Below are 121,896 nucleotides of genomic sequence, written 5' to 3' on the forward strand. Positions count from 1 at the left end.
TGACATCTTTTAAATCTCTTCTTAAGACCCATTTTTACAGACTAGCTTTTATGGGACTTTATCTTTCTAACTGCTTTTACTTCTATTTTATGATTAATTTTTATTTTATCCAACTTATTCACTGTCTTAAATTTTATTAGATCATTTTATTCGATTATTTTCATTCATTATTATTACTTTTCTTTAATTATTTTAGTGTTCCTAATTCATCCTTTGCACTTTTTATAATTTTCCCGATGTGAGGTCGTCCTTTTACTGTGAAAACCTCTTTTATTGCCCTTTAATGTTTTTCTTTACTTATCCATTTTAATTTATTTTAATTTATTTATTTACTTGTATCTGTTTACCCTGAAAAACCTCTCAACAATGATTTACTGATCCATTGTCACACCACTCCATACTGTTTAATTGATGTGTATTCCTTTTTACCTCCTGCGTTGCATTTTGTTTTGCATTGATCACATTTTCTCCTCCCTGTCTGTCAATTTGTTTACTCTGCTATTGAATTACGCTTTGTTTGTCAAAGCACTTTGTAAACATTTGTTTTTAAAGGTGCTATATAAATAAAGTTATTATTATTATTATTATCATTATTATTATTATTATTATCAAAGACATTCTCCAACCTCTCTTGCAGCCTAATCATATTTTTCAAGAACTTTATGCGCAATGAGGCTTGTAATTTTGCTGCAAAATGTCCATACATGGACTCCTACTGTATGTTATAGAAACCTTTGAATCCTGCCCTCCAAGTCCTCCCACAAGCTCAGGATCAGGTGTGTATAAGAGCTTCAGATTCAACCACAGAGTCTGGATGACTTATGACTGGAAAATATTAAAAGACAAGCTGCATCTGAAACCTTCCACACATGATATTCAATATGTTAGTCATCTTTTTTTATGAGCTGTTGGTCAAAAGGTGTCAAACACACTTTCATAGCTCATCTAAAATATGGTCCAGCTGCAGAGTGGTTTGAGAAAACAACGCACTCTGAAGTCAGAGTCTACTGTAAATCAACAACCGTTTTACAGGCTGATTTATTGCCCACGCTGGGTGTAATCTGCCGGAAATTTACAGTTCAGTCAGTCAGCACTGGGAGTTTACAAGACACCACAGCCCTGTAAACCCATTGATACACTGAGCGTAAGTAACACAAGGAGCCAAATGGTCCCATGGTAGTGGTCTGGATGAGTGGTTGAATAGCTGATGAAGAAAAGAGACAAACAGCACTGGTACGGGTGGTTGTGAGGAAAGACAGTGACAGTGAGAGAAACGCAGAGAGAGCTTACAGAAACTGATGAACTGGGTGCATTGGTGCAGTATCCGGATGAGGGAACCGATGCCACGGACCACCTTCGCCCGTCCGCTCTGTGGAAACAAAAAACAGAGACCCAGTGGGTGATCCTTGTTGGCTATAGTGGCATGTTGGACAACTCTTGCACTTATCAGCAACTAAGGGCAAAATAAAGTGAACTCTGGAAGGACACTGAGTAATGTTTAATACAACTGCAAGGCAACAGCCAACACTGGCATTCAACCACATCCTAGTCAGCTATAAAATGCTAACTTCTATGTTATGTAATGTATTTAATTGAAAAAATAACATACTCCGTACTCGACTGGAGAGAGATGTTTTGGTTGGGAGGTGGAGCCCTGCCCAGATTGTGTTGGTGAAGTGGCTTTTTTTTTCTTCTTTCTTTTTTTCCTCTCTCTTATTTTCTTTTCTTGCCTCCTTCCTTCTTCTATTTATTTATAGATTCATTTATAATTAATTCTAATTTCATTACTTGTTTATTTTAAGGTATATATTTTTTATTATTATGTTATATTTTGTGAAAGTATGTAACAACATATAAAGCAAAATATGGGGGGTTATTTATTTTTTTAACTTTGTTTTTATTTTTTGGTCCACCTCAACATGTTGCCCTGGATTCTGTCTATTCCCTTTTAGTTGCTTTTAGTTGCTGACCAATCATAAAGCAGTACATTCAACGATTTGTCAGATTTCCTGAATAAAAAAAAAACCCTTGCATTCCGTAAAACAAAACAGAAGAGTTCATTTGATTCCTAATGAAGTTACAATTTCAAGATATCTCTGATTAGTAAAGTCATTTTGACTTAGTCAGTATTTCCGTTTTTGCAAATGAACTCTTCGAGAACAGAGTCAAACAGCCACGTTATGTGTAAGGGCCATAATGTTGATTTTCTATCTTATTCGTTAACCATGATTATTTCCTTTTTTTATTGCTTACTTCATTTCCGGTTTGGGGTTCATGGGTGTGGTTTACCTTTTATCTACCTGTTCAGTTGGGGGTGGGGCACACACATAGAGGGTGAGTGGGGTTGAGTATTTTTTGTTGACCGCCACCGCCACCGTCATCGTCATTTTCATTGTCTATTTCGATCTTTTTTGATATTGATTTATTTTGAGTGTTTGATAATAAATAGTAAACCTACTATGAACTTTGATTTTGATTTAATGGCAAGACGCGTCGCAAGCACGACCCCATTTAGTCTCTGCGGCACCTTACAAGCTGAGCCGCTTCATTATGAGTAAAGTGAAAGCCACATATACCTTTAACATCCTGTTTACTCCCTTCCATCTCAAATGACTCACCTTTTCCTCTCTGAAACTAAAACTTTGTAGTCTTATAGCAAATAAATCTGATGCTTAATACTCAAAACTAGAGCTGTGTACGAGACAGAATCTAGCAATACTATGTGTACAGGATGTATAATTCTATATAACACGATTCTTAAAGCTTTGCAACAGCACATCCTGAAGAGAGGCTTCATGAATATGTAAGACATAATGTGTCAGACTCCAGCTGCTACAACTACTACTGTCCGTCTCACCACTATCATCCTTCTTTCTGCATCTCCCTTTATCTCTCTTTCTAACCCAAACTCTGATTCTGCTGAAGGTTTCTGCATGTTCTTTACTGCTGTAACTTGTAAATGCAAAGTTCTCTACTAATGGTGGATTAAGATGTGATCAGACTGAGTTCCGTCTGTAAGATGGGATTGGATCATATCCTGTCTTGATATTGGGTCTTTGTTAATGATATAACATAGAGCAGGGGTTCCCAAAGTGTGGGTCGGGACCCCCATGAGGGGTCTTGAGATGTCTTCCAGAATTATTTTTTTTTAGGTTATCTAAAAATATGTGTTATTATTATTATTATTTTTTGTTTATTTACCTTGTTTTCTTATGTTTTTCTTCCTTTTTGTTTGTTAATTGTTATTATTTTTGTATTTTTTTGTATTTATTTATTTGTTCTTCTCTGTCAGTTTTCTATTGTATATAATTTGTTAACTTGTGGTGAACAAAGAAATACTGAAAAAATGCAATAAAAAAAGTTGAATGAAAAAGGTTATCTAAAACAGCACATTTTACCCATTATAGTAAAAACAAAATGACAAAAACAGTAGCTAAACTTGAAATAAAACAGAAAATGTAATGAGTTTTTTTGAGTTTTACAGCCTTCTTGCATCCGTAGCAACAGCCTGTTCATTGCTGTGGTCTGCTATCAAGAAATAACAGACTGACTATGTAATGATCAACTAGAATCAAGTAAGTAACACAGCCATGTTACATACTGGGATTATTTAAATCCAATATAAGGAAGACTTTTTCAATATAAAAAGGACAAGACTATGCATTCACAACCTTTGAACCTGAAGTCCTTGTAACATCAACATACAATATCCTAACTATCATAAAACATTGTGATACTCAAGTGCATTATTATATCCTTCCATAAGACGGAACTAACAAAATTCAAAAGACTGCAGATAATTTCTTTCTTACCTTTCAGTGCGGGCCAGTTGGCTACTGAAGGAGGCCGGTGAGGAAGAGGGCAGAGAGGAGACCGGAGACACAAAGTGAGAAGAGGGAAGAAACACTGTTTAATGATAGTGACAGATTAAGTCTGGTCGTCAGAGGCACAGCTCTGTTTGTCTGTCACAGATCACAGCCAGTGGCAGTCTGCTGCTGCTACTGAACACCTGCCAAGTTGTTATCATACTGCAGCACTGAGATCCACAGACACTTTGCTTGTGACTCATTAAACACGCACGCACACGCACACACACACACACACACACACACACACACACATTCACCAACACCAACAGAATACAGTCATAAACAGTTATCACCTACACTTCAACTGTTAAACACCTACCCTGACCGCTACTACAAACAGAAATCCTGAACTTCAAAAGTGTGATAGTGGCTCTCTCTTCACTGTTTCCCCTACTTTCTCCTTCCAATATGGCACTCTGAGGACGTGGCCCAGTTTCCTTCCCTGATTCAATCTGTGCTGACAAGGATGGTTGAATGTTTTCCTGCACCAACCAGCACTTGGGGACGTGAAGCTAAATCAGGGGTGACACACTGAAATTGGAAGGTCCTGATGCAAGTGTGGCTGAAATCTCTGGATTCGTCAGGTTACTTAGGCGTGTGTGCTGTTTTCTACTTTGGCTTGTATTTGATATGTACAGAACATCATTAGCTAAATGCCTCACTACTTACACAAGGTTTCTTTGGTTAAGATCCTGCAAAGCTTAAGGGGATGGCGTTAAGATTAAAAACAAGGTGTGAAATCGATGCTAGAATCAATGCCTGGGGTGTTTAAGAAAAAACTATTGTGTGCCAGGGTGTTGTCAGGACTCACACCCTAAGGAGAGAGAAAAAAAAGGCAGAAGAGGGAGCTGCAGCGAAACGATTATGCCTCACCATTTACACTGTGTCCTTATCAGGTTGCATTAAAAGGAATACATTATTCTTTCTGCTAAGGGCAGCTATTGTGTGTCCTGGTCTTGCCTGTTTACATGACAAAATACAAACAGCAAGTCTGTATGAATAACAAATAAACCAGGCAGAGCTTTCAAAAGTGCTGCCACAGCATCAGTCTCTACCCTGGCAGCTTAAAAAGTCTCAATAAATTTAGATGAGTCATGTAGGCTTGATGCTATCAGGAGACGTCACCTCTACGTACTTGAGCTGATGGTGCAATATGCAGTGCTGCACTGCAACATTCAATGCTAATTCCTATAACATGAGGTTTAAGACACATTTAAAGTGCATGCAGAGAAACAGAGGGAGTATAGTTTGTATTTCTTGTTTGTACAGCACTTTTTTTAAGCATCTGCTAAAAATCTTGCAGTTTGGCCAAACATCTTCTTTCTTTGCAAAACAAACTACTTTCTGTGTTTGGACCACTTCCAGCTACTGTCCCCCCAAAACCTACTGAGACAGTACACACAGTTGCGTGATAAGTGGGCATGCTTGGCTATTTCTTTTCCCATAATCACAGCAGCACTGAGTAATGAGTGTGTGCACTGAGTAGCCACAGTAACTGGCTTGAAAAATGCCAGGACCAGTGTCCAATGAGTGGCCCTGAGGCCTTTTCAGCTGGTTGGACTTGCTTCTCTCTTGCTTCATTCCCACTACAGGGGTGAAAGGGAACAGGCCAGGGCATGTTCATTATTCATCCTCCGCTAGAACCGAGTTTCTTCGGTTCATGCAGGGTGCTTTATTCAGATTTGGCCCAAAATAAATGTAAAATGCTTACTTTGCTTTTGAATTGTTTGCTTTGTATTGCTGATATTAGCTCCTGTTTTAAATGTATGCGTTCTGCAGTGCACACGAATGTGCCAACTCCAGAGTCAAACGAATCAGTCTCAAGTCAGAGGCAGTCTTACAAGTACTCCAGTTTTCAGAGACTCAAATCTGCATTAAAAAACACTCAAGTTAATTCTTACCTGCGGGCAAACTGGAAGTTGGCAGAGGTGCTGGCAGAGACATTTCTGGGGCTTTCTGAAGGGCTGCTGCCAGCTGGAGGAAAGAAAAAAAAACAGTTAAAGCTAACCATTTTACATTTTGAGCAATTCATCATCCACCCCCTTATTTTACATGATGACTTTAATATGTTAATCTGCATGAATCATCCTATTATGGACTGCTTTTACTTCACAGCTCAACCTGAAACAGTCAAATCTTTGAATAACAGACAAACTCCCACAGAAGTTAGACTAGTCCTGTGTTTCAGCAGACTGTTGTTGATCACACCACATCCTGTTAAAAAAAAGGTCACTGAAGGGTTTTTATGCCAGTCCCTGAGGGCAAAGCACTACCACGCCATGAGTCACTCCCAAAAATGGGAGCAGAGAATGAATGACTCTTAATATCCCTCTTCAGGCAGCTGGATTAAGGAATGAGTCGCCTAAAGGAAGCTGAACGACAAACATCATCATGAAGAGGAAGACTATTTCATGTCTAAGGCACTATACTAATGGAGCACTGTGAACCCATAGCAAAGGAAACATGGGCTGGTCTTGTGACATAGAGCATCAAATGAAGGCTCAAGGCAGACAAGACCTTACTTTTTTCTTTCCTCCTCCATGTGATCAGATCTATCTCACACATCACTAGCCTCTGGTCTATTTACAGGACAATATCACTCAATGACATACAGCCACAATAACAACACTATACACGCACCTGTGGCAAGAGGGAGAGGTGAAAGCGGCCGTGAGAGCGTGGGCGACGGGGTACCGACCGCCAAACTCCTTCTCTTGTTGTTGCGGGTTCTGTGAGAGGAAGCAGACACACAGAAGAGAGAAAACATTTACTTATGGAACACAACACATGTTGTTTACTGTGTGTTATCATCAGAGTGATAAAACAACATGATCAACATATAAGCCTCAGTTTGTGGAGCCTGGAAAGAAAATGACAGATAACTGTTGGGTTAATTTTGTTTACATGTAAACACAGATGCAGCTATAAACACACATGTATGTATGTATGTATGTAAACACACTGTATGAAACTACCTGTATGTACATTTTGCTTCTGTATTAGTACAAATACAACCTTTAATGTGTCCAATGTTTGATGAATGAAAGTGTTTGAGGCGAAGGGAGTCCTCAAAACAGAGTTAACATACATAAAAGTTAACATAATGAGAAGAGATTAAACATTGATGTATGTGGGATGATGTTTTCCAGTGTCGGCGAGTCTTTTAACCCTCCTGTTATGTTCGTTTCTCTGGAACAGCAAGAATGTTCCAGGGTCAATTTGACCTGGGCATATTCAATTATACAAAAGTGTCAGAACCCCAAAAAATCCCAATACACATTTTTTTAAATCTAATTGTTAGCTCCTTTACTAACCATTTAAATCAATATTTGGCCCATTGGTGTTCTTTAATTCTCACAGATCATGGTTCAATGAGGATAACTCACTCGTTTTATGTGAATGAGGGATGCCTAACCGACTGACTCACGTTTTCATCTTTTTGGTCCACCTGTAACATATGTAAGATGTATAACCTGTTTTGTGTGTCTTTTATTTCCTGGTAGTGTGTCCTTTTTGTTAAATGTCTGAGCTGCCCTGTTTATATTCTTGTTTGTTTGTTTGTATGTGTGTTTTAATTTGAATAAACCCCAATAAAAATATGATTGAAAAAAAACCTCCATTAGTAATTACTTACCATTTAAATCAACATTTGGTCCGTTGGTGTTCTTTAATTCTCACAGATCATGGTTCAATGAGGATAACTCACTCGTTTTTCATTATAATTCATGTTAAAAAAACTTAAATGTTCATTGGAAAGCTCTAAATAAAAATACAACAGTTTAAAATGACATAGATTTTAGTTTATTTCATTTTAAATTTAGATTTTTTTTTAATTAAGAAGTGATGTTGATAAATTAACACCACTCCTCTTCTGTCACATGCAACCCAGATTTTTATGCTGCATTTAGCTGGTTTGGAAGGCACATATTACCTCAAATAGACTTTAAAAAGGGTCAATTTGACCCGCAACATAACAGGAGGGTTAATGTGAGACTATTGGAAACATCTGGAAACACCAGCGGGAGCACCGGACCCTACTAAAAACAGCTATAGCTGCCTGTTATACAACGATGCAGAGAAATACTTAAACCCAACGACTCCTGTGACATAACTGTGCACTGCAGGACATGACATACTGTCCACACCATTAAAGATTCAGTACTGTGGACGAGCATACCCCTCACATAGACAACACACACTGATCTATAGGTGAGGGGATCAATGATCACATTGTTTTTCCATCACGTCGTCAGAGTGTGGTTGGTGCTAACTTGTTGCAACCAGTGTCTTCTTTTGTTGGGCATTTTTGGTCCAAATTAGGTGTTTTGATTGTCAGCTTTTGAAGTTTTTTTCTAAGTGAGTCACTTTGTTTGGGCTCTGGAAGGAAACCCTGTTCTCCTGAAAGGTCACATATAAAAGTGTTGACTAGCAGAGCGCTCTAAAAGCTGGCAGATACGACTGAGTGGAATTACTTTGGGCACGACTCACCCACATAGATGCTCCTGGTGTAATTACGACGCAGTAGCTTTAAAGTTCAAATGTTATTCTCTCCCTCTATGTTTGTGAATATAAGGTGCCTTGAAGCCTGTTTACACCCAGTGCTCACTCCATACAGTCGACATTTGGAACCGGATTAGGGATCCATTTCAGTTTGTTTTTCCGTTCCCCTGCAAAGCTTGATGTAATCCCATCATGCTCTCTGTTTCATCACGTTGAGCTCAATGCCATCTCTGTTTCTCCTTGGCAATGGCCTAAAATAATTGAGGGGCTGAGACAACATTAACAGAGGCTGACATTTCTGGGTCGGTGCTAAGGCAGATTTCCTACAGTATATGGCCCCCAACCCAAAAAACATCAAACTGACAGAGCAACAGAGACGGAGGAGAGCCAATGAATGTGTGACTTTGGCTCCAACGTGACACCGAACACAGAGGAAACTCTGAGAGTGTGAACAATCGAAATGGAATACGGAAATAAATAAACAGACACTTGTTTTTCACGCCACAGAGCCTGGAATGAAAAACCTGGCATGAAAGCATCTCTGTATCACACCATGACCAGGACAGGGCTTCATCACCAGCTGGCAGTGATGAGGCCACTCATATTTGGGACTAACAATAGTGGTTTGTAAGGGACCTTGCAGGGCAAGCAGCCATGTAAGCATGATGAATGTAGGCCACTGAGATGTGGGCCTGCATGTCTGACATGTTTCCTGGTGATGGTGAAGGGCTGCATTTACTCACTGAGCTACATTAAGAGTCATGCTGCTGCTGCTGATGTGCTGGAAGGGTTACATGACTGGTGCTTTTCAAGCTTCATGGAAAAGTAGACCCTGAATGGTGTCTTTAGCCTGTTACCGTGAGGGGCGAAGCCACTGACATAACTTAAAGCAGATGCTGTGCTAGATTAACAACAGGGGTGTAACGATTCATCTGCTACATCGATGTATCGATTTATATTCCTATGATCCGACTACATCGATCTGTGCTCAGCAAGTTGGCCTTCCGGACGACATATATTGATCTAACATCGTTTTAAAATGTAATAAATTGATTGTATCGATACTAGGAAATAACGCATTGGATGTAAGCACGGCAGACTTTATATGGATGTGTTTTTTTTTGCACTTAAAGACGTTAAACGTTACTCAATTCAGGCTGCCTGTCTGTGACGTTATCGCCACATGCCACCAGACACCAAAACTAGGGATGCACCAATCCTACTTTTTAGGTCCCGATACCGATATCGATGCCTGGGCTTTGGTATCTGCCAACACGGATGCTAGCTGATCCTTCAAAACATTAGCGCTGCAAATGTTGCAAGTTTCTGGCAAAGTTGTTAGCAAAAGAAGCGTGACATGCACCTAAACTGCAGAGCCTCGTAGTTATCCTCCATCATGCTCCACTGGAGATCTGCTATATGGATCGGCACTACATATTGGCCCCTTGTCACCAATATCGGATCTAGCTTTTTGAGTCCGATCTGGCCGATATCCGATACCAGGATCGGATTGGTGCATCCCTAACCAAAACATAGCATGGCCGATGGCAGAGGAGAAGCCGGCGAGCAAGAAATAATCAAGCCACCATTGCGGTCCAGCGTGTGGAAACACTCTTGCTTTTGCAAAGACGGAGATGTTCTAAATAAGTTGCTCGCTGTTTGTAGGATATGTAAAGGTCAAGTTAAGTACTGCAACAACACGACAAATCTATCCATCCGCCTACTAAGGAGCCATGGGATTTCACACAACCCAGACCATCCAGGCACCTCTTTGCAAGGTACCATCAGCTCTGCAGAAGCCTCAGGCCTCGCCAGCATGTTTAGTCAGAGACGAGGCTAAAACTCGGCTCGGGCAAAAACATCATGGCAACAACAGGAATCTATAGCAGGCAGGATCAGCTGGGTCCAGCTTAGAGAGAACCACATACAAACAACAGGTTAGAGAGCCTTTCTGTGGTTGAATTTCTGCTCATTTGGACAGTATTCCATTACTTTTGTGCTTTTATCATCACCGAGTATGCTGCAGAACTGTTAAGTTTCGTTTTTGCTGGTTTAGATGAGTTTAATAATAATAATTTGGCTCTATTTTGTTGTCCTGTTACCTTCTGACACAGTTGTAGTCGACCTGGATCACATATATGTGGCTGTTTGTATCTTACATCCACAATCAATGATTATTTCTGATCTAAACGATCTTTAAAGGCACTATGAGGAGTTTTTAACTGGCTGAGAAACAGACTGAAACTGATACTGATGCCTCTTTATGACCCTCAAAAGCAAACAAGACCATCTACAACAACACTGACACCTTCTCTGTTGTCATTTTAATGTCTAAAACTGCTCTGAGGGGGTAGGTGTCAGAAAAGATGATTGACATCTCGCTTTAGAAACAGCCTTTTTTGACTAATTTCATTGCAAATAATCACATTGTAAGATAAGTCTAAATGTTCAAAGACAACAGGATGAGGTTATTGTCTGGAGACAATTATTTTGCATGTACAGGACAAGAGATAAGAGGTATCACTTTGTCCACAAGGGGGCGCCAGAATCGATACAAGCTAAAAGTTCCTCACAGCAGCTTTAAACGGTCGGGAGTCCGTATATGATGTTTCATTTTGAGATTAGCGGAATGTTGCGTGCGATCCTCGTGCCTGACTTCCTGTCCAGGTCGTTCTTTTCAATGCATATTGGCGCATGCTGGGCACGGGCTGCGTCGAAAATAGACTTGAAGCGTATCTCTGGCGGAGCAGAGCGGCGTGGGGGCACGCTCCCGAGATGGAGCCATAACGGAACGCCACGCATCCTGTGGACCCGAGGCTTTACACGCCGCCCACCAAGTAGGGCACGGTTGGCTGTGGAAACGCAAACAGGATCAGGCGTTACTGATCCAACCCGTACCACACTGTACTGATCCATACTAGTGGAAACGAGCCATAGGACTGTCCAGTATCAAGGTATTTATTTCTCAGTCACACTGGTTGAATTTTTGTCTAAAAAGTTACTGAATCGACTTCAAGTCACTGAATCGTTTTGGATCGTATCATTCCAAATGAACCGATATCGTCCTTGAATCGTTTCGGCAACCATGAATCATGATACGAATCGAATCGTTGTTGAAAAGAATCGTTACACCCCTAATCAACAACAAAACTACAATTCCCTGTAAGACCTCAGAGGGCATAACAACAAGCCATAAATACCGATACGATCACTATAAACTCCCTGATTATTATCCAGAGTCCTCACAGGGCATTTCACAGCTCCACTCTGAGAGGGTAGCTTACATTCACCGAAACGATCAGAGACACATCAACACATCAACAACACTAAAGCCCCGCTAACACGATCACAGTATCGATCAGCAGCACAGGGACTCTGTGTCGTTGTATGCGACAGCTGGTAGCAGACAATGCAGTCTGCCCACATTCACAAGAGAAGCCTCTATAATGGCCACGTTTCTCTGTCGGAAACAAAAACTAGGGCGGATGTAACCGACACACACACACACACACACACACACACAGTACCGTACTGTGGGCTATATCACAGACACCACAGAGGCTGGATCCATCTGAGCTGCATGTAGATAATGACACCAGACACTGCGGGGGTTGCATTTTACGTTCTGGGAATCAAACAGCTCAGCATTAAACGATCAACAAATTGGGGTTTGTCAGACAGAGGATAGAAAAGCAAAGCAGGGGAGCTGATGTCAACTACAGACCCGACAGACGTTTCCGCTTTACGACACTGTGCAGCTTTTGTCTGCATGTAAGTAATGTCTATTATTTTATATTAAAAAAAACGTTACCCCTTTGATCTCTTCATCATGGCCCCGGTGACAAAACTAGTTTTGTAGCTTGGCAGCACAGTCCAGTAGTAGTTCTGATCAGACATGGTGATGGTGGTGCCAGATATCCAAATGCAGATGAAAAATGACCCCCTTGTTAAAGTGGGAGCCTCATGTTAACCAGTTTCTCCTGTGGGGCTGGTGTTTATGGTGGAGGTTAGGCCAGTACGCAATGTCCAACAACGGCTGGAACTCCATTCAGCTTCGCCACAAACTGACCCCAGTCCCGCAGCACAGCAGCCCGGTTGAGACCACGAGAGACCGAAGCGTCCATGTCCCGTTCTGCTCCCTTCTCTCGGTGAATGTTTTACTCGCAAACGTTCCCGAACAGTCCGTCCTTCAAGGGATGCGACATTATCGAGTGATAGCTTTGTCAAAATCTGAGGAGTGATACAAACTTTCCAGCAGCAGCAACAGCAACGCCGCAACGCGCAGCCGCGTCAGCTCGCGCTGGAAGGAGGAGGAGCCTAAAGGTGCTTTCAAGGGCTGTCGGAAATGTGGAGTGACTTTACAAGACTGGCCAGAGTGACCCGACCAAAGAGGACAGGGCTTTTTCAGTAAGGGCTCCTACACTCTGGAAGAGCCTGCCAGAGGAGATCAGACTTGCAGAGTCAGTCCCGTGTTTTATCTTACAATGTTACAATGTTACAATGTTACAATGTCATTTAGCAGATGCTTTTATCCAAAGCGACGTACATACTAGAACAAGAACAAGATCTAGACAAGAGGAAACAAGATCAGTACGAGTAACAAAGTGCTTCAAGTCAATTTGGGTGCAGGTACCAAGCAGTGTAAAGGCAATGCACAAAAGTAAGCAAGGGTTTTTTTTTTTAATGAGGAACATCTACAATGAAGCAACCAAACCATTCAAGACCTTCCATTATCATCATCAACAATTAACATCACCATAATAATGACCAAAGTACCAAGTGCTGGGTCACTCCAGAGCTGAACACAGATTCCTAGAGTAGAGCAGGACAGTGTGAGTCAACTGTAGCTGGAAGACATGATCTGCCACTGGGGACAACAGTGGAACAGTCTAGCTAAGTGCATAGTGCTTCCTAAAGAGCTGGGTTTTTAGCCGTTGAGAGGGACTCTGCAGATCGAATGGAGTTGGCCAATTCATTCCACCATTTAGGGACAACAGAAGATCATTACTCAAGACACATTTTTACAGGAAAGCTTTTATTGTGTGTTTTTATTTAATTTAGCTCTGATTTTAAGGGTCTGTTTTATAAGTTGGTATGGTTTTTAAGCTTTTATTTCATTTCTTTTTAGTTTTTTACTGCTTAGCACTTTTTGTTTTTACTGTCCACTGTAAAGCACTTTGTTACTCGTATTGAAAAATGCTATATGAATGAAGTATTATTATTATCATTATAAGAACACATATACCTCCCTGCAAAAATGAGTAAAGACTAATGTATTTAAAGGTCAAATACTTTGCTTAAATGATAGTGGACAGTTTTTATAAGTGAAGTTACATGTACAGCGAGTCTTATCAAGGTTATAATTTGTGGCGGTGAAAATTCCGAGTTATCATGAATGTTGCATTTTGTCATCAGGGTCTATTGAGATCCTCATGTGATTTTCATGGATTTCAAGGACTGCACAGCACATGCTGAAAGAATTCGAAGTGAGGTCTAAATAAACTTTGGAATGACAAGATGTAAAAGTTCTGCTATTTCCCTGCTGCATACCTGAAATCTGGTAGTGGTGGCAGCAAATGAGGCAATGCAGTCAAGATACCTCACCCTTTCCTGTCTCCTGATTGACCCTGAGCCTAAACCAGGACTATTCAATTAAATCTTTGGTCAGGCCGGATTTTCAGACTAAGTACATGAGCTGGGCCGGGCATTTTTAGCAGACAGTTAGCAAAGTTAACCATTTAAATGAAGAAAAAAAAATAGATAAGATAACAAACACACTTGATGTTTATTAACGTATTGCCACATCCAAAAGGGCATAAACACAATAATAGAGCAGTACTTAAACTAAACCAATGCTGAAATACTGCTTCTTTAAATTTTACATTACAGTTGCCTTCGGGCTACAACTCCATTAGACAACAGCAAACATCAACATTCAACCAGTTCCAGCAAACATTATTAATAGTTACATTAGCTATGTAATAATACTTTGTATCACTTCCAGTTTTGTAAGTTGTTAGCCACCTCCTTGATAGCTTAATTACATTTTTAATCTGTTTGTCTTGAAGCTAACATAAGCTCTCATCTTGCATTAGCTAAAGAACTATTTAATACATGGTCTTATATTACATTTACCTTTGACTTGATACTTTACCCAACATACATTGTTTAACTGTTACAGTTGGCAACTTGGAGGAGGTGGCTAAACGCTGAAATTTGTCTTTGTCTCATAGCTGATGCGTTTTCAAATGCCATGTGTTTCACCTCAAAATATTGGTCCTTTCTGATTTTAATCATTCATTTATTTTCCCGTTGCTTCACTTTAGACATGTTGAAATTATATCAGTAGCCGGACAATGACATAACTACTAACAGCAGCATTTGAGCATCCCACCCTGAGCGTAACATGAAAGGAAAATGGCTGCTGTGTGAATACAAAGGAGAGAGATTGTCCTACCTTTTTTTTAAAAGGTTGAGTCTGTCCTCTGTGATCTGCTATTCACTGTCTCAGTTGGTTCTGCCATTCCTCTGACTCAGACAGGGAAACTAGCCATGTTTTATCTCTCCCCTACAGGCAGGGGAAAGTCCCAGAACAGGTCAGAGAATTGGTATAGAGACTGACGTTGGTCTTATAGGGAAGCTTTCTTTTTGAGCCACAGACATGACGCCTGTTCCCTCATGGTATTTACATGCTTGAGTCCTGATTTGATTATTATCCAGAACTTCTCAAAAACTGTAAACACTTGTGTAACACATGACATGACTTAGAAAAACAAACTGAGTAGATACCTATGAGAGCTGGCTCAGCTTGTTTGATCAGTTTACATATCTTTATAAGCAGCAATGTGGTAACAAGATTATCAACCCTGCTGCTGCAAAACATGGGAAACTAATTTCAAAAAAACATTTTATCACAATAAGCATGTTTTTTTTTTGGTGATGAGCTAACTTATCAACCTGCATACTGAGAAGATTTCATGTTCACACACTGACTGCTCCAGTTTATCATATCAAGCGTTCTGCACCTTATCTCTATCTCTGTCCTTCCGCTCTCATTTTACATGAAACCTGTCCGAGCAGTGAGACAGTTTTGTCTTTCAGGCGTTCCTGCCTCTCAAGAGAGGGTCAAGTAAATGTATACATGTGTGCAGAACGGCATGTGAGCGCAGTAAAGCTGTCGACTGACAGACACCTGGCTCAGCTAGTTTGAGGGGAAGTAAGTGGGGTAAAAGGAGACAGAGAGAAAATAAGTTATACTTACACATTTCCCCTGCGAGGAAGACTCAGCTCTTTCTACAAGGGAGGAGATGGAGAAAAATATTCACGTTATAGGTTTAAAACATGATTTTCTGGCAGCACTGATTTGAATAGTTAACATTTGTACCAGCCTTTGAGCATAGAAGAGGATGTTATTGCTCTTATTTGATGTATTGTCTGTGTTTGCTATTCATGAGACACAATTTGACTTCTCAGAATGAACAAGGAAGATTCTGAAGAATAGCTACTCCTAAGAAACCTGTTGAAATTCAGCACATTTTTTAAATAACAAGGCAAGATAAGGTTTACAGATGGCTTATCCTTGCATGCTGACCCTTCCCACTCTTCTTCCTTTTCTAGTGTAAATATCATCACATGCACTGGCCTAGTATCTCTCCTGAACAGTGGGTCTTCAGGTTGTTTACTGGCGAGGATATAAATCCATATTGGCCCATGGCTACTGTGTTTCAGCTCAGGCAACTGCTGGAGTGCTCTTGCCAATCAGGATTTAGTAGGACAAGGAGGGGGGTTGGCTTTTCTGAGAGAGCTGCTAGTGCACAAAATCCATGCAAGGCTACTTGCTTTGATTCTATCCTCTCTATTTTTCCTAAAGCCAGTCCATCTCAGAAAGTAGCTGTCATATCTAGACACATAGTTGGTATTAAAAGCCACCAGTAACACTCAAAAGAGAAGCTGGTATTTTGCTTTGTTGGTTATACTCCAAAGCCTCATTGATGCATGCGTTATACATCTACAAAAATACTGAAACCATATATTTTCACTGTAGTCTTCTGCTGGCTCTGACTCTCTGGATACAGGCTTTTGTATCATGCTTTGCACCATGCAAGGCTGTTCTTCTTTTACAATGTTTATTTTACTTGATTACCCTGCTCTCTTAGTTATTACCTGGCTTTGTTAAATAGTTAAATCTGATAGGTCAGACTCCCATAATAACAGCAAATAATTCTGAATAAGATGAGTGACAACCAGACAACCAGGGACAATCAACAAATAAGGAGTTTCATCACGTTTCATCTCTCCTTGTTGGCACTGAAGAAACAAGATTAGTTTCTGTTTGCATTCTAAATTGGTACACATGGAAAAAAATGGCAAACATGGCTTTGGTAAACATGGACAATACTTTTTCTTTTTGCATAAGTATTCTACATTGGTGAGCTAAACAACATGAATGATAACCTAATTATTATCTTTAATTTATTTGGGAAGCATGAAACTTTAAATTCATGATTACTGTAATGACCGGATCAGTCACCACTGAAGAAAAGAAGAAGAGGGGAGGAAAACTATGCAGAAACTGGCAAGGGATGTTAAAACCCTCAGAGAGCTGAGTGAAAGAGGCGTCGGCCAAGTTGAAGAAAACAGACGAAGCAACCACAAACCATAACACGTTAGCCCACAAACCACAACACGCTAGCAATAATACTGGGTGGGTTAAGTGAGAATGAAAAATGTTAAGTTCACTATTAATTCAACCCACAATTAGAGTGATAAGAAGGTGTGTTCAGGTGATATGTCAATAAATCTATTTTCTAACTCTCCAATGACCAGACCACGTTGCTTCTAATTGCCTCTTTAATAGGAGATACCACAGTTGTGCTCTTATGTTGTGTGATGACGATGAGTCATTCCACAACCCTGACATCCTCCTCCTCGAAGGTGACACACACAAACGCACACAGAATCCATCCTCAGCATCTATTTGAATGTGTTTCCTATTATATTTGTCTGTTGGTTGACAAGGTTTGTGTTTGCTGCAATAACACATTTGAAGTGTTACCCTGCAATATTCTGTCATCAACAAAACACATCAACAAAGTGTGGTTTAATTTCTCCCCTTTCAATTTTGTGTAAGTATTATTTTAAGACAGCATTAAATGTATGTGAACTAATGATTTTGAGTAAAGACTAATGTAAACTTATTTTGTCTGCTATATCTAATTAATGTTATTTGTTACTATAACTACTACAATATAACCAGTGTAAAAGGTAGAATGGTTTAAGGCTGTAAGTCCTTGCAAGTTTCTAAAAATGCAAGCTGACAGTGTAGTGTTAACTTGTGTGTATCTTTAGTTGGTTGCTTTCCCTCAGGGTCTTGTTCACCCTGTCAGGGTTTTATTTCCCATAACAACTGGCTCACTATACATTATCCCTTATTGAGTTCAGGTAGTCTATGTACTCTTTATTTTTAACTTTACACTTAGTATTTTGTGTGTTTTCTATATTTTGCATTCTATTCATCTCAGTGTGATCTTTATTTTTTTGGTAGAATTTATCAAATGGATAAGAATTTGCCATCATTCTATTTTTCCATTACATACACTATTATTGTAAACTTTATCTTAATGTTTTATCTCATTATTATGACACCCTGTCCTTGTTTTTATATAAATTTTGTCCAATTAAATATGTATTTTCTTTCATGTAAAACACTTTATTCTACAAGTCTTCTTTTGAAGGTGCTACACAAATAAAATCAATTACTATTAAAAAGCTTTTAACACATAGACTGTATAAAATATGGATGTAGTATCCGAGACGTCATCCATCTGTTTCTGAAGCGTTGTTTTGAGGCAAATCGTTGGCAGCCATATTGCTGCTGTCGAGCGATTGTGACATAAAGAGGCGGGCTTTGAGCCTCCTAGCCAACAGCTACAGTGTTCCTACCTGTCAATCAAGTCAGCTGTGCCTCTCATTGGAAGACTCGTAATCTCAATATCTTCAAAATTGCTGCATTAGAAAAAAATTCACCCCCCCCCCGTACAGTGTGTGCCGATCAAGAAATGAGCTATCCAGACTACACTCGTCTTTTGTTTATTTCTGCTGTAAAGATCGTCTTTTTTGAATTGGTGTGTATGTGGTTTCCGGTACTTCCGGAGCCAGCCTCAAGCGGATCCTCGATGAACTGCAGTTTTTTAGCACTCCCGCATTGGACTCGTATTTTTAGACTGGAGGTTGCCGCTTGATTTAACAATATTTGAAAAACTTAAATTACAGTACTTTTGGGTTAACTTTAAAAGGAAACACTCATTTTACTTATGACTAACAGACTAACATTTTATTTCCTTTTAACACCATAATAGTTTAATGACAAAGCAAGCATGATTAATTTGATCATCATCATGTTCATTTTTAGTAGAAGCCTCCACTTGAGGTAAATCTACATTGCAGATGAATGTAGGGTGAACATAGAAACTAATCACATGAATGGGAACACCCAGTTTGCTTTGGGTCTTTCATCACAAACATCACCTCCTTCACAGAAACAATGCTGCCACTTTCAATTATGCCGAAAATATACACATGAATGAACAGCAGGAGGAAGGACAAAAAAAACCAAAACCACTTCATTATTCTTATTGTGGGCTTTCCTGGGAAATAAACATGGCACCAGGAAGGAGATTAGAGGGATGTTTCTGCCAATCATCCCCTGGGTTTTATGCTCCTATCACCTAGGCAACCAGCTCCAGCAGAGCACCAATGGACAGCCCCAAAATAAACACATGAGATCCTGTACTGTACAGACAGTTATTAACACATTATGTGCACCATTTACACAAACGTAATGGTGCCAACAGCTGTTTTAATGAATGAAAAACAGGCCTTAATTAGCTTATTCAACGATCCTATAAGGATATTCCTTAAAGGGCATGAACGGATCAATAGTTTAATTTAAGAAAAAAAACCACATCGACTGATACACCCAAAGATATGCCTAAAGCAATCCCTCATCCCTCGCCATGTCGCTTCAGAATATCGTATTAAATCATAATATTTCCCTGGAAACATCCACCTCCGAGTGCTGTCATGGAGGACTGTGTTTACCTGTAGACCGCGGCGTCTCAGGATGTTCGGCTCGTCCATCTCTGAAGACAATACAAGAAAAAAGCCCAGAACAGATCCCCGGTCAGTCAACCCATACTGCGCTCAGTCCTCTCCCCTGGAGCACGGATACACTCTTCCTCTCCGCTGCTGTTCACACTCCTACTGCTGCACCACCACCACAACCACTACAACCTCCTCCTCCTCCTCCTCTTCCTCCTCCTCCCCGGGGCGAGCTGCACGACCGGCCCCGAAAAGGTAACACTCAAGCCCCGCTGATCACCTGATCTGGGGGAGAGGAGGAGGGGGCTGGGAGGGTGAGATGGATCCTGACTTTGTGAATGAAGTTAGAATGAAAAGATTGGACCCGGCTTCTGTGTTCAGCTGTCAAATGCAAAAGCTGATTTGGCTCTGTGTAGTTTTCAACATTTTCAGGTCATGGAAAAAATCCTGAAATAATTAAATTAAGAAAGAAAGAAAGAAAGAAAGAAAGAAAGAAAGAAAGAAAGAAAGAAAGAAAGAAAGTAGATATAAAGAAAATATATAAAATACATTTATTAAAAAAAAATAATGGAAAAAAAACGAAGTAAAGTAATAAATAATGAAAAAAGTAAGAGGAAAAAATATAAGATTGAGGTAGTTAATAGAGTACGTAGAAAGAAAGAAAAAGGAGGGAAAAAAGGAAAGAAACATGACGGAAAGAAAGGGAAAAAGGAATAAAATAGATAGAAAGAAAAAAGATGAAAGAAGAGAGAAAAAAGAAAGATAGAAAATTAAAAGAAAGATAAATAACTTAATGAAAGAGAATAAGAAACCATATCAGAAATATTAGTTCAAAAAGACAAATGATATAAAGAAATGTAGATAGCTAGATAGATAGATAGATAGATAGATAGATAGATAGATAGATAGATTGTCCTTTAACAGCAGTCAAAGAAACAAATGGAATACATTATTTATTTAGCGACAATGATATAAATATATTAATTGTTATAAAAAACATGTAATTTGTATGTTGTATGTATTCAGTCACTTCCTCATCAATCTAATATTCTGCAGTAAATACTAATAACTACACACAGTGATCAAAAGTGATCAAAAGCCTCCACAAGCATAGACAGTCTATTTGTTTCCATATGTTCAAGGACATACAGTCATGTTTGACTGCACACCAGTTCATTCTCTACTGACCCATCATGTAAAATAACACACACATACACACACAAACACAAACACATGTCTGCAGGGAGGATGTGGAACAACAATCGAGCTTTGAAGTCAGTCTGAAAGCAGAGCTTGATCCGTGTCTGACACCCAGTGAGTGGTACCATCATGGTTCTTTTTTTCTGTTTACAACAATGGTAGGTCTCTTGGTTCCTGTGATGTCACATGTCCATCTAAATGAAACAGAGGGATGTGAATCCTCCATTGTTCTCGAAAGGAGTCCACTGTTTATTTGAAACTGCTTCAAGTGAAAAGTCTTCATGTGCCTCATCCATTGTGCTGTATTTCCAGGGATATATTTTTAGCAATATATTTGTATGAAATGAATGAGTGACTATGTGTTTTGATTGACACGTCTTGTTTAGAGGTGAATTATGAAAATATTTTTGTGTTATGTAGGGCAAATAATAAAGCTATAGGCCATATTATTTTCAGCTCTTTTGTTTCACTCATTTCATGTTGTACGTAATTTTCCCATATTTTTAATTCCCTTTTTCTTTTCAGAAATTTTTTTTCAGAGCACTACTGATCAATTTTTATTTTTCCATTTACTAAAACTTAAAACATGATTCTTAACCTGGTTATGATGACTTCATTTTTACAGTGTGGCATAATTTTGCCTCATTTTCCCATATAGTTTTGTCACTACACTGTTACATTTTGTATAAAACAGTAAAAAAAAAAAAACATACTTATCTCATTTTTAATGTCTATGGGTGTGGGTAGGCTCTCTGTATATTCTGTACATGCCCCAAATCTCCTTTATATTCTGAACTTGTTACAAAATGATCTGTTTTATTCCTGCTTTATGTCAGTCTTGATTGTTGCAGTATCTTTACAGTGTCTCATTACAGTGTATTTGACCTACCCTTTACCTTTCCTCATCAGTAAACAAGTTACACACCAAGACTTGCAGACTTGAATTATAATCAGCCTCATTTCTTTTAAGGTTGAACTACTGCATTTAAAATGTCTTGTTTGACTTCTTCGGTGAAGATGATCACAAATGTAGATAAATCTGTGAGTGTTTTTTGAACAAACCGACTGATGATGAGGTTCTGATCTATAAAAAGGAACAGAAGTTGTCCATTTGTTATGCTCTCATTGGAAGCAGTGTAGGTCATCTTCAAACGATTCATTGTCTGATGAAATGAAACCAGACTGAATGAAGGCATGTCAGGCATGAATGTCAGCTCTTTCTCCTCTTTTTTAAGTCATTTGTTTCCTTTTCTTGCTCTTCTCTATTCTGGAAAATAAATCAAGATAACAAGTGTTTTAAAAAGTCTCTTTTATCTGTAAAGGACTGATACAGCCAGTGTGTCTTGAGGGTTTGAAACAATGCTAGAATAAGATAGAAGTTCATTAAAGATCCAACAAGTACATGACAAGTCAACACTCATACTTAAAACACACTCAAATCTTTGTCCCTGTTTAAGCTTATGGAAACAAGTTGATTCTCTGGAATGATTCTCTAGCTGCCTGGACATGTCTCCATCCAAAGCCCATAACGTTAATTGTAGTGAGTTTGCAAATTAAAGTCTGTGCTGTAGCTTCAAGGCCACTAGAGGGTGCCATGAAGCTAGATGTCTGTATATGCTGTTATATCCCTATAAATACCACAGAAATAAAGAAACAGACAAGTTTAAAAGCAGAGATGTATTCAAACAAAGAAGGAACAAAGAGCAAACAGAGGGCATGAAAGTTTACCAAAGTGTGGGAGATGTTTGAACAAGGTGGTTGTGTCAAATCAATGAAGTCAGCTAAACACTGCCTCCAGTTAAAAACAAGAAACACAAACCAAAGGACCACACTTTGTAAAAAGAAGGGAGGCACAAACCACACCAATCTAGTGAGCCTAACTGAAGATTGACTATGTGAGTGCTAACACGTAGGGATTCCCCAACTTACCCTCACACCTCACACCACAAACCTCTTCAGTCACAAACAGCACGTACAGACTAACGGCCAGAAAGATAGAGATCGTGTGATGTCTGTGTGGTGAGTATCAGGCCCAGTCTACACGTAGGTAGGTATTTTTGAAAACAAAGCTTTTCTGTGTTTTTGGCTTTCGTACACACGAAAACAGAGGTTTTAATAAGTGCCTCTCAATGTGGTGACTTTTAGAAACTCTGTTTGTGTTTGTGGACAGCAAAAATGAAAGTTTTGGAAGGTGCTGTCATCATTACCTCAACTTGCGCAAGACAATTGATGTTTATCTGACTTGGGTGTGCCAAGTTGGCAGGGTAATGGCGTAAGTCTGCTCTGTGTTGCATATTTAAAGGGAGACCTAGCTAAGGGCCCTTTTCCACTACACAGTTCCAGCCCTACTCAACTCGACTCGGCTCTACTCGACTCGACTCTACTCAGTTTGGGTTCCTTTTCCACCAGCAGAGTATCGACTCACGGTGGGCGGGTTCGTCATAACACAGCTGCGCGAAACTGCGTTCATGTCATTTTAAACGCGACACAAACACAACATTCACAAACAATGGAGGACATGGAGGCAATGGTGTCTGGACCTCGTCAACGGACCACGGAGAAACTTTGCGTGCAGACATTGTACAGCACTGATGTTGTTATTTTTTTTAAATGGCGGGTTTGATTCCTGTGTTGGGCGTCAAGCATTTAAAACATTTAGTATTTAACAATTCTGACCCCATTTGGCCTCCACTTTGACTGCAGGGTCAAATTAACCCACAAACAGTATCTGTGTAATATAAACATGCGGGGGGGTTGCAAATGTGTGAAATTAACCATTTTCATTTTCTATGTTTTTTATGGTACTTAAGCCAAGCAGAAGAAGTTTCACAGTGAAAAAAATACTTCCAACATTTTTTTTTTTTTTACTTTAAAATGTCAATTTGACCCGCAACACAACAGGAGGGTTAAAAACAATGTTTACAATTGCGGCTGACTTGAGAAGACTGCGCATGTGCACAATGTTCTTACGTTATGTTTGACATGACATCTGATAACACACTGTTGACACCTGCCACGCTGGCTAATGGGGGCATTTTCAACCATTTCTGCTTTGTCATTGTGACAGGATATTTTTAGCTAATGCTGTGGTGTTATGCACTGTAAAAACTGTTGCTTAGATTCAACTCAAAAAAGTTAAGGCAACATTTTCCAATCAATTTTTGGTAGTTTAGTGGACTTCTTTGTATTTTAAGTTGGTAAAACTCTATTATACTTAGTTTACTCAATGCTAAATAAATGAGTAGATGCTACTAGGAAAAGCCAAAAAATTAAGTTTAGCCAAAGTTAAAAATGTTGCACATTAACCACAGCAGATTTAATTATATTAAGTACCATTCAAATTAAAAATATAAAAAAAATGATTTGAATTAATCCATGTAATCAAATATATTAATTTCAAACAATTCTTCCTTTCCTTTTTTACACTACTTAAAATAATTAGTTATCATTGCTATAAATAAAATGAAAGAGATATGAGAGATATACATTTCCAACATTTATTTAACTGTGTAAACATATACAGTGACATTGAGTTGGATCCATGTGAACTTTGATTCCCTCGATGACAATGCCTACTGTGTCTGTCTCACAACAAGCACAGATCTTCGTGCTGTGCATTTTGAGGTCCTCATGCACATTTGACTCTGCTACACCCTGCATGCCAAACAAAGAGAAATAAATTAATAAGAAATTCAGTCCCATGTGTTGATGAAAGATACAAATACATTTAATAGAATAGTAGGGGTGTAATATATTTGTAACAAAATATTTCGTTATGCACCTCTCTCTTTGAGAGATACAAATCTCACAGACCTCACGGCTGAATGTGTAAAATAATGATAATTTCATCCTGAAAAGGATTTATGACCACATCAAAAGTCTGCATTTATGTGAGATTGTGACTGTAAAGTTGACACTGAGTGAGGATTAACTGCCATGCTGCACATCTTGCCTGCCTCACGGGTCATTTCAGACTACTGGTTTGAGACTAAATGATAATTTCCCCGAAAATAAGCATCAACAACCCAGAAATACCTGCTTACTACTTCAGTGCAAATATTTTCAGTGTTGCTAAATTAGCAACAAATTAGCAATGCTAGTGAGAGTCCAGCCACAAGAACAACGGGCATTTTATTTGAAATGCCCGACTCAAAAACGAACAAGGGGAACAATTTGGATTTGGATTGTGGCAAGCACACAAAATAGGCTGCAGACAGTCATTGGCAAAAACGTAAACGGTATTACTTTAATTATTTGTTTGAGGCTAGCTGTACACTGTAAGGCCTCATGGCGCGCATTTTATGAATACAACTGAGGAATCCAAGTCATGCTTTCGAAAACAGCACAGTACATCATGTTCATTCAGAAAAAAAGGTTACTTTCATGTGTTTTGTGAAGTATTATCCAGCATGTAGACTCCATGAAAGATTAATGCGTTCAACGTTGGCTGCAGGACAGGAGCGAACGTTAAACATGTCTTGGCATGTCCTCTATGCTACATGTGGGCGTGTAATGTCGTTTTACTTTCGAGATGAGGCGTTAAACTGAGTTTTGTCAAATTAATTTACTGTGAAGTTAAACAAAAATCAATTTAACGCTAGAAAATTTCAAGTTACCAAAATATTCACACTTTTCACTCATAGGTAACTTAAAAAAACACAAAAAGAAAAGTAAACCGATTTTTTAGAGAAGACCTACTTTTTAAAATTAAGTTATCTGGACATTACCATTGAAAGGCTTTTTACAGTGTGTAAAAGGTGGCCCAATGTAGGTATACACATAAATAGAATATCAAGGGCAGGAAGAGGAGGACAATAACAAAGATCTTTGAATTTCTTAGATGAGAGTCAACCGGAAAGGGTCTGTCTCAATTTGTGAAATTTATGTTGTAACCGATTTATTACTAAATTATTGCAGAGTATGTTCAACTCATGAAGTTTAACTTGCCGTATATCTAACCTTTAAAGGCCTGACATTGAAAACATTGTTTTAATGTTGTAGCTTTTTGTATTATTTACAGCTATGCCATTTGGTGACCTCTTACATTTATCTTGTGGCCCATATAGGGGGTCCCAACCCTTATGTTGGAAGTAGCATGTGAATAATACTCTCATACTTTAATTCCTCTCTGATGATCAGCTGTAATTCTTGCATTTATGTGTCATCAGTGAGTATGATGAAATCTTTCTTACAAAACTTGCCTTTGTCAGGATGACAAAACAAGTTGAGCCTGTGATTTTTCCCGCCGTCTATCTGTCTGTCTCTCTCTCTCTCTCTCTCTCTCAGGACAAAAGAGATGAAGAGAGGAGAGAGAGAGAGCTCATGACAGCTTAAACAACAGTGCCTGTCTGCATGAGTTACTTTACACCTTTCACACACTTTTCACAAATCTTTCACACCCTTTCAGCTGGAAAAGTGGGCCCAGCATGTGATCATTTTATCACTCCAGTAACTCACCTCTCAGAAATGTACACACGGTGGAGGAAGATACATCTCTTGCAATATTTCATCATTGGATAGTAATTTATTCTTCTTCTAAAATTGTTATTTTATTATGAATTAAGAAAATTAGAAATTATAGACAGCTGAAGCTTTGTTAGCTGATCTTCTTGACTTGTGAACTTGCATGGGTTAGAAGTGCATGCGTGCATGATAGTGATAAGTTTGATCAAAAGTAATGTGCCTTCATAATTTGTTTCACTTGTAAAATTGCAGTCTGAATGAGGAAGCCTGAATGTCACAGGAAATCCGAGAAAAGTGAGTAAAAAGGAAAGTTTTGAGGCACAGCAGAAATCTATTTCTAACTCTTCTCTCTTTTCTCGGTCATGAACTATAATCGGGAAATCCCTCAAGTATAATTGGTGCACACTGATGTCCTTTTAAAGACTAAAAGACCTCTTCCAAGGACAGAAAACACATTTCTATAGAAAGTAGGACTAAAACATATCATTTAGTCACCACTGGGTAAGCTTTGTAAACTGGAATCTTTGTTAAAACAGGGAACAAACTGTCAACATATTTCCTTGACCTATGACCTCTTGACAGCAAACACTAATTTAGTCAAAAGAAAATGGGAGCAAACGGAAGCAGATAGATGATGACTGATGGTCCATGCTGTTCAAAGTTGCCTAAAAGAGTTACACTCCCAGTCAAAAGTTTGGAAACACCTTCTCATTCAAGGGTTTGTATTTATTTTAATTATTTGAAACACTGTAGATTAATACCAAAGACAACCAAACTATCAAAGAACATATATGTTATTATTTAATAAACAAAAAAGTGTTAAACAAATTAGAATATGTTTTATATTTTAGATTCTGTAAAGTAGCCCCCTTTTTCCTTCATGACAGCTTTGCACACTCTTGGGTATTCTCTCAGTCTGCTTCATGAAGTGGTCTCCTGGAATGGATTCTAATTAACATGAGCCTTGTCAAGAGTTCATTTGTACAATGACTTGCCTTCTTAATGTGTTTGAGACCATCAGTTGTGTTGTTCAGGTAGGGTTAGTACACAATGGATAGCCCTATTTGACTACTGTTGTAATGCAGATTAAAGCAAAACCCGATTAATTCATAGTTTTGATGTCTTCAGTATTAATCTACAATGTCGAAAATAATTAGAATTAATAAAACCCATTGAATGAGAAGGTGTGTCCAAACTTTTGACTGGTAGTGTCTATCAGTACAAGATACAAATTATTCAAATTATCCACAGAGTCTACTACACCCCAGAAAAAGTCACCCTTATCAAGAATGACACGTCTACCAACCGTGCCTCTTCTCAGAGACTATTCTAGTCTTCAGCTTGGCTCAGTAAAGTCAATTAATTTCTTTAGTTTGGCCATGCGAGCATCCAAAAACTGTATCCTGTCTGAATGTCTGAGCAAGTCGCCAGCCACCCACAGTGAGTGAATGAACTCAGAAAAAATGACTTTCAATACAAGAGATACCACACAGAAGTTGTCTTACAAAATGGCATCCTCTCCTTGTTATTTATTTATCTGTTTGTTCCCTTTTCGTCTGTTAGAATTTATTCATAGCTGCATAATGACATTATTTTTGACATACAATTGGATGTGGAAAATATGTTGTACAACTTAACTGATTGTGCTACTCTCAATGGGATTTACTTAACCCTCCTGTTATGTTGTGGGTCAAAATGACCCTCTTTAAAGTTCAAAAATCAAAGGGAAATGTTAAAGTATTTTTTTGTATGGAACTTCTTCTGCTTGGCTTAATAAGTGAAATGAACATATAAATGAAAATGGTTAATTTCACATATTCCCACCCCCCTGCATGTTTATAATACATAGATACCGTTTGTGGTTCAATTTGACCCTGTAGTCAAAGTGGAGGCTAAAAGGGGTCAGAAGTGTCAAATACTAATTGTTTTTTTGCAACTGTGTGATATACTTCACCCCAATCACACACACATGCACACACACGCACGCACACACACACACACACACACACACACACACACACACACACACACACACACACACACACACACACACACACACCCTTTTAACGTGAATTTTCATAAAAACGAGTGAGATATCCTCATTGAACCATGATCTGTGAGAATTAAAGAACACTATTGCACTAAATATTGATTTAAATGGTTAGTAATGGAGTTAATAATGAGATTTAAAAAATGTATTTTGGGATTTTTTTGGGTTCTGACGGGAACTGGTCGAATTGACCCAGGAACATTATTGCTGTTCTTAAGAAACAAACATAACAGGATGGTTAAATCTGATGAGAATATTATCATAAACAGTATCTAGTATGAAAAGTGATACACTCTATGTAGATATATTTTTTAAAAGCAGAAGGTTTAGGGTTAGGCAGGTGCCCTTTAACATTCAGGTTTTGCGAGTTAATCTTATGTTCTCATGATGCTTAATTTGTATCCCCATAAGATTTCTAAAATATAATGAGTTTATATTATGGTCCTTTGTGTGCTAATTTTTAAACTGTGTCATTATAGCATGTTACCATTTTGTAAATATTATCAATTTATCTTCATTGTCCTTAAACCTCCTGTTATGTTCGTTTCTCTGGAACAGCAACAGGAGGGTTAAACAATTTACTACCTGGTCGCTAGGAGGCGATGTTATACGTCTAAGCACATGATTCAGCAAAAAAAAAAAGTGAATGCTCCTTTTGGAATTCGTTTTCATACAGGGACCTCTTTACCAGTCAGTAATTGCTTTGACACTGGAAAGAATGAGGTTGATGACACGGTCACATATTAGGGCGGGGAAACTACTTTATATTCATGCAGGCAGGTTGTGAAGGTTTTACATCTGATATCCACTCCTTTGTGTTTCCCAACAAGTGAAACGCTGCAGAAGACAGTCAAGGCCAAGATCAGAAACAAGTTCTGTCTATTTTCATAATCATAAAAATAGATCACTCTCACAAAGCGCTCTGCTTGATCTTTGACAATCTCCTTACATCAGTCTGTCCAAACCGTACAGATAGACTGAGACTCTTACCACACATAACTTCTTTGTTTGTTTATCTCTTCTCTTGGCCTTGAGACTGTTTCTTTTTCGGCTGCTATAAGCACACAGAGGAGTGACACACTGATGATTAACTCTCTCCACCCTGTTCAAAGCTGTACAGTGACAGAGGATTGCTGCCGTTTTTTTACAACGTGCCAGCAAGTGAGTGAGTGAGACATTTAAGAGACTGCTGAAAAAGGCCACTGATCCAGCTAAAAGGTATGTTTTGACATTAATTGGATATGAAGGAAAGAATATAACCAGTTTCCAAATGACTATACAGGATATGTATACCTTGAGATGTCTTAAACTTTGTTTTCTCTGTGGTCTGCATCTGATCCTGAGCTCTTATCGCACTTGGCAGAGTTACAAGGTAAAGAAATAAAACACAACCTTAAAACGATCAATAAACTACCACATTACTATAACTGACCTTGAAAGAGATAATGTGATTCCCCTCTGTCCCCCACCTTAACACACACACAGTCTGAACTTAAACCCAGATTTACTACAAGCTGGAAATTCCTGGTGACGCAGCAAACCTCATCTAAAAGTCTTCCACTCTAGTGTCCCTCCCTTCTCTGCTTTCATCTCTCTCATTGTGTGCCAGTGAAAGTACAAAAAAGTTTTTAATTCATGGGTCACATGACACATGACACAATACTGCAAAATGTTGCAACATAATGACATATGGCCTTCCTTGAGCCCATCACAGGCTCACCTGACCTTCCAGGGGTGTGGCAACTCAGACGCTCTATAAATAAAAGCATGCAAGGAATTTCATTCATGACTAGAACCAACCCCATCTACAGAGCTGCAGCAATCCACTACTAGACCAAGCTGGAAGCGTCACCATGCTCAGACAACACACACTCAACAGAGTTATCTCCTGTATGCTGATGATCCTCATCTCTCTATTCAGCTCAGGAGAGAGCTGGCCACAAGCAGCCCACGGAGGAGCCCCTGCTGTTGATGGAGGGGACAGAAGGAGGGTCCTAATAATGGAGGCGGTGAAGATGGGGATTCTTGGCTCATTGGGGATGGAAGAAGAACCAAAGCTGACCACTAAGGCCACTGAGGAAGAGCTGAGGACCATGTACCGGCTCTACAGGGAGACACTGAGAGAGATGAGAGGAAATTCTAGCAACACAAAGAGCAAAACCATTTCAACTGTGGTCTTTCCAGCTACAGGTGAGACATTTTTAAAGTCATAGTAAAGACACTTGAGTTGAAAGACACCTAATTACGCCTTTCACACACTTAATTGTCAGCTTTCAAAAGCTGTATTAGAAAGTTTGGGTGGGAGGAGTAAAGAGTGTTTCATAAGTAGTTCAAAAAATCCTGCAGTGTGAGTTCCCATCTGCAGCTGCAGACAAAAGCTGTTGTGGTCTATAAATAACTTGTGTCAGGACAGTTTGTGCTCCAGGTACAGATCTATCACTTGCTGGGCTTTATCAGTTCAGACTTTAAACACATATACATGTGGGAAATATCATCAGTAGACGTCAAACACTCCTGTAAACATAGCTCAAATATTCTAACAAGCTTTTATAAATCATAAGTGTGGTAAATATTTTTTGACAAATCACAAAATACTCCCTGTGTAGTCCTCTTTGCTGTGTCGTAGTGTTGTCTAAAGGTTTAATGAGAAATATTACACCCTATGTAGTGAACTCAGAGTATCCCACAATGCTTTGTGGAAACTACAGAAAGTCTTAAACCTTGTCTAAATCTTTTGTTATATATATTTTTTGAAATGTTCTTTTTATTTGGAATGGCACAGTATACAATACAATTTATTTGGCATTTAACACCTCTGTATCACAGTCTTTCTTTAGTCCGCTTCAAATATTTTCCATTGCATAAACACCCCCTTCCCTGGGAATTGGGAAAGGTGATCGTATATAGTCAGACTGTTTTTTCTCCATGTTACCTTTCCGAGGTTTTTTGTTCTTAAGTCATTCTATTGCAATAACATATAAACAAAAGAACAGGGGAGCTTCCTCTTGTGATTCTCAAAATAAAACAAAATTAAGAGTAGCCGAAAAAAGCGGGCTGTCACATAATACAGACAGCTTTTAACGAAATCAATTCTTAACAGTTTCACAAACTCAGTCCATTTTGTCCAAATCCGCTAAAACTTTCCATGTTGCACTCTGAGGGAAAATGACAGTTTTTCCATAATCTAAATCTCGTACACAATATTAATCCATTCCTCAACTGTGGGTGGTTCTATTTTTATCTTTTGTTATATTTGTCTTATTTCTAGTCAAAATATATAATTGACTTTGTACAAGTCACATCATGTGACAAGTCCAGATAAACATCTTATTTACAAGATATTATGAACAAAAAAGATATCCTGAACTGTCTGTATTGAGTAAAATTGCCAAAGCAGTTAGCAAGTTTTTGAAATAAGACTAATGTCATCTTTCAGGGAACTTAAGTACATTTTGCTTAATGCATCAGTGGATACTTTTACTCGTTACATGCAATTGCATCCTTGTTATTTGCTGTTAATATCTTGAAATAAGATGCTTATCTTGATTTGACACATGAATGTAGCTTATATCAAGTCAACTGACATATTTTTGACAAGAAACAAGACAAATACGTGTGGTAAGTTTTGAGTTTTGATGGTCACAGATATGTACCATTCTGCATGTGCTAAAAGAAAAAGTTGTACGTATTGAGTAACATTAATAGTGTCCAAAAATGATTTCGATTTTCAGTGAGGTTACTTTATACCCCCAGACATTGAACTCTCTTTATTCCGAGCACAGAGTGAATTTCTTTGGACACAAGAAATATTACCGGAAAAAGTATAAGCTGTACAGAAACCTACGCTGACAAGAGGGCATTCAAGTTTAAAACAGAAGTGATTATCTTTAAAATTGACCTCTGAAGCTCCTGTGAGGAAGTTTCAGTTAGTGTTGACTTTGGTGCTCCTGTGGAGGAAGTAGCATTTCTTATTTCTGCTAATTGTTTCCTTTTGCACTTGTAAGTGGTGTTTTTTTTTTTTTTGGTCAGGGGTGGCTGCCCCTGAAATCAAACTGGTCACCCCTAAACTATGATTGGCTATTTGCCTGGTAAGAGGCGGCACTTATATTAGAATCAATTATTTGGGTTGTGTTTCAACAATTCGATGTGGAACATTTTCTTTTGTTGGTACCTTAAATTGTGTCTTTGCACCAACATCTTCTTTTTGAGTCCTTAAAGAGTTAAGTTCAGCCAATTTAAATCATTAAGTGGAGATAACCCTCCTATTTGGGGTCAGCTCCTTATGTTTACCACGCCTGGCCACCCCTAAAGTCAGTGCCTCAGTTTGGCCACCCATGTCAAAAAAAAGTCTGGCTCCACCACTGCTACAAAATATCATCTTGTTTTCTTTCACAGTCATCTGTATCACTCAGTGTCTGTCATTGAAACTGAGGTTCTCATGAAGCTTTTTTGTTTCTGTGTTTTACAGTGAAGGAAATCAAAGCTCCTGGGAGGTCAGATCACTTACACTTAGGTCACCACATGCAGTGGTACAGAGCTATTTTCCACAAGAACCCCAACATCCAGGCTGAGTTGACACTGGCTCGGGCTCAGCTGAAGATTTCCAGGCAGGTTTTAGACAAACCTACTTCAGCCCAGCCTGAGTTAAGACCAAAGATTAAAGTTAAAGTCAACAGGAAGAGGACGGAGAACTCCCCAGTCTTTCTTAATGTGTCAGGCATTCCAGATGTGAGGTTGGACATCAGATCAGAGGTGGAGAAGTGGATTAGGACTGATGGAGGTCAGAGGTTGGTTGTGGATGTCGGGATGACAGAGGGTGAGGCTAATCTGAAGACAACTCCAACCATTTCTCTGGAATTAGACCTCAAGCAGGCTCGGAGGACCAGGCTCCCTCGCTCCAACAAGGAAGACGACTGTGACGAGCGAGGGTGGTGCTGCAGGAAGTCTGTCACCATCTCCTTTAAAGACATTGGCTGGGCGGACTGGGTGGTGGCACCGACTGAGTACACCATGCATTTCTGTGACGGCTCGTGCCCTCACAACTACAAGCCGGCCAGCATGCACACGCAGGTGAAGTCTCGGCTGCATCAGATCATGAAAGGAGGGACGTCACGGCCCTGCTGCGTGCCGTCAGCCTACGAGCCCATGGTACTCCTGCACTACGACAGCAGTGGGAAGATGAAGCTGACGCCTTTTAATGACCTGATTGTCAGTAAATGTCACTGTGCCTGAGGGCAAAGTGAAAGTGACCTATGAACTCTGACATTTGGGCCTTGCAAGATATGTTACACTCTGAAAAAGGCCTGCTGTGTTCCTGAGGGAATTGGTGTATTAACCTGAAAACATGTTAATGCCAATGCTTTGTGTTGTATTATGGACTGAGCAGTCATTTATAACTTAAAAATGTATTTATTTCAAGTTCTATTTATGTTCCTTAACTTGTATATGTGTCTTTTATAGTTATATGTTACAGCTTAATGTTAAATTGTGTGGCCATTTATGGTTTAAAGTACTGAGTTCTTTAAGAGTAACCTGGTTTGGATATTCTTTGTTGTTGTACACATTTCATCCATTTTTGAAGACGAAAATAAACATTCTAAAGGAAATACATTTCCCTGTCATACTAAATATAAACTGCTTGTTCATTTCTTATCATAACATGGGCATGACATTTTCCAAAATTGTCATTTATACAAAAAAGAAACACAATCAGCCAGTCGAGATCATGGAGGTCAGGGTGTGCTGGAGAAATCTGCCATAAAGATATGATGACTTTTATCGCTCATTATCGACCTTGAAGTTCTCTGTGGCCTTGACTGGCTAGTAAAGGAACAAAGCCAATTGTGTAGTTTAATTTGACTCATGAAATGTGAATTTACAGGTAGTAAAAATACTTGATGAGTAAACACCAGGCAGCTCAGATTACGTATCAGTGATAATAAGCAGTAATGTGAAAGCTTGTTGTTGTTAAGTGACTGAGCTAAGTTTAGAAATATAGTTTAGAGAACAAAGGGAGTTTATATAAGAAGACTGAAATGATAGTGCATATTTGACTTTTTAAAATGATAATTTACCACACAGAGAGTGAAACCACCACCGTTAAGATCTAGATCTTTATGGTTAAAGGTGGGTTGGATATGAGCCTGCTTTGTTCCTAAATTTAAGGTAAATTCTGACCAGTGACCAGCAATTTAACCCTCCTGTTATGTTGCAGGTCAAATTGACCCTTTTTAAAGACTATTTTAGGCAATATATGCCTTCTAAACCAGCTAAATGCATAAAAATCTGGGCAGCATGTGACAGAAGATATGTCGTGTTAATATATCAACATCATTTGATAAATTATTTTTTTTTAAAAATAAAATGTAAAATAAAACGAACAAAAATCTATGTCATGTTGAACTATTGTATTTATATTTAGGGCTTTCCAGTGTATATTAAAAAAGTTTTAACATGAATTTTAATGAAAAACGAGTGAGTTATCCTCATTGAACCATGATCTGTGAGAATTAAAGAACACCAATGGACTAAATATTGATTTAAATGGTTAGTAATGGAGTTAAAAATTAGATTTAAAAACATTTTGTTGGGATTTTTTGGGGTTCTGACACTTTTGGATAATTGAATATTCCCCGGGTCAACATTTTTGCTGTTCCAGAGAAACGAACATAACAGGAGGGTTAAATGTATCTGCAATCATCCTGTTGCTCTTTGTTTCAGGGATGACAGGTTTTGAATCTTAGATGCCCAACGGTCCAAAGCTTCAGCATCAATCCAAGTATACAAGCGGGGGTGTTTCCAGGCATTTGGGTCGTATGATGGAATATCACATTTAGCCCCACCACTTCAGTACAGCAAATGTTCAGAATAAGAATAAGAATCAGAATCAGCTTTATTGGCCAGGTATGCTTGAACACACAAGGGATTTATCTTGGTAGACTGTGCTCTCTTTGTACAAAGGCATGGAAATAAGGCATACAAATACAAATATAATAATAATAATAACATCAACTATAAACACAAAAGAACAACAAGAACAACAAATAGGCATGACATATGATAATAGTGCAGTGGTGAGTAGTGCAGAGGTAGTTTTACATTTAAAATTGTATGTGTAGGTGAGTTAAGTAATAGAAAATATACATTGTATATTTACATGTTTATTTACAGAGTATTGATCCATGTTTATTTCACAGCGACAGGTATGACACAGTTATGGTTTAGTGTTCATCAGAGTGACAGCCACAGTGATGTGTAGCGCGTTCTGATATCTTTATGCCCCCTGACAGTCATGGGCTCTTTAAAGCATCCTCACTTTTCTCTTACATAAAGTTTACCTGTTTTTGAATCATTGAAATCTTCAAAAAGATGAGCTAAAACCAGTTTATTCTGTAATGATAGTATCTTAAAGGTTGAAGACTGGCTTTAAGATCTGAATCTTCTCTGTCTGACTCCTCTCAAAAACTGTCACACCACAGAGCACACAGAGTGATGCTGATCTTTGCATGTCACAAGTCTGTCTGGCAAATTTTTCATGTGTCATCTTTTCAGTGTTTTGAAACACTGTCACGATTTCTCTGTGTGTATCGTCTGCATACAGAATAATTGATCTAAGGTGTTAAGTTAAAATACAACTACAAACTGTACTTAGGGGCTATTGTGTATTTTTTGATTGCCAATATCTAGCAAATTAAACATTTTTTAATTGTGGATTCTGCTAGCAGAAAAACTAATATTTTTTTATACATGGCAAAAACCTATGGAAGACCTAAAAGGACATGATTAACTATATTTTATTTTCTCTCTTTTCTGGAGATAAGTTAATTTTGTTGTTATCTTAAGAAAACAAAACTTGTTATCTCAACTTAATTTTCTGTTGATAATGGGATCATTTATCTCATTTAATCCAGAAAACGAAGCTTGTTTTTTGTGTTATTGATCTTCAACCTGTAAGATAAATTTCTTGCAACAAAATGTCTTTTTATTCTTTATTGAGGCAAAATTTTCTAAACAATATTTTTGAAAGAAACAAAAAAACAAAATAGTTAAAGAAACTGATAACAGGCCTTTCCTATTACTTGAAGTTACTTGGTTACCAGATGTATAAATGTGCTCCTTTTATATTTGGTAAGGAAGCCCTAAAAGAACATGATTACACACATTTAATTTTCTCTGTTTTCTTGTCTGGTTTTCACTCGTTATCTTGAGAAAACAAAGTTGCGATCTTGAGAAAACAAGTGAAATTAACTCGTTATCTTGAGCGAACTGAGAAAATAAAATGTATTTAATCATGTCCTTTTCAGGGCTTTCGTAAAAAACTGTTTTAATGTCAAAACAAAATTAATTCAGTGAAATCATAGAACTTCAAACATCAGGGCTGCTAAAGTTACACCTTTTTTGTGTTGCACTATAGCTATTATATATATATATATGTATATATATATATACATATATATATATATATATATATATATATATATAAAACATCATAAATGCTACAAAAACTATACAAGTATGCAAACATCCTTTTATTTACACATGTGAGGCATATTCTAGTCACAGAATTTCTTAGTTTTCAAGCAAGAACTTTAGATTTGAAGATTTATTGTACATGCCATAGTTAACACTGTGAAGAAAAACATTAAATACATTTTTATACTTCTTAAATGTTTTCTAAATGTAATGCAAATTCAAACCTGCTGATACAAAAACTGACCTCAGTGTTTTCACCACATGACCCCCTGATAAACAGGTCACTCAAGAGAATGTAATAGCAGATATTCATCATGTTTCAACACTACTCAACAAATTCAAGAGATAAAGAATCAAATGCAACATTGTTTATAACACCATAACATTTAACACACAAAGATCATACACCTGAATATTTAGAAGCTTCACACTCTCAAAGGCAGCGTTGTTGCCTTGATTAAAGTGTACACTTAAACCCTGAGCTGCACAGTAAAATGAGCAAAAGTTTGCAGTTTTTCCTATAATACATCTGGCATTATATAGACATCTTCGTCTTCTTGGGGGTCAGGGAGGATGGAGAGATTACAAGTCGGATCGTTGCTGTATATTGCATCATCTGGTAGGCCTCCATCACACTGCAGATACAAATCCTCCTCGGGTTCTCTCAATGACCTGCAGACAAAGAATGAATGCATTTCTGTCAGAGGGGATTATAACATGAGAGAAATATTTTAAGAACTGCATATTTCTTTTGTTGCTCAGCAATGGCGGTTCTGGAGAGGGGCTAACAGGGGCCAGTGCCCCTGTAAAACTGAACCTGGACCCCCCTGTGCCCCCCCCGTCCACACCAAACAAATATTATACAATAAAAAAGCTTTGGTATCGCGCCGATGTTACAGCCGGAACACATGTGTGTTGCACTTGGTTCGTGTAAACAGTGTAAACAGTGTAAACAGCCAAACAGCTGCTGTCAGTCTGCATTTTGATATAGTACACAGTAGTGTTTATGTCTAGTATATAGGGATGCACTGATGTTTTGCCAGTTTGTTCTCAGCCGGTCCTCGCCCTTCTCAGTCTCTTTTGTCAGGGTTGAATGTGTCCCTCTGACAACACCTTTGGCCCCAGCCTGACCTCCCCAGTAAAATTGGTCTAGAACTGCCACTGTTGCTCAGAGGAGAAAACTCCACGCTGAGTCAATACCTGGCACATTTCATGAATTAACGTCAAATCCCAAAAGAAAAGTCGCCACCCAAACGGTGTGCATTTATAACACAGCAGAATTGTGCAAAATGGGGAAATTCAGAACATAACCCCCCCCCCCCGGTTTCTTCATCTGCTTCCGTTCTGCTCTTTTTTTGGGACATTGCACTTTCATAAATTGAGTTTCAGCTTCATCATTTCCTCATTTTCGATCTTAAAATACAAAACTAGTTCCAAAAAACCTTCCTGTTACAGTAAAAAAAGTGCCTTAAAGTAAAGCTCACCTGCTTGGTTTTGCTGGCTGCCTGTTGGCTCTGGTGTTCAGGTTTTCATAAATTGGGGCCTGTGCTGTTGGTTGGTCTTTGGTCAAAGAAGTATACGTATGTTGATCAGCTTGTGGCGTCTCTATGTATTCCTCCTTCTTCACGCTTCTTGTGCGCCCCAACGGTATCATATTCCTGATGGTGCTGTGGTATTTGTATATGATCAAACAAGCTGCGATCACCAGCAGCAAGAAGAAGATTGTCAGACCTGAGGCCAGACCTGCAGGGGAGCCACGGGGGGGACATTCAGCCGTGTAATTTCCATGGACACAAGTGTTGTTGGCAAGCATGATCTGCAAGAAAGTTACAGAATACAACAGTGACCGCACGGTTTAATCATAATAAAACACAGCACAATGGACATTTTCAATCACCTTTGATTCTTTAGACAAATTCAAATGCCTTAGATATGGATTAGACTTTCCAATTTACTTCATGATGACAGTTTTACATAAATTATATAAAATCTAAAGCCAATAAAGAGTTATAAAAATAGACTACATCCCAGTAAAAGTTGTAAAATAATATATCAGCCAAGTCAAACAGTTTCCCGTCACAGTGAAGGTCAGTTTCTCTTACCAAACAGAGCTCCTGCGATGTGGGTCAAGGACTGTTCCGTTGGTGAAGTCATGTAGTTTGTCTTGAACGCCTCTCACACATGCAACAGTGAAGTTCCCTTTTTGTTGAAATCATGGAACTGGTCGACAAATACCCAAAGACTTCCTGTAAGAGACTGCTCTGAAAATAAACGGCTGAGGATGAGGCCGAGTTATTGTTACTGAATCTGGGGTGGGAGAATAATCAGCTTCTATATCACAGTGTATGAGTTCAAGCCCGACATGTACGCAACACTTTGGTAACAATTTGGTGAAGATAACTTTTAAGGGTCTTCTTTCATATAGAGATCAAATTGTTACAACTTTTTAGCATGAGAATCAGAACATGTCATCCATCCCCCGGGGAAAATCAGGCTTTATAGTTGTTCTTTTACAGATTACAAGCATTAAGAAAGAGAAGAAAGATACTTAAAAGTGAATTGCACACAAGTTTACATCATGCTATAAGAGAGAAAATTCTGCAATACATTCAAAGTAATAAATAAGAAATGAGGATGATAGCTATACTTACAATAAATGCACGCTGGGATTGATGAAAAAACCTATTGTCACTCTTAGTTTCAGTTCTGCACTGTAAGATTCCTGCACCAATTATCATCCATTCACCAGGCAACTTATAATCTTTGACTTGTGATGCAACTCATTTTAAAGTTTGTCCTTTTGTCTTTGCTGAAAAGGTGACTGTCTATTGAAAGAGGTGATAACCAAATGAACACACACACACACACACACACACACACACACACACACCACACACACACACACACACACACACACACACACACACACACACACACACCTAAACAAACACATTAAGGTTCATATAATGAATGTAGTGTTACCTCTCCTGCATGTCTATCGAAGTAGATTAATTTGTGAAACTGTCACGGCATATCGTTTTGAACTAACAACATCAGAGCGAAGCTGACACAGCAGCAGCAGAGCTGGGCTCTCACTGAACCGGATCTTTACCTCCCCCTGCTGTCACTTTCAGAACACACACAACCATCATGCCACATTAACACTGAAACTGTTCTGGCCACAAAAGAACAATAAAGAAATGATTCATGTTCTTGTTAAGTTCATGTGAGGAAGAATGTTGTAAGTCTTTTCCAGTGGTAGACAGTAACAAAGTAAATGTACTTCCTCTCAACAATAAAACTTGTACTGGAGTAATATTTGACATAGAGTATCTATACTTTGACTTAAGTAATGAAACTGTGTACTTTGTCCACCACCGGTCTTTTCTCTCCAGATACTTTTGATTGCAAATGATCCTGACTTTGCTTACTGAACAAATAAGACCTTGAATCAAACTGTGTTTTGCCAATGTTAAAATAACTAGTTCATCCTATTTTGTACTACGATACATGTAATTTAACAGTCTATTGTATGTGCAGTTGATGTTACAATGAGACATGTTTCCTACTTTTATTTTGAAGTTCTAAGAATAACTCACACAGCGTACCTGTAAATCCTGTTGCTAACAGGAGTTATTGTTCACTACAATAGAGCCTCATTAGAGTCTCATGATAGTGTTTCCTCAGTTCATCAGCTCCTGTTTCTATTGAGTCTTTATGTATGACACATTTTATATCTGGTGTATGAATGGGGCTTTGCGGGAGAGGTATTAGTTTAGATTTGTTTTGCGTCTACGTAAAGCTCTTTCAATCAATGATGAGTCTTTATAACTGAATTGTGAATTGAACCTAACACTGTCTGGATGTTTTGTTGCTGCTAGTTAACAAACTCGCACATGGTGGTGTGTCAGGTGGTGTGAAATTTGTCAAATTTCAATCTTGTACCAATTACTGGTACCAACATAGTGACAGAAATGCAGGCCTCCTATAGTGGGTCCATCTGTTACCTCAGCTCCTCTTTGATCCACATTACCACGCTGTTTATACAGCCTGCCAGTAAGAAAAGAGCCTTCATTTCCTTCTTTTACTAAGTACACATTTATTTTAATATAACTTAGCCTTTGAATAGGCTTACATATTAGTTTTAAGGGTTAAATGAATCCATTGACTTCACTGTTTTGCCTGTTGTAGGACATGTAAAAGACTAACTTAGCTTTTGCAGGTGTCACAACATTGTGTTAAAGGCTTTACAGTTTTTCTCAGTCGCTCGACATTTGCAAAACAGTAAGTGCATTTCTCAAAACAATTCCTACAAATAGAAAAACACCATGGATTACCTGCAAAAGCCAGTATCTTGCTCAAAATCCTGAGTTCATCTCTCAAAAGTAAATATCTGTGTCAATGAACATGTCAGTGCCATCAGCATGTCAAGTCCTTGTGTCATTGTGTACGGATGAGACAGTCAATTGCTTAGTCATGCTGTCAATATAACAGTGTACTCTGGACGGACGTTCTGATGTAAACTATGGCTAAAATTTTGATGACAGTTATTTTAAATTGTGAGTTACACCTTAGTGTATGTGGGAGATTGATTGCAAGTGACTGGACAAGATTCACATTTATGCTTTTACTGTTTGTACTTTAATTTGTTGCCAGACCATGTCATTGTAGTGCAGAAAGACATAATGTGCATAGCACAAAGAAAAAACAAAAAAATAAAAGTAAAAATGTGAACACAGGAGAAACTATACATGCAGTGCTGTAGGAATTACAATGCAGTGCAGTGTTCCTACACCTCTTGACTTTCCTGTCTGTTGGGCCTTCGTTAGAGAAAGTCAAGATTCACCTGGGAGCAATTTACCAATTCAGGACAGATTTTTTTTAAAAAGTCTAATGGAAATGTACAGAAATATGACTGACATATTCTGACAACGTGTTCAACATTTTGCATGTGAAGACTTATGCGATGAACTAATGCCTAAATGTTGTGGAGGGTGAGACTATTCAACAGAGACCCATGATAATGCACCTTGATCAACATGACATAAGCACTTGATAATGTAAGAAACAGCAGAGAATTGTACATAATCATTTGCATGGATGTACCAAAGCATTTGCAACTTGTTCAAAGAAATGAGAAACTGCTTTTTTGATGTGCACAAGTGACGCAATTATGTGAAGATTGAACAAGTAGCAGGTATTCTCTCGACGTGTGTTACCATCCAACTTCATCTAAATCACTCCTTCTGTCTTTGAGAGTAAAGCACCTAAAATGGTCCAAAAGATCAGAATGAAACCTAAAAGTGGTCCCTCCCTCAGACTCTCAGGTTGAACCGATAAAGAGAAGTGAAACATCACAGCCTCTAAGATCACCCTACTTGCGTATCTGATGTTAGTGCAGCGTGTTTGCATGTAAGATAAACATTAGAGATATCTGACGAAGAGCAGCTGCACAAAGGAATCCTGCACCGCACGGATGGGTTTCCTCTTTTTCTACAGGCCGTTACAAACACGCTCACCTTCAAGGTTTCCCCTCCCTGGAGGCTTATTCAGCAATAATCCTGTGAACACACACTCCTTCTCTCCACCTGCCCTGGAGTCTTCTTTTTCTATGTTACCATGGTTACTTACAGCCAAATTACACTCTCCTTAATGGCAGGTGTAAAAGCTCCACTGCAACTTCAATGCCTGTAGAAATGTAATATATAAAGACACAATGACTATCGTTGTGGAGTGAAGACTCTCAGATAAACAGATACTTAAGATGTTTCATGTTTCTGATCCATTTGAATTTACATGTAGTGTTTTTGTTCAGCTGGACAAAGGCCTCTCAAATAAAGATCACAGGCCGCTCATTTCAGCAGCTGTTCTGTATTTTCTGCTGTAACTGTGAGAGAGAGACTCCCACTGCAGTCAAGAAACAAGAAGAGACACTGAAAAGGTCTTATTCTCCAGATTTGATGCATTTTCAATACAATGCACTAGGAAAAGGCTTCACAAACACGTGACAGTAATACCCACCTGTTCTCTCTCTGAATGTTTCACATGAGTTAAATCTTTGACTGGAGTGTGCTATCCATTCACCTTTTGAGTCCTCTCAGCAGGAAGGTCACTGTTGTGACAGTATTTATCCTCAGTCAGCAGGGGGGAGATACTGCCCACTTTTCACATTAAGACTACATGCCAAAACATTTAAGGCAGATATTTCATTTGAAACTCTTTTTGATAAATAAGATAAATGAGGCATATTTACAAACACATCTGTGATTCCCTAATAAATCATATTTAGGTGTGAAATGTTGACTAAACTCACACATTGATGCCACTAGCAATCCAACTATAATGTACTTTATTCTATGTTGTATAATGTTCTGTCAAAGTGGGAAAGTGTATTACGTTGATTCGTCTTAAACAATTGCCTTAATAATAATTAAATAAATATGTATCTAATAATAGCTTTACACATCCGTGTGCCAAATCACAGAATAATCGTGTTTCTGTTAAAAAAGGGACATTTGATTTTATTCCGCAGTCCAGATGTGCGTTGCGCCTCCACTACACCCCCGCGCAGCGACGTGAGCACGCACAGCATCAACGAGGCTGCGCCAAGCTGCTCAAAGACAACCATGCTCATACCGGAAACTAGATGATCTTGCCTTCAAAATAAAAGCATTGAGCACAACAACTGCCCACCGTTCACTTAAAGTAATAGAATGCTGATTTTTATTTGCTTACTAACTACACTGTAAGGAAACTGAATGACAACTGATCTGTTGCATAGGTGAGAAATGTTTAAATAATTTAGCAAATGCTCTAATTTGCATGACACCGCTTTGCAAATCTAAGGAGTTGCTTTTGCCATTCAAAATATGCAATTTTTAAAATGACATGTTTATTAAGCAGATGTGTGTCTCTAGATTGGTGTAAAAACATGGTGCTTAAAATCCAGTGCAACATTGTCTTCCAAAATAGAAATGAAAACTCACAAATAGCATCACCCCTTCAACACAGGTCAGCCCAAATCAAATAAAAATCACTTTGCAAAAACTAATAGGTTCCTTCAATCCATTATTGTCTTCCAACAAGCTCAAAAAGGCCTGTTAAGATTTGGAAAATCAACTGACATTACTTGACTTGTAGAAAAGCAACAAAAGTACTCCACCAATCACAAATGTATGACACTACAAGGCCCACCACACTATAATAAATATAAACTAATAACATGCTATTTCTAACCACTTCAGTGTTTTATTATGACCATAACAGTCTGGCTACTGATGGCTCCATTTTGGAAGGTTGTCGGTTCGATCACAGCGCCAGCAGTCACATGCCAAAGTGCCCTTGAGCAAGACACTGAACCCCAAATTGCTCCTGCTGTTGTTCAGCGGTGTGTGAATGTGCACGAATGAGATTGATACTGATGGTCCCTTCTATATAGCAGTCTCTACCATCAGTGAGTGAATGGGTGTGAATGGGTGAATGTGACGAGCTGTGTAAAAAGCTTTTTGAGTGGTTAGAGAGACTAGAGAAGTGCTATATTAGTACAAGTCCATTAATCATCATCCATTTGAGTCAAATCTCCTCTTGTGAATTCCTACTCACTGGCACACATACTGAAACAGAGCAGTGATGATTAGCTAACGCAGCTCTGATAGGCCAGGGATAATGAAGGTTTAATAGTTATCCAAACACAAACAAAAGACTGAGACCAAGTCTCACGTGTTTCACTAATCAAATAATATATTATATTTAAGTGCAACTGCATCGTGCCATTTCCAACAAACAAGTTTATGCAACATGAGAAAAAGCCTGCCTTTATAGGAGCAAGCCAAAGATAACGAGTGGCTACTAAAATAAAAAAGTTACACCCTAAGCAAACTAGGCAGGTACACAAATATTTGTATGACATGCAGATAACAGACAAATAAATGGTTTGTGGATAAAGATATGTCCAAACTGGGAATATATACACTGAATATAACATTTGGGTAAGACATGTTAGTTTAGATCAGGGGTTCCCAAAGTGTGGGTCGGGACACGAGACACAAACCGGGGACCTTGAGATGTCTTCCAGAATGTCTTTTTTCTTAATTATTTAAAAATAAAATTTTACCCATAAAAGTAAAATATATCGCCAAAAATAATTGCTAAACTTGAAATAAAACCTTGAAAATAGAAAATGTAATGAGTTTTCTGCCTTTCTTTTTGCCAGATGACTTCTACGTTTAGAGTTAGTGAACAGTTAATTATCAAAAGCATCAGTAGCAGTAGGTTAATTCATAACGGCACAGTAAACACAGCCACATGCTCTAGGTAGGATCATTTTCTGCAGACCAGCTAAATGAATTGATGAATTTAATCACTTTGAGGGACAGTGGGGGTCACAAGTCTTTGGCACCTATATTTTGGGGGTCGCGGGCTGAAAAGTCTGGGAACCCCTGGTTTAGATGAAAGCCAGAATACTCTGGATTATATAATTGTTCAAAGGTATTTAATTCAGATGAAATCTTAGAATCATGGATTACAGATTAAATAAAGTTGGCTAATTCACTTGTGGTTAAATATATAAAAAATAATAAATAAAAATGATTGTCTTGTTCAAAAAAATTGTGCATTTGGAAACCTTTTATCCCAGCTCCTGTGATCCCAGAAGAGGGCTGGATTCAGGATTCAAGATTCAAGATTCAAGAAAGAAGATTTATTGCCAAAAGAGCTCGCACACACAAGGAATTTGACATGGTGAATGGAAAACTGGTACTTAACAAGACAGTAAGGAAAATGAATATTTAAACCTAAACACAAATCCAAAAATCCTAAATGAAAATAAAAATACTATCTGTGCAAAGAAAGATAAAGAAGTACTTTTAAAGACATGAATAAGCATGGCCGTGGGAAGTAGGGGTGCTGAGGGTGCTGCAGCACCCCCTGTTGGAAAAGGCATCACACAATCTTTTCTGGATGCATAAATAAGTTTAAATAAATACATTAATTAACACAATAAAACATTTTTTTTTATTACTTTCATTATATTATTTTCTGAAAATGTAATGCCTGAGGAAGATTTGAGAAATAATTAAAGCAATTTTAAATAATTATTCATTTTAAAATAACCGGATGCCTGGGCCCTTTGTGTGTGCCTGCTTAAGAACTGAAGTTATTTGGATAAGTTCTATTCAATGCGCTTTACTGCCTTTTGGGCGTGTTTTACCAGGTTTGGCTTGTATGCTCTTTGCTGTACAACGGGGTATGGAAGTTGCAAGTCGGGCATTTGATACATATTATAATAGCCAGTATTATATTCGTTATTGATGTGAATTTATAATGAAATGTTCTCTTGAAAACTTACAGTCAAACCAGATAAATAAAAATAAAATGTATGTCCGCTAGCCTAAATGCAAAAAGAAAAAAAAATTGCACTTCTTACTACAGCACCCCCAACTTAAATCCACTTCCCACGGCTCTGCGAATAAGTTAACTTAGCCTAAGTGTGTGCACATTCAGATGCATATAATAGTAAAATGTGTTATGGGATAAATAACAATATTGCACATGGTTATGATGTATTGCACCGGAAATTCAAGCTGGATTACAGAAACAAAATGTGACCAACTTTATAATAATATAATAAAAACATATAATAAGATATATAACTTTATAATAAATCTTTTTAACCTAGAAGCTGCTCTAAACTTCATATACACTTTGTTGTGTAGTTTCTCCATCATTGACCGGAAGCTGTGTGTCCTAACTCCGGGTCGCTTGACTCTGTCCGTTGAGGGAAAACGGAGCAGAAGAGCGAAACATGGCGACTTCGAACAATCCGCGGAAATTCAGCGAGAAAATCGCTTTACATAACCAGAAGCAGGCTGAGGAGACAGCGGCGTTTGAAGAAGTGATGAAAGACCTCAGCATCACTCGGGCAGCGAGGGTAACGAACCCATTTTCATGTTGTTTTTTAACCCTTACCTCTTCGTTTGTTTTCAGCGAGCTGTCAAAGATGCGTTTGTAGCGCGCGGCAGCTGCAGAAGGTAAACAATAACAAACGACGCTTCCTGCTCGCTCGAGACGTTTTCCCCCCACGACTGTCACAGCACACAGCGAGGACAGGGGTAACGATTCTGTAGTGTTATTAATCACGTCAAGGATACCCGTACCAAAAAAGTTATTTCATTTTTTGTCCCACGCAAGTGAAAAAGCAAAGGGGCGTGCATGCGTATTTGACAGCGCGCGTTCACTGCAGGGATCATTTTCATCACATCACACGACGTTACAACCTGCTACAGATACCACAGATACTTCTATTCACCATCTATTAATGACTCCTTATACATGTGCTTTGTTTGTTATTGACACATGTTCAGGTGTGTCTGCACCGTGGCTCTGTAAACTTGCCTGACAGGTCCTCAGGCCTGTGTGCTTCACTGCATAAATGACATTTACACCAAAGATGAAGGCAAGCAGATTACGTGGAATTTAAGCCACATAGAACACTGGCCTCCAAAATAAATCCTATGGAGGCAGGGCCCATAGTGATTGCTGCTGAGTGGAAGCATGATGGGAAAACAGATTATTACTACACAACAAACACCTCCTGATAGAGTGGACTCAGTAATTATAGAGAGAAGAGGGATAGGCATGTGGAAAAAATGTCACAGTGTATCCCTGATGTCCTCCTGTGTTATTGAACTGTGATCATTAGTAAATTACTGTTGTTTATTTGTGATATACAAACATATTCTTCCCTGAAAGCTTTAGATCCGCTCCAACTCTCACCTCTTTTAAATCAAAGACTTTTTTTATTTGCCACTGCCTTCCTATCTTAGCTTATTATAACTCACTTTAAATGTACATTTGAAATGTACTTTTAATATATTTCTAATTATCCTTTTCTTTTCTGTTTTGTTATATTTGTCATTTTAATTGTGCTCTTTTATGCTTAGATAAGATAAGATATACTTTATTGGTCCCCCATTGGGGTCCCCCCATTGTCCCGTGTCTTACAACATGGGACAGGGGAATACAACAATTTACTAACAGTTAAACATATAATAACAATAATAATAGTAATGATAAAGGTAAAATAATATAAAATAAAATAAGATATGGCAACTATTACAGATGTATACACACTATGTACACTTCTATCTGATAAATAGATATTAAGGTATATATTGTTCCATGTTGTTATGGTTGTGTGTTTTAAGGACACATGACAAGGCACATTGGTCAGAGTCTATTTGCATCTTGAATGGAGGCCTGTGGCCTTCCTTTTTTTTTAGCAAGCTCTTGTCGTCGCCATAGATGGTCCAGAGGGAAGCAGGCCTCAGGTTAAGAGTGTCATCCTTTTTGCCTGTGTTCCCTCCCCCTGTGTAGCCCCTCACTTGTGTTTCCTCCCTTCTTTTTTGTCTTCGCATTAGAGATAGATTCTGACTGTCCTCCTGCTGGTGTGGAAATGTTACTATATGTTATGTAAACAGAGCGGGTATATAATAAACAAAACAAACTGAGATCAGATGCTTATCAAAATACAGCAGTGACACAGGCGTAGTAATTGTTATGATTAGATTTTCTGCTCTGCCATCAGTGAACAGTGGGCTTGCATTAGAAAATTTAATTGACCGGTTATGGGCTCTCTAATGGGAAATGGAACTGGAGGTCGTTCTGAAATAAACACTGTCGGGAGGCTTTAGGGAGTTTGCTTTTCTGGAATACAACCAGCGACATTGCTTCCACCTTCAGCTTCCCTCCTTCTCCTCTCATGTTGTATTTTCATGTTTAACTCCTTTTACACTGCTTTGATGATGAACTCAAATACAGCAGTCTGGAGATGTTTAGTGTCAGTTTGATAGTTTCTCCTGCTAGTGTTAAAATCTATCGCATGTCTGCCCTAATGTAACCCCCTCACACACATGGTTAAACAGAAAAGATGTGATGTTCAAACTGAAGCTGTGTATACTGTAGGATACACACTAAGCTTGGTGAGTATACATGTGTATGAATATCCTGTTACGTTGCTGCACTAGATTATGCTGAGCTGGAATGATTTATGATATTATGTTATATTTATTACTGCCATGTTGTTCCTTGTGCATGAATTTTTCTCTATTTGAGAAACATCCATACTGATCGCCTGTTGTTTGTCTTGCAGTTACAGTTGCAGAAGACTCAGTATCTGCAGCTGGGACAGAACCGTGGGCAGTATTATGGAGGATCTTTGCCGAACGTCAATCAGATTGGAAACAGCTGTATTGATATGTCTTTTCAGGTGAGGGATTTCTGCTTGGAATAACAAAACATAGTCACAAAGCTTTAGTGATTTGGCTTAAATTTATATCAGGATTAGTTTAACATCTGTTTCTTATAAATCTGTATCCATCTCTGAGGCCAAGTAATATCCTGAAATATTGCTTCAACCCGTGGCAGCTCTATAAAAAAAAATAACACACTGTGAAATCCTTCCCCCCGGGATTAATACTCTGCTACAGGAAGTGACATATTAACTGTTTATGTAAGCAATGGCAGCACACTGTTTATAATAAACAGAGGAAGTAAATAAACCTACAGGCCGCTTTAGCTGTGTGTTTTAGTGTACAATGTTGGACTACCAGAGCTCTGTGTCATACAACACATTAATAAACAACAAGTCCAGAGGCTTGATAAAGAGAATACAACCCATTAGCTGAACTTTATTAATGACAGGCACAGCTTATTAATCATATGATACTAGTGTAAATGTTTATGATACATGTCAGTAAGAATCAGCAACACTTTTTAGCTTTGAATGACATTTAGCTGTTCAATCATTCAAACTTTATTTAAGAGTGCTTTTCATACAATGATATTGTAGCAAAAGTGATGTACATAAAAAAATGAAATGAAATAAAAAACAATAGAATAAAATGATAAAAATAGAATTAATTCGGGTGCTGGTCGCCTTGCGGTCTAAGCGCCCCAGGTACAAAGGCTACAGTCCTCGTTGCAGAGGTCGCCAGTTCGATTCCCGGCCGGTCGACCATCTCCTGCATGTCTTCCCCTGCTCTCTACTCCCCACATTTCCTGTCTCTCTTTAGCTGTCCTATAAAATAAAGGCAAAAAGGCCAGAAATATATAACTTTAAAAATAAAAATAGAATTAACTTAAAAATGAATTTAAAAAAAAAGACCCCCGCCCCCCATCCCAATCCCAACCCACCCCACAATCCACATGTAAGGTTAAGAACATGATATATGCAAAATGTTGTTTTAAATACATTAAGAAGTGTTAGTTAAAGATATATATATTTTTTTGTAATTCTCTTTTTATTGAGATATATCGTCATTATAACACGTTTCAATACATCTTAATAACATGACATTTTCTCTCTTTTTTTAATAAAATATGTATGAAGTAAAAAAAAACTGATAATGTCGTTAACACATCTAGTGAGAATTTACCATTACGAAAACATATATTCAAATATCTAACTTCTTAAATCACTTTTCTTTTTTCGGTCATATAAGTCAACTGGCCCTATTTTAAAATTGCACTTTAGGGAGCAGCCATCAGTTAAAGATATTTTAATGAAGCTTAGTAAGGAAAATTATAAAGTTCTTGAATTTTAAATAAGAAATTGTGAGAAATAAAAAAAAAAAGAAGCTTCATTATGATGACTATGTTGTGGAAAGAAGGTGGGCAGAAGGGGGTAGCATGTAATCCTTTATGAAAGACATTCAAAGGTCACTTTTATTTTGAAGGAAACAACATCTTACTCACTCTAGTTTACTTTTTAAATATAATATTCATAGTTTTCACATTTGTATCAAACACCTGAAAAAAAAAACATTAAAAAAAGTTTAAATTCATCCATGTAAGGATATTGAATTTCTCACAATTTCAGCATGTTAAAATGATATATCCCATGTTGCTCCTGACATCAAAGAAAGCAAAGCAGCATCTTTTCCCACCAAAATGCTCTCATATCAAAAACATTTTGCTCCAGGCACCTCAAAGGTTTTGAAGCTCAACACCAAGATAGGGAACTAATGAAACTTTGCTCCTAGCACAAGTTGTTCAGATGGAGCAGCAGTGAACAAGGGGAGGTTATACAGCAGGTGCATGTCATAGACACTCGTGTCAACATAATTTATCATCAGGACATGCATGTGTGGGAAAAGACAAGCAGCAGAGAGAGATAACTTTGTGGTGAAGTCGAGGGACATTATAGCTTGATAAGAGGTCTGATTTTTTTAATGTAAAAGAGATAACACAAGTCAATCTATAGCTGCACTTCACAGTTACTTTGTCATGTATTCAGCGGCAGATTCATTTAAAGATATTTTGATTCATCGTTTAGATTATGAAATATGGGAAAAATGCTGAAAAGAGGCAGGAAATGTGGGAAGTAGAGAGTGGGGGGAAGACATGCAGCAAAGGGTCGTGGCCGGGAGTCGAAGCAGACCGCTGAATTTAGGACTATATTCTCTCTATATGGGGCGTGTGCTTAAACTGCTAGGCCATCTTGCAGCCAAACCCCAAGACTATTAATGGTTAAAACAGAAAATTCACTTATAATCTGATGTGCAACACTTGCTTTAAAATCCCCAAAGTTATATGTTTGGTTCTTCATTTCCTTTCAGTAGATGTTTGTATTTAATCATTGCAGCTGTAGTTCAGTCTAATAATTCAGACCCTCTCATTGACCTCACAGCACAACCAAGTAGGAGGAAGCAGACAGTTTGGTGGGAGTTTTGTTTACCCCCGTCAAGGATTAGTTTACCTATGAATTAAAATGTAAATGTTTACTCAAGAAAAAAACAACCCTTTGCAAATGTTGTGTCAACAGAACACATGGGCACTTTTTGTTTCCTTTATTCAATGGCACAGGGGCTTTCAAAAAGTTCTTTGGTCATTTTTTAGTCAAGGACACTCTGACTGGGAACCATAAATTAGAGCCTTCCTTTTTTGAGTAAATTGCTTTAAAATGTTCTATTTGCATCTGATATCCAGCACAATCAATCAATCAATCAATCAATCAATCAATCAATCAATCAATCAATCAATCAATCAATCAATCAATCAATCAATCAATCAATCAATCAATCAATCAGACTTTATTTGTAAAGTGCTTTTCATACAATGATAATGTAACACAAAGTGCTGTTAAATAAATATACAGTTGTGCTCATAAGTTTACATACCCTGGCAGAATTTGTGATTTTTTTCAGCCATTTTACAGAGAATATGAATGATAAGAGAGACATTTTTTTTTCACTCAAGGTTAGTGGTTGGGTGAAGCAATTTTTTTATCAAACAACTTTGTTTACTCTTTTATATCATAATGACAACAGAAACTACTCAAGAAACCATAAATTCAGGGTATGTAAACTTATGAGCACAATTGTATATAGCATAAACAAAAAAAAGACCCCCATCCCTCCATCCCAATCCCAACCCAAGCCCCGACCCCAAAACCCACACCACAATCCATATGTAAGGATAAGACATAAGAACATGATATATGCAAAAAATAATGGTATGAAAAAAAATTAAAAATAAGTTGCTGAACGTACAGAGGAAACGCTGTCATGATATCTTAATGAGGAAACACTGGAGGGAAACTAAGATGTTAAAACTCACCAAAATAGAATCAATTACAAAGATAATAAAACAATAAAAGATGAAACCAATGAAATAAACTAATATACTAAACTTAAAGTAAAAATCACAAGCTCAAATAATAACTAAATAAAAAATGAAATAATCCACAATGAATTAAATAAAAATAATATAATAATAATTAAATATTATAATAAGACAGTATATAATTAAAAAAGTGACTACAATTTGAACTAGATAATAAACAAGCAAATTTGGGGTACAAAAGTCATGAGAAACAATAATAATAATAATAATTCCTCGGGTTTCAAGAGGGCCTTCGCTGACCTTGTCTGTGCTCGGGCTCTAATAAATAAAGTAAGGCGGAATGAGACTATTATAAGACTAAGACTCAGTTAAAAGCAAGACTAGCCACAGAAACCCTCACCACTTAATACTCACTGATTTTGTTTTTCTTTGTCCATAGACAGCAGGGATGGACTCCAACAGGTCGACCCGACACCACGGATTGGTGGACAGAGTCTGCCGAGACCGGAATCGAATCACATCACCCCACAGAAAGCCTCTGTCTTTCGACAAACATGGACGCCAGATATCCTTTCAGACCATTTGTTTATGATGTTGCTGTTTCATCTCTCATTTGCTGCTATGCTCTGTCTGAGGTCTGAAGAGATCACAGAACTTTGAGGCTGAATGTTGTTTTACAGGATTTCTATAGTGTGGTCACACATGTGCCTGAATGACTTTAGCCTGTGATTAATTTCAGTCTGATTTGAGTTGCAGTCTCATATTTTATTTGGTAAGAATGTCTTTGTTAAAGAGGGTTTGTTATGTCAGTCGGTAAAGTGAACCTTTATTACTCCAATTTTATCACATGCTGATTTATTCGCAATCCCACCTACATCACTGTTTATGAAACCTCCTTGTTTTTAAAGAATTCACAACAGTGACAACATCAAATCTGCCAAGACCTTCTCCCTCCAGCTGTATTTTCTTAACCTGCAGTCTCACATTGACAGCTGTCCATATGGCGCCGTTTATCTGTCACCCCCACCTGATACCAGCTGGAGGAGGTAAGACAGCCTTTGAGGAGGAAACAGCAGCAGCTCTGCATTACTGTTTATCTCAATCTGTACTCTGTTTGTTATGTTGTAGTCCTCACACAGCTTTCTGTCATCACTCAGACTTATACCACCGCTCCCTTTGCTCGACATGCAATGCTTTACTTCCTGTTTATGAAGATAGATGGTCAGATCAAGATAAATCAGGAACGAAAACACGAGACTTTTGAAACTGATTCAAAACATATTGTGTAATCCTCATTCAGGGACTTAAACTCACAAATAATAGTCATTTTTATTACAGAGCATAATGAAATACAGAATTAAAAACAGATGTTTCTGGTTTCTTGTTTTAAAAAGAAAACACATTTGATTTATTTGTGACTAATGAACATCCTGCATCATATCCAGTTTAAGAGAGTGATTCCCTGTGTTTTATTCTCAAGTGCAGACTCCACATGCTGCAGTTTAAAACTTTGTATGCATGATTCCATTCTGTCATAACTGCTGTGAATACCCTGCTATAATGTGCTTCTTTGTTTTTCTATACATTGCACTGTGTGATTTTCAAAAACTCTTGCAGGACAAACTCTGACTCAGCGCTGCACCAGAGCACATTAATCCCTGCCCAGCAGGCCTCTTTCATCGGAGGGTCACAGGAGCTCCAGCCAAAACGAGGTATCTGTAGACATCTCTATATCACACTTTGTATCTTTGTCAGAATACAAAGCACATGCTAAGTAACATGATATGCATACAAATTGAGAGCAGTAGGGTAAAACTGTATGAAAAAGATCACATTGTATAACCTGAGCTGATAATTAGGTCTGCCTTTAATGACTCAGTGTTCAGGTGGTTTTTTTTATGTGCAGAAGATGGTTGTGGTGTTTGGGCTGTTTTGTCGTAAGCTTTTTTTTTGTTATTCTGCTGCCTTCTCTTGGCGGCTTAGTTGAGTGCCCTCCAGAGTGTGATGAAAGGGTTTTGAATGTGGCTTTGAAGGCAGAGGGGGGAAATGACTTCTGGGGAGATGGGGTGCATCCCAGTGCCTGATAAATGTGACTGCTAACAGCTGTGTGAGGCGGATTATTTTAATTTCAGAGGTGCTTTGGTTGAATTTGTATAAATCTCCTCAGAGATATTTGGGGTGTTTTGCACTTCCCTGTCAGTTACTATTCCAATTTTATCTTTTCGTCTCTTATTGTTCTTGTCCTATTTCGTGTCATCTCCTTCACCTTGTTATGCCTTTGTGCTTCCAAATCATCTGCTGATCATGTAAAGCAAGGCCTGTGATTGTTATAAGCTCAAACAGGCTCCACATCTGTGAACCAAAGACACTTTCACATTTTTTTAATGCGTCTTCATATCTTTGTAGTTCTCCTACTCACAGTACCTGGGGCTGAAGGAATCGAATCAGATATTGACGAGGATGGACTGGAACTGAGCTGGGAGTGCAAAAAGGTTCAACATCAAGACTTACATTTACTCTTCTTTGTTGTCTGTACAAAACCGATTCCATACATTTCCTTTTCTTGCCCTATACAGAACATGTTAAGGTCCAACCCCTCCAAAGTTCCAGGGATTAAGTGAGTATTTGTTATTCCTGTATGTAGACCTGGTCTGAGGAAGTGTTTTCTGATTTCAAATATAGATTTGATGGGCATGTTTTACTGATAGCTGCACTGGATGCAAAAGTGAAAAAAAAATGTTCATGACAGTGGCAGTTGCAAATAAAGTGCAAATTGACACACATCTGATGAATATGTATGAATGAAAATAGCTTTGAAATGAAGCCATCCAGCTGTGATTAAACATAATTTTGTTTACTCGAAAGTAAAAAATGGGAGGAGCCAAAAGGTAGCATGAAGACCATAGACTATTATATTATTTACATATATGTATATATGATGTATTTAGAATACAGTCCATGGTCTTCATGCTATCTTTTGACCCCTCCCACTTTTGACTTTCAAGTGGAGCTCTTAAGTGAAAAGTGGGATGAGCCAAAAGGTAGCATGAAGACCATAGACTGTATTCTTTTATTCACATGTATATATGAGGTACTTAAAACAGTCTATGGTCTTAATGCTACCTTTTGGCTCCTCTCATTTTGACCTTAGAGTGCATTTTATTTAGGCCCCCTAAAGTGCCTAATATATGTAGTTAGAATACAGTCTATGGTTTTCATACTACATTTTGGCTCCTCCCACTTTTGACTATAGAGCGGAACGCTTAAATGAAAAGTGGGAGGAGCCAAAAGGTAGCAAGAAGACCATGGACTTTTTTCTTTTATTTACATATATGTGTATATGATGTAGTTAGAATGCAGTCCATGGTCTTCATACTACCTTTTGACTCCTCCTACTTTTGACTTTAGAGTGGAACACTTAAGTGAAAAGTGGAAGGATCCAGAAGGCAGCATGAAGACCATAGACTGTATTCTTTTATTTACATATATGTATATATGATGTATTTATACTAGAAGGAAACTAGACTGTTTCGCTACATCTGATTTCGTTGTTGACATCAGCCAGCGTATCTTTTTTATTTTCATTCAAGCCTATTACATCATTGTCTCTATTGATCCTTCTTTATCTCCTCTCTTTTTTTTGCAGCATCTTCCCGTCTCCGGACCAGCAGTTGATCGCTTCACTAAAACCAGCAGTCCACAACACTGGCGGTTCTCTCCCTGACCTGACCAATATCCAGTTTCCTCCTCCGCTGCCCACCCCGCTCGACTCAGATGATGCTGCAGCCGCCTCGTTCAGCGCCTCCAACAGCACACAGAACCTGGCAAACACCCAAGGTAACTCTTCAGACAGTGGTCTGTTCTCATTTAGTATAGAAATGTTAACTTTTGTTGAGTAACATGCAGGATGTTAATGCCTTTCATCTTAACATTTAAGCACTTTATTGTTCCAATTTCTCCATGACTCTGTTTTTGCTTTAAAAAAGCTCTTTCCTTATGTTGTCTTTTTATGTGTGTGTGTTTTCTGGGTAGGAGTGAGCACATCTCAGCCCACAGTAACCATGGAAATGCAGCCCGGGCAGGACAACATGGTCCCTCTCATCCTGAATGCAGGAGACTCTCACCAGCCTCAGAGCCTGCAGCTCTCCCCCACATCTCCTCCTCTGTCTCTCTCTCAGGTATAGCGCTGCTCTCTGCCCTGACCTCTGCTGCATCCAGAACATCAGACATGCAAGATGAATGGATCACTGAATGTTTGATTTCATTCATTTAAATCCTGGTAGTTGTGTTGTTTTTATGAGGTTATGTGTGTGGTGTAATGGAAACCCAGAGCAAGTAACTCTAATTTGAGGCTGTGTTTCTGTGCTGCTTCAGGCGGCCATTAACGCCATGAACCTTGAGCAGCAGCTGTCCCAGTACGCCTTCTTCAACCAGCAGCCGCCATCCCAGGCCCTCCAGAACCAGCAAGTGAGTCGAGATTTAAGATATGAAACAAACACAGTAACTGAGATCAAATCACACTGACAGTATTAGCAGCATTTCATGTTTCTGTTTACAGATTGCTTTCCTATATATCAGTCCAGCAGTCCCTATTCAACGCAAGTTAAACAAATCTGCAATAATTTTAAATATTGCTCAGTTCTTGCAGTATTTGAAAAAACAAAACAACTACGTCAAGGACTAGAAAGCTTGATTCAACCAGAACCATGTGATGCAGTATAAGAGGTTATGTTGATTTCAATGTTCAGGTCCATGCTCACAAACTGAATATTTTATCACAGAAGGTTTTAATCAGACTCAAATCAGCGTGTTCCAGATGTGGATACATCAACACTTTACATGAAACCAAAACCCTGTTTCTGCTAATTAGGGCCATGTGGTCAGATTTGAAAATGCTAGTATGTTTTAAAGTGTTATTTATCCACTCAAAGTGATATTATAGCCTCAAGCTAGTGGCCGGGTACATACCTCTATTTTGTGTCTTTTTGATACTCATTGAGATGTAGCACTGAATTCCAGTGAAACTCTTTTCTGCTCTCCGACACTGTGAAGGAGATTTGCTCTGATGTGGCAGCACTTCATGAATAAAATATGAAACCTAATTTGTTGACTTGGTCATGAGCACAAAATGAGGCTGCTTTCATGTCTTATTTTAACTATCCTAACTTATCTCTTTGGAAAATAGTTATCAATATTAAAGAGTTTAAAAGTATAACAATGTTATTTAATATTTATCTGGATATAAATATCATTATTAAAGTGTTAAGACTATAATAATGTTATTTAATATTTATCTGGATATAAATATCAATAATAAAGTGTTTTAAAGTATAACAATGTTATCTAATATTTATCTGGATACAAATATCAATATTAAAGTGAAAAAATATATGACTATGTTATCTAATATTTATCTGGATATTAATATCAATATTAAAGTGTAAAAAAATATGATAATATTATTTAATTTTATCTTGATAAAAATATCAATATTAAAGTGTTAAAACTATAATGATGTTATTTAATATTTACCTGGGTACAAATATCAGATTCTGACATGATTTCTCAAACATACATATGTTTGTGATTGAGGTTGTGTAACACATATGTTTAACGATGATTGTAAGAATTAGCATAAGAGGGGAAATAAAGAATACATAACATAAATGAAAACATCGTGCTCTTATTTACATAATAATCTAGCCTCTTGTTAAAAGCAGATAGTGATATGCTTTATCTGAACGGAGCAGATATTAAAAGATGAGGCATCACTTTATTGATTTATGACTCCACGCTTGTTTTTTTTCCAGCAGACAGGTCTGGTCCAGCTGTCGTCCTCGGTGAACTCCTGCCCAACGTCAGACAACCAGACGTCCTCTCAAACCAACATGACCATCGACATGAACACGGTGAGCCGAGGACACATGAGTGTGTCACAGTGTTGTGTTGTGGAAGCAGCAGCCAGCACTGCGATGACTGATTCTCATTTCTTTACTAATGATAAGATTCAAGGTTGCGCTGTTTGGTTTGCCATGGTGTTCATTTTACCATGATGAAGGATGCAGTTATAGTGGAGACTTGGATAGTATATGTTTTCCAATACAGGTTTATATCACTTTCTTTGCCAAACATAAAATACCTAAAATGTAATCTTGACGTTTTTGTTAAGCTGCCATCTTCAAATTATTATTTATTTTCTCTGAATTATTTATTAAGTAAATTTAGGCAAATCATTTGTATTGAAAAAGTCAGCCTAAAATTCCCTCTGTGTGCAGCAAATTTGGTAATAGGTGAAGTTTTCCTTTCTTAACTCAGAAATTTCTTCTTGGATGGGCTCTGGTTCTGTCCTTAAAGCTGCATTTTTATTAAAAAATCTATTTAAATCAGTTCCTTAGAGACGCTGTATCTTATGCTCTTTAAGAAAAAGAATAAAAAAGAACTGATGCATGAGATAAAAGCTTTTAAAAAGGTGCTAAACATCAAGGAGTCTAAACGTTTCTGCAGCTCTCCCCTGGCCTTCAGATCTTGGCTCTGGCTGCTCTACTTCTGTTGCAGTGGGAATTTGTTTGGATAACTGCACACATGAAGTGGCCTACATTCGCATGGTCTCAGTGAGAGACTTTGCAGTGTGAGGTCAAGTGGAACATTGTGATGAGACACAGCTTAGACTGAACTGTCTAGTAACCACCACTATAAAGCCTGTTTTATGCTTCTCATACCTTTGTTTAGTTTGCTTTCAGATGTTTGCCTCCATCTTTCAACTATAGATTTTGGTCGCAAGCCACAGTGACATTATGGAAGATGCAGCCTTCTTCACACAGGTGTTTTTTAACCATGAACTAAATTATCTGGAGACCTTGAAATGCTTTATCTGGTCTTTATCACATGCTACCAATATTTCGATAGCTTATCTGTCAATAGATTGTGAATATGGAGGTTTGAACTACTGTGAGCTTTGAATCATAAGAGATATCCATGTCACTGATGCCCCTTCAAAATCAGAGTTACTTGACGTTTTATGTTATTTATGGTAACAGAAATATTTGTTTTAATCTGTTCACATATTCTGCCTTTGATTTTGTTGGATATGTGAACGGTAAAGAGCAGAAATGAGAGAAGAGAACAAAAGAGAGCAGATTGGCTTTCTCTGATCCTCCAGTTTTGCAGCATTCAGTCTCTTAGCTTTGATTGCTGGCAACACATTTCCCCTCCTAATTAATCCCCTGTTGTTTTCTGTGTTTCTCCCAGATCTTTTTCAGCATTCTAAATTAATGCATGGATGAGGCATGGCACATAATGTGCAGTGCTGTAATTAATTTATTTGTGTTACAGCTTCAGAATCAATATTTTGGTGAATCCTCAGTTGGCCAAAGCTGAAATGGATCACCTTCAGCAAGCTCCAGAAATACGTGAAATAAAGCTCTATATACAGAACAAGCAGACAAAAGTAAAGACGGTCGTCCACTGTGTGTAACTTAAACGTATCCTCTTGTATCAGCCCTCCTCCCTCCAACAGTACCGCAGTAGGGTCGGATCCTCTGCCAATCAGTCTCCAACCTCCCCCGTCTCCAATCAAGGCTTCTCACCTGGAGGCTCGCCTCAAGTAAGGGCGTGTGGATCAGTGAGCTGCTAGCTCTGTTTAAACGTCACCGTCCCCCTGCATTGTAGTCCTGTGGTTAATGTTGCCGAGTAGGACTCAGTGGCTGCCCCCTCACAGCTGCTTGTGTTGTGTTGACATAAGCAGATCTGGGCAAAAAAGTTCAGTTTGTTTCAAACATTTAAACAAGACAAACAGAGACAAAACACTTCAATTATTTAGGTAGTCGTTTGTTTTCCTCAGTTACTCTGATTTCATAAATATTTGAGGTGAAAGAAAGGGTGAAATTATAGCTTAAAATCAGCCATCAGCATGTATGCTACTTTAGGGTTGCAAAGGGGTGGAAAACTTCCAGTAATTTTCCATGGGAAGTTAAACTGGGGAAATTTGGAAATATTCCAAATTGGAAATTATGGGCATTTATGGGAATTTAATGGAAAGGTATTATATCCAGGCATAAATATTTGTTTTGTTATAAGCAGACATCCATCCAAAATAATACAATTAAAACAGATTTATTTGTAAGTTGAACTTTATCAAGAGTTAAATATTTTATTGAACAATCAATTATTTCATTGAAGAACAAAAACATGAACGTTGAGTTAAATATTACTCACGCCCCCGACCAAACCCATTCAAAAATTAACAAAAATGCAATCCCAACAAAGTCCCATTCAAAATGTTAAATGAAAAGAGTCCCTCTTCCTCCGCAAAAGTCCCATTGAACATGCAAATAAAAAGTGCATGTAGGGGGCGTGGTCTCAATAGCCCTGCAGTAAGCAGTGTGCTATGTGCATGTGATTGAGGAATAGCATAGATATTCAACTTTACTTGCATGAAATCTGGTTGTTTTAGTCAGGATTATGCTAAAATATATTTTCCCCAACTTTATTTAAGTTCCCTATTAAGAGCCAACCTTCAATTTAGTAAATTCCCGTTAATTCCCATGGAAAGTTTCCAGCTTTAAAACTTCCCGGAATTTTGCAACCCTAATGCTAGCTAATTCTCTTGTCTGATATAATTAAGTGTTTGCCGCTTTAAAAATTCAACTTGTTGTTTCTTCTACAAAACAGGAGATAGCTATGAGATAATATGTCATCGGTGACATCCGAACAGGTAAATTATCATGTCGTACTAGCTAACAACAACAGTACTGTGAACCTCAATTATTTCTTACTGAATATGTTACATTTTAAAATGTAACATTTAAAACACTACTTAAACCAGTCTGATAGCAGCTTACTGTAGCTCAGCTTGTTTGTAGATGCTAATCTTAGTTTTAGAGTAGGGTTCCTCAGGTTTATGAACCAGACCATACAACAGTTAACTGGAATCATACCACATGTTTGAGGAGTTAGCAGTATACAGTTGAAACAATGTTTTGTTATGCTCATATCTTTTATACCACTGCTATCTTAGAGATGCTGGTATCTGCCAATACTTGAGTCAAGGTATAAGGAAGGGAAATTAAAGGAAACAAAACATCATCAGTTTCAGTTCTGTGTAAGTAAAAGTTAATGATTACAGCCATGGTTTTTATGTTCTGACACACTAAAAGGATGTTAATATTAATACCTCTAAGAAGACTTTTTCAGAAAACAACAAAAATATGATGATACTTAAGGGAGTTTCTCAACAAGGACTCTCGTGTAAAGGAGATTCATTTCTCAGTGGGAATATTCCCGGGGAAAGAGAAGTTAAACCCTGTTTTTTTTAATAACAAAATTGTATGAAAAAATGAATTGTCATAGTTGTGGTCCTGTTTTGCCCAGATCTGACCACCAACCTCTTGGAGCACTCAGTGTCTTTGATGTGTTGTTATGTAGCTGTGTCCCCGACCTTCCCTCTCTGCTGCTTTTGTAGTATTTGCGTTGCATCTCCACCGCCCTCCCCTCCTCAAAGTCCTGCTTTATAAGACTCTGTACTTGCATTGTGTTTATGTTCATCAGATTTTTGTTCTTTATTGTGATTTTTGCACCAGCATGGGGGATTTGAGGCATTTTTGAATGATGACACTCACGGTTGCATCACTACAAGCTGAGCCTTGCTTGCAGGGTGGTGGCTCAGTGGTGTTAATCTGTGTCGGACTCTTTAAAAGCCTGTGAGATTCAGAACCCGGGTATGTAAGCTGTTCTGTTAATCTTTTCCTGCTTTAATTCACTAAATAAACCATAAATTACATGTTTAAATATAGATTATGCAGAATATTCAATCAGCACTGCAATATGTAAAGCCTTTCCCTAACTGAGGATTTTAGCGTCTCTTTAATTCACTATTTGCCTTTGCTGAACTGTAAGTGTGATTTTGTGTTTGGGATGCAGAAAAAAGGAAATGTGGCAGGGGACAGTGGTGAAACGTGTGTGTGCGTGTGTGTGCGTGTGCGTGTGTGTGCGTGTGTGTGCGTTCATGTTTGTCCTGCTCCTTCCCTCCTGAGCTGAAGCTGGCTCACTTTCAGTCCCGAGGTTATCCACAGGCTAAACCACAACTGACAAGCTGTGTGCTCTATTATCCTGCTCTGCCCTGTGGGGACATCTGCAGCACACACAGATAATTTGGTTTTGAACGAGGGGGAGCACGGGCTGAGAATATGATCCAATTACTTATACATTAAGAGGCCACGATGAAATAGGAGAATTTCAGCTGCTGGTTCAATGAGGACATCAAAATGAGGAACTTGAAGAGAATTAGCTTGCACTGAGGGTGAGTCAGTGGAGGAGAAAAAAAGATTAAAAGGGATTAGATTTCCAATGATTCCCTTTATTCCATGTGAATTTCATCCTACTTGGTTAGTGCTAATTAAAACACTGATGTTAGAAACCAGAAGAGGAGGCTCATGTTGAAGATGCTTTTTTTGAAACTCCTGCTTTATCATTGGCATGTCATTTTGACATTTAATGGGTGTTCATCTATCAATATTTAGCGTGTGCTGACCTTTTAGATGGTGGAATATGGAACTAAACTGTCCTTAGACATACCATTTATCAGGTTCCTTTTTTAAAATTGCTTTTTCATTCAGAGTTTGTGTCCACTTGGCATCCTAAGTACAAGAACACCCTCAGCATCAGCTGTAATTTCAGATGTGAATGGTTCCTCTGTGTCACTTCTCTCTCGACGACCAATCAAAACCATGAAGGGGCGGGGCTTCTGATACCAACTTTTTCATAACAAATGGTAGAGCAGAAACATTTGTTGAGGGTCGCTTCTCTCTCAGCGACCAATCAAAACCAAGAAGGGGCGGGGCTTCTGATATCACCTTTTTCATAACAAATGGTAAAGCAGAAACATTTTTCAAGGGTCCCTTCTCTCTCACCAACCAAGCAAAACCAAGAAGGGGCAGGACTTCTGATATCAACTCTTTCATAACAAATGGCAGAGCAGAAGCATTTTTCAAGGGTCCCTTATTTCTCACCGACTAATCAAAACCAAGAAGGGGCGGGGCTTCTGATATCAACTTTTTCATAATGAATGGCAGAGCAGAAACACTCATTTTTTAAGGGTACAATTTGAGGTGTAGAGCTGCTGCTAATGCCAGTGCAGGATTCCTTTCCATTTTTAAAATTGTTCTTTGTAAAATGTACTTAAAGCTCCTGTGAGGAGTTTTTGAGTGGTTATGAAACAAGCTGAAATCAACAACAATGCCTCTTCATGACCCTCAAAATCAAGCAAAACCATTAGAAAATATTTTAACAGTTTCTGTTTTATAATTTTTAAAGACTGAAAAAGCTCTGAGGGGGTATGTGTCAGACGAGATGATCAACAGCACATCAAAGATAAACCCTCTTAGTACTTGCCTTCAGCAAATATTCTTAATGAGTGAATGATTTGACTATTAATTGAAAGCAGGAGGAGATTTCGTGTCAGAAACATAATTAATTCAGCAACGATAGAGGTATCATTTTGTTCACAGGGGGCGGCAAAGCCACAGAAGCTTTTAAAAAAAAAAAAACACCTTTAGTGGGCACAGGCCCTAATTTCGGTTAATTATTACACACCCAATTATCTTTTTCTTACTGTGTTTTTTGCAGACTTTCTATAATTTCCATGCAAATCATAATGCCCCATTGATAAGTAAATGCTGCTGAAGTGGCACTCAAGTGTTTTTTAAAGTAGCTCAGACATCAAATCAATGCATTTGTCAACAAAGAGTACACCTGATATGTCTCAGTGAACAAATAATGCCAAATTTGACAAATATAAGACGAGGTTAGGAATACTAAACTAGACTGTCACATGTTTCATGTTTGTGTATGGCTTCTGAATCTTGTTTTTTATGACTCAATCATTGTTTGCTACTTTTTCAGTAACCACCATCTCTTGTTGTCAGTGTCCTCTCTCACATGTACAGAAATATGTCAGATTATTACAAAAATTGCATCAAACTAGCTGTGAGTTAGTAGACAACAACACATGAAGGTGTTTTGGGGAAAAGAAAGAGGCACTTTGTTGTTCCAGTGTTGTGGCCACTCTGACTGTGTTCTTTTTGATAGTCCATGTTTTATGTTTAATGTACAACATCTGCAGACTGATTACAACTATTCATATATAGAAGGTTCCAGTTTAACTTGACCGATGTTGACTCTTTGTTGTTGCAGCACAACTCCATACTGGGCAGTGTGTTTGCAGACTTCTACGACCAGCAGCTCCCGTCTATTCAGGCCAGTGCTCTCTCACAACAGGTACACGCTCTGTCACACATCTATATATGCACTGCAGAAAAGGGTAGCTTAAATATAGGGTAAACAAATTTAATTCAAGGTGTAGATTTCTTAAAACTAGAAATTATCTGTCCATGCAGCAAGTTGATTTTACTTGATAAGAAATCTCACACAGGCTGTGAAAAGTATTAAAAATGATTGAAATAAGTAGAATATGCTGATTTTGAGCTTAAACTACTTGAAAAAGAACTTCTTACAGCACAGTTAAGTGAAATGTACTGAATATAATATAAGAAAATTTTATTCATTTATTTTTTATACTTAATTCGACCAAATTAAGGCCTGGGACAAGAAAAACACCAATTTAAGTAAAAAATGAAAGTTAGAACATCAAGAACACTATTACTAGTGTCTCAGGGTTGATGCATACTTCAAGACATTTAAAACAGTCTTTAGAGCCAGACCAAAACAAATATATCACCATTTTGCACCGCAGAAAAATGAGCAATCAATAAGATACAAGCTGAATTGTGTCTTAAATAGATGCCTTATGTGTTATTCTTAAATTAACCAACTTGAAGTTGTTACTCAATCTAGAAAACAAGTTTCATTTTGATGAGACTTTAGGTGAGACAACCAATGTAGCTTATTTTAACAGTCATTCACTCAATTTAAGACTCCCAGACTAATTGAGACAAAAAGACAAGTTCATAATCAATTTAAGATTCAACCATACATACGAAGATTAAAAACAGGTAAACAACTCTAAAAACAAGGCAATTCATCTAACATGTCTCAATGTATGAATTAAAATCTTGGCAAGTGTTGAATTATTTGCAGTGTGTTAAGTGTATCCCTCAACCCACTCCTCCTGTAGTGCAGTTGTATCTCAGACCCAGCTGTAACGGTTGTGATGTTTTTCGTTTTGTTGTCGTTTCCAGCTCGAGCAGTTCAACATGATAGAAACGCCCATCAGTTCTGACAGCCTGTACAACCAGACCTCCACCCTCAACTACTCCCAGGCGCTCATGATGGGATTGACTGGTGGCCATTGCAACCTGCAGGACTCTCCGCAGCTGGGCTACAGTAGCCATGGCAACATCCCCAACATCATTCTCACAGGTGCTGTTATGACTAACGCGAGGCTCGTGTGAGTCGTACATCAATACACATCAGTCGTACATGTGGCGCAGAGACGCTAGAGGAGAGACCGGAATGAAGCCTGCTCCTCATGTTTTGCTCATATATTTTGTTGACACAATGACATGGTCTCAACACAAGCTGGATTGCTTGGCTGCTGTAATGAATTAGATTGTGAAAAATATGCAGCATTGTCGTTAATCAATCACTCATTGTTATCTCGGAATGGCTCTTAGCCCTGATGCACTGGAAAGAACTGACATACGTATGTCAGCACTTCAGAGTGCTGCATTCATGAGCTGTCTTTCAATCAGAAAAGATATTTTATAAACGTATAGTGCAGTCAATTCAGAGTCTAAAATATACTGTGCAGCATTTTTATCTGATTATGAAACAGACTGAAATTATTTCTAAATCTATATAACTTTGAAAATCAATTACCATCATTTTTCTGTTTTCTGTTCATCTATTTTAATACCTTTAGCCGCTACCGCTGAGTCAATATCAGATAAGTAATTTACAGCCTGCAGACCAGAATTACCTTTGTGTACATTTCTCTGTCATTCAACTTTTTATTGCATTTTTTGCAGTATTTCTTTGTTCACCACAAGTTGAAAAATTATATATAAGTTATACCAAACCAACAAAAAGAAAATAGAAGAAAAGAAAATACACATAATAATAATAATAATAATAATAATAATAATAATAATAATAATAATAATAATAATAATAATAATAAATAAATAAATAAATAAATAATAATAATAATGAAATAAAATAAATAAAACAAATAATAAAGATAATAATAAAATAGCATTCCTAATTTTCTTGGTGATGTTTAGAGGTTAACATATATAGTATTGTGTTTACATTTCTTAAGGCAAAGATTCAAGGTGAGTTCTACTTTTGAATCACAGGGAAGCATACGGTGGCTGGGAAGTGCAATGCAAATTTACAAAGGATGAAATACTCTCACAAAGTTGGAGACAAATTTACATTTTGGAAAAATTTTTTACAAAATCAGAAACACTTTTACGATCAGTGAGACAATTTTCAAAGTGACGGTACATTTTTACCAGTCCCGATACCAATTTACAAACTGAAGATTCTGACATAAAGAAATGTACCAGTGATTTTCAAAATAAAAGATGTCTGTATTATGAAAATGTCAGAGAATTAATCTATATTTGACATTAACAACCCTGTTCGCACTTAAATATTTTGATTCAGGCTCATAAGAGAACACCTCAAAATGTGTTCCTGCCAATCACAGCTATAGCTGATTTGGAATTTCAAAATAAATGTATATGCTAAATTTCCAATGGTTTTTATTTTGAAATTCAAATTCAGATATAGCTATGTTTTGTTTTGTTTTTTTCTTTATTTTAAATGTACATAACAAACAATGGGTATTTCAGAAAGAGCATCATACATAAACAATCATTAAGGACATAGAAACAATACATCTTAGGTTGTGAATTTAAGGTAAATTATAAAATTATACATTCATAGAAAATGAATGATAAAATAAGTTCAGTAAGGAGAGGGAATCATTTTACAGTTCATTGGGGAGTTCTTTTAGGGAATCATATGTTTTAACTGCTTTGGGACCTTTTTATTATTTTCAATGATTTCAGGTATAATTGGAAAAACAAGATATAGCTATGATTGACAGGAACACATTTTGAGGTGTTCTCTTATCAGTCTGAATCAAATTATTTTCATGGAAACAGGGTTTTTAATGTCAAATATATATGAATTCCCTGGCTGTTATACATTTTCATATTAGAGACGTCTTTTATTTTGAAAACCGTTGGTACATTCCTTTTCTGTCAGACTCTTGGGGTTTGTCATTTTGTTTTGTGACTGTTAAAAAAATGTTTCCTTGCTTGTAAAAGGGTTTCTGATTTTATACATTGTTTTTCTTAAATTTAAATTTGTATTGGCATTGGTATAAGTGTTTTGCTAATGTCATTTTGTTTTATAAAATTTAAAATTGTTTTTCCAAAATTTTAATTTGTCTCCAACTTTTTAAAAGTGTTTCATCCCATGTAAATTTGTATTGCTCTTCCCAGCCACCATAGAAGCAGGATGAGAAAACACTTCAAAGAATCAGCCAAAACCACACAAAATCAGCAAAGAGATGATCCTGCTTTGACCAAAGGGGCGCCAAACGTGACACTAAATGAAAGCTCCTCGCAGTGGCTTTTAATACTATCGATAGAAGCTAACAGAGGAAATCTACAGTATAAGAGGGGTGTGGTGCGGCAAAATATTGATCAAATTCTCTACTTACACCCTGTATTTCTGTGGATGAAGATATTAAAAGTGTTTTTGACAAGAGTTCTAAGCCTCACTCTTATCCTGTCAATTTCTGAAAGCTGGCAATGTCTTTCATTGACTGCCTCTTCACCCAAATGTGCTATTATTATGTCAAGATGTCAAGCCTCTCACAGCAAGTTTTTTTTGTCAAATTATAACCTGACACGTCAAATTTCTGTCTCTCTTCTAATTTTAACCAGTCAGCTTTCCCTCTGTCTTGAAAACCCCTCACATAGATGAATGTCTAATGTGTTGCCTTTCCTCTGTTCAGTGAGTGGAGAGTCTCCCCCCAGCCTGCCCAAAGACCTGACGGGCTCGCTGTCCACAGATGTCAGCTTTGATATTGACTCCCAGTTCCCGCTTGATGATCTGAAAATCGACCCACTGACTCTTGATGGCCTACACATGCTCAATGACCCAGACATGGTCCTCACTGACCCCGCCACAGAGGATGCGTTTCGCCTCGACCGGCTCTAGCCAACGCTGCACCACAGGCCAACGCGCAGGTGTGTGAACGCCTCTGCCCTGTGGGGAAGCGAGGATGAGAGTCACATTTTTGGAGGATAAATCCAAGAGGAGAGGTATGCTTGTTAAGACCTCGTCAGGGCAAAGCAGCGTTCCAATTACAACCCAATCAAACCCCAGAAGAGCTTTTTAAAAAAATCATTGTAGAAAATGCATTTTAAAGTTTTTGAAGACTGCTGCCACTCATCTCCTCAGAACCGGAACCATGGATTAGGACTGATGACATTCAAGTTAGGTATGAGACCTGTTTGCAAATCACTCCTTTTTTTTAATGCAAATGTCACATTTTTTTTAGAGCTTGATCATGAGTACAGAAGGACCCTCAATGTCTACAGAGTAAACCAGACACACCTGTTAACATAGTACAGCTGGATGACACAGCTGAAGGAAACACCTTCCAGGTTAAGGTCAGACTGGTTGTCCTTTCAGTCTGGATATTGATTTAGTGCTATCCCTGTGTGGTTTCTTAAAGCAGCCAAAGTCAGGCTTGGTTTGATTTTTCCACTAACCTACTCGTACATCTTGAAAAAAAAGATGACTCATTATTTTGCCAGCTAAGTTATTTTAAGGAAATGCTGATTATTGATTATTACCATGGTAAATAGCAGTCACCAGTTATGCATGAAATCACAAAACACTGTGCATCCTTGTTTTGCCTTAATAGCTTAACATTTGAGTTTTCATGCAAAGATGACTATTATGTAAATGAGGAAAAAAAACATTTCAGATGTGGAGTTAGTGTTTTTTGCAGGTGGTCTGGCCCACATCATTCACGGTTGCATTACTGTTGTTGTTTTTGAGGTGTACAGATCTCTACCCATTGTCACTACCATGCCATTTCTCATCAGTCAAATCTACATGGATAAAGAAAGACTTCTTTATCGTTATGAAATAGATGTTTACAGGCTTGTTTTGTGTTCTATTTCTCATGTACAGAATGTGATTCGATTTTGCGTAATGCTATCTATGCAAAAACTACAGCGATTGATTTAGGACTGTAAAGTGAAACACATACAAAAGAACCCTTATAAAAGTAAGCCTACGTGCAAAGATTCTTCTAGTGATGTGCCATGTTTTGTTTTGTTGTGATACTTCTGGTTTTCTTTTAGACGAGTATGATGTGATGAAAAAACAGCGGCTCAGTGAGTGCGGCACACAGTAGAAACTCTCCTGGATTTCTCCCAAAGATGTGACCTCAGTGGAGTTGAAATATATATATTTTTCCAGACAATTAAACTGCCTCTTTACTAGAACAGCATTGTTGATGCAATGAGAATGTATTTCGGTCACATCTGTTAATTGCCATTTTGTCGCCCTCATTGGCACTCATGTCCAGCCTTCATGTACTGTAGGACCAAACATCTTTCAACTGTTTGTTCTTTTCCCTGCAAAGGTGATGTGTCATATTGTTTTCTGTCACTTTGGTTTTGTGACTTTGTTCCCTTGGCACTACAGCGACACTGAAACCTGTTCCTTGTTATGCTCGTCTTGTCTGTGCCCTTTATCGATTTGTTTGGAGTCACTCTGGATTATACATTTTTTGGGCTTTTTTTTTAATTTTTTTACCTTTGCTCTGAAACACTCCTTTGTGAGGTCAGTATCCACATCTTCAATGTGACTCATATCTCATATTGCACTTTATGCATTTATTTACAACACTGATTAATGGGAGTGATTATACCTTCACCCCCATGTGACTGATGAGTGCACTAGACCTGTTGTGGCCCTTTCTGTTTAAACTTGCCTTCTTGTAAAAAAAAGAAAAGAAACAGACACGAAAAGCGTGATTAAATTAGAGTTATTTTTCAAAATTCATATAAATATAGTCTATTTAAAAAGAGCCTGTTTTTTACTTAAACAGTGAGTATTTTGTTAGCTGTGTACTGTTACAGAGATTTTCCTAAATTCAGGAGCACATTCATATTTTCGGGACAGAGGTGATCAGAGTTGAGACGGTCATGCAGCTCTTAACAGCAAAAGTTTGTAAAACTAATCACTCATTGGCAGACTGAAAGTTTCTTGTAAAAATAGCTACATAAACTGTTACAGCTAAGTGGGATTTCTCAGATAAGCACACTTGAAATATAGCAGGGCCATGACACCATGCTAGATCAGATCAGCAAACTCCTGAGAAGTATTTTAAGGAACTCTGTCATTTAATTCAAATGAAAATGTCCAGATCATGGATATTAGTTTAACTCTAAGACATAATGTAATCACCTCTCATCAACACTCCACATAATACACATAGCTAACCCTTAACTGCAACTTAAAAGACAAAGTCCATTTGTTGCGCTGTGTTTCATCATAATTTCCACATAATGTAAATCAAAAGTTCTGAGAAATGTTTTGGAATAAGGTGATTTTAAGTTGTTTGTCTGAAAGACCCTTTCCCCCTTGTTTTTAAAATATTTTAATGTGTTGGATGCATCATGTTTTCTGAATTTTGGTGTATTTTTTTGCATTATTTGTTTGAAAAATGTTGTGACTGCATGAATCTCGGGACATTTTGTCTCTTTTTAGGCTTTGATTCTTTTTCTTTGTTGGTTGGGGACAGCTTTGTTTGTCTAGGTGTTTAGTTTCTGGTGATATTCGTCCTTTTTTTTGTCTCTTTTTTAACTTCAGCATCATGTGTAGGCTACATATCTGCTAAGTGAAGCCTAAAAGCATCAGAATTATGGTAATCAGCCTTTTTATGCACATGCACAAGCTGTTGTTTGGTACTATGTTTTTACACTGCAATATACAGTATGTGCTTATACTTTCTGTGCACCACCCACAGAGATTAATTATGTCATGGTAAATCTAGACTAGCTTTGTATATTGCTGTGCGGTAGGAACAGTGTTTTTTCGTGCTTTATGTGCTATGATGTCAAAGTGAGAAAATGCACTGAGAAATCCTGTGCTGCAACACGTCATTGTGGCTCTTATCTTCTCTGCTGGACCTCAGACTTAATCGTGAGCCTGGCATCTTCGTAGGTCCGTTTTCTGTTTGGGTATTTCTTTTGAACTCTTTCTTGTGCTCATGTAGATAGCTCTGACTGATGTGTCGCCTGTTACTGTCACCTTTTTATGCATCAACGTTCAGGTATCCATTGGTGTTATGTATACCAGTGTTTACAGAAACAAGAGTTTACAACAGAGCAATGTTAGTTTTTCTCTCTTTAAAGAAAATGTTTCAGCTTTGTTAAATACTGTTAAACTACATATGAACCACTTGCAGTGTAGAATAGCAAAAGTCTTTTTGCTATTTAAGTGTAACAGTGAATCAGTAATGCAATTTGAATTGTATGACAATTTTGTCAATGTTATGACCATTATAATATATTATATTTCTTGAGTTTGTAAAGGGATATAAATGATCTCTTCTTTGGACTTCATCCTAAAGCATTTCATGACCCCAAAGGCACTTTTTTATTTCGTTTACAGGTTTATTTCTGCAGATTCCCCTCAATATGTACCTCCTATTAGATTGAACAGAATAAGTACTATATGGATATTACTGAATTAAGTTAGTTACATTTGTCAAGAACACTGTTTATTCATTTTCTTTGAGTTTTAAATCAACAGTGGAACTGAAAGGAGCCAAAGTTCAGCACAGCCATAATGAGAGAATAAGAATGTTCCATGTGTTGAAACACATCCTCTCCCTTTTTAAAAAAAAAAAATGTATTGAAATGACTTTATATAGAATCTATGAACTGATCAATGCATTTTTTACATCAAACATAATTATCAAAATTCTGTCATCCTAACTATAAAAGATGTGAATTATAAATAATCTATTCACTACATCAGAAATATCAGCTGAACGATGCTGCATTTGAAAATATCACAGGAAGTAACCTTGACTTTTTTTCAGTTCTTCTTTTTTTTCAATCTTGTCAAAAACTTTATTTACGTGAATATTACTATTTGCATATTGTCTGAGGAACAACATCAGACATAGCAGATACAAATACTGTACAGTCAGACTGTAAACATAGATATCTGTTGACTTTGTGACAAGACGCATTAAAATTACAAACTGAATCAGGAAGATGACACTGACTCATGGTCCTGTGGGGTCACTCAGTGGGTTTCCCCACATCTCTGAATCCTTTATGTGCATTTTGAGGACAGCCCACCGCTGGTTCAAGCCTCATACAATGGCAGCTAAATTGTTATATAATGTATTTTGTTTATAAGTACAGTGATATTCAAAAAAACATGCATTTTACTGCCGTGAAGGGGGTGCACTATGCTCCTGTCGTTATGCTCTCAGCAACAGGAAACATTATGCTCATAGAATATGCAAAATCTAGCAATCTGCAGCACAGCTTGGCAAGTTGGTACTTTTTTGAGCTAACCCTTTAAAAAAATTACTGGTTCAAACCTTGTTCTTCAAATTGCGTGTTTTCTATTTCGACTGTCAAATCGGACCAAAAGAATCCAAGTTGGCTGTAAATGTGTGCTATATTGAAGAAGAAATACGCTTCTGTTTGAACTGTACCTGATGTATTTTTCTTGTGTGAAGGCTTCTGTCTTTGTATCTTTGCATTATTATTTGTAAAAGAAATGAAAATAAATATATCTGAATAAGCAAAGATGTGCTCTTCAGTGTATTTGTGCCGTCAGGTGGACACCAAAAACAACTAGAAAAGAAGGAACTAAGAGTAGTTACATGATGATTGCAGCCCCCATAACTGGCATAACTTAAGATTTTCTCACCCACTCCACAGCTTCACGCCCAGCGTTCACCCTGCCTCTCCCACTCCATCCACACTCATTTTAATGAGCTGACACTTTGCATGTGGGATGGACATAACAAAAGTAATGACCAAGATGACTAGTGGTTATATTTCTCTTTTCTACACAGCTAAAGGCTCATGTAGGTGGATATTTTAGCCACTTGAAAACCTTGGAAATAAAACTAAAGTAAGCGTGACTGGTCCTCATAGGGAACCAGCCTGGTTGTGCTCCAAGCAGTGCGATGGCCCAAGTTCAATTCCTTTAAATGGCTCAGCAGTCTCTTCCACCGATCCTCTCCTGTGATGAAGCATCCTGATTTTCTCCTTGCCTGCACTCTCGTAATAGAAACAGGCTCCTACAGTCTGCTTTCAGAGACCGCAGGACTCCATCTGCTGGTCAAAAGCTGCAGTGTTAAGTCGGCCGTTTTAATCATTCATGTCAACTTGCACGACATTAACACATCCAGTTATGCTACATTTGAAATTGAAACCTTAGCCTCAAGAGTGACCAGTGTTACATTTCAGAGTATTACTGGAGTGTTGGGCTGCAGAGATATAGTGTAGGCAGTGTGTGGGAGTGTGTCTGTCTGTGTGTGTGTGTGTGTGTGTGTGTGTGTGTGTGTGTGTGTGTGTGTGTGTGTGTGTGTGTGTGTGTGTGTGTGTGTGTTTGTTTGTGTGTGTGGTCAGCTGGCTACTGATTCAATACTGGATGGAGAAGCAGAAATTGTTCTCAGAATCAACAATAACTCAATATATTTTTATTTGATTATCTCATAGTCGTAGTAGTCTTATAAATCAGAAGCATTTGTAAAAGCAAGAGTCATTTTAGAATTAGTTTAGTCATTTAAAAAGTAAAAACTCCAAACATAAGCAGGTTTCTACGCCTCCAATGTAAAGATTTGTTGCTTTTTCTCTGCTTTCGGTCATTGAATAACTCTGGGGACTAGATTTGCATGAAGGTCGAGGCAGATTGCCATCTAGCATGAGTCTGTTTGGCTGGTTCTGCTCAAAGTTTCTGCCTGTTAGAAGGAAGGTTTTTTTGCTGCTGTAACTTGCTAAATACTGCAAAGTGCTCTGCTCATGGTGGATGAGATCAGACTGAGTCCTGTCTGTAAGATGGGACTGGATCTTATCCTGTCTTGATGTTGGTTATTTTTTAATAATTAAACAAAGAGTAATAATCTAAACCTATTATGTTTGTAAGAGTGTTTTGAGATAATGTTTGTTGTGATTTGGCGCTATACAAATAAAGATTGATTGATTGATTGATTGATTGATTGATTGATTGATTGATTGATTGATTGATTGATTGAGACAAGTTGTGTAACTGAAAATATGACCTTTTACTCTTTTTTAAAATCATTTCCTATTTAAAGAGTGAAAATATTGCTGGTTGCAGCTCAACTTATATTAAAAAACTCATTTCAAACTTGCGTTTCAGTTCATTTCAGATCTATTCAACCTTCTTCATTCTTATCATGCTGGTTAATGTTCAAGTTTTAATTTATCGGAGAAGATCAGTTTTAACTATGATGTTGAAAAGATTATGCAGACTCCAGCAGCAATCTGTACCAGATTGGCAGAGTAGAGGGGGAACTGTGAGAGAAAACGTAACAAACACTAACACAAGAGTCATTGAACTTCACATAGCCATAAGTGTCTGCTTCAAATTAGAACAAGAATCTGTTCTGCTGTGGATTGTACCAATCAGAGTGATCTTCAACATTTTATTAGTGAGTTTAAAGTGTGTTTTGGTTAGTGGAAAATGTGTCAGTCTAGGCTGCTTCTGTGCATGCCTCACAATGAGGGTTAATGAAGGCATATTGTCAGTTCCACGTGCAGCCAGTGGCATCAAAGTTGTCTCAAGGATTAAAATCTTTAAAGCAACATTCCCCTCTCTGACAACTTTTACTTGTGTAAATTCTTTATTCCTTAACTTAAAGCTGGGGTTGGTAGTCAGATTTAGATACAGTTTTTGTTACACTGGTTAAAATGATATTTATGTTCCGAAGGCAATCAATACATAATGTGTTCTTAAAAAAGAGCAAAAAAAACCCCACTATCTACAGCCGGAGTAAACCTGGGAAAACACCAACCAATCCCTGCCATCAGGTGCCGAAATATGAAACCAATCAAATCCCATCCTGCCATTCTGCCCGCCTCCTGCGAGTAAATTTCATGTTTTTTTTGTGTTTTTAACTTTCACTATGATAATGTTTTGGTGTTTCCTTACTGCTGAGTGAGACATGAATTGACGTAGTGCAAAACACAAACAATGTGCTGAGGAAAAAAAATTCACCCCCCGTACAGTGTGTGCCGATAGAGAAATCAGCTACGTAGAGCCAAGCTGTTTTTTGAAACAGGCTGAAAACTTGTTTATTAATGCTGCAAAGATTTTCATTTTTGAATTAGTGTGTATGTGGCTAACGGTGTTTCTGAAGCCAGCCTCAAGCGGATTCTCGATGAATTGAAGATTATAACACTTCCGCATGGGCTTCATATTTTAAGACCGGAGGTTTCTGCTTGCATATTAGTGATGATTTTGGATATTTTCAAAGTGAGAGTCTCAAAAAATCCCTGTTTCCACTGACTTATTTCAGTTCAGACTAAAAGTAGACAGAATTATGAATTTATTCTCAGAATTCTGACTTTAATCTAAAAATCCTGACTTTTTCACCAGAATTTTGATTTAATCTCAGAATTCTGACTTTAATTTAAGAATTCTGACTTCAATCTAAGAATTCTGACTTTTTTTTTTTACCAGAATTCTGACTTTTTCACCAGAATTCTGACTTTTTCACCAGAATTCTGACTTTTTCACCAGAATTCTGAATGTTATCTCAGAATTTTGACTTTAATCTAAGAAATCTGATTTTTTTTCACCAGAATTCAGACTTTAATCTCAGAATTCAGACTTTAATCTCAGAATTCTTACTTTTTCACCAGAATTCTGACTTTTTCCTCAGAATAATATTAATAATTAAAAGAAATGTACCTTAATATATATGTTTTTTTGTCATTGGTCCCAATCCTCTTCCTTACAGTTCATTATATCATATCTGGAGCATTATAAAACGAGCAGAGTTGTACACCCATAGACTGTAAATAAAAAGTGTACACCTTTAACATTTCCATGGGCATACCCGGGAGTGTAGGTGGACGCCAGGGATGTTTACTCGGCTACGTGCAGACGTCAAAGCGCATACATCGTATCCCAGCATGCAGCAGGAGGCCGTGGAGAGATCCAGCACCTGGTAGTGAGTCTGTAGAGCGCCGAGCAGGCAGCAGCCAACGGTCAACACAGCGCACACATCTCCTACTCCATGTGAGAGAACCGAGCCGTCTCCATCCAGGCGACTGAAAAACATGCTGTTCGGACGCCTGACGTGTGACCGCGCCGGCTTCTGAGTCCTTAGTGTCACCGGGTTTTCCTTTTGGAGGATTCCTCCCTCCATCTACCGGATCCCACCGAACAGGCAATGACAACGGTCTCAGCAACCCCGCAGCAGATGAAGGACCGGCTGCTGCAGGCCATCGACAGTCACAGCAATGTGAGTGTGCTAACAGGCTAGGGGGCTAGGGTTAGCTTGTTTACCTGCATTCCAGCAAAGCTGTCCACTCTAAAAGCTGACAATCATTCCTATTATTGTTCTTTAAAACACCTTTATACATGAATGTGGTTGGTACCGACATGTCAGAGGAGCAGGGAGGATATGGAGACTTCTTCATCTGACAGCTTGGGAGCTAGCTTAGCTGCTACCTCTCCACCATTAGCTGGTTTATGTAGCTGCTAGCTTAGCCAGAACTCCACAGCGAGTTTAGGGCATAAATGAACATATATTTGTCACCTTTCCGAGATAAACCTCCACTACTTTAAAGTTCCCCCTGTATTGAAGAACCTGAATGTGTTTAAACCCTCATTATAATCCCTTGTTGCTGAAGTGTGGGAGGTGCTAGCTAACCGTTAGCATGAATGGCTTCGTTTTAGGAAATAGCCAGAGCCTTCCTTCACAACTTAGTTAGCCTCGTTTGCTAACCCAGGTAAGTCTGGCGACTTTCAAACGCTGATTGACTCTTTCGACAGATTAAATAAACCCCCTAAAACAAATGTTACAACTTTTTGACTCTTACTTTTACAGCAAAGTGCTTGCATTGGTCGTGTTTTCTGAGTTGACACTTTGCCATCTTTACTTTGAACGTCGTTCTGTCGTGAAGCAGACACAGAAGCTAATTTATTAATAAGCTATGTTGCTCTCAAACACACAAACATACCAGGCACGATTCAATAGTTTAGACTCTGTCCAAACATCAGGTGATATGTAGGTTTTATATTAACTAAAATAGGGTATTTGGTTTATCATGTGAGTACCAGCCATTAGCATTGTCTCAGAATATCAGGGCTATGATTCTCACATTCCTTTATCAGTGACATCCACGTTTTCACACTATTAATGATGGTTTCAGATTAATACTCAATAGTAACCCTAAAGCAGGGGTGTCAAACTCAGATTTCAGTTCAGAGGCCACATACAGCCCAAATTGATCTGAAGTGGGCCGAACCAGTAAAATCATAACATATTAACCTTTAAATAACAACAACTCCAAATCCCTTTCCCTTTGTTTTAGTGCAAAAAGGACAAGTACATTCTGAAAATGTTCACATTTAATGAACTATCTTTCTACAAAAACAGCTGTTGTATTTTTCGCCATGATAAGTCTCATAGTGGGGTTGAATGTTTTACTCTTTAAGCCCTGAATCCTGCTGCCAACACACCAAACACACAGGTTACCCATTCACCTGACACACAGTGAAATGTTTACAGCAAAAGAACAGCAATTGTAATATTAAAGAAGATAAACTTGATTATTTTGGACCCCTCAGCTCCAGCGGGAACAGTTTGCTTGCTGGACAGTGTTGTATGCAGGGGTGTAGTGATAGTAGTTAGTGGATCATCTTATAGTGCTCTAAAAAGTCTTTATGAATCTCAACCGGATTATACAAACAACAAGTCATTTTTTATTTTGTTTTTTCTTTTTTTTACGTTATATTTGTGGGCTTTTTGCCTTTATTCCATAGGACAGCTGAAGAGAGACAGGAAATGTGGGGAGTGGAGAGTGGGGGAAGACATGCAGGAAATGGTCGACCGGTCGGGAATTGAACCGGCGATCCCTGCGACAAGGGCTGCAGCCTCTGTATGTGGGGCACTTAGACCGCTAGGCCACCAGCACCCCAGTAATCTATTTTCTCACTTTGAGACAAAAAGTCCCAGAGTGCCGTTCAGGTGCGCTCCGTTAGCACTATGATTGTATGCGACTCCCAGACGACAAATTTTAAACAGTAGTTACTTTTATTAAAAATTTGCAGTTAATGTCTTATCTGTAATTTTTTCACTTTGCAAAGTTGTTCTGCGGGCCGGACTGGAACCTCTGCCGGGCCAGTTTTGGCCCGCAGGCAGCATGTTTGACACCCCTGCCCTAAAGTAACACAAAATGCTTGTTTCTCCATCTTATAGATATGCAATATGGTGGCTGTATTGGAGGTAATCACCTCTCTTGAAAAATATCCAATCACCAAAGAAGCACTTGAGGTAAGATGGTGAACTCAAAACTTTTGTAGAGTTGTGTTGTTTAAGAGGTTTCTAACCATTATACTCATTATTTACATAGGAAACTAGATTAGGAAAATTGATCAATGATGTGAGGAAGAAGACCAAGGATGAAGACCTTGCCAAGCGTGCCAAGAAACTTCTAAGGAACTGGCAAAAGTTGATTGAGCCTGGGCCATCTGTGCCTGCAAGTACCCCTGGGTCTACTAATGGCAGTTCCCATCCCTGCAGAACAGATGCCTCTCCACCTGACATTTCTGTTTCTGGTAAAGGTGTACCCGAAGTCAAAATTAGAAACGATGTCCACAACACATACTCGCCAAAAGCTGAAAAATCAAGCAGCCGCAAACGCCGAGCAGAGCACAGAGACAGTGGAGTGCACTTACCGGAAAAAATCTCCAAGCTGTCTTCATATGACAACTCTGTTTCACCCCCATCCACCAATGGCATCACAGGCAGTCCTGATGCCCTGCTGGACCAGCAAGTCATCCCATCTCCTGATAGATCACGCTTAGAGCACCTTGAAAATGACAAAATCAACAGGATTCCAGTTAACGCTGTTAAGCCTCGCCCTAGCTCCCCTGGAGTGGCCAAACTACCCAGCACTTCCTCTATGATCAAGGCTGCTGTGATGCAGCAACAGGCCAGATTGGATGAAGGAGGAGGAGGAGGAGGAGGAGGGGGGTATTATCAAGCCAAAAGTCCCCGTGGCCTCACCACCAGTCCAAGGAGCATGAAGCAGGACACAGTGACCAAGCGCTCCTCAGCATATGCACCAAAAGGAACACCCATCCCAAGCCCTTCCTCCAGGGACTCTCCTCTTTCTTTGCCCCAGCCGGTTTCTTCCCCAGCCCAAGCCTCTTATGCTGACAAGCTGCCACATCCTACCCCTACTCCTAGGTCTTCAATGCACTGGGCCGGTTTTTCAGAAGTCTCCTCCCTTTGCCCACCGCAAGACATATCTGTAACACTGGAATCCCCATCGGTCTCAACTTCACCTTCTCATCCCCAACACAGCTCAGAACTGCACAGACCGACATCTGAGGGAGCCATGTCTGTGTCTGAGGACACGGACGGGGCAACGGTTTCCAATTTGGAGCATAAAAGGAGGAAGTATAGATCAAGAGACTACTCTGTAAATTTAGACGGCCAGAAAATAGATGATACGACTAAGCCTGTGCGGTTAAAAGAACGCAGACTAACATTTGACCCCGTCACAGGTCAGATCAAACCTCTGGTACATAAAGAACCTTCTCAATCAGAGGAAGCCCCAACTCCTGAGCCTGAAGAGTCTAGGCAGAGAACTGAAAGCACTGTACAACAGCCCCGTATCTTTGTCCCTGCCCCTCCCCCTGTCCCCGTCCTTGCCCCTGCCCCTGTCCCAGTCCCTATCCCTGCCCCAGGTCCGGGGACAAGCGCAAACCCTTTCCATCAAACAAACTGGAAAGAGCTGTCCAGAAACGAAATCATCCAGTCCTACTTGAACCTTCAGAGCAATGTGCTCACCTCCTCGGGGGTCCAGGCCCCCAGTGCACACTTTTTCATGTCAGAGTATCTGAAAAGGGAAGAACAGGAGATCAAGGACTCGCGGAAGATTCACGTTCTGCAGACGGACAGCTCAGTAGGGGATTTACCTGGTGAGAGCCGGGATGTGACGGACGAGGACCTGGGCAGGGTACACACACAGCACTGGCCGGGGGTTAACGGTTGCTATGACACCAAGGGCACCTGGTTTGATTGGACAGAGTGCATATCATTGGACCCTCACGGGGATGAAAGCAAATTGAACATCCTGCCATATGTTTGCCTAGACTGAGGGTTTGGGGAAGGTTTGCTGTCCTTTTCCACTCCTTCGTCTCCACACAGAGACGAGAAACTTTGTGATTTTGTTTGTCCACTGTGAGTTCGGCAAAAGCCAGGCCTGCTAAACTCCCACCTGCTTCCCCTCCAGCCCCATGCCTCTTCCTCTTTCTGTGATGATCTATTGAGATTTTGGTATGAAAATAGTAAAAAAAAAAATTAAAAGAATAGTTGAGTTTGTAATACCAAGGGCTGTTGCTGTTTTATTCTTCAAAATGAAAGTTGCAGGAATGTCGAGGCCCTAGCTGCAGAGCGCTGCTACTAACCGTAAAGGCGAGAAAGAGGAGACGGGTTTATCCCAGAAAACCAGAAATTGAGCTGCGATGTGTCGTCTGTATTGGTCCTCTGTTTCAGGCTCACTGGGATGATTCTGTTTTCTTTTTTTTTACCTTTTGTGTTTCAGATGAGAATCACAGTCTTGGGTTAAAATTTGAGGGTAGGCTGGGGTTTAGCTGTCCTGTCCAGTCTGCCATGTTGGTGCCCAGAGAGGTGTTGATAGAGTTCATCTAGCACAGATAGAGCTGAACATGTCCAGAGTTTGAAGAACTGGAGCATATTTGGCAGTTACAAGAAGCTTTATGTGAGATATAAAGAGTAAATTATAAATTTCTTATCATGTATACATCTATTTATTTTTGACCAGTTCATTTATAGGACGTCCATTCAAACCGACGTTCAGAAGCCTATAGATGTTTTCCTTTTTTTCCTGTTTGCATCACAATGTTGTCAGCCTGATCTTTGATGTTAAAGGGGCGTACAGATATTTTGTCACGTGGTCTTTCTTATAGATTGGCCGATGCATTTGGTCATTTACATTCCATACTCCATCCTTCACCTACTTTTGCTCTCTCTCTCTCTCTGGCTCATCACACAGCCCCCCCCATAAGTCCATGGCATCTTGAGAAGAAATGTGGTCTGAGAAATTGGTTTCATCCAAATGTGTTGGTACTTAAAAGTTCATTCAACAAATAAAAACACTCACTATACAGCAGTTCTCTCTCAAAGCTGGAAAATGATGAGGGAATTTCAATATCAGATGGTGCTGATTTAAAAAAAAAAAGGCATTTTATTTGAAGAAAAACAGGAACTATTTTAATGCCAGGACTCACTTTGTTTCCATTCCTTTAGATTGTTTGCCCTCTGGAAATCCTTTCCCATATTTTCTGAGTTAAACCGCCTTAGTGAATGTACAGGATTGAGACCTCTGAAGCACTTGTACATACTTTTACAACTTGTTGGTCATTTCATTACTGACTTGATTCAAGTGTGAATAGTGACTGATGCTCCATATATTTATGTGCCCATAGTTTATTCAGAGTTTAAGAAACATTTAATATTTGTGCGGCTGCTTTCGAGAGTTTAGTCACATTTAGGAGGCCAATCGAAGTAGCATTTCTTTCGCTTCCATTTTTTTTTTTAAAAACACATCGAACATAAACAAAAGAGAGAAAGCTGTGTGTATCAAACGTTCATGTGACAGCTAATACTTCTGATTTCCCTTTATACTCATCAGTCACTACCATTTCTTCTCTCATGACTTAAATCAAGATTGGCTTCTGTGCAGCCTCTCTGTCCATACATTTTTTCAGTCTTTCATCCCTACCAATGTGCCTTTGGTAAATGTTCAATCTGGATTTGCTTCTGCATATAAAACTCTGTGCTGTCCGTGGTGCTGGGTTTATGCGCGAGAACTCCAAATCTGGTGATCTGGTGATGCCGGTATATGCACCATTTCTGTTACTTTTTGTACACGCTGATCTAGCAAAGGGTGAAGCTGCAGACAATGAGAAACTGCACAACAACAGCACAGCTGGCAATAAAGGAAAAAGTGCTATAACTGGTTGATACAAATCTGTTTTCTGGAGTTTTGACTGGGGCATCTTTATTTGTTCAGTGTTTAACATCTCTCGATTGTTTGAAAATAAAATGATCTAAATCTTCAGCTCAGTTCTCCGGCTCATGGGTGTTTTAACGTGCTGTTGTGTTCTCATCTTCACACATTTTGTTTAAACTGAAAGTCTGAGCTCTTCATTCAAATGCCTTTTTGTTTTTAACTCTACTGTGTAGTTTCATGTACTTACCCAGTTCTTCCATGAGGTGGCACACATTTTCCAGTTTTGCCTGTCTACATCCGTCTGTGATGTAAGGGTGGGATGATGCCAGTTAGTTCAGTTCAGTGGGACTGAAACGATGACTTGACATTTTTCAAAGCCCACAAAGAATAAATGGTCTTTAATTTTGACTGAAAGAATCACAGCTGAGATTCAAATCTTCCTTATTTGAAGAGTTTTGAGCTGTGAACACCCGCAGTAAAGAAATGGCCTTGTGTGTACAAATGTGTCATTGTTAGCACAGTTGTAATAAAATGTACTTTTCAGATATGTTGCTCTATGCCTGGTAGACTCGGATGCATGTCACTCTGCCATGACTCAGCCAGTTGATGTAATCTCTGAACTGATATCAGGATAAATACACTGTCCTCTCCTCAGGGTGTTTACACTCAGACACTGAGTCAGTCCTCTGCACACCTGGGTGATGTCACCACCACGTAAACATACCCCAACATGCAGCTGTTTTTATGACCACAGAGGGAAGAGAAACACCTGGGCTCATGTACGAAAAGTCTTCGCACGTCATTCTGTGTTGCCTTGATTTGTGAAAGAACATGTCTCATCAAATGTTCTTACTCAGCCAAAACTCCACTGAACTTCCATCAGTGATTAATCTGCTGATCATTTTCTTGGAACATGAATTATTTTAAAGTCAGACCTCAAGATTTTACATGTTACCTTAATATATGAGTGAGAAAAATACCAATCCTGTGCCTGAAAATGACTCAGCAAATTTTGAAAACAGTAGTTAACTTTTATTTTATCACTCATTTAAAACCTTAATGACACATCTATCTAAGCTGGCAGTGAGGCAGACTTAGATTAATACTGATTCCTCTATATCAGGGGTTCCCAAAGTGTGAGTTGGGATCCCTTGAGGGGTCGCGAAACACAAATGGGGGGTCGTGAGATGTCTTCCAGAATGTTTATTTTGTTTTGATTACCTAAAAATAGTACATTTTACGCATTATAGTATAAAATATCGACAAAAATAGTAGCTAAACTTGAATTAAAACCTTGAAAATAGAAAATGTTATGAGTTTTCTGCCTTTCTTTTTGCCAGATGACTCGTAAGTTCAGGGTTAGTGAACAGTTAATTATCAAAAGCATCAGTAGCAGTAGGTTAATTCATAAAGGCACAGGAAGCACAGCCACATGCTCATATAGGTAGGGTCATTTTCTGCAGACTAGCTAAATGAAGCCACATTAAATCACTTTGAGGAACCGTGGGGGTTCTGAGTCTTTGGCACCTATATTTTGGGGGTCACAGGCTGAAAAGTTTGGGAACCCCTGCTCTATATAGTCTAAAAAGCAAATGAGTCCACCAGAAAAAAGGATGAATGAAATCTGTATTTCTGTTTTTAATGCTTATGTGTCAGATTAGGAGGCTGCTGAAATATCCTTTTTAAAAAGAAACGTCATCAAATATTCATGGAGAATTGCATATTCAACATTTAAGATAAAGAGGGTGGGTAATTTTTTGAGCATGTCACGCTTCATTCCTTGCATTCCGGGGATTCTTTTTGTGACCATTTGTGGTGGAAGAAACAGAAAATTACAGATCCATAATCAATAAAAAAATGAATTCAACTCCCTGCACTCTGCTCACATCCTGGTAAGATTTGATATGTTATTTTTCACAAGTACATTTTAAAACTGAGTAATTCAATATTAATCAAATACTAAAATTCAATGGGGCATTCTGGGGGCAGTTTGTTTACATTCAACCCCCTTCTAGAGAGCCACGGGTGTCCTTTCGTTTCAGAAAGGCCCTGAATTACAGTTGTGACCAAGTCCCACTGTGACAGTATTAGGTCTATTAGGTCTGGGCATGGGCTCACAGTTTGTATGACTGCTTGTCATCATTGCTGTCAGAATCACTCATTTTTATGTTTGGTTGTATTTTGTTTGTCTCTTTCTAACCCGATTAGCTGAGTGTATACTTCCACTGACGTCATAGTTTGGGTTGTAATTTATTAAATTAAGCTACATTTTGTGGTAGAGCTGACCCCGCCTGTGGCGGTTGATAGCTCCAGTGCGGGTTCTCCAGCCAGGTTCTCTACAAAGATGTTGAGCTGATTGGGTTCTCCTGTGGGAGACACACTTACTACTAACAAGTAACTCAAAAAACTTAACTTCAAAAATATTTGGACGAGTGAGTTCATTTCCCTGTTAAAAGGAAGGAGTCCCTAAGAGTATTTTTTTTAATGTAATGATAACGATAATTATATGGTGCGCACAAGTCATTATCTCCTGCGCACAATATAATCATCTTGTCCGTACAAGTTATTATCTTGTGCACAAAACATAATCATCTTGTTTGCACTAGCTATTTTCTTGTTCGTACAATTTTTTATCTTATGCGCACAATATAAAAATGCCTATATACTTGTGGGACTTCAGGGGCTCCATAGATTAAACATGAACAGGATAAAATCAACAAAGATGAAAGAGCTACATCTTTGTCCAGAGGGGGTGCCAAAATCTGCACAAATAGTTCCTCACTGGAGTGATAACTACTTAGAACAGCTAACGTCTGTTGGTAGAGAGAAACCACATATCTGTCTATGTTTTGGTGTAAATTACACTTTCCAGTTTGATTGAGCAGCTTCACAACCTCAACCCTTTTTTTTTTTAAGACAAATAACTTAATTTCCAGTGTTATTCACTAAAATTTAAGAGACTTATGTCAGTTTGGAAGATGTGTCCAAGATGTGCCAATTCCTTTCCCTGGTTTTCTGATAGTGAATGGCTCTGTTTACCGAAAGGCCAATTGTTGAGGTTGTTGCTGGTGTGGATAAACATCAGCATATGTGTTAAGGCTTCTTGTTAGAGAATATATGTGTGTAGCTTTCTCTATATTGTGACATGGTTTCTCTGAAGCCCAGGAGAAGCATCCAGTAATGTTACATTTTAAGATGCTTTAATAGAATAATGAGGGTACGGAAGAGGATTAGGGCCACTGAAAAAAAGAAAAAGTATTATTCAGAGAAACAAGTCAGAATTCTGACTTTAACTAGATCAAGATATATGCCGTATTTATTCTGTTTAAATAGTGATTAACTGAAACTAAAAATTACTTTTAGAAAATATATTCAGATCTGTAATTTTACATTTTTTTTATCTATAGCCCTTAATCATCAAAATTCAAATCAAAATAAATCCAGGCTTTAAACTATTTAGGTTTCATGTAATGAGTCTAGAATATATTAAAATTTCACTTTCTTAAATAACTGATGGAATCATATTTTTTTTTTCATGGTATTCTAATCACACATGTAGCTGTAAAAAAAAAAAAAAATTAAGGTCCAATCTATTTTATATTGTTATTATTCTGAGAACAGTCAGAATTTTGACTTGATTCTCAAAATTCTGACTTTTTCTCAGAATTCTGACTTTTTCTCAGAAGTTTGACTTTAGCCTCAGAAATCTGACTTTTTTCTCAGAACAAAAATAATAAAATATATATATATTGGACATTCATTTTTTTTCAGTGGCCCTCACCCTCCTCCGTATGAAGGCTTCAGAATGAGATGTCATTTTAAAAAAAATCTTACTTTTCTGGAGAAAAAAAATCTAGTTGTGTTTTTCAAACTTTTCATTTGAAGAAGTAAAACATTTTTAGTGTTGTTCCTTTAGAAAATGTTTTAGTTTATTCACAGAAGAAAATCAAGGTGATGGACTCAGCTTTGTTCTACTTTGTTGACCTGACTTGACAAAAGAAAAGAAACCCTGCCTCACCAAATCCCTGTAACTGTTATCAGTCAAATGTGAAGCCCAGCACGCCACAGTAAATCCGACCTTATTCTGTAGTAGCTTGGCTCATCCTTTCCTGTGAATGGAAGCTCTATCTGCTATCTAAAATACCATAGCACCCACATTACGTCATCCCAGTAGCTCATTCCACTCAGTGTAGTTACTCAAAACTTTTTTTTTTCTCGACCGTGACTCAAAAAAGTGCGACAAGTTGTCTGGTCCGCTGAAAGTCTGGTATGCAGGGTGGGACGGTGGATCACTCCCACCATTCAGGAATTTGGGAAGTTTCCTTCCATATAAGGAGTTTTTGATTTCTATCGCGACCCAAAGGAAGAGAAGGGGAAAGGTGGAGCCTAGAATCGATTAACAAAGCGGGCAGCCAAAGAGTATGCAGGAGAGACAAGAGGACTGAAATATGCCTGTTTACGTTTTTTTTTATATATAAAACTTCAGTAAGTTGTTAGTTTAGACTATGAGCGTGTACATAAAAACTATATAACTCATTTAGAACACAGCTTCCATGTTGTATAATTAACATTTGGTTTTTTAAAATACTTTTCATTTGATAGTTTCCAATATAACACGCAGAGTGAAAATACTCATACACACACAAAAACAAAAAAACAAGACAAAACAAAGACGTAACAGCCTGTCAGTATTAGCATGGAAGAGTTTGGTTATAATATGTATAAGACTACCTTCTATAAATAAACAATTCATTTTTAACTCATCTATGATTATAAGATAAGATAAGATATTACTAAGATAATTCAGTTGTTACAGCAACCCAGACATAAGTACAATCAAGAAGAAGTTTCAATAAGTTAAATAAAATAAAATAAAAATAGATAAATAAAGATAAAATACAATGTAGATATATACAATGTTACAAATGGATTAAATTAAATTAAATTAGATTAAATAGCAGTAATTACAGGCAGTATTAAAATGATTCAGTAGTGACAGGTTGACATGGTGTGATTATAGTTGGTAATGACAGATGAAGCAATAAATACAAATAAATATGGGTATGCAGTTTGACCGTGTGCTGTAGTAAACAATAATTATTTAATATAACATAATATAATATAGCAAGATAATTATATAATATAATATATTGTGCATTATAATGCCAGCAGCAGTCAATAAAGTCAGTTCGGGATGAGACGATGACTTGATACCTAATGCAGAAACAAACTTTAAAGAAATGTACAAAGAAAAATATCTACAACACCGACAAGAATAAAAAGAAAAAATATAAATAATTAACATTTAAATGTTAGCGCCATCGTCTTATGTCAGCTGTTCAGAACAGTCAGATTTTTAAACATACGCCACAGCTCACTGTGATGCAGCTAGCGTGTGTTGCACTTGATCTATGTTAGCCTATTATAATAATAATAAGAAGAAGAATTTAACATACCACATAATGTCTTATCTCCCCTCAAACCTTAAATCTTGATAAGGCTTCAAAGCTCTTTTCACCTCTGTCATTTAAGTTCAAATGTTAACACAGCCAACTGTGTCTAAAATGTTGAATCCTCTTATCATATATAATTTCCTCCTTGTATAATTTCCCCTCACATGGTGGTGGGAGGTTTAAATTGTAGTGTTGGATCCTGTGGGGTCAAGTGGCTGACATCCAGGCTTCAGCTCTTTGTTGCCAAAATATAAATCATGTTTGCCATCTTTACTCTTTATATATTTTTACATTACTAAGCTACCATGCAGTCACCATACAATAACATGATGAAAAATAATGTTAATATTTAAAACCTATACTAGAACTGAGATAAGGCCTTCTGTTTAATTTTCTGTTTTTACAAAAGTCATATCAGAGGTTTTCTCAGGTAACATTTCCACACTCAGTTCTTGGAAAATCACATGATGATGCAGTTTCCAGGTTCTTCTCAAAGAAGGAATGTGTTGATTTAGCAGTGCTTGTGTTGCTTTTTTAATGTCCCAAAGTTCATATTCCATTTTTTTTTTTGCTACTGATGGTAACCAAAGACCAAGACTTCGATTTCCTATAAAATGGTTGTTAAAGCTCCTGTAAGGAGTTTTCAGCCGGTTACAAAATAGACTAAAATGAATACTGATACATCTCTATGACCATCAGAACCATACAAGACCATCAGCTACAAGATTTCATACTTTTTTTATTGTACTTACTCATGCCTGAAATCGCTGCTGTGATCAACTGCTACAGCAGAAACAGATTTTTTTCAGATTTTCCAGAGCAAAGATTCCCAGTGAGTGATACATGCTGCTGTTAAATGTCAGCAGGAGAAGATGTTTCAGTAGAAATCACCACCTACACATGAACAGATTAACATGAAGAGAATTAAACACGTGGTCCTCAGGGGGCGCCAAAATTGACACAATCAGAAATTTAACCGGCATTAGTCAGTGTGGAGCCCTGATTGGAAAAGGACAACTGAAACCTTTTACAGTGAGATTTAAACTGGTCTCAATTTAATGCCGAAACCTGCTTATGACCTACAAAAGTAATCCAGACCAGGAGCGAGAATCAAGACGACCACTTGTATTTTGTTGTGTAATCTGTCACCAGTGTTTTAAGGTCACTGTCAGGTTAGGTAATTTACAAATGCCTATGTATCTTCAATTAACTTATCCTGAAATAAAAGCGTCTTGATCAGTATACGTTATAAGTGTGACTGTGTACTGTACATGGAGATCCCTATGGAATAACTGGGGTACAACTGGCTCATAAGGCTACATTACTTTTGGCTTTTGTATTGGTCTATGTTGTGCTTTTGGCTCCCTGTATAGAGACACATTACAAGGGAATGGTGATCATTCTTAGCTAAGTCTTTATATCTATTTTGCAAAGCAGCCAAACCAGTTAGCTTTAGGCTAACAGCTGTGAATTTGTATTCTTTTTATTTATTCATTTATTTATTTAAAGGGACAGTGCATATTAATGAACATTTCAGCGTTGCATCAATGTAATTGATCAACCTTGACTCCACTATCAACCTTCAAGCTAAAACTTCAACAGATTTTAGTTGACTGTTGCTCCTGCTGATCACTTCGGACTTTACTTACATGCATACTTTTATACACACATACTTTTTTACACCTTGTGCACATTGCTTGTTACTTATCCACTTTTGTTCTATTTATGTTATATGTCTGTGTGTGTATGTGTTCCTGTTGGCGCGTCTTGGTCAGGTCGCGTTTGTAAATGAGAACTGGTTCTCAAACATTTTGACCTGGTAAAATAAAGGTCTTATAATGATAATAAATATCCTAGAGTTAGCCATAAGACTAATTTTCATCCGTAGTCCCCGGCAGGTCAAAACAGAATTCATGGAAACAGTATATCATGATAGCATGACAAAGAAAAAAACAATACATCACAAGAGCACATATAAGTTATAAAAAAGTGCAAGTAAACATGAAGTGCTGTTCAGCATAATCGAGTAATATCCTGAGATGAACCAACTAAACATGGACCAACATATCAGAATGTCACACAAGTTAAAATGCATACATTAAACCCGTAAGATAACACACACACACACACACACACACACACACACACACACACACACACACACACACACACACACACACACACACACACACACACACACACACACACGCACCCACACAAAGGGAAAGAGAGACAGCAATGGATACAGATTAGTGATTAAATGAATTAATGAAATCTACTTAAACAAAAATGACTAAGATTTGCTGTCATGATGTCACTTTTTTTGTTATATAGCCAGTAATACATGCATTTTCTGGAATGTAGCATTGAAATGAGCCATGTCTGTATTTTCACCACCAGAAAAATATAGCCAATAAAGATGTTAGCTGCTAAACTCAACAAAGGGCAAACTCAAAGCTGCTTTAAAGACTCAACTCTGACTCTCTACCTCTTTCAAATCAAAACTCAAAACCCATCATTTTCAATTCTCTGTCTAATTTATCTGCTTCATTTTAAATTGGTGTTACTCTGCTTTATTTATTTTATCACATTGTTTTATTCATCGTGTTTTTATCTTTCTGTAAAGTGACCTTGAGTGTTGAGAAAGGTGCTTTTAAATAAAATGTATTATTATTGTTAGTCTTTCACAGGATTGATTTTAAGATCACACTTTTAATGTACAAGGCCCTAAATGGATTGGCACCATCCTACTTGGCTGATCTTCTCCATGTTCATAATCCAGCTCGAGCACTGAGGTCAACAAACCAGCTGCTCCTGGATGTGCCTAAAAGTCTCCTTAAAACCAGGGGGGACTGAACCTTGCAGCAACGGCCCCCAAGCTCTGGAATAGTTTGCCACTCCAATTAAGATCGGCCCCCACTGTGGAATGTTTTAAATCTTTGTTGAAGACAATATCCTGATATGTTGTTGTTTATTGTTGTCTTCATGTACTTTGTACTTTTTACTTTTTATCTTGTAAAGCACTTTGCCCAACACTGGTTGTTTTTAAATGTGCTATATAAATAAAGTTGACTTGACTTGACTTGATTATTATTCAATTTATTTCAACAGCAGTGTTACATTGTGTAACATGTGTTAGTATTTCATGCACAGACATACACATTGACGTATTGTTATAAATATTCATGACATGAAATAGGTTTTTTCAGGTCCCACTTCTTTAAGTTCAACAAACCGTCAGCAGTGAGCTCTCTTGACGTCACTCGACACTCTTTGGTTGAAACCGTGGGAGCGCTCTAATTGGCGGCCGTAAAAGAGAAAGGAAGTATATAGTTCACTCCGTTTTCATTGGAAGAGAAAGTCGAAGATATTTCAGCGGAGATTTAATCCTCAAGTCAGGTACTCCTTTCTTTTTGAACTCAAAGAGAGAACTCGCAACTTTTGACAATGTCCAGCTTCAACAAAGGTCCGGCCTACGGACTCACCGCGGAAGTCAGAAACCGGGTATGTATTCACATTTTTATAACTTCAATACATTTAGTCGCACTATGGTCTCCCTCACATCATCATGAAGTCATTGTGCTTCACACGGGAGTCACCTGGCCTCCATTTTGATGCGCGAGCACAGGTTAAAAGGTAGACAGAGGAGGATAAAAGAGTTAGAGGTTAGAGATTTAAGAGCTTTTAAAGTTTAAACTGACTTTAAAGTTGATTTAATTCTCTTAAAGTGATAACACCTCTCAAAGTTTAAAGTCCTATTTAAGTGTAATACCTTGGAAAGCAGAATAATACCTTTTTTTTAATGCAGGAGACAAATTTAAAAACAGAGTATGGGCGTTGTCCCTGTTGGCGAAGAAGAAGAAGAAGTGTGTCGTTGTGGCAAAATTTGTTCTCCCTGTTTCCACAATGTTCTGTTTAATTTGCTGCAGTTTGTTCCCCGGCATTGTGCCCTGCATTAACAGATAATGTAATCCACCTATTAGACTAGGATCTGATTCCATCCATCCTAATTTTTATTGCCTCTTTGTATTACTTCTTTAAAATGGAAAGTAAAACTACTGCTCTCCTAAGTTTCTTCCTCTACTCATACTTCTTCATGACTTGTCCTCCAACCCAGATAAGAGTGAGAAATGTGCAGATGCAAAATGAGTCCTTGTGTGGACAGAAGTCAAATAAATCAGTCTCCAAAGTGCCCCCCCCCTTCTCTCTCTCTCTCTCTCTCTCTTTGGTAATGTGTAACTTTTTGAGTGTGTCCTTGTTGAGCAGACCACCTTGTTTATTTAGACATGCCTGCTGCAGAGATCTGTGCACATCTACGTCCACTTCAAACACTTGAGTTGATGCAGCTGGAGATAACTTATGGATTATCGTGCATCATATTCTCCTTTTTAATAAAGAAGCAGTAGTTTCATCTTTATCCCTTGCCAAGTTGCAATAGAGATCTACAGCTCATGCTCCCTCCGCTCTCATTCCTGAGTGTTCCTTTAACTTTTTCATTCCCCTGTGAGAGAAAGGGTCATGTCCCCTCCCTCCCCCCTCCATACCTTTTTTACAGAACAACATGTGCTGGAGGTAAAGAAAACAAAACGTATAGATATCCCTGGTCAGTTTCCCGTGATGGCCTTGGAAGGAGGGGTGTAAAGTGATGCTGACTTTAGTGGTATTTCCTGCCTTCTGTGACGTATCCTCGACCTTCAAATGCGAGGAATTCAAAGATTTACAGCCCTCTCTCTCTCTCTCTCTCTCTCTCTCTCTCTCTCTCTCTCTCTCTCTCTCTCTCTCTCTCTCTCTCTCTCTCTCTCTCTCTTTTTGCAACTCTTAAAGCTCAGAGGAAATGTAAAAAGACTGGACAAAGATCCAAACATTTTTAACTTCCACCACATCTCTTTGAGTTCGTTCATTCATTCATCGCATCAACACAGAGGCACTACACTCTCTCATATCCAGGCACTGTGGGGTAAATTCCTCTCGTTCAGCTTGTCTCTGTAAATTACATCTGTCTGATTCTTTGTGGGCAATTAAAATAGCCAGAGTTGTTTTTAATACGGGGATAACTTTATGAAGGAAGCGTAATTAGAAGACAGACATTCCTCAAGAGTGCAACCAGCTGTGAGCCGAGTGCGGCCCAGCTTCCATGTATAATAGTAGGTTCAAGTCGGCGGTTTGGTTTCTCCGGTTGCCCTGAGGACAGAGGGAGATTGTTGATGCATGCACACTTGCACGAAAAAGCTCAGTCAACACCTTCGCCCTGACTTTCGCAGAAGAAATCTATACCTGCTTCTGTTTCTGATTTTGTGACTCTTACTGAATGAACTCTTTCTGAGCCGGCGTAGCTTGGTTCTCACACTCCTGCCATCAATAAAAAAAGGCTTATAAATCTGAGTAACACCTACGAGGTAACACTCCTGCAAGAAAGTCAATCTTTGTGCTGCTTTAAGCCCTTTAAACCCCCTCCTCAACCTCCCCTCTTTGACTGAACTTACTGCCTTCCTGTGTTTTCAGGAGAATTTAGCAGATTACCAAACAGGATATCCGTGTGTGTGTGTGTGTGTGTGTGTGTGTGTGTTAAGGTCGAGCCAGTGTCACCTTTTATTTACGAGAGCTGAAAGAGACAAAACCCTCTCTGTAGACATGGCACAACTAACTGAGGCAGTGACATTCAGGGGTGGCCGTGACATACGATTAGATGAAGTCATAATAAACTTCTTAAGGGCACATAACACATTGTTTGTGTGGTGTGATTACTGCTGTTTTTATCAATGCTACACATGCAAAACATCAACTGCAGAAAAAAAGCAGCCTTGGATTTTTTTTTTTTTTAAATCACCATTGCTGAGACGAAAACACATGTGACCTTTGACCTCTCTCGGCCCAACCAGATTGCACAGAAGTACGACCCCCAAAAGGAGGAGGAGCTGAGAATCTGGATCGAAGACGTCACCGGCGCTACCATCGGCCCTGACTTCCAAAAAGGCCTGAAGAACGGAATCATCCTGTGCGAGTAAGCAGACCACAGAATGAGCCACCATTATAACTACACAATCACTATGATGCACTCTTAATGTTTCCCTTTATTCCCACTTCAGGCTGATCAACAAACTCCAACCGAACTCTGTGAAAAAGGTCAACCAGTCAGCGCTGAACTGGCACCAGGTAGGTTAGCCCGTAATGTGTATTTTTAAAATCAATTGAGGGCGCGGTTAAAAAAGCAATCTTTATGTAGCATTGAAACTAGTCATGACACTGCCTTTTGTACATAGCTAACTAATAGCTCCCATTATTGTAGCTATTGTGTTTTTATATACAGGTTAAGATGTCAGGAAGCTGAATCATGTCATCTCATGGCTTACTCAGTGTCATCAACTTCCCTTTGTTTTAGAGGCAAGGTTCAGAGCTGCTTCTCAAACTGGTTTCTTCACTGAGGTGTGACCAGCCTCTGTAAACACACTCCCTCATTAGAGACAGGCTGGATGTTTTTTCTTGTTCTTAAAGCTACAGGCGCATGTCTTCCTTTTAATAAGATGAATTAAAGTGGAATGCAAAAGAGGGCTATTGTTCTTCATCCTGCACACACGTGGTTGTTCATTGTTTACATTTGGTGTTGTTTCAGCTGGAGAACCTGACAAACTTCTCCAAAGCCATCAAGGAGTACGGCCTGAAACCTCATGATATCTTTGAAGCCAATGACCTGTTTGAGAACGGTAACCTGACGCAGGTGCAGACCACGCTGCTCGCACTCGCTAGCATGGTGAGACTAAGCTGTTTATGATGTAGCTTGTCGTGGAAATGCAAACAGTTTCTGTTGTGCATTACTGAATCGATTGGATGGTTGGATCCTGCTAAAACAAACTTTTCTTCACAGGCCAAGACCAAGGGCTGCCATTCACGAGTGGACATTGGGGTGAAGTACGCTGACAAGACGGAGAGGATGTTCGACGAAGAGAAGATGAGGGCTGGACAGTGCGTCATCGGTCTACAGGTACAAGGTCTTCTTATCATTTCTTGAGACTCCTGAGTGAGCAGCAGGGTTTACAAACTCAAGAGAGTCAGCATCTTTTTAATCTGAGACTCTGATCTCTAACCAAAATCTCCAGAACATCACATTCCTTTATGGAAACCTCTCTGGTTACCAAAACATGTTGTGCATGTCTGAGAGTGAGCTCGAGGATGTGGTGGACGCAGTTCTCCATTATAATGTAACATTTTCCAAAGTGAAAGAAGGAAACGTATCTTACGGTGACAGATTGATTTAAAAAAATCCTTAATTTAGCTTTTACTGTTCAGATCTGATAGTGGTGAGGTGCATCACATGCTCTGAAAGCTGAGCTCACTACTGCACGAGGTGAAACTATTGAGAAACCAGGCAGACCGTCATTATCTCATAGAGAGCACAACATACTTGAGAATGAGTGCTGCTCATTGTTCACGCTGCGTCTTAAGCTTCTGTGTGTGTGTTATTGTTTCTGTCGCCAAGACGGATTTCATGCAGACATGAGGGCTACCTAAATAGTGACGGGCGACTCACAAACCCGCTTTCTGTTGACAGTTGAGTTAAGGTAGAGTCAACAGGGTTGAAACTTTAAAGTATATGTTGGCGTCAGAATGACTACTGCCAGTCACTTGAAAAGTGTGGAAATATTACGCAACATTTCACCTCTCTGTTTAACTTTTGTATGTGTAGATAGCACACGGAACAAAGTCTCATTGTGTCATTTCTGTCTTCAGATGGGGACCAACAAGTGTGCCAGTCAGACGGGTATGAACGCATACGGCACCAGGAGGCACTTGTACGACCCCAAAGCTCAAATCGAGCCCCCAAAAGACAACACAACCATCAGCCTGCAGATGGGAACCAACAAAGGGGCTAGCCAGGTACAGCAGCAAACTCCTGCCTTCTCATAAAAACAATATTATAGGACTCAAGTGGAAACATGCCCCGGGGCATCGCTCATTTCCCGTCCTTCTACTGCTGTAAACCTCTGTCATGTTTAGTCTTGTAGCGAGTTTGTTTTTCTCCACCAATGGAAATCAGACTCTTTGTCAGCTCTTTGGAAGGAACTTTAAATGCCTAAAAATGAAGAAAAAAAAAAACATTTGCATAAAAAGTATGATGTCACACAATGAAGATAACATTTTAACCCTTCTCCCTCTGCGTGCACTCAAGGCCGGGATGACTGCTCCGGGGACAAGGCGTGCCATCTACGACAAGAAGCTGGGCACAGAGAAGTGTGACAACAGCACCATGTCTCTACAGATGGGCTACAGCCAGGGAGCCAACCAGAGCGGACAGAACTTCGGCCTTGGCCGGCAGATATATGACGCCAAGTACTGTCCCAAAGCTGGAGAGGTCCCTGAGGAACAAAACGGGGCAGCTGTCGCCCACGAGCTCATGCCAGATTACCAAGATGAGGGTTACCAAGGCTACCAGGAAGAGGAGCAGGTGTACCAAGAGGAAGGGACTGATTATTGAGGTGGAGGTGACCTGAGGGAGGAAAAGGGAGGTTTTATAAAGGAGGCGAGGAGACCTCACTGCAGGTGGTTTATTTTTATATCCTCTGGATGTTGAGCCTCTTTTGGTCAGATCCTCTCTAGTATTGTGTTTTTTACCCCTATTTGTGGAAAACCATTGTTAGACATATCATGATGAACTGTATTTCTGTGATTTTGCTTTTTTTATTTAAAGAAACAAAAGCCAATCTTTTTGGCTGGTATAGTTTTATCACAGGGATTTTAAAATGTGCCAAAGCCCCATTGTTTTTTGTTTTTTTTACCGAGTTGTTTTTGCTGAGTCATTAATTACATTATTAAGGGAGACCCTGCAGATTATTTCAGGGCAACATGACAGTGAAACATTAGGGAGTTTTTTAAAACCAGTTTTTAATGTTACATCTTGTTGTGATAGAAACACGTGTGTGTTTATCTGTAATAACTGTCCCATCAGTGTAAACAATGTAATTCCTGTGAATGAGAATGTACGTGTTGTCTGTTACCTCCTCAGCATCTTCTCCATTCCTTCAGTATTGCACACTGACATGTTCAGTAGTAAATAGTTATGTTCTCAAACAGATGAGGGCTACAAAATAGATATGAGTATTTTTTTTTTCATCTGAGAACAAACTGCTCTTTTATATTCTGTCTCTTCTCTCACTCGTTTCGGTTATTTTGTTTTTAATAGAGGAAATATTTCCTCTGTTTGTATAACCGGTCCAACTGGAGCTCAGCTTGTTTTCTTTGGATTTGGGCTGATGGGGGAGGCTGAAATAATACTCGAGTGAAGTTTTCAACATTCCAAGCACAAATACTGGATTATTTTTGTCAGTGAGTAACATTTAGGTGAATCATTCTTAAATATAGGTTGACATGCAGACCAATCCTACAATCATATTAGGTCATTGTTATTTATGCATATTAGGGATCTGAATGGGGGTTGTTTTGTACCATGACTCTATACTTTTTCCTCCTGGTATAATCATTATGCCAATGGAAGAATAAGTGTTTGAATCGAGAAGTATGTTTCTGTGAATACAATGTATTAAAGATGTGTATTCATTATCATGTGTTGATTTTGTTTATACGAAGATGTGATGTGTGGCACAGAGACTTTTAAACTTCTTTTTAGGTACTGATAATTAACTTATGTAGAAACAAACCTTTTGGGGTTATAGAAGTACATTTAACAGATTTAAGAAGTGATAACTGATGAGGCAACAGGAAAGATTATGAAACCGTAGCTCCGGTGACTGCTCCGTGGTTGAGAAAGCCATCTTCCAATTGGATGGTCAGGTTGAACCCTAGATCCCACTGTCCACATGCTGAAGTGTCTTTGGGCAAGACGGTCTACCCCAAATGCCCCTGACGGCTGTCCCAGCAATCTTTTAGTAGGATAAGGTAATCCTGATGTGCTTTAGATGGCAGCCTCTGTCATCAGTATATGAATGTAAAGTGCTTTGAGCGGTAAGAAGACTAGATAAATCACTATATAAATACAGTCCATTTAACATTTAGTAGTCCCTTATAACTACATTACTACAAGTCTGCCTCAAAAATATTGACACATTTTAAAAATGATGGTTTTAAAACAAAGCATTTTCTTATGCATCCACAGTGGTATCTTGACATTAGCTATTAAAATAAGGCAAATATCATTAAACTTGTGATTTTAAGATCACTGAAAAAGTCACTAAAACACTTTTTACTGCAACTTTGTTTAAAGGATCAACAGCTAGAACTGCCTGCATTGAGTAGAGGCTGAACTAAAAATGCAGGAGTACATAAACAATGTTACCAAAACAATACAACAAAATCACCAATAGTCCCAAAAACGGATATCCAAAGCTGTATTTATATTTAATTGGTTACACACAAGAGCTCTTGGACTATAATGGGTACCATTATGCTGATAATTACAGAAGCCCTACTTGGTCCTAAGTCAAGAGATTTTTACTTTGTTTTCCCGTGAGTTAATTTTAGTTTACTCGAGACCTCGACTTCAAGTCAGGTGATCATAATTGCTATCCTCAGAATTACAAAAGCACAAAACAAACGTAAAGTCCTAAACTTACCTCATTATAGTAAATTGTAGTATGGGCAATAGTGGCATGGGACGGCATGTCGAGGTCTAGTCTATCCAAGTGACTGGACTTTTGCTTTTGTTTTCTAGAAAATGATTTGATTATCACTTGGAAACCAGCTTTATTATCCTAAGACAATGAGAAAAAAAAGATGAGAGCTCTATAAAGCAACTGGAAAATGACACATCATTGAAAAACAGTTCATAAAATATTGGAATGTGCAGGGCCTCTGTAAATAGTAATCTTCTTTTACCTGATAATATATTAATTTTGAATATCAATGTAATGTATTCAATGTCGACATCAGTATTTACATCATCATGACATGAAAACTAGCATTGTTAAAAAAGTAAAACAGAAGCTGCGTCATGTTAGCAACAGTTTAGTCAACAGCACTTTGAATTACTGTATTTAAATAAGAACCAAATGTTGTGTCTTAAACAGAGAATATGGAATCCTACTTTTATCTGTTTAAGACACAACACCAAATAAGTCCCACTTTAATCAATCGTGCTAGATCTTTTGAAAAACCTTGAAGTTATTCATGTTGAGGACTTAAAAGCTGTGTGACAGGCCTCTGTGTAGTTTTGTAAGGAGGTTGTGCTATTTTAGCATTAGATGCTAACAATTAATAGAGATAAAGTCCTGAAACCTAAGTATTCCTATTAAAACATATCAATAAATCGTTATTTATCTGTAAAATGTTGAGTTTTAATCAAAAAGCAACAGAGGTGCATAAACCTATTGGCTGACCAGCAAACCCTTACTTCTTCCTTTAGTTATATTCTCATGTTTTTAAAAAAACAAAACAATGACATATGTGTTTTTAACACAGTGACCATTTCTTCTTCTGCTTTTTGATAAGAAGAAGTTAAACTGTGAAACCTTAAGATAGAAACAGTAACAGGGAAGTGACCATAGACCAGAGGTGTCGAACATACGGCCCGCCAGAGGTTCTGACATTGAAATTACAGAGAAGACATCAACAGCAACTTTTCAATAAAAGTGACTGCTATTTCAAATTTGTCCTACAATCAAACTGCTGACAGGGGGCACATGAACAGTGCTCAGCGACTCTTTTTTTTTCTCAAAGTGAGGAAAACAAATATTTGCAGTTTGCATAATCCATTGGAAATTCATAGACTTTTTGGACCCCTGCATTCAACACTGTCCAGCAAGCAAACTCTTCATTCTGAAGCAGGGGGGGTCCATAACAGTCAACTTTACATTCTTCATTATTGTAATCTATCTGTTCTTTTGCTGTAAACATCACACTCTGTGTGTTTGCAGCAGGGTTCAGTGCTTAAAGAATATAATACTATGAGACTCATAAGGCGCAAGATACAACAGCTGTTTTTGTAAAAATATAGTTCATTAAATGTGAAAATTTTCAGAATGTACTTGTACTTTTTGCACTAAATAAAGGGAACAAATTGGAGTTGTCCTTCTCTATAGGTTATCATGTTATGATTTTACTTGACGGCCCGCTTCAGATCAAATTGGGCTGTTTGTGGCCCCTGAACTGAAATGAGTTTGACCCCCCTGCCATAGACCGTCCACGGAATGGACACGTTGATAGGCAACCTGACACCGACACAGAAGCAGAAGTTATTATTATGAGTATTATTATCCTACTACTCCATCTGCTGGTCACAGAGGGCAACGTAATCTGAAGACAACACCGGAAGTGTGCCTGAAATCCCGCGATATCTGCCCGAACGAGTTCTCGGGCCGTTCTTTTCCCCGGAACATCAGGCAAGATGGTAGGTGAAAAACTGACTGTGAAGCTTTACAAATAACAATCCTCAAGCATCTAAGCTGTATAATAACTGTTTATGATGACTGACTACATAATATGACATTAATAAACATTTACCAACCATTCAGAAGGAAATTGTTTGTCAGAATCTTGTTTAAATCTATGTTTATTGGCTCTTTAGTAGCATTAGCTATGGAGGCTTGTGGTTAAGCTAACCTAGTAGAAGAACAGTCAGTACGAGTAGATAAGTGACTTAATCTATAAATGTCTCTGAGGTTCAGAGGCAGGGCGTATGTGCTTCGTTTTTTAAGTTTACTCATGACATTTTCCTCAATCTCATGACCCACTGAGCTATTAGGTGCTAGCTAACATTGTGATGCTGCCTCTGTGTTTCAGGCGGATACCGAGATCAAGAAGAAGCGTACCTTCAGGAAGTTCACCTACAGAGGTGTGGACCTGGACCAGCTTCTGGACATGTCCTAGTAAGTAACTATAACTATTGAGAATGAGTTGCTGATACAAGCTGGTGATTAGATGGAGGTTCAGTACTGTGTCTTCTTAGTTTTATTTGACTGCAAACTGATGTCCTGCCCTGCAAGTGTAGTTTCAGCTCCTCTAAAGATTACAATCTAAGTCCTGTGAAGCCCTTAAGTTACTATGTAGCCCAACTTAACCCTCCTCTAATGTATTAATCTTTTATCCTTGGTCAATTTGACCCCAGCAATTTTAACCCGCAGAAACTGAATGTTACCCTGGTTTATGTGTCAGGTACTTAATGTTTCTTTGTTGACTACCTAAATAGCCCTCCATCCATCCGTCCATTATCTTGACCGCTTATCCCGTTTGGGGTCACGGGGGCTGGAGCCTATCCCAGCTGGCTTTGGGCGGAAGGCAGGGTACACCCTGGACAGGTCGCCAACCTATCACAGGGCTAATACAGAGAGACAGACAACCATTCACGCGCACACTCACACCTACGGCCAATTTAGAGTGATTAAATAACCTAAATAGTCCTAATTAAAATACATTTCAAGCATAAACACGATGTAAAGCATTCAGAAGGACTTTATTTTTAAAACAGATCATCTAACTACTGCAAGTTTGTCAAGCTCTGGTCGGCCCAGCCTCATTTCTATGTTATCAAAACGTATGACCCAGTACACATCAATGAATGTCATTAGCGACATGGTGTCAGGAAATATCATATCTCAATCTAAAGGTTGGCGGTTCGATCCCAGCTCCTGCAGTCACATGCAGAAGTGTCCTTGGTTATAGTGACCTCAATATCCTCCAAAACAACCAAAACAGATGTGTGTAAAATGTTTATTTCTTATGGTATATACAGCTAAAACAGCCTGGGGTCAAATCGACCCCAAGGAACACCGATGTGTAATTTTTTTTTTTACAGGAAATTGGAACATATCAACTTTTTAATTTGAAATTTTCCCAGTTGTCCCCATTTAATTAGGAAAGATCATGAAATATGAAGCCAAAAAATGATTAATTTAGAAATGTTAAACATTGAATGGGGGCCAATTGAACCCAAGGATAATAGGAGAGTTAAGGTAGCTAGTATTAATTTCTGGTAGGCACTGTCAATTGAATCAGATTAAGTGCAAATTATTAGAATTGGTTAACAATCACATAAGAAAAGACAACTGGACATTACACAGAAACAAGTTTACAAATCTGAATTGCCTGTCACAGAGGGTCCAAAGCTAAATGACCATTTGATAACCACATTAGAAGCATGATGAGAGTTGCACAGAGCAGTTTTGCAGTTTAATAAAAGATGCCACTTAAACTTCAATGATGGCACAGAGTTTCATTGATTTCCCCGTCCTCTCTCCCGGTATAGTGAGCAGCTCATGCAGCTGTACTGTGCCCGCCAGAGGAGGAGGCTGAACCGCGGCCTGCGCCGTAAGCAGCAGTCTCTCCTGAAGCGCCTGCGCAAGGCAAAGAAAGAGGCTCCCCCCATGGAGAAACCTGAGGTGGTGAAGACCCATCTGAGGGACATGGTCATCCTGCCTGAGATGGTCGGGTCCATGGTTGGAGTTTACAACGGCAAGACTTTCAACCAGGTTGAAATCAAGGTGAGGTGTTGTAGGTCAGCTGGATAGGATGGTACTTTTAAACTTGTGCTTTCTACGACCACAAGACTAACAATAAAAGGTGTTTGAACTTCAAAACAATCACCACATTAGTGGCATATATTGGTACACTGGTTTTAAACAAGAAAAAAACACATCACGGTTGGCATGTGTTTTGGAAATAAAGAGCAGCATGTAGTTCCCAAATATCGGAAGCTACTACCTTTAATTAATGTCTGGGCAATATGAAGTTGATCTTTCATCTAGACTTTTAAGAAAGCCTCAGCATCTTGCATCACAATAATGATGATGATTACCTCAGTGGCTGACCAAGCTATAATTTTGGCAGTGACATCTACAAGGTCATTTTTGAGTCATGTTTTGGTTTTGTTGGCCAGGTTTCTGTTTACCTCCTGTGTACACCCTAAGGTACTCTTAAGCTGGGCAATGAACCCCAAAGCACCATCCACTTGACTGAGAAATCTCCCTACAGATGTACATGTTCCATAGGTCGTACATGTTTGAATGCATTCATCTGTGAAACAAAAGTGAATAAAGAATTGAATCTGTGGGGATGTAATTCAGGTTCTTCCCTATGATTAATACGACAAAGTGATACATGATTCAAGTCACCCAAAAATATTTGTCAGAAATGTTTGAAAATTAAAATGACATGGTATACAGCGTCATTATTACATATGGTTGTAAAATCCAACTTCATACGGTCTAAAAAATGTTAAAGACATTCAGATTTGTCATGCATCTTTTGTAAACTATTTCTCTGCAAATATTTCCCAATGTACCTTCTCTAATGTCCATAGAAGATGAGGTGTATAAGGGGCGAAAATGGTTCTAGATAAGACTTATTAAAAACTTGCTCCTGAAAATAATGGTCCCGACTGAAGTAGAATCCTACAGGACCAGATGATATAATGTAGTGTTGACTAGAACTGGTATTTAAGTTGCAACTACAGCAGCTACCTACAATATTTCCCGTGACACTAACGTGTGCTTCTTTTCTCCACAGCCTGAGATGTGCGGACACTACTTGGGCGAGTTCTCCATCACCTACAAGCCTGTCAAGCACGGTCGCCCTGGTATTGGAGCTACACATTCTTCTCGTTTCATCCCTCTGAAGTAGAATGGCTGTATTCTTTGTATAAATAAAATGGTCGCTCCAAAAAAATAAACTTGTCTGCTTTTGCTTTTCATTTCATTGTTTAATAGCTTTAATATGATATCAAATGTGCAAGTCACATTAAAAATGAATTTCTGAGGTGTTTAGATGAGCATGGGTGGCTGACTTCCCCATAACATAATTCATATTTGAATTATTTTGGTAACACAATGTGTGTTAAGTAAATAAAGATGTGAGTTAAGTCTTTTCAGTTTAAGTCTGTAATACTGACTTTTTAAAAATACATATGGACATTTGGAAACTACGGTGGCCCTGAAGTGCAAATCAGAAAAACGGTGAAAGGATAGACCAGTCCAATCAGCGACAAGTCATGTCCCCCTATGGTACCTACTTCTGGTTTGGTTAATGTAGTGTTTTCTGATTTGCCGTTGTGTTTTGCACTTCAGGTCCACCACAGCAAAACTCATGTCATGGTCATGCTGCTATAGAAAGGAATGAACATCTACAGTATGTCTTGTAAGGCATATTCAGAATGTAGCGAAAATCACGTCCCCTTGGCGTCCCTGTTTCAAATTCCTCTTACTGAGGCTGGGGACTATATGTTATATATTTGTATATATATGTTTGTTTGTACGATATAGGTGAATTATTGCATGGGAGATGGTAATAATATAAATATGAAAAACGTCGTTTTACCACACTACGCAGCTAACTGACGTCTTCAGTCGCCAATGCGCTCCTCTAAAAGTTCCGGTGTGTACTCCACCAGGACGAAGGTTCCGCCCTCCGATCTGAAGCCCGTTACATTTTTTGTGGCCACTCTGGGCCATGGATACAACCTTTGGAAGTTGCACAGTGCTTTTATTGACACCTAGCTAATACAGTCTACAACTTGGTTAAAGAAACAGTGACCGGACTGGTGAGTAGACACCTTAATTTGAATCTGTTTAGCTGGAAAGGTCGTCTAAACGGCTGTTTTTAGAGAAACACAAGCAACCGCTAACTAGCGGCTAGCTTGCACCTAGCTGTGTAGCTAAGCTAGCTTTAGAGCGAAAATGACAGAAGCGAGCTGTCATGTCAAAATTAAGCTTAATACGATTTTTCAACCATAGACAAGGTTTTAAAGATGTTATGCCTCAACTGCTTGGGATTTCGCCACACACTGTCCAGTAAAAGTAATGTTATCACGGCTACAAATGTTGACAGGCTTTAATTTGCCGGTGTTTTCGTCAGAGTGGCTGAGTAGTTGAAATCCGAGAACAAAGATCTATTGTAGGCTAGCTACCGTGAAAGGTACCGGTATTTTACAATTCTCCCGGCCTGACCCCAGCTCCTAAAATATGCCTGCTAAAGGCGAATAGGTATCAAGTAACTAGTGAAGCCAAATCGGGCCTTTTACTGTTGTAACGCCGGTTATTATTTTCATTTTAGGACGCGTTACGTTATACCTGGAGGCCACGCCAAGTGAAAGTTTAGTGTTGATTTGAGTTTTGTAAGCAGAATACAGCCATTAGTTGACTCTTTTCAAGCTGAATAAATAGTCAGATCACAGTTTTGGTTAATATCAGTCTGCATCTTTCTACACGTCATGTAGATGTCTGAAGTAACAGATCCTAACTTTGCCTGTCATACTCTGGATTGTTGAACTGGCCCTTTTATGGCGCTAGTTATTCAAGTTGAGACAGTATTGGAACTTGTTTACTAGTTTTAGTCAAGGCACCTCCCCAGAGTATGAACCTTGACTTGTAAGTGTAAAGCTTACATAACTTAAGACTGGTGCTATGTCCTCAAGGCTTCTTCTTCTTTCATAGAAATGCCAGTTTTGTTGTGTTAACCTGATATTATCAGTTGTGTTCTGCCCCTGTCATCAGATTTATCACACATCCTCTATCATTTTAATTTCCATTTCAAGGTATATAATGCGCAGAGTATGATTGTGCATGTGAGCACTACATTCCACACTACATTACAGACACCTGCGGCACAATAAATGACAGCTTGACAGAGCCCAACAATCTGATCTGTGTGTGAATGTGTGACAAATGTCAGAACACAGCTACTGCTGTTATGTTAACAACACTTACACAGGGTTATGGAAACCAAGGTACATTATTTTTCTCACCGCTCTTTGTGTCATACTAATCCCTCAACCAACATCTAAGGATCAAGGATGGAAGGAAGGAATGTGGGGTATTCCCTGTACCATGTGCTTTACCTTCAAGCTCATAAATATGAGATTAACAAGAATTATGAACCTTACTTGTCCTTCAAGGCTGTGGTTTTAAAATGTATGGCTGCATGATGTGCTTCAAACTGTTTACAGTACCATAGAGCATTGTGTTGTAGTGAGGAGTGATGTAACAGAGAGAATACATGATGAAAGATGCCAGGTAGACGAAAGTGTGTTACATGCATTTTTTATTGGGGTAATTTTTATGATCTCATTAATTAAAATAATGCCTGAAATGTTGTATCAGGTGTCAGCCAGTACACCAGTCTCTGCTTAAATATCATATTCTATTTATATTCAAAGTGGTCACTGTCCTGCTTTTGTTTCTTGGTTACAGAGTTGGTGTGAGGTGTGTTGACCAGTGAATGCATAGAGTCAAGAAGGTAAAACTCTGTGACACAAAAGAAGGTATCTGGAAAAGGTACAGTATACGGTTTATTAGGGATGCACGATATTATCGGCACATTATCGGTATTGTCGGTTTTGTTATGATTGTCTCAGGGAGAGCATCATCCAAGTTTTAAGTAGGATGTATCTTTTTTTATGAATTTTGTTTGAAAGCAATTATCATAAATAAATATGCAGTTTTAAATATTAAGTATTTTTCTTATTTTGCACAAGAAATTAATATTACATAACAAATGTGATAAGAGTATCACCATAATATTGTACACTAATTCCAATACAGAAGAGAATTGATGATCCCTGCAATTAGGTCTTTTTAATCAGCTAAATGAGTTGTAAAATATCAGCATATCGGAAACCGGCAAAACATCCAATATTGTGCATCCCTACGGTTTATGTTAACATTTTAATCAATTCCATCCAAGTGCAGGTGTGGCTTGATTTCTTCAAGTCTTATTTCTTTCTCGTTCCAACATCCAGCTGTGTGACAGTGAGCATGACGGCTGTGGACGGCCTTTCAGACAGCACAGAGGTGGTGGAGATGGAGGATGTCCCGACTCAGTTCTTTGTGGAGAAACACTCTTGGGAGGGCCTCCGTGACATCATCCACTGTAGCAGGAAGTACTCGGGCATGATCGCCAACAAGGCTCCCCACGACTTCCAGTTTGTGCAGAAAAAGGATGAGAACGGGCCCCACTCCCATCGGTTGTACTACCTCGGTGAGTGGATGCTTGATGACGCTCCATCAGCCTGTGATATGGATTGCCTTCATACAGCTCTGTTCACTTGAACTCAGTCATGCTTCACAGCTCCAGGCATCAAACTATGAATACCTTATCATGGGAACATCCACTGCATTGAATTTTATGAGCCTTTTTTTATGATCTAAAGCTGGAGCTGCCTTTGTCTTTTCTCTGTGCTTTCCAGGAATGCCTTATGGAAGCAGAGAGAACTCATTACTTTACTCAGAAATTCCCAAGAAGATCAGGAAAGAGGCCCTCTTAGTTTTGTCATGGAAACAGATGCTTGATCACTTTCAGGTAAGCCCCCTTGTTCTTGCTGCTTGTATGGTAACAACACGAGACCGTGCATGGTGATGTCATCATTCATAATAGGTTGTTAAGCGGCCCTGTAACTTCCAGGTCTAGGCCTGATTTCACCTACTGCATAATTTACAAATATGCTAAAGAAGGGCAAGTGTTCCAGGAGGTTTTACGCACCAGCTAAGGGATTCATCACAGTGCAGTCATATTACTTACTTTACACCTTAGAATATGTTTTAATGAGTAGTACCTCTTACTTTAATTTCTAAGCATGTGTCACTTTAAATTAAGCTCTCCCTGAAGGTATCTAAGATTTGCTGTTTTTTGCAACCTGAGATATGTTCCAAAACTAAAAACATTAGGCAACCATAAACTGCAAGAGTAACGCTTAAATCTGCAAACATATGATTATTTGATCTAAGGGGAATCAGACTGGTTGCATGTGTTTTGTCAGACATACAGTGGATAACAAAAGTCTACACACCCCTGTTAAAATGCCAGGTTTTGTGATGTAAAAAAATGAGATCAAGATAAATCATGTCAGAACTTTTTCCACCTTTAATGTGACCTATAACATGAACAATTCAATTAAAAATATATATATTTTAGGGGGAAGAATAAAAACTAAAAACTAAAATAATGTGGTTGCATAAGTGTACACACCCTCTTATAACTGGGGATGTGGTTGTGTTCAGAATAAACCAATCACATTCAAACTCATGACAAATAGTAGTCAGTATACACCTGTCACAAAGTGACTTTGATTAATCCCAATAAAGATCAGCTGTTCTAGTAGGAGTTTCCTCACATTTCCTCAGTTGCATCTTACAGCAAAAGCCATGGTCCACAGAGAGCTTCCAAAGCATCAGAGGGATCTCATTGTTGAAAGGTATCAGTCAGGAGAAGGGTACAAAATGTTTTCCATGGCATTAGATAAACCATGGACCACAGTGAAGACTGTCATCATCAAGTGGAGAAAATATGGCACAACAGTGACATTATAACAATCAAATAATGATTAGTTAAAGGGTGTGAACACTTGTGCAACCACATTATTTAATTTGTTTTATTTTTTATTCTTCCGCCTTAAGGTTTTCATTTTTTATTCTTCAATAGAATAGTTTATGTTATAGGTCACATTAAAGGTGGAAACAATTCTGACATGATTTATCTTGGTCTCATTTTTTTACATCACAAAACCTGACATTTTAACAGGGGTGTGTAGACTTTTACTATCCACTGTATGTTCCAAAACTAAAAACATTACGCAGCCATAAACTAGAATAACGCTTGAGCCTACAAACATATGATTATGTGATCTAAGGGGAATCAGACTATGTATTTTGTGAGACATACTTTACAGTCATTTTTCTGTATAACCTTTATACCTGAACAAACCACACATCACTCTAAAAGTTTACATCTTCTTTTCTGTTGGATCTCTCAGGCTACACCTCACCAGGGGGCCTACTCTCGAGAGGAGGAATTGCTAAGAGAGCGTAAACGTCTGGGAGCGTTTGGTATCACCTCCTATGACTACCACGCAGAGACTGGCCTGTTCCTCTTCCAGGCCAGCAATAGCCTCTTCTACTGTCAAGACGGAGGCAACAACGGCTTCATTGTGAGTATATTGTCTTTTCTTGTCAAATTTGATATGTAGAATATTCCATGATACTGGGCAAATCAAAATGCAAAAACACTTGGACATATTTTGTGTGTATGCTGTGTTTAAGCCCTACTGAAAAACCTAATGGTTTTCATGCATATCAACAAAAGCTATGTTTCTGTAACAATCACATGGAAGAGTAAATGTGTTTTTCAACATGTATTTCAAGCTGTCTGTACTTTGCATCAAACAGATCTCTCCTTTTCTTGCGTTTTAAGTTAAAGTTTCGGCTCACCTTTGACTAAGACTGTACATGTTGGTTTTAGCAGTCTGCTCCGGTAAAGCCAGTAGAGATCAAGACCCAGTGCTCAGGGACCCGCATGGACCCCAAGATCTGCCCCGCTAACCCTGACTTCATAGCCTTCATCAACAACAACGACCTGTGGATTGCTCACATCAGGACGGGAGAGGAAAGGAGACTCACATACTGCCACAAAGGTCTGGAGACTCATGATTTCACTGAATCATATGACTAGGGAAATAACGTCATACAGCAGTCTCACGGCTTGTATATCAGCAGAGTGCCTTACTATAGAGGTTTGAATTATATATATCTTTGAAATACATACACCATAGGGATGCACTTATATATATTAGGGCTGTCAAAGTCAACATGCTATATACAAGTTGACTCATGTTTGAGAATCAGAAAGCAGTGCAGCAGTAATGTTTGTGGAGGGTAAGAAACACAGTTTTTATTAAAACTCGAATATCAATAACATTTGAGCTGATCATACTACTATGAAGTCTTGTGAGTCCCATGGTGTAACGTTGGATCCGGAGTCCATCCATGTCTGGTAAATCGACTCACTGATGCACCAACATGCATCAATTGTATCACAAAGTTTTGTATAAACGTTTTCCCAGCAAATGGGTATTAAAGACAGACTCTGCTGGTCAGTTGCTTGCGAGGATGGTTGAACTTGTTAAAGAAGTCTAAAGGTTAGCTGTCACTGCTGCGGCTGTTGTGGTGTAGTCACCCGCTTCCACTCAAAGCAGCCGTAAAATCGAACCCAAACTTTGTTGCAAGTCCCAAATATCTATAATGTTAGCTTTGATGTCCACTGTTATCCATGTTAGAAAATGACTGTAAGGCGAAAGGTTGACAGAACCTCATCATGATGTGTTCAAATGTCATGTCAAGAAAATTAAAATTCATAATAATACACTTTTTTAATGGACATATTTCTTTTTACCAGCTATATGAAAAAAATAAAATCTATATATATCATAAGGATTTGTTTAACTGTCTAACATGAACTCTGATGAGCTTAAAATACATCATCAAAACCACTGATGCCAACATTTTTCAAATTACAATAAGAAGCAAGCTTAAAGGTAGCACATTTGTCCTCTCCCATGTTGTTAAGAGTTTTAAAAACTTGCGAAGTATCCCTTGAAGGTTATATAACAATACATGGATGTATGCTTTTTTCACTCTTATGTTTTTTACCAGGCGTGGATAGTGTGAAGGAGGACCCCAAGTCTGCAGGTGTAGCAACATTTGTCATCCAAGAAGAGTTTGACCGTTTCACTGGCTACTGGTGGAGTCCCTCTGCAGTTGAAGGTCAACATGTGAAGTTATTCATACACATCATGAACATCAATTACTTGTCAGCCACTGCTGCCTGGTAATTGAATGTGGTTTGTGTTAATGCCAGCCCCATGTAAATGTTCTTTCTACACTTTTAGACTCTAATGGAGGTAAAACAGTGTACTTGCTGTATGAAGAGGTGGATGAGACGGAAGTAGAGATTATTCACGTTCCCTCCCCGGCACTAGAAGAGCGGAAAGCTGATGCATACAGATATCCGCGCACAGGTAAATGTTGCTCTGTACACTGTTCACACAGTCAGACACAAGGTTAGGAGGTAATTGTTTCTGAAGGACTGATTTATTTTTCATTTTATTTAATTATTTTTATTTGCAGGTAGTAAAAACCCCCAAGCTACCCTTAAACTGGCAGAGATCAAGACAGACCACCAAGGGAGGGTGAGTTTTTCTACATCTCTCATTGTCTTTGTTCTCTTTTCTTTCCTTCTCTTGATCAGTGTGCAGTGGGTTAATAATATGTGCATTTATGGTTTAACTTTACAGATTATTAGCACACAAGATAAAGAACTGGTAGTCCCCTTTAACACCTTGTTTCCTGGGACGGAATACATTGCCAGAGTAGGATGGACAAGTGATGGCAAATAGTGAGTATTTCAGCGCTATTCCTCAGTATTTCTTTATTCTAATTTTGCAGTTATAGCCTCAATGATGTAGTGTTTCCCAAAGTTGTCTCTTGAGTTTGGTCCGCTCTGTCTCTCCCTAGTGGCTGGGCGGTGCTTTTGGACCGCAGCCAGAGGAAACTCCAGCTCGTCCTGCTTCCTCCAGCCCTCTTTATCCCTGTGACGGATGACCCAGCTCAGAGGCAGGAGAGTCTGGAGGCCATACCCAGTAACATTCAGCCACACGTAGTCTACGAGGAGACAACAGATGTCTGGATAAATGTAGGTTTTGCCACCCGGTATCTTCTCTGTTTCTCACGTTCATCTAATTTTTAATAAACTAAAGGCTGAAGGTTATCTGCTCTTTTCTTCAAACAGGTACATGATATATTCTATCCATTCATTCAGACAACGGAAGATGAGTTTACTTTCATTTGGGTGAATGAGTCTAAAACTGGTTTCAGCCATCTGTATAAAATCACATCCCTGTTACAACGAGGCTGCTACCACTGGGCAGATGACTACCAACACACAGAGGGTATGAGAAGAGGAGACGACTCTTCTTTTATTGGAATTTATTGTGACAAACAATCAGTGTATCATGGCTTTCGTCAGAGCGTTTGGTATGTCAAGGAGCATGTTGATTCTGTTATCTGTTTTCTGCAGGAGACTTCAAATGTGCAATCAAGGAGGAGGTTACATTGACCAGTGGGGAATGGGAAGTGCTGGCAAGACATGGTTCCAAGGTTAGACACAGACTGTCAGTCTTAATATTTTTGATATCCACACAAAATGCCAGGTGTTTGTGGAATACTAAGCTTACTCTACACCTGCTGCAAAACTAGCCTCATTGGTCCAAGAATGAATGAGTGAAAATGATGATGTCATGTATCAGTATCATGCCCCACTCTTGCTGCCTTTTCACTGTCCTGTCATGACTCTGTTGTCTCTCCCCTTCTCTAGATCTGGGTGAATGAATCATCAAAGCTAGTGTACTTCCAAGGGACCAGAGACACTCCTCTGGAGCACCACCTCTACGTGGTCGGCTATGATTCACCTGGAGATGTGGTCAGACTAACCAAGTCTGGCTTCTCTCATAGCTGCTCTGTCAGTCAGGTAAAAGCATTCATTTGTTACTACAGTCCATGCTTTTTATTAGGGATGCACTGAAAATTTGGCCACTGAAAGTTTTTTATCATCGAAACAACCCAGCCAAAACAGAATGTTGTGATGACGCAAGCAAAAAACGCAGCCAGTACACGCTTGTCTGGATAAGGTCAAACATGGCTGCATCCGTTATTCCTTAATCCCAGCTTTAAAGCGTCTTCTAAGCAAAGAGGTTGAGACGGACAGTCAGCACACGTTTCACTGAGATCTATTCAGATCCTCTGCACTTCATCCCGACTGTACTTGTTCCGCGTTATAAAGATCATTACTTGGATGTGGGAATAAAGCAGCGTGCACAAGAAATGATCCAGGCCGCGATGGATGTGAAGAACCCACCTGGAGAGCACAGTGCAGGAGAAGGAGAACAGAGCGCAGAAAAAAGGACTTGTCTCTCTGAACCAGATGAGGGGCATGCACCCTCGTTGTCTGATGTGTTCAATGAGATCCTTGATTTTAGTGAGGTTAGTCCCAGTCAGAGCCATAAATGCAATGGTAGGGGAGACCGGGGACAGTTGTAACATTTTTGACATTTCTGTCTATAACTTTGAGATCTTCTAACCCAGTGTGTTCAAACTTCTACACAAACTAGCTTCAAGTGTCTGCGAATAAATGGTCTAGAAAATGCCTGTGACACAAACAGAAAATGCATGGCTTAATCTCAAATTCAAGGAGTGAAATGTTACAAATTTCCCCGGTCTCCCTACTAATAATTGGCATAATAATTTATTTCGATGTTTCGTTTTTCCGCCTTGGTTTCTTCATTTTCCGGTTTCGGCCAAGAATTTTCATTTCGGTGCATCCCTACTTTTTATGTCTTGAAAAGTTGTTTTTTATGTACCAGTTGCATCCTTTCTACTCTCTGATTTTCCCTTCCTTTCTTGTCCTTGTCTCTCCTTAGTGTACAATTTGCACTCCATTCTTTGTAATCCTGAATTTTGCCCCTCTCTGCTTTGTCACCCTGCAGAACTTTGACTTTTTTGTTAGCCACTACAGTAACGTGAGTACTCCTCCGTGTGTTCACGTCTACAAACTGAGCAGCTCGGAGGGTGACCCGCTACACATAGTGCCTGAGTTCTGGGCCAGCATGATGGAATCACCAGGTAAATGGGACTGTGATGTTAACATGAGTGGTGCAGTAGTTTCATGATATATTTAATATGCAGGGTTTGTGTTTACATGTTTGGCTTTTCATAGAGAGCAATCTGGCAAAGTGTGAAGATTGTCCAGCTATCTTTGGTTTTATTTTGTGAACAATCAATAAAGCGTCGTCTGTAGGGGAAAGTTGAGGTCTGGCTTTGATTAAATCAAGGACGGTCAGTTCGATCTACAATGGCGTCCTCCAGACAATCTTGACAGCAATCAGATAGAGTGGTGCTCAGGCGCTTTGCGTCAGCGATGATTGTCGTTTATGATTCATTAAAAGAAGCCATTAAGATGGCACTTGCTCTTGTTCTGGGTGTATGATCCCTATGTTTGTGATTTAGCAGAAACATGCCATCTATTGATTGTAAGCATTTAGCAAGCAGTTGTGACTAAGCTACAAACAGGGGATCCAGCTTAGTAATAATAATAACATTACAGCTGCTCTTTCTTTATAAGATAGACCAGGGGATCCCAAAGTGTGGGTCCCCCTGGGGGGCCGCAAGACACAAATGGGGAGTGGTGATATGTCTTCAAGAATTATTTTTTTTAAAGATCTCTAAAAATATGTATTATTATTGTTTATTTTTCTTTATTTGCCTTGTTTTCTTATGTTTTTCCTCCTTTTTGTTTGTACTGTTTGTTATTATAATTTTTGTATTTATTATAATTTTCTTCTTCTCTTTGTTTGCTTTGTATTACTTATATATAATTTTTTTAACTTGTGGTGAACAAAAAAATACTGAAAAAAGGCAATAAAAAAAGTTGAATCACAAAAATTATCTAAGAATAGTACATTTTACCCATTATAGTAAAAAATATCAACAAAAATAGTTGCTAAACTTTAAATAAAACCTTGAAAATAGAAAATGTAATGAGTTTTCTGCCTTTCTTTTTGCCAGATGACTCCTAAGTTTAGTGTTAGTGAACAGTTAATTATCAAAAGCATCAGTAGCAGCAGGTTAATTCATAAAGGCACAGGAAACACAGACACATGCTCATATAGGTAGGGTCATTTTCTGCAGACCAGCTAAATGAAGACACATTAAATCACTTTGAGGGACAGTAGGGGTCCTGAGTCTTTGGCACCAATATTTTTGGGGTTGCGGGCTGAAAAGTTTGGGAACCCCTGACATAGACTGCGAAAAGGACTCCTTAACACCTCTGCTGTTATTAGACAGGCCGGTGCTATCAGCTGTCTATCAAATAACTTATTTTGAAGTTGAAAAAAGTACAGGAGGAGACTTTTGCTCTACCCATTGGAGGTTATAATGTCTGCAAAAAGGGAAAAACAAATAGAATACAAGATGATATATGAAAGAACAGGTTGCCTAATTAAGAGCCCAAGAAAGTGTATCACATTCTATTTATTTTCACTATGTATTCTACAGATGTAATACTAATGCTTTTATTCCTAATCAGGGTTTTTATCACTAAACACAGTTGATGTTTTAGGTGAAGTTACATGTGCTGATGTGTCTTCCAGGTTGCCCAGGAGATTACAATCCACCTGAGATTTTTGACTTTCCAGGGAAGTCCGGCTTCCAGCTTTACGGAATGGTTTACAAGCCTCACAACCTGCAGCCTAACAGGAAACACCCAACCGTTCTTTTTGTGTATGGAGGCCCACAGGTGCGTTTCTATATCCTGTGTGATGTTGCTTTCAACGGTTACTGTCCCTGAAAAGGAAATAAGAAAGCAGGACAAAAATGTTTGTGTTTGTGGATTCAGGTGCAGCTAGTGAACAACTCCTTTAAAGGGATGAAGTACCTCCGTCTTAACACTCTGGCCTCTCTGGGCTACGCTGTGGTGGTGATCGATGGGAGGGGTTCCTGTCAGAGGGGACTTGAGTTTGAAGGAGCACTGAAAAACAAAATGGTAAGTAACATAAATGTGTAAAGATGATTGCACAATAACACCGAAGGTTAGGTAGATTACATAACACCAATTCTCCTTTGCCTCCTCAGGGTCAGGTGGAGATTGAGGACCAGGTGGAAGGGCTGCAGTATGTGGCGGAGAAGTTTAACTTTGTGGACCTGAGCCGTGTCGCTATTCACGGCTGGTCTTATGGCGGGTTCCTCTCACTCATGGGCCTCATTCAGCGACCCAATGTCTTCAAGGTTAGAGAGCTATTTCCCACTCTCACACTTAACACCATTGAGCCTTCTTTGCTGTAGTTTGAATTTCGTTAATGAAAATTATGACGAAAAATGTTCGTCAACGACTATTTTTTCATGACGAAAACAAGACTAAGACGTGCTAAACTGCATCACTGATAATAAAAACTCTGATGAACGTATGATTAGTTTTTGTTGACGAGACGATGACGAGACGAAAACATTAGTGGCAGACATGAATCCATGTTTCTCCAGCTGTGCGTCTAATCTTTAGAAATAAAAGTGATGCATTCCTGTGACAGGCTGAGTTATTATCTGAGGGGTAGCAGTGTTAGCTTGGTCTCTACCTGAAGCAGGTGTGCTTTATGAACCAGCTCTCCTCACCTCCATTCATCTGTCTCATCTTCATTGAGGCTTTTTACCCCCCCGGTGTGCGTTAGTGACAAAGACACAACCGTGCAATGTCTGTTTACCATTTGACGTTTTTGCTGCTATCACCGTGAAAAGCTCAGCGTCTAGAGCTTGATTTATTCCAGTTTGTTGATACACCAGACACCTTTAGTAAGTTTGGATCAACTTGTCATCAAAGATGCAGACGCATTTCAGAGTGCTGTAAACTGACTGTCTGTCCAGTGCAGGTGCATTCAGGGGCCGTGCAATACAGCCCTTATATTGTGTTCATGGCATTTTTATTTGAATCACGAGAATCAAAATATCTTCATAGTTGTCACATAAAGAATGTTTTATTTTTGCTTTTTAGCGGTTAAAAGCTAAATCATTTAACTTCAGATATTACACAACTGTAATACACTACACAACAATACACTATTTGAAAACTTGGTAACCCTGATACTGATATCTGATTGACTACATGAATTATTTTAAAGAGAGAAAATGTTTTAGCAAAAATCAAAGACTAAAATGTGATTAAAACTAGTTATTCGTCGACTAAAACTAGGCTAAGACTAAAAAGGGCTGAAAAGACTAAAATGTGACTAAAACTAACACGCATATTCGTCTAAAGACTAAGACTAAATCTAAAATAGCTGCCAAAATTAACACTACTTCGCTGTCACTGTTAGCAAGAAAAAGATGACATAGATTTATCTTGTGATGAGCTTACATTTGAATGAATCCCTTTATAAAACCCCAACACTTTCAAAACTTAGCTTGCGATGTAATTACCACCTGTATCCACATGGTGTCTATGTTGCACAGTGTGTCGGCTAGTAGCCTTCATTTGGTGCTGGAGGGTTTGAAAGTTCAGGTTTGTAAATTCACTGAAAATGTCTATCAGTCAATCTTTATTTATATAGTGCCAATTCACAACAAGTGTTATCTCAGAGGGCTTTACAAAACAAGCAGGCCTAGACCGTACTGAACTGTGGGTACAGTGGAGCCACAAGATGAGATATAGTGAGAAAGTGCTGCAGAATTATACTCCTTCACAGTGAGGGATCATTTGATGTCTTATTCACCCCTGACAACTCCTTGCTCTCCTTCCAGTTGGCCATCGCAGGCGCCCCTGTCACCGTGTGGATGGCCTATGACACAGGCTACACAGAGCGTTACATGGACGTGCCTGAGAACAACCAGCAGGGTTACGAGGAAGGCTCCGTGGCTCTGCACGTGGACAAGCTGCCCAGCGAGTCAGTACACACACACACACACACACACACACTTGTACCAGCTGGCGTTTTGCCTTTTCTGATATTTTTAGTGCTTGAAACTCTGCAGCTAATCAGATCATGCTGCATGTCCTTTCATTGATATTCGAACATGTTTGATCATGACTGCGTTAGTCATCAAAGTGTTCCCTTGCTATTTGAAAGAATAATCAAAGTTTTCTAGCAGCTATTAAAATCTGCGAAGCTAAATCAGGATTTGTGGAGGCAGGCAAAGTCAAGTCTTATTGTGCATGTGTGAGTACACCCTGAGGCCCTTACAGGCTTCATGTTGGAGCACTGATCTTGGATGCTGATGTCAAATCAATAAATATCTCAGCGTCTGTATGCCTTTTAAATCATTGAAGGAATGAAGGAGGTTTCCCTTTTAGCAAGCAGTGGCAATGCAAAAAATTGCCATGTACTAAGGCCTACCATATCTTGATTCATGTTGCTGTAACTATGTAATCATTGTCATTTCAGGCCCAACCGTTTGCTGATTCTTCATGGATTTCTAGATGAGAATGTGCACTTTTTCCACACCAATTTCCTCGTGTCGCAGATAATCCGTGCTGGGAAGCCCTACCAGCTTCAGGTTAGCATCACAAACTCTACACAACAGAGCAGCACATCTGTCTGATCAGGCTAGGCTGACATACTTTACATACATTTTCAGCATGAATGTCATATCTTCGCTAAGACCACAGTAGTGCTCAACCTAGAACACTCGCTAAAATTAGTAACACCATCACTAACGCCGGGTGTTTTTTACCCAATATAATATACCCAATAAAAAGTACTTGTCATCAAAATCCAATCAAATCCATTTTATTTATATAGCACATTTTAAAAACAACAAGGTTACCAAAGGGCTGCACAACAAATACAAAACAGTAGAAATAAATAATAGTAACATTTAAAATACAGTAAATTAAAAGACAAACAGAGACAACAACACAAACTCTCATGCTGTATTAAAAGCCAAGGAGTAAAAATGAGTTTTAAGACATGATTTAAAAGTATCTAGGGTGGGGTCCATTTTGACTTGGGTGGGTAGCTCATTCCACAGTTTAGGAGCTACCACTGAAAAAGCTTGGTCACCCCTCGTTTTTTGTCGGCTTTTTGGCATGACGAGACACATCTGATCAGCAGACCTCAGTGCTATGGAGAGGGCGTAGATGTTTATGAGGTCAGAGATGTACTGAGGTGCCAGATCATTTAGTGACTTAAAAACAAACATTCAAATCTTAAAATGAATTCTAAAATGGACAGGGAGCCAGTGGAGGGAGGCGAGAACGGGGCTGATATGTTCATGCTTATGGGTTCCTGTTAAAAGGCGAGCAGCCACGTTTTGGACTATCTGTAAGCGATTGAGGGAGGCCTGGTTAATGCCAGTGTATAGTGCATTACAGTAGTCGGGATAAAAGAATAAATCAAGTGCTCAAAATCATTGAAAGATAAAACAGATTTTAGTTTGGAAAATATGACAATACATGACAAGTTAGAGTAGTGTTATTTTATTTTAAAAATTTGGTTTGGGACCAAAAATTTCTAAAACAAAAAAAATACTTTACCATTCCTGGGACATTTGAGACTTCCCCGGTGAAGGCACAGTCTCCTTGACACACAAACAGCTGCAGGAGAGAGAAACAAAAAAAGGGCGAAAATCACCCGAACACGTGCCTGTAGGAAAAAGCGGGTATTGGAGTAGGGGAAACATCCACGCCTTCAAAGACGTCAAAGACGACGCTGAAGCTACCCAGGGACCCATGACACTCAGACAAACGCAAAATAATGAATATCATGTAAATGTGTTTGCTCGGGTGAAAATCACCCGGCAATAGTGTTCTAGGGTTAATGATAAAATACAACCTATTCCACAAGAGTTGGAACGCTGTTGTAAATATTGATAAAAATGGAAATTGATGGTTCGCAACAGATTTGAAGTGTGCAAAGATGAAAAATGATATGTTGAAAGCTAAAGTTACTGTTTTACGAAAAGGAAATGCTCATCTTCAATTTGATGTCAGCAACTGTTTGAAAACATTTGGGACATGGGCGTGTGATTTCCACCACAGAGTCATGTCTGCAGTGCCTCCTGAAGGCCTGAGGATTACAGCCATCCAGTATCTGTTTTCGGCCTGGTCTCTTTTTGTACAGAGATTTCTCCAGATTCTCTGAATCTTAAATGATATTAGGGACATAAACCTCTCTGCAGTGTCCTTTTTCTACCTAGCCATAGGGATGTCACGATACATCGTAAATCGGTAAAAAAGAAATCGATACAAATAAGGGTGGATTAAAATCGATTCTACATAATTTGTATCGGGATGATATTTTTAAACAGTAGAAGGCGCTATCTGCATTATACTCCGCTTGTTCACAACACTAAGTCTCTTGCGCTGCTCTCTCGTCACTTGCTGAGTGGAGGTGTTTCAAGTTCAAAGCATGTTTCAGAATCAGCTGACTGCACACAGCAGAGACGCTCAGCTGGGGGCTGCAGCTGAGTGACAGGTCTCCATGAGCACTTTCGTTAACATTTCCAAAGATCGATCAAGGAGAGTACTTGAAATGTACATCCCTAATTCAAAGAGATGTACCTTATGTGTTTTAATATTTAATACTTTCATTTTGGAACTGTTCACTTTCCATTTCTCTATAATAGTTCTGAGATTTTCCAACAAGGTATTTTGTGTGGTGTTTTTTTTTTTTGGCAAGTTACTGAAAGAAAGTGTGCAGTGGTTTTATTTGAGCTACAACACACCTTAGAAATTAAAAAGTATTATTTTGTTTAGAAAGAAATATAAGACAAAATATATATTTCAACTGTCCATATCTTAGAATTGAAATGAAATAATAGTTATTTAAATTTGGAGTTCAATCCAGTTTTCTTGAAAATCGTTGGAGAATCGTGAGTGAATCGTATCGTGAACCAAAAATTGTGAATCTAATCGAATTGTGGGTTGAGTGTATCCTTACATCCCTTCCTAGCCATGTTACTAACCATGTTGGAATGCTACCTAATTAGTCTGGAGATGTTACTCCCAATGCTGCTTCTTTAAAAGTTTCAACATATAATCGGTAGTGTTTTCATCCTCATTTAAAGCAGATATTACTGGATCTTTATATGTTGTTCAAATCAGTGTTTAACATGCTTATTACCATGTGTTGTTTTAGGTATATCCCAATGAGCGACACAGTATTCGCTGCCCTGAGTCTGGAGAGCACTACGAGATAATGCTGCTGCACTTTTTACAACAATACCTCTGAAACAAGACAACAGGGGAGAAGTGAAGTCTAGTCTCTCCCCCCCCCCCCACCCACCCACCTCCCTACTTCTTGTCCCTTCTAGCTCACGACCTATCTGTACTCTCCCTGACCTCCCTGTCCTCAAATGTTCACCCCGTCATCGAGACTATCAGACACCACAGCCAGTCTCCTATGAACTCGTCATATGTAACCTCCCCACTAGAATCTTTCGCTCTCTCTCGTCTGTTGTTCTGTTTCTCGCTTCACCTCGCTCCGTCTCCCTCCCACCCCCCCATCCATCCCTGTGTGTACAGTCTGGGGTATGGTTTACGAGCACAGAGATTTAATGTCTCACCCTAGAAGCTGAACAAAGACAAGGACATATGGAGAAATATTTGCTGGCTGTGTCACATTGACTCATCGCTCACCCGTGTCCTCATCTGATTCTTTTTTTTTTTTTTTTTGCCAAATGTTATTGTGTTGTTTTCCCCTCTGCGCCACCTGTTTTATTCACTAGGGTCAGCGGTTGGAGCAGGGTGACAGGTCACAGATATGAAATAAAATCTATACGCATGTTTGCAGACATGAGCTCCCATACTACACACATATGTAAAATACAGTTTATCTCATACACAGACACTCATTAGCACACTAACACAGACTTACAATATCACTCATGCTGTGAGTCTGTAACTTGCAGTTAGCTTAAGGATGACTAAGAGGAAGACAACTGTGACTCTTCTTCTGTCCACTTCTTTTAAGTGTGTTGTTTAAAATGAAACATTTTATGGAATTTTATTCTTTTTTTTTTTTTTTTTTTTTTTAGAGCGCTGACCGAAGCAGCTCAATGATATTTTTGTGATGTTTTCTCCCCTCACATTACATTGCTCGGGATGTCTGCTTGCCTTCTTAACACATAATTTATATTTGCCAAAGTACCTCTTGACTATTTGATCATGCTGGTATTTCCTTTTTTTACTGCAATAAAGACAACAGGAGGGTGAGCACTGGAGTCTTACAACAGCTTTGTACCACCGGAATACAATTTGTACATGATAATGAATAAATGTATGAATCAATCACACGCTTTCTTTTACTGCAGTCCTCTCATTCTGTTTTCCTTGCATTGATATTCCTCCCTAACCCTTCATTTTGAGCACAAGCCAGGCTCCAGGTGCTTGTAGGTCCTTCTGTCCTCTCTTCCTCAGCACAGTTTCCATGGTAACCTTTTTTTTTGTATCAATATGCGAGTCCACATATAGGTGACTGTTGACAAACAGTGCTCTGATAACACTACAGAGATTAGATAATGCAATCTGCTTGCACTTGTAAAGAATATACGGCTCTGCTCAAAAGGCTTGCTGCTCTAGTATAATCCATCACCAAACAAACACACTGCTGCTGGTCACCCCAGCAGCGATCCCAAAATCCCAAACCCTGATAG

General features: G+C 38.6%; 7 protein-coding genes and 2 long non-coding RNA genes across 17 annotated transcripts in view; 6 read left to right on the forward strand and 3 right to left on the reverse strand.

The window, feature by feature from the left end:
- The window catches only part of mast3a (microtubule associated serine/threonine kinase 3a), a 39,787-nt gene extending 19,927 nt beyond the window's left edge, over positions 1-19,860 (reverse strand). The window contains exons 1-7 of one of the 3 annotated variants that reach the window (XM_034702646.1): positions 19,470-19,751; positions 15,631-15,662; positions 14,827-14,937; positions 6,510-6,598; positions 5,771-5,843; positions 3,813-3,836; positions 1,291-1,369 (exon numbers count right to left, since the gene is read on the reverse strand). Coding sequence is in view for 2 of the 3 variants with exons in the window: in XM_034702644.1 (XP_034558535.1) it covers positions 1,291-1,369; positions 3,813-3,836; positions 5,771-5,843; positions 6,510-6,598; positions 12,181-12,266 (351 nt within the window). In the remaining variant the exon portion in view is untranslated. Of the gene's footprint in view, positions 1-1,290; positions 1,370-3,812; positions 3,837-5,770; positions 5,844-6,509; positions 6,599-12,180; positions 12,682-14,826; positions 14,938-15,630; positions 15,663-19,469 lie in introns of those variants that run through there. The other 2 variants (XM_034702645.1, XM_034702644.1) reach the window with 2 other exon arrangements.
- Positions 19,861-22,328: 2,468 nt separating this feature from the next.
- On the forward strand, positions 22,329-33,804 carry LOC117826264 (growth/differentiation factor 15). Of its 3 annotated transcripts, XM_034702205.1 has the most exons (5): positions 22,329-22,688; positions 29,295-29,400; positions 29,546-29,554; positions 30,104-30,372; positions 32,651-33,804. In XM_034702205.1, exons 4-5 carry the CDS (start codon positions 30,183-30,185, stop codon positions 33,412-33,414), a joined length of 954 nt encoding a protein of 317 aa, XP_034558096.1. In that variant the 5' UTR covers positions 22,329-22,688; positions 29,295-29,400; positions 29,546-29,554; positions 30,104-30,182; the 3' UTR covers positions 33,415-33,804. The 3 variants fall into 3 exon arrangements, with proteins under 3 accessions (XP_034558096.1, XP_034558097.1, XP_034558095.1); XM_034702206.1 differs by lacking the exon at positions 29,546-29,554; XM_034702204.1 differs by lacking the exons at positions 22,329-22,688; positions 29,295-29,400; positions 29,546-29,554 and having other exon boundaries at positions 29,664-30,372.
- Positions 24,153-25,219, reverse strand: LOC117826265. Its single transcript, XR_004634003.1, has 2 exons — positions 25,049-25,219; positions 24,153-24,323 (listed from the first exon to the last, which is right to left on the reverse strand). It is a non-coding gene; the product is annotated as an uncharacterized LOC117826265 (long non-coding RNA).
- A 2,887-nt stretch (positions 33,805-36,691) lies between the features above and the next one.
- LOC117826917 lies at positions 36,692-42,241 on the reverse strand. The gene is made up of 4 exons (XR_004634108.1): positions 42,174-42,241; positions 38,757-38,910; positions 38,139-38,470; positions 36,692-37,326 (listed from the first exon to the last, which is right to left on the reverse strand). It is a non-coding gene; the product is annotated as an uncharacterized LOC117826917 (long non-coding RNA).
- Positions 42,242-46,436: 4,195 nt separating this feature from the next.
- Positions 46,437-73,103, forward strand: crtc1a (CREB regulated transcription coactivator 1a). 2 transcript variants are annotated; one of them, XM_034702058.1, is made up of 14 exons: positions 46,437-46,582; positions 48,803-48,919; positions 52,715-52,840; positions 53,260-53,321; positions 53,893-53,987; positions 54,682-54,767; positions 54,852-54,892; positions 55,922-56,112; positions 56,308-56,453; positions 56,650-56,742; positions 58,086-58,184; positions 64,465-64,548; positions 65,469-65,649; positions 68,264-73,103. In XM_034702058.1, the coding sequence occupies exons 1-14, from the start codon at positions 46,457-46,459 to the stop codon at positions 68,467-68,469; spliced, it is 1,653 nt and encodes a 550-aa protein (XP_034557949.1). In that variant the 5' UTR covers positions 46,437-46,456; the 3' UTR covers positions 68,470-73,103. The 2 variants fall into 2 exon arrangements, with proteins under 2 accessions (XP_034557949.1, XP_034557950.1); XM_034702059.1 differs by having other exon boundaries at positions 58,089-58,184.
- A 3,288-nt stretch (positions 73,104-76,391) lies between these two features.
- crsp7 (cofactor required for Sp1 transcriptional activation, subunit 7) lies at positions 76,392-82,655 on the forward strand. The gene is made up of 3 exons (XM_034702246.1): positions 76,392-76,798; positions 78,761-78,835; positions 78,915-82,655. Exons 1-3 carry the CDS (start codon positions 76,727-76,729, stop codon positions 80,667-80,669), a joined length of 1,902 nt encoding a protein of 633 aa, XP_034558137.1. The 5' UTR covers positions 76,392-76,726; the 3' UTR covers positions 80,670-82,655.
- Positions 82,656-91,310: 8,655 nt separating this feature from the next.
- Positions 91,311-97,552, forward strand: cnn2 (calponin 2). Its single transcript, XM_034703040.1, has 7 exons — positions 91,311-91,504; positions 93,880-94,001; positions 94,087-94,153; positions 94,611-94,748; positions 94,863-94,979; positions 95,726-95,872; positions 96,165-97,552. Exons 1-7 carry the CDS (start codon positions 91,448-91,450, stop codon positions 96,468-96,470), a joined length of 954 nt encoding a protein of 317 aa, XP_034558931.1. The 5' UTR covers positions 91,311-91,447; the 3' UTR covers positions 96,471-97,552.
- Positions 97,553-100,139: 2,587 nt separating this feature from the next.
- rps15 (ribosomal protein S15) lies at positions 100,140-103,610 on the forward strand. The gene is made up of 4 exons (XM_034703764.1): positions 100,140-100,334; positions 100,727-100,812; positions 102,189-102,423; positions 103,448-103,610. The coding sequence occupies exons 1-4, from the start codon at positions 100,332-100,334 to the stop codon at positions 103,559-103,561; spliced, it is 438 nt and encodes a 145-aa protein (XP_034559655.1). The 5' UTR covers positions 100,140-100,331; the 3' UTR covers positions 103,562-103,610.
- Positions 103,611-104,299: 689 nt separating this feature from the next.
- On the forward strand, positions 104,300-121,536 carry LOC117827173 (dipeptidyl peptidase 9-like). Of its 4 annotated transcripts, none has more exons than XM_034703680.1 (21): positions 104,300-104,477; positions 106,126-106,209; positions 106,674-106,912; positions 107,121-107,233; positions 108,684-108,857; positions 109,169-109,340; positions 110,359-110,469; positions 110,595-110,723; positions 110,833-110,894; positions 111,000-111,100; positions 111,220-111,397; positions 111,494-111,653; positions 111,782-111,861; positions 112,079-112,231; positions 113,247-113,382; positions 114,909-115,054; positions 115,154-115,300; positions 115,390-115,542; positions 117,046-117,188; positions 117,687-117,798; positions 120,381-121,536. In XM_034703680.1, the coding sequence occupies exons 2-21, from the start codon at positions 106,154-106,156 to the stop codon at positions 120,471-120,473; spliced, it is 2,658 nt and encodes an 885-aa protein (XP_034559571.1). In that variant the 5' UTR covers positions 104,300-104,477; positions 106,126-106,153; the 3' UTR covers positions 120,474-121,536. The 4 variants fall into 4 exon arrangements, with proteins under 4 accessions (XP_034559571.1, XP_034559572.1, XP_034559575.1 ...); XM_034703681.1 differs by having other exon boundaries at positions 109,172-109,340; XM_034703684.1 differs by having other exon boundaries at positions 106,126-106,196.
- The last annotated feature ends 360 nt before the right edge of the window (positions 121,537-121,896 follow it).

This window comes from Notolabrus celidotus, chromosome 15 (assembly GCF_009762535.1).
Source record: "Notolabrus celidotus isolate fNotCel1 chromosome 15, fNotCel1.pri, whole genome shotgun sequence".
NCBI lineage: Eukaryota > Metazoa > Chordata > Actinopteri > Labriformes > Labridae > Notolabrus > Notolabrus celidotus.

What these genes read in the sequence shown, in the direction of transcription:
- LOC117826264 (XM_034702204.1), top strand. Translation starts at nt 30,036, where the DNA reads ATGCTCAGACAACACACACTCAACAGAGTTATCTCCTGTATGCTGATG. An exon ending in TGTGGTCTTTCCAGCTACAG is followed by an intron (nt 30,373 to 32,650) that starts GTGAGACATTTT and finishes TGTGTTTTACAG; the next exon opens with TGAAGGAAATCAAAGCTCCT.
- crtc1a (XM_034702058.1), top strand. Translation starts at nt 46,457, where the DNA reads ATGGCGACTTCGAACAATCCGCGGAAATTCAGCGAGAAAATCGCTTTA. An exon ending in TCGACAAACATGGACGCCAG is followed by an intron (nt 52,841 to 53,259) that starts ATATCCTTTCAG and finishes CTGCAGTCTCAC; the next exon opens with ATTGACAGCTGTCCATATGG. An exon ending in CCTGATACCAGCTGGAGGAG is followed by an intron (nt 53,322 to 53,892) that starts GTAAGACAGCCT and finishes AAACTCTTGCAG; the next exon opens with GACAAACTCTGACTCAGCGC.
- crsp7 (XM_034702246.1), top strand. Translation starts at nt 76,727, where the DNA reads ATGACAACGGTCTCAGCAACCCCGCAGCAGATGAAGGACCGGCTGCTG. An exon ending in CCATCGACAGTCACAGCAAT is followed by an intron (nt 76,799 to 78,760) that starts GTGAGTGTGCTA and finishes TCCATCTTATAG; the next exon opens with ATATGCAATATGGTGGCTGT. An exon ending in TCACCAAAGAAGCACTTGAG is followed by an intron (nt 78,836 to 78,914) that starts GTAAGATGGTGA and finishes TTATTTACATAG; the next exon opens with GAAACTAGATTAGGAAAATT.
- cnn2 (XM_034703040.1), top strand. Translation starts at nt 91,448, where the DNA reads ATGTCCAGCTTCAACAAAGGTCCGGCCTACGGACTCACCGCGGAAGTC. An exon ending in AACGGAATCATCCTGTGCGA is followed by an intron (nt 94,002 to 94,086) that starts GTAAGCAGACCA and finishes TTCCCACTTCAG; the next exon opens with GCTGATCAACAAACTCCAAC. An exon ending in CCAACAAAGGGGCTAGCCAG is followed by an intron (nt 95,873 to 96,164) that starts GTACAGCAGCAA and finishes CGTGCACTCAAG; the next exon opens with GCCGGGATGACTGCTCCGGG.
- rps15 (XM_034703764.1), top strand. An exon ending in CAGCTTCTGGACATGTCCTA is followed by an intron (nt 100,813 to 102,188) that starts GTAAGTAACTAT and finishes CTCCCGGTATAG; the next exon opens with TGAGCAGCTCATGCAGCTGT. An exon ending in TCAACCAGGTTGAAATCAAG is followed by an intron (nt 102,424 to 103,447) that starts GTGAGGTGTTGT and finishes TTTTCTCCACAG; the next exon opens with CCTGAGATGTGCGGACACTA.
- LOC117827173 (XM_034703680.1), top strand. Translation starts at nt 106,154, where the DNA reads ATGCATAGAGTCAAGAAGGTAAAACTCTGTGACACAAAAGAAGGTATC. An exon ending in TGGACAAGTGATGGCAAATA is followed by an intron (nt 111,101 to 111,219) that starts GTGAGTATTTCA and finishes GTCTCTCCCTAG; the next exon opens with TGGCTGGGCGGTGCTTTTGG. An exon ending in TTGTGTATGGAGGCCCACAG is followed by an intron (nt 115,055 to 115,153) that starts GTGCGTTTCTAT and finishes TTGTGGATTCAG; the next exon opens with GTGCAGCTAGTGAACAACTC.